This window comes from Tasmannia lanceolata, unplaced genomic scaffold, assembly GCF_043159265.1.
Source record: "Tasmannia lanceolata isolate RefF3 unplaced genomic scaffold, GAP_Taslan_0.1 ptg000007l, whole genome shotgun sequence".
In the NCBI taxonomy this organism is placed as follows: Eukaryota; Viridiplantae; Streptophyta; class Magnoliopsida; order Canellales; family Winteraceae; genus Tasmannia; species Tasmannia lanceolata.
The window spans coordinates 1760301-1881184 of NW_027518684.1; the positions used below are offsets into that span (position 1 = coordinate 1760301).

Genomic DNA, 120884 nt, shown 5'->3' on the forward strand with positions numbered 1-120884 from the left:
TCCATTTATGAATGGTCTCATGTTCTCCTAGAGCCCGTTTGTGAACGGTGCCTCGTTTCTCGAGTCCATTTGTGAATGGTCTCGTCTTCTCCTTAAGCCCGTTTGTGAACGGTACCTCATTTTCTGAGTCTATTTGTGAATGGTCTCATGTTTTCCTTGAGCCCGTTTGTGAACGGTGCCTCGTTTCTCGAATCCATTTGTGAATGGTCTTGTCTTCTCCTTGAGCCCGTTGGTGAACGGTACCTCATTTTCTGAGCCCATTTGTGAATGGTCTTTTTATTCTCCTTGAGCCCGTTTGTGAACGGTACCTCATTTTCTGAGTCTATTTGTGAATGGTCTCATGTTTTCCTTGAGCCCGTTTGTGAACGGTGCCTCGTTTCTCGAATCCATTTGTGAATGGTCTCGTCTTCTCCTTGAGCCCGTTGGTGAACGGTACCTCATTTTCTGAGCCCATTTGTGAATGGTCTTTTATTCTCCTTGAGCCCGTTTGTGAATGGTACCTCATTTTCTGAGTCCATTTGTGAATGGTCTCATGTTCTCCTTGAGCCCGTTTGTGAACGGTGCCTCGTTTCTCGAGTCCATTTGTGAATGGTCATGTGTTCTCTTTAAGCCCGTTTGTAAACGGTACTTCATTTTCGAGTCCATTTGTGAATGGTCTCGTCTTCTCCCTGAGCCCGTTTGTGAACGGTACCTCATTTTCTGAATCCATTTGTAAATGGTCTCTTATCCTCTTTGAGCCCGCTTGTGAAAGATGTCTCATTTTCTTTAAAAAAAAAAAAAAAAAAAAAAAAAAAAAAAAAAAAACCGCTTGAGAACGATCTTTGTTCTTTCTGTTCGGAATCCATTCGAAAGTGGTATCTCATTCTCTCGTTGCCCGTTTGTGAACGGCACCGCATCAGGATTTCTTATTATGTTCTAATTCTAGGATTTCATTTAGGGCCTTGCATTAGGTAGTAAATGTTTGCGTCTAAGTTCCGTTTGTGTAGAGTCTTTTGTCGATTAAAGCTACGCAAAATGGCTCTGTCATTTTGACTTTGGTATTCGATGACTACGTCATCTCTACCAAAGAGGGGCATCTGTAGACACCCCATTTTGCTCTACCTTAATCGATAAAGAAATTAGGGTTTGTTTTCCGTCGGTTTTCCAATGTCTTTCTTTCCCGCATCCGTTTGTTACATTTCTAAATATTTTTGGTCGTTTCCGTCGTGTTTCGTATTTTCCCGCTAAATGTTGAGAAGGATTATTCAGAAAAATCTAAACCAGAGAGAATTGGGACCCGTTTGGTGGGCCCGCATTGGGTGCTTCGATTAAATTTGGATCGAGAAAGTTGGACCCATTTGGTGGGGCCGCATGATGCATTTTGATTAAATTTGGACTCGTTTGGTGGGCCCGCATTGAACATTTGTTTAAAATCGAATCAACCGAGGGCCCACATTGTGGGGCCCGCGTTGTGGGGCCTCAGTGGGGCCTCTTGGGAGGCCTCTTATGAAGAGCAATGATGGTAGCTCTCCACTAAGACAACATGATGGGCCCTCCACTAAGAGCAATAATGATGGACTCTCCACTAAGAAACATGATGGGCCCTCCACTAAGAGCAATAATGATGGACTCTCCACTAAGAAACATGATGGGCCCTCCACTAAGAGCAATAATGATGGACTCTCCACTAAGAAACATGATGGGCCCTCCACTAAGAGCAATAATGATGGACTCTCCACTAAGAAACATGATGGGCCCTCCACTAAGAGCAATAATGATGGATTCTCCACTAAGAGGGACAACATGATGAGCTCTCCACCAACATATCTCTCTCTCTCTCTTTCTCTCCCTATATATATCTCCCTTCCCATCCATAAGAGAGGAAAAAAAAAAGAAATTTATCTTCCATTATCTCTTTCTCTTCCATTATCTCTTCTAATCACTCCCTCCAATCCCTTTCCTCAATATATTCTTCCATCCCTCTCCCTAATATTCTTCTTCCATTATCTCTTCACTCCCTCTAAACACTCCAGAGAAAGCGAAAGACGGCGGAGCGGATCGGCGGCGGCAGGATTTTTTATATTTTTTGGATTGGGCGGAGATCTTCACCACAGGTAGGTGCATTGTTCTCAAAATATTTCTGTATTTTTCCGAATTTTTCTGATTTTTTCCGCAAATTGTGTTTTAAAAATGGAAAACTCTTCAAAAAACATCTTTTGACGAAGAAAAATTAAATTATATACCAAACAGATTCTAAAATTAATGACATTTCGTGGGAAAATAATATGTTACTGATTCATTTTACCATGAATTTTTAAAGATTGTTGGAGTTTATTTGGTATATTATTTAATATTTTCTTTGAAACCTATCAGATTTTAGGAGAATTTTTACTAACATCAGATCATCATTAAAATTCATAAAATTTTTACAGTAGTCTTATCTTCCATATTACTTGTTACTGTAAAATTGTCGTGTGATTTGGATCTGTTTTAATATGGGATGTAGTGTTAATTTATAATCTGGTCTGGAAATTGTAAAATCCGAAATTGGTAGTAAATAATTTCTAAAATTCATGAAAATCTCACTGCATGCTATTTTGATTCATATAGTATTTCTGTAGAAATGTCATAGAATTTAGAGTTATATTTCTACTAGTTTATGTGTTAATTGTGCAATCTGGACATTTAATGGTTTAATCAAGATTAAATGTGAATTTAATGTAAAAATATGCAAAACTCATCCTGTAAGCTACATACATTTTCATCTTGCTGCTGTAGAAATTTCAAATCATTTCGAATTTATTTGCAACAATTTCACTTGTAAAACCGCTCATATGCTTAAAATTGATAAAATCCATGGAAAATTCGAAATTAATTGAAAATCATATAAAAATTCCTAAAGAACTTTAAAATTCTGTCACATGTTCACTCCTTAATCCATTGAAACAGAAATTTTAGGATCTTTAGATTTTCCTGGAAAAATGGCCCGTGCATCCATAATCGTATCCCAATTGCAACTTGATCTTTGACAATTTGAATATTTAAGTTAGAGCATGTTGTTGGCTCCGAGGTTAGTGTCCACGGAAATCCTGAGATTCTGCCAGGCAATAAGATGCTATAACCTAAGTATTAAATTGCACAAGGAAAGAGCGCACGATTCCCTCCTTTGGATGCCATTCAAGGCCGAAATTGGTGAACCCTAGAACCATTGGTAATCCTTAAATGTCTAGAAACTGAAAATCTTCGAAATCTGAAACTCATTAACCTCGAGAACTTAAATCGATTTATCTTGTGTCTTTCGGAACCATTGGATTATGGTTTCCAATCTAAGAACCATTAGAGCCCAATTTAGGAACACTGGTGTCGTGCCGTGTCCTAGGTTTTAGGGAGTCCTAGAGTTAGGAGTCCAGCCTCATCACGGACGCTTGCTATGAATAGCAACCGTACCATAGGTCTAGTTACACTAGTCACCCGATCTTTCCCTAGGACAAGCCTAGTAAACTAGGATGTAGGCAAAACCTGCATTAGTCTAAGGGACAACTTGCATTCAGATAAGAATCATATAGCATCTTAGATGAAATCCTAAGATAATAAAATCCTCAACTTGAATTAAATAATTCCTCTTAAAACTGTTGAAACAGTCAAATCCGTCTAAGTCGGTGTCCTAGTTGAGTTAGGCATATGTAGCTTAGCTTAGGTGTACCGAACTACGTCGACTCTGATCCCAGTGAGGCTTGGGTACGTAGGCAGCTTGGATGTCTGATGGCATACCACCCGCGAGTCGGCACCACAACAAATTGTGGTGTTTTGTATATTAATTTTCTTGTAAATGCTTAATCAAATCACTTAGGATTTTCCATGAAATTAGAATTTTAGGAGAACTGTCACTTAGATTGAATCCAGACAAATAAAGAAATCAAGATACACATTTAGGATTCACATTGAAATTAGATCATAGGATGCATGTCCCGTAGTTAGCACATTAACAGAGAGTTGAATGAGCCATTTAAAATAAATTTAAAAGAGTTAGCTTTTGGAATCGAAGACCGATTATCGGGCAGGAATGGTGCATGTGGTGGATAACTCCCCATACCTTCCATTCTCGTAACCAGGTAGCGAGTCTAGATTTCTGGTTAATTACGGGTCCTAGATCCCACATCTAGGTGGCGACTCTGTCAGTCTCTTTCGTGTGGAATTCGGAGTGCCTTAGTGATCCCAAGTCCACAGGAAAGACGAATTCAAATCAATATTAAAATGCACACGCCAATCGCGTGGGAACGAGAGACCAAAGGAGAGCGCGCGGCGGCTCGCGCCCCACGCCCCTCTCGCGGGATCATGTCCCACAATATTCATCTCCAAATATTTCAACCATCTCCTCATAAAAATCATGACGCTGAGTGAAGTACTTCTTCCTGTTAGGGTAAGACTAGGAACAAAAGAAAGGAAGATTTGTTGACTGATTTTGGTTTGCGTCATATAACTTAGAAAACCATGCATATGCTTCTAATTAATACCTTCAAGTACTCCATGGCAACGTCCCTTGTAACTACGATTTTCTTTTTCTCTTCATCCCATCCAAAGCCACTAGTGGCCAGCATCTCAGCCACACTTCTGTAGTTGGCTTTCATGGTCTTAACATGATTTTTCACTTGTTCACATGTCAAATCGGTACCGCATGCCTGATTAATTTCAGATACTGCATACTTATACGCACTCGTCTTGAAGCTGTTGGAAATTTTGCCCCCCTCTATAGCCTCATGCCTTAGGGCCTGTAATAACACCAAGTCCATCTCAGATGTCCAAGATGCATTTTTCCCTTCCGTCATCAACCGCATATTTTCCCTTCCCATCATCAGCGGATGTTTCCATTAGCTGCCTCATGTACCAATATGATATTATAATCAATAACAACATTCATATTACCTCAAACAAACACATAAAACCTTGTATTGAAACAATAAAAACAAACATGCATGAAATCCCATTACAGCACCATAAGCAATAAGATAAAACTTAGACAACCACATCAGTTTAGAGTTTAGAGGACCATAAAATTACTTGACTTAAGAGTTTCTAAATAACTACATAATCCAAATTTGAAAACATAAGAAACATTTCAACATTAGTGGGCCGCGCGGTAATCATTCCACATGTCACTACAAATCTGCTCCTGAATCCGATTTCCTTCCCTAGCATCGGCTGTTCGGCCCAATCGTTGTGCACTTTCAGTTTCTTCTGCCTCTGAATCATCTTCCTGTTGAGCTTGTCGGCGGCTGTGGCGTGTACGTCTAGCTTCTACTTCAGCTAGTTCCCTATCAACCTCAGCAATATACGCATCATTCGGCATCACGCCTCGTAGGAAGTTGTGCACAGAGCAACATGCCATAACAATGTCAACTTGCCTTTCATAGGCGTACATTTGTTCGCAAGTTAGTATGGGAAAATGCTTCTTAAGACCACCAAAAGCTCGCTCAATAACATTTCGGGCAGATGAATGCCTGTAATTGAAAAGCTCTTTCTTTGTCCGGGGTGCACGTCCTCTCTGTTCACTTAGATGGTACCTTGTAACGCGGCAAGAGCTTAGTAACGGAAAGCCTATGTATGCAAGGTAGAACTTCCCCGGGAGGCAGGTAATTTCGAAATCGTCAGCGATGGCGTCCCCTAATATCCTAGAGCCCGATGCGGACCCTTCCCATCCCACGACAACAAATGTGAATTTCAGATCGAAGTCGCACACAGTGAGTACATTCTGCGTTCGGTGGCCCTTACGACCAATAAATCGCTTATTCATTTCGACCGGTACTTTTGCAGGGATGTGTGTCCTATCTATCGCGCCGATGCAGTCCTAAATAATTGCAAGTGACGGTGTTGTGTTATGTTTTACAGTAGAAATTACAGATAATTTTAACGGAAGGAGGTTACCTTAAAATAAGGGTATCATCTTGGATTTTTCGCAATCTGCATAGGTGTCTCCGAAGAAGGTGGTATTATAAATTGGTCTACCATAGACAGAATGGCACGGAGAACCTTATTGAAGTAACGACTTATGGTTTCTCCAGACCTTTGACAATACACTTTCATGCAACTGTTCCTCAGGTTGTGTGCAACTGTGTGCAGGAAAATCGCAACATGTTCGTCAACATTGCAGTGGACAGTGTCCTTTAGGGTGCCGCTGTCCTTAAAGATATTCACGAATCGTCTAAAGCATTCGAAGTTCATTCTAAGGAGATTATGACAGTGCTCATCGCTGTCTACTACATACTTCACGAAACTGCGATCAGTGAGATAGTGGTTCTGGTAAGGACCCCTTTCTATGAAAAACCCTTCTTTGTCCATTACCGTCATTAGAAATAAACACGCACCCTCACAAACAACTGAGGCTACTTCGTCAACCAAATCATCTTCATCGTCACTGCCTCCACTTCCCTTAACATAGTCATCACCAAGTATTTCCAAGTCCTCGTCCTCCATCCCGATTAGGGCTGGCAATTTCACCTGGGAAAGCGGGGATCCGCCCCGCCCTGCTTGGGGAGGGGATGCCCCGATTTGAGCGAGGAAGGGGAGGAGAAGGGGATGAAGTTGGCCCCGCCCCACCCTCATTAATGGCATTTTTTTCTTGTATTTTTTAAGTGTTTTTTTTTTTTTGGGAAAACTACTAAAAACCCCTTGGATGGAAACATATCTACAAGATTCCCCCAAATTTTCATAATTTTCATTAGAACAGTTTTGTCCTTGAAATAGCTTTTTATGTTTTCTTTTACCCATAATCCATTGGGCATTGTCCCTCATTAATCCCTTAGAAATCCCTAAAATCTCTCCATCGAACCATCACTGTAAGGCAACATTAAATCCTTTGAAAATCTCCCTCCCCCAAATAAAGGCAACATCTCTTTGATGAGTGATGAGATTTTATATGGTGTGCGCTCGTATAGTCCATTATTTTTCATAAAGTAATGTATGGGCTACGCCATAGGATGATCCAAACCGTCAATTTGATAGGATACAATTTAAAAGTACTTTACAGGCCACGCCATAGATATCCAAACCGTCCATTTGTTGGGCCACAACGTAAATAGATTGCGGCCCAAAAATCATTTCCATAGGTTGATTGCAACCCTCCGATCTATAGAAGGTACCATAATATGCAATTCCTCTATAGATCAGAGGGTTGGGATTATCCTATGGAAATGATTTTTGGGCCACAACCTATTTACGTTGTGGCCCATCAAATGAACAGTTTGGATCATCCTACAATGTGCCCATCAAGTGGAAGGTTTGAATCATCCTATGCCTATGGTAGTATGGTGTGCCCATCAAATGGACGGTTTGGATATCGATCAATTAAATGAATCTGAGAGCAACCACCTTTGTCCCTAGGTTAATAAAATGAATAAGACACAATCTTAACCTGTGTGGGTTGTGTGGTTACTCTCACATGCAACAGCCAAGCCGAATATGCCTGAAGTGATTGTCCCTAGCAAATCTTTAGTTTTAAACCTAACATTTAACAAAGTAAAGTAATTGTCTCCGAAGGATGCGGGGTGGGGAAGGGGAGGGGATGGGGATAAGATATTCCCCATGGGGAGGGGGATTCCCCATGATCCCCGCAGTGGGGAGGGGAGGGGGAGGGGGAGGGGGAAAATTCCCTGCAGAGGGGAAGGGATAGGGGATCCCAACATCAGGTCCCGACCTGCCCCTTTTCCAGCCCTAATCTCGATGTCTTATCGCAGTTTGATCAAGTCTAACATAAATAATTCCGTCAAAATTAGTTTCGTGTCACTAACCCTTTCATGAGTCCAAATTCGAACCCAACATCACCGTGTCGTGTACCAGTTGCAAATATCAGAAAACCACACCTTCCCGTGTATTGGATTCATTGTTTAAAAATAAAAAAACATGTTAACAATGCAATTATGTGCACATTCGTATAAGAAATGTCCTAAAAGCACAAACCAAACTGATTTCGTTATTACGGTTGAGGAAATGCAAAAAAATCAAGTACAAAATACCACTAATGCCTCAATCAATATTTTCATTTCATCAGAAGCCAAACAGAGGGGATATGAAAAACAGTCTTATCAAATAAAGAGAAAAAAAATTATATACATAATGCAAGGAATGGACATAAGCATAAAGTCCATTTATCTACAAAAATAGTCATCAGTTAACAAGTTTTTTGTTTTGTTTGATAGGCAAGTTAACAAGTTCAGAGATTGAAACAGTAATAATGAAGCAAGAAGTTGGATGAGAATAAAAATGTAAAAAGGGAAGAAATGATTACCCAAAAAACTCCATTGAAATAGTACTCGAAGGGAAGGAAAGAGGGGAAAAAATGCGAAAAAAATATGCTAACAAATAGTAGAAAACCCCAAATCAAAAAATGCATTTCGCCATTAGGGTTTAATATGATGCAGAAAAAACTCGAGAAGAGCGGGCACGACTTCGCCATTTCGAGCAGTTTAATAAAAGGGAAAAAAACCCCAGAAAGCAAACTGATTTTTCTCAAAGTCTAGGGTTTCAGATACATCGAAATGGCGAACAGTAAAACCCCCACAAAAAAACCCGGTCGAAAATTACACATGCAAACCAAGTCACAGCAACAAGGGTTTCTTCCTTTTTTTTGTATGGGTAGGGTTCCTTACTTTGTTGTGAGTACAAAAAAAAAAACTCCAAATAGAGCACCCAAAGAGTTCACAATGGAAGAAAACATGCCATGGAAGGGAGGATAAGAACTGCTACCTTTCAGAAAACCCCCAACTAGAGCTAACAACACTTCAGAAACCTTCGATTCAAAAAAAAAAAAAAAACGAACAAACGAACTTACCGGGCTAGCCTTCCGCTTTCTGCCCGTCGGCTTCGCTGCTGAGAGGAAGGAGAAGGAGCCCGAGGAAGAGACGATGGTGATTGTGGCCATGAATGGTGTTTTTTTTTACATACCTCTTTTCTGCCCTCAAACGTCCTCTCCAAATGCCTCGGGCAGTAGGATGGAATCTTTGGTCATTTCCAAATCCCGCGCCCATCCCTTTCCAACTAAAAAAACTCCGATCATTGGGTTTGCCAATCAGCGTTGTGGAGAAAGCCGCGTGGGCCGACAAGCATGCGACAACCCCAGTGGTCAAAGAGAGTTTTAAAATAAACAACGCATCCAAGCGGTGTGTGGAACTTCATTTGGACCTCAAATCCCACCAAAATTCCACATTTTTATGCAACCAAACAGAGCCAAAAGGATTTTCTTCATCAAAATCAAATGTTCCCAGGCAGTTAACGCACATTAAAGGTTCTTTCCGAATTCTTCTAGCGCTAGAGTTGTTAAAATCAATGGGTCCGTCATCCATGCCGCGGTTACCGGCGCCGGCGGATATGTCTTCATTTGCTTTCTTCACTGTGCGGATCTTGGGACATTCGTGTAAATCCGGATCTCCCTCATAGACATTCAGACACTTTCCACATTTCTTCGTTTTGTCTCCAATGTTTTCTTCGGTTGTGACGTATAAAGCGATATACGTGACGAGAAGGTTCTTTTGGATTAAAACGAAAATATGCTGTGCAGTTCACGCATATTAATGTTTCTTCCCGTTTTCTTTCAATCGGTCCGTCGTTGCCGCTGTCATCATTTGCAACCCCTGTGGAGATGTCGATATTGCCTTTAAGTTTCCTAAAAGGGATAAATGGATATTTGAAGTTTAACGGATAAAAGGGTGAAATTTTCAAGGGCTTCAGGGTAATGGTGGAGATGAGGGGAATGATGGGGGGAGTGGTGAGTGGAGGCGAATGGGGAACTGGGGGCGAATGGTAAGATGGGGGGAAACATTTTTTTTTGGAAGAGGAAAGGAAGAAATGAGGAAGAGAGACCATTTGAATATCACCACCACGCCCATCACCATCTTCTCTTCCATAAACCTAATCCAGCAGCTCGGCGGCGAGGCTTCTCCCAGTAGCCAAAAGCAGAAAACCCCTCCAACAAAGTTACTAGTTTTTAGGCTTTGTCTCCTCTTCTTCTCTCTGTATCGACGGTGACGCTCGACTAATAAGAAAACTACTAGAAAAATCTCAACTAATAGGAAAATTACCAGAAAAATACACCAATTAAATACCGCTCGACTAATAGGAAAACTACCAGAAAAAAATTCACCAATTAAATACCGCTCGACTATTAAGAAAACTACCAGAAAAAAATTCGCCAATTAAATACCGCTCGACTAATAGGAAAACTACAAGAAAAAATTCACCAATTATTCCAGGTCGAAATTTAAAACCATAATAAGAACCATGGATTTAAATTTCGACTGCATATGGGTGTTGGTGACGTTCGAGTGCCACATGCGGGTTTTACCACCGAATCATATGTAGAATATTTTTATGTGAAATTCATATGTTTGATTATTTTGCATACCCCATGCTCGTATGATTAATCAACTTGTAAATTTCACAACAGTCAAAATATAGTGCCCATTTTAATTTTCTTTTTTTCTTTTATGCTTATATATATGTATTTGTGTAACGACCCGATCCAACAGGTCGCTACGAACAAGAACAACCTGCTCAACTTACCATAATTTTTTTTTACGCAATCATTCAAACTTCAACACTACTATTTATAAATCTTATTCCATAACTCCAAGAGGATCCCATTACAATTATTCAATGTCTAAATAAATCTTATTCCATAACGACCCGATCCAACAGGTCACCACATGTTGGGTTTGCCATTCGGCGTTATGGAGAAAGCCACGTGGGCCGACTAGCATGCGACAACCCCATTGGTCAAAGAGAGTTTTAAAACAAAAAGCACATCCAAACGGTGTGTGGAACTTCATTTGGAACTCAAATCCCACCACAAGTCCACATTTTATGCAACCAAACAGAGCCAGAAGGATTTTCCTCATCAAAATCAAATGTTGCCGGGCAGTTAACACACATTAAAGGTTCGTTTTGAATTCTTCTAGCGCTGGAGTTGTTAAAATCAATGGGTCCGTCATCCATGCCACCGTTACCGGCCCCGGCGGATATGCCTACATTTGCTTTCTTCACCGTACGGATCTTGGGACATTCGTGTAAATCCGGATCTCCCTCATAGACATTCAGACACTTTTCACATTTCTTCGTTTTGTCTCCATGTTTTCTTTGGTTGTGACGTATAAAGCGATATATGTGACAAGAAGGTTCTTTTGGATTAAAACAAAAATATGCCGTGCAGTTCATGCATATTAATGTTTCTTCCCGTATTCTTTCAATCGGTCCGTCGTCGTTGCCGCTGTCATCGTTTGCTGCCCCTGTGGAGACGTCGATATTGCCTTTAAGTTTCCTAAAAGGGATAAATCGATATTTGAAGTTTAATGGATAAAAGGGTGAAATTTTCAAGGGCTTCAGGGTAATGGTGGAAAGGAGGGGAATGGTGGGGGGAATGGTGGAGTGGAGGCGAATGGGGGAGTAGGGGCGAATGGTAAGATTGTGGGGAAACATTTTTTTGGCAGAGGAAAGGAAGAAATGAGGAAGAGCGACCATTTGAATATCACCACGACACCCATCACCATCTTCTCTTCCCTAAACCTAATTCTGCAACTCGGCGGCGAGGTTTCTCGCAGTAGCCAAAAGCAGAAAACCCCTTGTAGACACCCCATTTTGACCGTGCCCTGCACCGCCATGTTTTATGCTTAACCTTGTCAAATCAGTGAGTTGGGATCATAAATGAAACCCTGAGGCAGCTTGGGGTCCCACCAGGGTCCCTGTAAAATTTCGTAAGGATCCGAGCATTTGCCTAGTGTACGAGCTAAGGCAGTGTCGTGGTGCAAGTTCGAGGGGGGGGGTGAAATATGTCATTTCCCGCGTAAAAGAGGGCACTCTCAGCAATTTTATCTTGTTTCCTTTGCAAGCAATCGTTATGGGCCATTGGACCAAATCATAGGGTTAGGAGCATGCAGAGAGAAAATAATTTTATGCCCATTTCTTACCCGAGACGCCCCTGTAGTTAAAAAAAAAAGTAGTAATCAATACATTAAGGGGGCTGTCTCGGAAGAAAGGGGGTGTAAAAAATAAAATTTATTTTTCATTTTCCATTTAACCCATCGAACTAGGGTTTCATGAAAAGGGGGATTTTTCGTTCAAAGGGAGAGGGAGAACCCTAGCCGCATGGAGTTGCAGATAGAGGAGAGGAAGAAGGGGATCTCCATTTTTCTTCGCATAGCAGAGGCAGAGAGAGGGAGAGAAAGCAGAAAAAGGGGAGGAGCCGCCATCTCCACCCATCCCATACCCGACCACCACCACCACTTCCTCGAACCGGCGACCACCACCAACACCCGCGGCCATTTTCTCCTCTTCCTCTGCCCATCATCACCACCTCCACCCTTCTTCTCCAATACCGCCGCCATCAAACCCACCTTCGGCTACCACTCCATCCCATTTCTCTGCAAACCCACACCCAAACCCCATTTTTTCCGACCACCCCCTTTCCACCTCCGGCCAACCCGAACCTAATCCGGCAACCTCCACGCATCCCATACCCTCCTTCTCCTCTAACCCAATCTCATCTTCTCCGTTCAACCCCCATCAGCCAGCACCACCACCACCACCACCATCGACCACCTTCTTTCCTTCTGCAACCTCCTAACCTCAGCCACCGACCCTCACATCTGTTTCAACCCCATCCTCGCAGCCACCATCTCCGACCGCCACTTCTAAGCTCTGGCAAATCAGAGCTCCGGCTCCACCATCACCATCCCTGCAACCCTTTCCCGAACCCCACGTCGAAACCCACCTCAACAGTAGCCATGATCCCTTCCTTGTCCTTTAATCAATTCATTCACTGAAACCCAGAATTATCCTAAACCTCTTCATTGATAAACTCTACTAGATCCATTACCCGTTGTTGTCTCTGCAATTCCCAATCGCAATTACGGCTGTCATCTCGCAACGGGGAAATCATCTCTAGATTGGCGATTTTAGATACCGGTCCCGTGAGGAATTCTTTCTAGGAGAGTTTCAAGTTTCTCTTGAGCGGCAAATCTGAGCATTAGAATAGAAGAGGTAAGATCAACCCGGTCTCTCTTTTCTTTGATGCAAATTCCTTATATGTTTGGTAATTGTTTTGCTTGGATTTTGCTCCTCCAATTCGTTGTTGTTTTATTCACTTTGCTAAGCCAAATCTCATTGGTAGATGGAAGGTTAGATTATTGTAATTTAGTTTTCATCTTGAATCTCACTTGGTTTTAGGGTAAAATCCCGACTCGAATTCTGACCAAAATCGATCTGGATACACTCCTAGTCTGTGTAGTCTTTATAATGTCAGTTTGTCACTACTCCTTTGAAACCTCCCCTGATTTTAATTCCCTAAAAGGAAAAGTCTAAAAGGAAAGGGAAAGAGCATAAATCGCATTCTTTCAGGTTTGCATTCTCAGTTTGTTTCTCTTGAGAGCCCGGCAACATTGGTTGATCTCATTTCTCTGATTAATTTTCTTAGGGAACTCCACTCTCTAGGGTATAGGTTATGTTGTTTAGATAGCGTTGTTAGTATGGTTCTAGTTGTGTGAGGCCGGCTTCCTTTCTTTTATCCTCATTGAACAGGCTTCGTTTTATATGGGGTGAATAGATTTATGTGGCTGACTTTTGAATGGATACAATGATGAAGTCGCATGGCTTGATGACTCAAATGATTAATTTTCATTCCATTGATTCTCATCTGGTCTTCTTTTAATGTTGGCTCAAAAATCAAGAGGGCAATGATAAGGTTACTTGGAGCCTGTCTTTGTGTTTTGTAGCTCACCGTTTTTGCACTTGAATTTGCACAAGTTGATTTCCCCTGTTATGCACCAAAAATTTATAAATATCAGAAATATCATTGCATGCATTTGTATAATTTGTTGAAAATTTAAGCTTCTTCTTTTATGTTAAGTTTTTGAGTTAGGTTCTGAAGATGAATGGACTATTCAGGTGAGACTATCTTGAAAGCTTATCATTTTTTTATTGTTATTATTTCATTAGGCTACCCAGCGGCTGGTCTGGGCTAATTATTTTTTATATAAATAAATTGTTTAATTGAAGAAGGAAATCAGATGACTACTCTATTCGATGTTATCGACATGAGTACTGTTTGATTTCAAGGCGGTTTGTAGAAATATTATCATGTGTATTATGATATCAGATGATTACTTTAGCATCATCTGATTTCATCCCCATATTGGGGTGGTGTTTGTGGTTGGGCATAGAAGTGTTTGATATTGTTTTTCTTTTATTTTATTAGGCTATCCAGCGGCTGGTCTGGACTAATTAATGTTGTTTATTATTTTATGATTGCTATAGATTGTGTATTTTTTTTTTATTATTTATTGAAATTTCTTCTTTGCTCAGCACTTGATTTATTTTTATAAGAATGGATTTGAAATTTGCGATTATCTGGTAGCCTTTTCTTCTCTCTTTGATAGACTAACACAGTCTTATAGATTTCTGTTAAATTTCTTCAGATACTAGAATCCCCTCTCATTGCGAGGGCGATGAAGGCGCTAGCCCAAGCCCATCCTTAGGGGACTTGCTCAGTCCAAGTTGCATACCCCTCCTTTGTATATAGGAGACTTGCCCAGTCTCATTCTCTTGCTAACCCTCCTCTTTGTGCGTCGTTTGGTTTTGGGAGAACACCCTACTCGGCTTGGCTTCATACCCCTATCCTATATGGGTATCTGGTTGCACATTTGTTGCACCCTAGGGCTAGGTAGCTGTCCGGCCCGGCTGGGTGTTTTACCTTTGCCAAATATGCACAGGGTCTTTTATTCCTTTTTTACGTCATTTGTGTCTCGGAGACAAGCCTTGTCTCATGTAGAGAGTTTCCCCTTTAGGAGGCTTACCTAGCCTCATGTTAGAGTGGCCTCCTCTTTTAGAGTGAGTCTTTGACTCGGTAGTGTTATTAGAGAGTCTCTGACTCATTTGTTCCTCCTCTCTAGTGTTATTAGTTAGGAGTTTTTCCATTAGAGACTAACTCAGTCATATAGAGCCTTCCCTGCTTAGGATCTTAGATTATTTTCTCTGTTCTTGGGGCACTATCTTTCTTGTTGTGGTTTGTCTCTTTGAGACGCCAGTTTCTTGTTGTGGATCGTCTCTTTGAGGCGTTAGTTTCTTGTTCGGGGTTTCCCCTTTGGATTTAGGGCTTTGCCCTAGTTTGTGGTTGTTCTTGTGTGTTCCCTGGAAGATTGAAAACATTTAAAGGTTTAGAGCATTGGAAAAGCTTTAAAATCCAAAAACATTAGAAATTTGAAACTCAAAAACATTTGAAAACTTTAAAAATATCAAAAACATTTAAAAATATAAAAAACCTTAAAAAAATATAAAGTGTTGAGTGTTTCTTTTAGAAGCGTAGTTCGAGAGTTCGTTTCGAACTACGTTGGCTTGATCCTCTTCTACGAGGTACGTAGTGCAGCTTGGGATCTTTATCCCAAGTCCAGCCAAACTTTGTAAATAAAAAAATGCTTTAACCCTTCAACTTTAAAACCTTGTTTTTAACAAAAATCTTCCTCTAGAGTTAGGAGTTTGTCCTAGATAGAGGGTTTTAGAGTTAGGAGTTCGTCTTTGATTTGTTGTGTGCTTGTTTGTGCTTGTTTTAGAGTTAGGGGTTTGTCCTAGAGTTATAGGAGTGCCTCCGTCCGGTTAGTTGGCGATTCACATCGCCGACTGATGACTAGGTCTTGGATACGTTAGCAATCCTATTGTTTTCCTTAGGGCGCACAGCCTAGTTACACATAGGTTGTAAGAACCGTTTGCATTAGCTTAGGGCTAACCTGCATTTAGTTAGGGCATATAGGGTGTCCTAAAATCTACAATTCACTGGAATTTAAATAATCATATAATAAACTTTAATAACTAGTCCGGTCTTTTAGATCGAGTCTAGGATAGAGGTCTAGGTGTCTTAGGCATCCTAGTTTAGAATAGGTGCGAAGAACTACGTTGCCTTGATTCTCGTGGAGGCGGGGATACGTAGGCTTCTTTGGATGAACATCAGACCATCCGAGGACTCGGGCTAATCCTTTAGAGTCTTAGGATTTGTTGTTTTGTTATATTGTATATTTTGCTGTGTTTTCTTACTTTCTTGCGCAGGACTATACCTTTAGCTGTAGCATGCATGTGTTTGCACATCAGAATTTAGACACCCATTAGGTATATCACTCATAACCTAGCTATGCTTAGGGGACACCTCTTTCATTTATTTTTTGTGTGCTTATTATTTCTATTCTCAGGAAATGCATGCTTAGATAGACGATTCCTGAGGATCGTTCCCATTTCACATGATTTTTGCCCAAAACTCTTCGAGGTTAATAATAAATGGCATAAGAGACCAAGTGTTCGCACTCGGGCGAATTGGGGGCGCTCTTCGGACCTTCTCCATTCGTCATCAGGCACGGACCTTTTGTATCTCTGGTTATCCATTGCAAACAGAGCATTTGTTTTGGTTCCATGGCGTGTCCATGGATGGCGACTCTGAGTTTATTTCAGATATGTCTTGGTTTCGAGCCCTGGCTCCGGATCGAGACATATCTCTTTCTTTTATATCGCCACTCATGCTATGCTGTGAGGGTGGCATCCGTTTCGAGAGTTCCCTGGCAGAGCTCTCCTTCACATTGTGGAGATCTTAGAGGATTGCTGTGGAGACCTCCCGTCCCTCGCCGCGCTCGTCCTCGGATCGGGGTCCACACCCCTCCAACGAAGTTACTAGTTTTTAGGCTTTGTCTCCTCTTCTTCTCTCTGTATCGACGGTGACGCTCGACAAATAGGAAAACTACCAAAAAAAATCTCGACAAATAGGAAAACTACCAGAAAAAATTCACCAATTAATTACCGCTCGACTAATAGGAAAACTACCTGAAAAAAATTCATCAATTAAATACCGCTCGACTAATAGGAAAACTACTAGAAAAAATTCGCCAATTAAATACCGCTCGACTAATAGAAAAACTACAAGAAAAAAATCACCAATTATTCCAGGTCGAAATTTAAAACCATGATAAGAACCATGGTTTTATATTTCGACCGCATAAGGGTGTTGGTAACGTTCGAGTGCCACATGTGGGTTTTACCACCGAATCATATGTAGAATATTTTTATGTGAAATTCATATGTTTGATTATTTTGCATACCCCATGCTCGTATGATTAATCAACTTGTAAATTTCACAACAGTCAAAATATAGTGCCCATTTTAATTTTCTTTTTTTCCTTTATGCTTATATATGTATTTGTGTAACGACCTGATCCAACAGGTCGCTACGAACAAGAACAACCTGCTCAACTTACCATAAATTTTTTTTTTTACGCAATCGTTCAAACTTCAACACTACTATTTATAAATCTTATTCCATAACTCCAAGAGGATCCCATTACAATTATTCAATGTCTAAATAAATCTTATTCCATAACGACCCAATCCAACAGGTCGCCGCATGTCGGGTTTGCCATTCGGCGTTATGGAGAAAGCCACGTGGGCCGACTAGCATGCGACAACCCCATTGGTCAAAGAGAGTTTTAAAACAAAAAACACATCCAAACGGTGTGTGGAACTTCATTTGGAACTCAAATCCCACCACAAGTCCACATTTTATGCAACCAAACAGAGCCAGAAGGATTTTCCTCATCAAAATCAAATGTTGCCGGCAGTTAACGCACATTAAAGGTTCGTTCTGAATTCTTCTAGCGCTGGAGTTGTTAAAATCAATGGGTCCGTCATCCATGCCCCCGTTACCGGCCCCGGCGGATATGCCTACATTTGCTTTCTTCACCGTGCGGATCTTGGGACATTCGTGTAAATCCGGATCTCCCTCATAGACATTCAGACACTTTTCACATTTCTTCATTTTGTCTCCATGTTTTCTTTGGTTGTGACGTATAAAGCAATATACGTGACAAGAAGGTTCTTTTGGATTAAAACAAAAATATGCCGTGCAGTTCATGCATATTAATGTTTCTTCCCGTATTCTTTCAATCGGTCCGTCGTCGTTGCCGCTGTCATCGTTTGCGGCCCCTGTGGAGACGTCGATATTGCCTTTAAGTTTCCTAAAAGGGATAAATCGATATTTGAAGTTTAATGGATAAAATGGTGAAATTTTCAAGGGCTTCAGGGTAATGGTGGAGAGGAGGGGAATGGTGGAGTGGAGGCGAATGGGGGAGTAGGGGCGAATGGTAAGATTGTGGGGAAACATTTTTTTGGCAGAGGAAAGGAAGAAATGAGGAAGAGCGACCATTTGAATATCACCACGACACCCATCACCATCTTCTCTTCCCTAAACCTAATCCTGCAACTCGGCGGCGAGGCTTCTCACAGTAGCCAAAAGCAGAAAACCCCTCCAACGAAGTTACTAGTTTTTAGGCTTTGTCTCCTCTTCTTCTCTCTGTATCGACGGTGACGCTAGACAAATAGGAAAACTACCAGAAAAAAATCTCGACTAATAGGAAAACTACCAGAAAAAATTCACCAATTAATTACCGCTCGACTAATTGGAAAACTACCTGAAAAAATTCATCAATTAAATACCGCTCGACTAATAGGAAAACTACTAGAAAAAATTCGCCAATTAAATACCGCTCGACTAATAGGAAAACTATAAGAAAAAATTCATCAATTATTCCAGGTTGAAATTTAAAACCATGATAAGAACCATGGTTTTAAATTTCGACTGCATATGGGTGGTAATGATGTTCGAGTGCCACATGTGGGTTTTACCACCGAATCATATGTAGAATATTTTTATGTGATCTTCATTTCTTTCCTTTCTTATGTCTGTCATAATCGCATGTATTTTTTAGACTGAAAAGTTCTATCTTATAGCGTAAAACCATTAACCATTACTTTATCTCATAGCTAACAACACTTCAGAAACCTTCGATTAAAAAAAAAACGAACAAACAAACTTACCGGGCTGGCCTTTCGCTTTCTGCTCCGTGGCTTCGCTGCTGAGGGGAAGGAGGAGGAGCTCGAGGAAGAGACGATGGTGGTTGTGGCCATGAATGGTGTTTTATTTTTACATACCTCTTTTCTGCCCTCAAACGTCATTTTCAACTGCCTCGGGCAGTAGGATGGAATCTTTTGTCATTTCCTAATTCCGCTCCTATCCCTTTCCACTAAAAAAACTCCGATTATTGGGTATTCCATTTGGCGTTGTGGAGAAAGCCACGTGGGCCGACAAGCATGCGACAACCCCAGTGGTCAGAGAGAGTTTTAAAACAAGAAACACATCCAAACGGTGTGTGGAGCTTCATTTGGAACTCAAATCCCACCACAATTCTACATTTTTATGCAACCAAACAGAGCCAAAAGGATTTTCCTCATCAAAATCAAATGTTGTCGGGCAGTTAACGCACATTAAAGGTTCTTTCTGAATTGTTCTAGCACTGGAGTCGTTAAAATCAATGGGTCCGTCATCCATGCCGCAGTTACTGGCCCCGGCGGATATGTCTTCGTTTGCTTTCTTCACTGGGCGGATCTTGGGACATTCGTGTAAATTTGGATCTCCCTCATAGACATTCAGACACTTTTCACATTTCTTCATTTTGTCTCCATGTTTTCTTTGGTTGTGACGTATAAAGCGATATACGTGACGAGAAGGTTCTTTTGGATTAAAACGAAAATATGCCGTGCAGTTCACGCATATTAATGTTTCTTCCCGTATTCTTTCAATCGGTCCGTCGTCGTTACCGTCGTTGCCGCTGTCATCGTTTGCGGCCTCTGTGGAGATGTCGATATTGCCTTTAAGTTTCCTAAAAGGGATAAATGGATATTTTAAGTTTAATGGATAAAAGGGTGAAATTTTCAAGGGCTTCAGGGTAATGGTAGAGATGAGTGGAATGATGGGGGGAATGGTGGAGTGGAGGCGAATGGGGGGAATGGGGGAGTGGGGGTGAAGGGTAAGATGAGATTGAGGAGATCCACAATCAAGTAGGGGCCATTCAGTTATGTTCCAACACAGTTGGCACTCTGCAAGCAGTCATGCGCACTGGTTGGCTAGAACCAGAGTTCTCAAACCAGAATTAGAGATTTTTAACTATCTCCCCCCTTAATTTGCTGCATTTTTTTGTTTTTTTCTTTTAAGTTTTTCTGTATTTGACCACCTCATTCTCCGGACGCTGCCTTTTTTTTCATTAAATGTATCATCAATACCATTCAAAAGAAAATCTTTCAGCTTCAATTCTCCTGCAAAGTTCATAGTAGTGGTAGAAAGACGAACAAAAAACAACTGGTGACTGAAAAATTCAATTTGTTTGCGTGGGGGCTGATATTGTCAAAACCCTCTGTTAAAATAGTGTAAACAGAAATGAACTGAGTCATGTTCAAGTTACTTGGATGAGCAGACTGTGTTGCCACCCCGAGAGGTGATTCTTTCTGCAAGTGGAACAATCAAGCATTGATTGGAGACTGTATAATATATAGATAATTTGGGAACAAGCATTATGGTTAAGCATAAGAAAAACTAAACCTCACCGAACTTCACTGAAAAATTATTTACGACTGTGCCAATCAATGAACAGCTTTAAAAATAATTCCAATTAGATTATACCCATGGACAAAAATCTTTCTATTCATCAAAATTCTAATTAAAATAAATCATTCATTGACCCTAAAACAACAGGTATTTGAATCATTTGACGACACATCTGCTGCTGAGTTAGGCCTAAGGCCAATTTTAAAACAACAGATTTTGATGTGATTCCCAATCTTCTTAAATCTGTGGAGAAGCAAAATTTTGGTTTATCTCATTTGAATTTTAGAGTTGAGAAGGAAGTTTGTGGGATAGGAATGCAAATCCCTCGGGTTTTCCTTGGGCCAGTTTTCTTGGTGCCTTTCCAAATATCACTAGTAGTTTACAAGACGCTCCCAAAGTTTTAAGATAATATTCCACGTAGCTGGATGAAGTGGATGCAGCAAAACTGTTGGTGCTTAAAAAGTAGGAAGCAGGAGTACTTGTCAAGTGTGTATGAAATTAAAATGCATAAAAAGATGGAATCCATGTCAAACGTACATATGTATAAAAGATAGAACTTAATGAATCTTGGTGACAATCATTGCAAAAAAATGTATCTTACTAACTGTGTAATAATAGAATTCCAAATGAAGAGGTTTGATCAGAACATAGGTTGCTTCCTTCTTTTGCTTTTTCTCCCCTTCTTTTCTTATGTTGATTGTTAACAGCATCATAGAGAATGATTTCTCCATTTTCCCTTCCATGCTGCCAAGGATATCGGCACCATTGCAGCAGGCTTACATATAAATCTAATTTATTCGTCGCCCGATGCACTGGTCTTCACAGGGCCAGGCCCCTCTTGTGCATTAATAACTACTCTTTTTACACTACAAGGGGCTTCTTGGGGAAGAAGAGGGGGAATATATCATTTCCCAATCTGAAAATGCTAGGGTTACCCTAACAAACAACCGTAGGTCCCACCTGACATGTGTGGACACATAGTGAATAGATATCCCATATTTAAAATTGATGCTTACAAAACTCAACGGTTAGCTTCTATTGGTGGAATAAAAAACAATACCGTCTATATAGAGTGGCTAGGATCATCTGATCAAAATGGGACATATAGATCAAGTGGCTAGGATCCTCCGTTCAATGTCGGACCTATTGATCAAGCAGGTAGGATCATCAGATCGATGTGGGACTGCAAATGTGGGAAATATTTTTTGGAAAATATGCTAATATGCCCTTCTAATATGAGTTTTCAATGTATAAACTGCCAAAATGCAATTTATTCGGAGAAAGAACTGTACATTCACACATAAAATTATACAAATTACATCCATCTTCCAAAAAAAACACTAACCACCTTCAAAATCAAACTCTCCTCCTCCAAAGAGGGAAAAAAATCAGAAATCAAACCCACCATCTGTTTTAAATTGTTATGCTGAACTTCTTTTTTTCCAATTATTTCAGAAAAGGTGTACTTTGTCCTGTATGGTATGAGCTTATTTAGAGAACAAATGAACGGTAAGCCAGAGGTAGGAGGGAATTCTTCAAATGTCATTTCTTGGGTTCAAGGCACGTGGGTTAGTCCATGGAGATTTACCTAAGTTTTTGGATGAGATTAGTTCCATGATTAAAGATAGTTTCCTTTCTTTTGTTCGTGTTTCTTGGGTGCCAATGATCTAGCGGATCGGTTGGCTGAACCCAGGGCATTGAGGGACTCAGTTTACTCCCGGTCCTCTCTCTCTTTGATGTGAATTTGTAATCACTTTTTATGCTAGGAATATAGTTATATCTTTCTTACTTCTGCAAAGCAGGGGTAAGGCTGCGTCCATCTAGCCCTCTCCAGAGGCAATGGGGGGTGTTAGACCTAAAATCGGTAACAGGTACAGCAGTGATGTAAGAGCTGAGCTGGATGACTAGGGGAGCTGAGTCCGGAAGGACCGGGGTGAACGAGGAGTGATGTGGTCGAGAGAGAGAGTCCTGCTATGAGGGCTGAGTCCTGCACAAGGCAAGCGAGGTCAGAAGACCAGACCGGGTTTTACTCCGGACAGGCCCTTCGACACTCAAGTCAGTATGAGCATGAGTGAAGGGGAGATGTCTAAGAGTTTAGGGAGAGAAGCGATTTTCGCATTACCCATTGGTTTGAGCTTTGAATCCCTTTTTATAGGGAAAACCTGGTGAGGTGTCCTGGACAGGTGTCCAGGACAGATGGCGGCCTGTAAGAGGCTGGAGTTCACCTACTCCAGGACAGGTGGCAGGCTGTGAGTGGCTGGAGTTCACCTACTCTGAGACAGGTGGCAGCCTGTGAGTGGCTGGAATTCACCTGCTCTGGGACAGGTGGCAGCCTGTGAGTGGCTGGAATTCACCTGCTCTAGGACAGGTGGCAGCCTGTGAGTGGCTGGAGTTTTTACACCCCATCAGTTGCCCCCCAGTTTTCCAAGTCATTGAGTGACTTGGGAAAGTGTGGTTGATCGCTTATCTGGATGGACAGGTGTTGTGTGGAAGTGAATCGGAGGGTTCAGTCTGGAGGTCCAGTCCGGAGTCCAGCTGGAAGTGGAGTCCGGAGATCCAGTCCGGAGTCCGGCTGGAAGTGGAGTCCGGAGATCCAGTCCGGAGTTCGGCTGGAAGTGGAGTCCGGAGGTCCAGTCCGGAGTCCGGCTGGAAGTTGAGTCCGGAGGTCCAGTCCGGAGTTCGGCTGGAAGTGGAGTCCGGAGGTCCAGTCCGGAGTCCGGTTGGAAGTGGAGTCTGGAGTCCGGCTGGAAGTTGAGTCCGGAGGTCCAGTCCGGAGTCCGGCTGTAAGTTGAGTCCGGAGGTCCAGTCCGGAGTCCGGCTGGAAGTTGAGTCCGGATGTGGACTCATTTTTGTCGTCTAGCGGCCAGTCCGGTTCGGACCGGACTGGTTTTTGTCGTTTTGTTGAAACGCGTTATATCCAGTTCGGATTTTCCCGGACTCATTTTTGTCGTCTAGCGGCCAGTCCGGTTCGGACCGGACTGGTTTTTGTCGTTTTGTTGAAATGCGTTATATCCAGTTCGGATTTTCCCGGACTGATTTTTGTCGTCTTGCGGCCAGTCCGGTTCGGACCGGACTGGTTTTTGTCGTTTTGTTGAAACGCGTTATATCCAGTTCGGATTTTCCCGGACTGATTTTTGTCGTCTAGCGGCCAGTCCGGTTCGGACCGGACTGGTTTTTGTCGTTTTGTTGAAACGCGTTATATCCAGTTCGGATTTTCCCGGACTGATTTTTGTCGTCTAGCGGCCAGTCCGGTTCGGACCGGACTGGTTTTTGTCGTTTTGTTGAAACGCGTTATATCCAGTTCAGATTTTCCCGGACTGATTTTTGTCGTCTTGCGGCCAGTCCGGTTCGGACCGGACTGGTTTTTGTCGTTTTGTTGAAACGCGTTATATCCAGTTCGGATTTTCCCGGACTGATTTTTGTCGTCTTGCGGCCAGTCCAGTTCGGACCGGACTGGTTTTTGTCGTTTTGTTGAAACGCGTTATATCCAGTTCGGATTTTCCCGGACTGATTTTTGTCGTCTAGCGGCCAGTCCGGTTCGGACCGGACTGGTTTTTGTCGTTTTGTTGAAACGCGTTATATCCAGTTCGGATTTTCCCGGACTGATTTTTGTCGTCTAGCGGCCAGTCCGGTTCGAACCGGACTGGTTTTTGTCGTTTTGTTGAAACGCGTTATATCCAGTTCAGATTTTCCCGGACTGATTTTTGTCGTCTTGCGGCCAGTCCGGTTCGGACCGGACTGGTTTTTGTCGTTTTGTTGAAACGCGTTATATCCAGTTCGGATTTTCCCGGACTGATTTTTGTCGTCTAGCGGCCAGTCCGGTTCGGACCGGACTGGTTTTTGTCGTTTTGTTGAAACGCGTTATATCCAGTTCGGATTTTCCCGGACTGATTTTTGTCGTCTAGCGGCCAGTCCGGTTCGGACCGGACTGGTTTTTGTCGTTTTGTTGAAACGCGTTATATCCAGTTCGGATTTTCCCGGACTGATTTTTGTCGTCTTGCGGCCAGTCCGGTTCGGACCGGACTGGTTTTTGTCGTTTTGTTGAAACGCGTTATATCCAGTTCGGATTTAAAGATCCAGTACGGAGTACGGAGTACGGAGCATGGAGTGCGGAGCATGTAGTACGGAGCATGGAGTGCGGAGCATGTAGTACGGAGCGGAGATGTGAATTTTCATGCACGTAGGAACACGCGCGTGCTTGATCGTATTTTTGAGTGGGAGAATGTGTCCGTCATAAATATGGGACACGTGGCGCCATTCGAGTGTCCTCAAGATGCGTGCGTCGTATTTAATGCCCCACTGCCTCTGAAAAGCTATAAAAGGAGGTTTTACCCCCTTTCATTCTTTACTTTTTACTTTTCATCTTTTCTTCTTTTTCTTGCTCTGGGAGCTTCGACTTCTTAGTTCTCAGTTCGCAGTTCCCAGTTCGCAGTTCGCAGTTCGAGTTGCGCAAGGACTTGACGAGCTCCACTCACCGGTATTCCTCTCAGCCCTTCTCTTTACTACATGTCTGATAGTAATTCGAGTTCCGAGTCCGGTACGGAGTCCTCCACTAGCAGTAGTTCAGAAGTTAGGCCGCCGCAGGAGCCTGTAATGGCTAGGACGTCCGCTAGAGTAGATCTTGTAGATAGTGACGACGAAGGGGACAAGGAGGAGGTGTTTTTAGACTTAAACGCCACTCCACTCCCCACTGTTAGTCTCTCCCGAGCAGAAGGGAGTGTTGAAAGTGACGTTGCTGAGGCGTCTACAACATTCCCTCCTGGTCAGGCGGTGGAGGTAGTCGCTAGAGCGCAGATGGATGCCAACCCAAAATACAACCTGCGAGCTCTAGTCGAAGAGAACTACCTCACCAGGTCCATGCTAGGCGACATTAGGAATAAGTACTGTGTGCCTCCAAGATTTGAACTGAAGGCAGCTATAGAGGGAGACAGAGCCTGTAACGAGAGTCGAGATCTCTGTATTTATGAGGAGTCGATGAGGGCGGGACTCCGATTTCCTCTGCACCCATTCTTCGCAGCGGTGCTTCGATACTACGGACTGGCCCCAGCTCAAGTAGCTCCGAACTCATGGAGACTACTGACTGGGTTCTTGTATCTTGTCCACGGCCGGTTAGAGAGGAGCGTGAGCTTGTCGCTATTCCGTGCTTGTGCACATCTGAAGAGGCATAAGGAAGGGGGCTGGATCTACATCAGCCAGCGCCCTGAACTCAAAATCATCACCGGTATCCCCTCGTCAATACATTCATGGAAGAATAGGTTCTTCTACGTCGAGGATAAGGAGGGGACGAGCTCAGAGGGACTCAACCTGCTGAAGACCTCCTCTCCATCCCACTGTGCCCAGAGGACAGTGAGAAAGTCGCTCTGATCGGTTCCTCCCTCAGCACCGACATTCAGCACCAGCTCATCACTTTTCTCCAGGACAATGCAGATGTCTTTGCATGGGTTCCCGCCGATATGCCCGGCATTGATCCAGAGATCAGCACACACAGGCTCGGTGTTGATTCAACCTGCAGACCGGTGAAGCAGAAGAGACGACATTTCGCCTTCGAAAGGCGGCAGGCAATAAAAGAAGAAGTGGAGAGGCTTCTGAAGGCTGACTTCATTCGCGAGATTCGATACCCGGACTGGTTGGCAAACGTAGTCCTAGTCAAGAAGACTAATGGGAAATGGAGGACCTGCGTCGACTTCACCGATCTGAATAAGGCTTGTCCTAAGGACAGCTATCCACTCCCGAAGATCGACCAACTCATTGACGCCACAGCGGGTCATGAACTGTTGAGCTTCATGGACGCCTTCTCCGGATATAATCAGATCAGGATGTACGAGTCGGATATACCAAAGACCTCCTTCGTCACAGATCAAGGGACTTACTGCTACCGAGTTATGCCCTTTGGCCTCAAAAATGCCGGAGCCACTTACCAAAGGCTTGTGAACAAACTTTTTCAGAACCAGATCGGCCGTAACATGGAAGTCTATGTAGACGATATGCTGGTCAAAAGTCGGAGTGCGCAGGATCATGCGTCTGATCTCAGAGAAACATTCCAGGTCCTGAAGAAGCACAACATGAAACTTAACCCCACCAAGTGCACATTTGGTGTCAGCTCGGGGAAGTTCTTAGGATTCATGGTGAGCCAGCGAGGAATAGAAGCAAATCCAGAAAAGATCAGAGCCGTCATGGAGCTTACTGCCCCAAAAACCATCAGGGAAGTCCAGCGGCTCACAGGAATGATAGCGGCGTTGGGTCGCTTTATCTCCAAATCAGCGGAAAGGTGCCTCCCCTTTTTTAGCGCGGTCAAGGGACTCAAGACCGCGCCCTGGACGGAAGAATGCCAGGTTGCATTCGAAGAGCTGAAAAGATATTTGTCCTCTCCGCCATTATTAACAAAGCCGGAGCCGGGCGAGGAGCTATTTTTGTATCTCTCCATCAGCTCCACGGCTATGGCAGCTGTACTCGTCCGTGAAGAGCACCGCCAGCAAAAACCTATTTATTATGTTAGCAAGGTTCTTCACGACGCAGAAACAAGGTACCAGCGGGTCGAGAAATTGGCTTACGCGCTGGTAATGGCCGCCAGGGAGTTAAGGCCGTACTTCCAAGCTCACACTGTAAAGGTCTTGACTGATCAGCCACTTCGACAAGTTCTCCATCGACCAGATATCTCCGGGCGACTTGTGAAATGGGTTGTAGAGCTAAGCGAGTTCGATATTCAGTACGCACCCAGGCCAGCTATCAAGGCCCAAGTACTGGCAGATTTTGTAGCAGAGTGCACTATCCCCCAGCAGGTCGTCGACCCTGAAGCATTGCAGCTCCCAGTTATAGAGAATTAGTCCCTGAAGAGCGTATGACAGAGGAAATTCGGACAGAAATCAGGCCACCTTCAGCCGGACAGGACTCCATAACCAGCACACCGACTTGGGAAGTATATGTCGACGGATCTTCAAATAAAAACGGCTGTGGAGCTGGCCTCATCCTCACTGGACCTGATGAGTTCACTGCGGATTACGCCCTGAGATTCGGGTTCCGTGCATCAAATAATGAGGCGGAATATGAGGCCCTCCTTGCCGGAATAAGCCTAGCAATTCAGACCGGCGCCCAAAAATTGAAAGCATACTGCGACTCGCAGCTGGTAGCAAACCAGATCCAAGGTGTCTACGAAGCCCGAGACGAGCGTATGATTAAGTACCTCGCCAAGGTTCGCCAACTTTCCAGCCGGTTTGCAAGTTTCGAGGTCATCAGAGTGCCAAGAACAGAGAATGCCAAAGCTGACGTGCTGTCAAAACTGGCTGCCTCTGGATATACCACTCTCGGAAGCATACACATGGAGTTTCTACAGAGGTCCAGCATCGACAGTAAAGCCATGGAAGAGTCCGGAAGGACCGGGGTGAACGAGGAGTGAGGTGGTCGAGAGAGAGAGAGTCCTGCTATGAGGGCTGAGTCCTGCACAAGGCAAGCGAGGTCAGAAGACCAGACCGGGTTTTACTCCGGATAGGCCCTTCGACACTCAAGTCAGTATGAGCAGGAGTGAAGGGGAGATGTCTAAGAGTTTAGGGAGAGAAGGGATTTTCGCATTACCCATTGGTTTGAGCTTTGAATCCCTTTTTATAGGGAAAACCTGGTGAGGTGTCCTGGACAGGTGTCCAGGACAGATGGCGGCCTGTAAGAGGCTGGAGTTCACCTACTCCAGGACAGGTGGCAGGCTGTGAGTGGCTGGAGTTCACCTACTCTGGGACAGGTGGCAGCCTGTGAGTGGCTGGAATTCACCTGCTCTGGGACAGGTGGCAGCCTGTGAGTGGCTGGAATTCACCTGCTCTGGGACAGGTGGCAGCCTGTGAGTGGCTGGAGTTTTTACACCCCATCAGGGGGAGCTTCATGCACTGGGCCGCCCTTTTTTTTTTTAATCAGCAGAGTAGTCAGCCGCCTCGATTAGGATTTGCTTTAGCCTCGTTTTGACCCACATCGGCATTTTGAAACCTTGGTTCTTAATTTTCTTATATGTTGAGCGGGTCAATCCTTGGATCACAAAGTAACAGAAGCTGATAACAAACTAGGGTGGGAGAAACATTCCCAGGTTTGAGCCCAAAAGCTCTGAACAATGCAGACATCTATGCAGTGAAGAAAGAGTTGTATTTGGGTTCATGATGTAAAGTTGCAGACAACCTAAATCCATGGCAGTTTCGAATAGTGATGTTGAAAAATGGAAACTTTGACACAGAGTCTAGTCTGTGTGGGTTGGGTTAGCGTTGACCATCCTCTACCAGAGGCTTTGGTTGGGTCAGCTTAAGGTTGAGGAAATTCTATCTGAGGGTTGGGCTATTGTAACGGTATTTAACAGTTAGAAACACATACACATCTTGTTTGAATGTGATTTGGGAGATTTGTAACCTTAATATTACTACTGGTTCCTTGAACTAGTTTTGTATTATGAAATTTATCTTCCCCTTCAAATCTCACATAAATATTCTCCAATACTAGAATCTAGGGCTGCAACTCGGGTCGGGCGTGCTGGGTTTTGAAGGACCCAACCCTACCCGAGAAATATCTCGGGTCGGGTCGGGTTGGGGGTTTTTTTCCCGGAAAACCCACAATTCCCAAACCCGGCCCTACCCATGATAAATCTTGGGTCGGGTCGGGTTTTTTCATATAACGCAATTTTTTAAGGAAAACTCTTGTTTGGCAAAGCAACTCAACTTATAGAAGTAGAAAACTCAAGCATGGCAAACTCTTTAGTGCATTAACTAATAACTAGTCTGAAGAGAACGAATTGATGCATTGCCAAATGAAAATGATTATGCTCGTATGAGATAAACACTAATAACTTGTCCCCTAATTTCAACCCGGAAAACAACTTAGAAAAAAAAAGTCTATATTCAAGCTTAGAATTTTAGCCACGTGCATCTTTCTTTAGTTGCCTTGCAAGACTAGGAGTAATAGAATCCAAGCCTTGTGGGTAGTGGGTCTGGCGATAATATTGGCTGCCGTGTTTATTGACCTTGGGATGTGTGTGATTGTCGAAGTCAAACTTCTTGAGTAGATCCCTTATAGCTTCGACCAAGTTCATAACGAAAACATCCTATGAATTCTGACATATTATCCAACTCTATTTCAATCGATTTAAATCCTCTATCCGCAGCTAATGTAATCCCATAGTGTATTGCCCGCAACTCTAAGAAGTTAATGTCTCGTAATTTTTGGTGTATCTCATTCGTTGGCACCAACGCTTCATTTCTTGGGTCCACGCCATAAAATTCAGTTATTAAAAAAATGCTATTATAGTAACCGTTATGATCACTTAGGAGCCCTCCCATTGATCCAGATACTTTGTTTTTTGCTAAAGAACTGTCTGTGTTTGAAAAAATTGGGTCGGATTGAGTTTGGATCGGGTTCGGGTTGAGGGTTTGGGAAACCCGACCCGAGTTGCACCCAATATTGGATGTTGATGTTGGGATTGGTTGCAGAAAACTTTTTCTTCTTCTTTTTCACATGTAGAAACGGAAAATCCCACAAACAGTTGTGAAAAATGATTGGAAAATTCCTTTCCCAATGCACCGGGCAGTACTCCTTAACAAAACCCTTTTTTTCTAAAAGTACTGTATGATGATCCAAACTCCCCATTTAATGGGCCACAGTGAAAATAGGTTGTGCCCAAAAGTTTATTTCCAAGGATGATCATAGCCCTTCGATCTATGGAGGAAATGCATATTATGAAAACCTCTATAGATTGGAGGGTTGAAATCATCATATGTAAATAATTTTTTTGGGCACAACCTATTTATCTTATGGCCCATCAAATGGACGGTTTGGATCGTCCTATGGTGCAGGCGTTACTGTACTTTTAGAGAAATTCGGGATATAAGGGATGGTCGATAGTAATTATCACCACTAATAGTTAAAAGGGTGGCCGAGCCTAAAGTCCAGTATGTTTTTGGGGCCCACTTGAAAGGACGATCCAAAATTCCAAACTATTCATTTGCTGGGAACCTGCCAACCTGGTATTGGTTCGTGTTACATAAAAGAACCTATAATTATATTTATTTACAAAGCTACCTTTATTCAAACAATGAGTTATTTAATACTATATGTAGGTCTGTAATAATAATATATTAAATTACACAAAATCTCACGAAATTTCGGTAAAATATTAAATTAATTAAGAAAAAACAGGTTTTTGGGTGAAATTTCGGGAAAAATTTCAACCGAAATTTCAAAATTTCAGACGAAATAAAATATTATTTTCAGGTTTTAGTGATTTTGGTGTTGGTCTCAACCGAAATCCGAAATTTCAGATTTCGGTCGAAATTTAAAACCATGTTTATGACTACTCTTTTACATTGTAAGCGGGTGGGCAGGGAAAGAAAATGGGGCAAATATATCATTTCCCAATGATAAGTGTGTTCCATTTTCAACCATGAACTCCCCCTCTTGGAGTGGTTTTATTGTCATCTTCATAAACCACTAAAAGAGAGGTGCGAAGTATAAAAATTCGGGCTTATTTATCATCTTCCATGCTCTTAATTATGCCCAACGCCCGCTTCCAATTAGTGTTTCCTTCACTCTTTGAATATAATTAGTGGTAATCTTTTTTGCATGGAAGGAAAATGATACTATGTGATGCAGTTGGATAAGAAGAAAATCAGAATATGTCTCATTGGTGACTTGGTAGGACCCACATGAATTCCATGGAGAAGTGATATATTTCCCCCTTTTCTTCCCCGGGCCACGGATCTCTAGTGTATATATGCCTTGTCTTTTACACTGCAACAGGGTGGTCCGACGAAGAAAAGGGGCTGAATATTTCATTTCACATTCCATGAAGCGCTTTTCTTTGGTTTCTTAGGTAAAATGCATCATATTACTATTTTTTTGTCTAATTTATGGCCCAAAACAAGCATTCGAATAAGAAATGAGAGAAAAAAGTCTAGTAATAGAAAGCTAAAACTCCATTTTCTCATTAACAAAAAGAAGACAAAAGAAAAGAAGACAAAAGAAAAAACATGGTTCTTAATGTAAACAAAAACTACTTCCTTGTTTATTTTTATTCTAATCATCATATATGGAGTAGGTGGGTAAGCCCAAAACCTCTACGCATATAAGCTTATTCTTCAGACATGGTATCATGGTATCAGAGCGCGCAACTTCTGATTTTGCCTCACACCTGGCGGTGGGACGGAGGTGGGATCCATATAGCTCCGGCGGCTAACAACAAATTGATTAAGGTACCTTCCATATGAAGAGAGAAGACCTCTTTATTAGAGCCTATAAGTTGATTGCCTATGTAGACAACAGGCACGGGCGGACTAGGCACCATCAGATTTGCGATTGCCCCCGCCATTTCCCTCCCTCTCGGAACCTCATCCAGCTCGTAAATTGCCGGGTTCACTCCCATGTCATAGAAAAACCTCTTGATGGTATGACACAAGCAACATGAGCTCATGCTGAAAATCACCACGGCATTTTGCTCGGCCAATTGCAAAACCCTATCCATCCTTAACAAATTGAAGAAGGTTTCTTCTCTACTTGTGTATGGAAAAAGGTTAAGAGAAGAATCCCAAGTGAAAGGAAGTGTTCAAATTGCAAGAAAAGAAGCTGTTTTGAATGCAGTGAAGAGATGGGTGTGTTGAAATTGAGGTTCTACAATGGCTTATTTATACATGTCTGTGGGGATAAAGAGTGTAAAAAGAGAATGTTCGACAGATAGTTGAGTTTGCTCTGTATTCCCAAAATACCCCTTATAATTTCTTCATGATGATTGCTTAAAATTAGCACGTGAAGTTGTATGGTCGAATATTTTGCTTGTAAGGAGCAAAATATGTAATGCAAAATCAAGAAAGGGGATTTCTTCTTTTGACTTGTAGTCATTTGGTGCTTGAGTATCGCAATTGGATGGAATGTGTTGACGGACGGTGGATGATGGACTATACAGTTTAGGATATGTTCTGAACATTTATTGGACCCCACTTGTTCATCGTGTATGTGATCCAACGGCAAATATAAGTCGGCCCAAATGCTGCATGTTGAGGACAACTTCATTGGTAACCCATCAAACCTTATTTAGGCACAAGTTGATGCCTGATACAAAGATGGAATCAATATGTAGTAGAGTCTCATCCAAAATCACACACAAACAAGTGACAACTCGGGTCGGATGAGAATCTTTTTGGCTTTTTTTTCACTACTTTTTGGCTTTTCGTTTTCATGAGGTGGATGAGAATCTTAATAAGTAAAAAGGTGTCTCCACCTAAGCAGATTGTTCCTCGGATAGATATAACGTAAAAAATAAATTCAATAAAAATATTAAAGGGAAAACGATATATTCACCCTTTTTTTTTTTTTTACCGGAGCCGTCCCAGGTTTAAAAAAATGGGAAGTGATATATCCGCCCATTTTGATCACCAGGAACACCCCCTATCAGTGTTTGTGGCAATTAGGGGCATTGAATTCTTCTGACATGAGTACAACAGCCCCTCTTTAGTCATTGATACACTCCCAGGGGTGTTCCTGGTGATCAAAACATTTACCTAAAAAAAAGGTAAATATTTCAGTTCCCAATATTAGGCATCTCAATCCATCCTATCTCAACTAAGTAGGTGTGTCCATTGACTACCCTACACTTATGAGAAGTTAGCCCGATAGGAAAGTAGCAGAGGAAAACACAAGGGCTTTCTTGTCATTTTGTAATAGTCAGGGGTAAATAAAAAGGAACCAGGGTCTTTTTTAAGTAAGTATCTAGTACCTTATTATTATTATTGCAACAATTTATTCCATTTCCAAGTGGGTTGATAAGACTTATTTTGTCCATTTCCCCTGTTAGGCCCGAAATCGGTTAACAGATATGACAGTGGCGTAAGAGCCGAGCTGGAGGGCCCGAAGAGCTGAAGAGAAGGAAATAGAGTCCGGATGAACTGTGTTCTGCACAGAAGCAAACGAGGTCAGAATGACCGACCCGGAGTATACTCCGGACAGGCCCTTCGACACTCAAGTCAGTATGAGCCGGAGTGAAGAGGGAGTTTTAAGAGTGGTGGGTGAGAATTCAATACCCTGATTTATGAGCTTTAGAAGCCTTTTTATAGGGGAAATTTGGGGTAGGTGGGGAGTTAATGCTCCAAGGCAGGTGTCCACCAGCTATAGGTTCGGGCTCACCTACTCTGAGGTAATTACCGAACTACCCTTGCTGACGCGGGATCTGCAATGGGCCCCCCTCGAGACATGTGCCGGCAGCTGGTAGGCTGGTCCGCGGTGGGCCCTCCCCTAGCCACGTGTCGGCAGCTAACAGGCTGCTGCGCTTTTACACCCCATCAGTTGCCCCCCAGTTCTCCAAGTTGTTACGGCGACTTGGGGAAGTGTGGTAGAGTACATCTCTGACTGATGGTGGTCGAGGGGTCTGCGAGGTAGTCCGGAGTTTGGAGAGTCCGGAGTTTTGCCAGTCCGGATTTTGGAGAAGTTCGGAGTTTATCAGTTCGGATTTTTAGAGCAGTCCGGATTTTTGGAGCAGTCCGGAGACAGGAGCAGTCCGGAGTTTGGAGCAGTCAGGAGTTTTGCCAGTCCGGATTTTCGGAGCAGTCCGGATTTTGAAGCAGTCCGGATTCTGGAGCAGTCCGGCTTTTGGGGCAGTCCGGATTTTGGAGCAGTCCGGAGTTTATCAGTCCGGATTCTTGGAGCAGTTCGGATTGTTGGAGCAGTCCGGAGTTTGGAGCAGTCCGGAGTTTTGCCAGTCCGGATTTTCGGAGCAGTCCGGATTTTGAAGTTGTCCGGATTCTGGAGCAGTCCGGCTTTTGGGGCAGTCCGGATTTTGGAGCAGTCCGGAGTTTATCAGTCCGGATTTTTGGAGTCGTCCGAATTTTATCAGTCCGGATTGTTGGAGCAGTCCGGATTTTATCAGTCTGGATTGTTGGAACAATCCGGATTTTTGGAGCAGTCCGGAGACAGGAGCAGTCCGGAGTTTAGAGCAGTCCGGAGTTTTGCCAGTCCGGATTTTGGAGAAGTCCGGAGTTTATCAGTCCGGATTTTTAGAGCAGTCCGGATTGTTGGAGCATTCCGGAGTTTTGCCAGTCCGGATTTTCCCAGTACGGCTGGGGCCGGACTGTGTTTTTGACGTCTTTAACGAGACGCGTCATATCCAGTCCGGCTTGGGCCGGACTGTTTTTTGTCGTTTAGCCATCCAGTTCGGCTTGGGCCGGATTGCTTTTTGTCGTTTTGCGAGACGCGTCATATCCAGTCCGGCTTGGGCCGGACTGTTTTTTGTCGTTTAGCTATCCAGTCCGGCTTGGGCCGGACTGCTTTTTGTCGTTTTGCGAGACGCATCATATGTTTTTTGTCGTTTAGCTATCCAGTCCGGCTTGGGCCGGACTGCTTTTTGTCGTTTTGCGAGACGCGTCATATCCAGTCCGGCTTGACGGATGCCCTTAATTCCTTGGAGATACGCGTGTCTTCACTTGCGCCTTCGCCTCGATGCGTGTGTCCATCATTTATGATAAGACACGTGGCTCCAGTAAGACAACCTCGAAGTGTGTGCCCTTCATTAAATGCACACTGCCTCAGGTAAAACTTATAAAAGGAGGTTTTTACCTTCTCATTTTTTTACTTTTACTTCTTCTTCTCCTCCTCTTCTTTTCTCTGCCAGTTCGGCGAAGACCAGTTCGGCTCGTGTAGTTTTGCAGTTGTGAACGGCCGCGGATTCGGAAGCTTCCAGTTCGGTACCTTGAGTAGACCGGTAATTTTCTTCAGCGCGTCTCATTCGTTTCTTTTCCTGCTTTCATGTCTAGTAGCTCTAGTTCTGAGTCCTGTTCGGGGGAGTCGTCTTCTAGTAGTTCAGGGTCTAGAGCGTCGATTAGAACCGAGGACAGGCCTACCTGGTCACCAGCCCTGAAAATAGCAAATCCCGATGTCAGTGTGGATGTCATATGGAGCGATGAGGAAGTGGAGGACGAAGTGATTTTGGACTTGAACGCCATTCCGCTTCAGACAGATAGTTACCTGCCACTGGAGGGAAGTGTTGGTAGTGATGCCGGCGAGGCGTCCACAACGTTAATCCCTGGCTGGGCCGTTGAGGTCGTGGCGAGGGCCCGGATGGATGCCAATCCCAAATACAACATACATGCTCTCAACGAGGAGAATCACCTGGATGAGTCCATGTTGGTGGTGATTAGGGATAAATACTGTATTCCATCCAGGTTTGGGCTGAGGGAAGCGACGGAGGGAGATAGGGCTTGTAACGAGAGTTCTGATGTTTGCATATATGATGAGTCGTTGAGAGCCGAACTCAGATTTCCTATGCACCCATTCTTCGCCTCGGTGCTTCACTATTACGGGCTGGCTCCGGCTCAAGTAGCGCCTAACTCATGGAGGCTACTGATAGGGTTCGTATACCTCATTCAGGGCCGGCTTCAGAGGAGCTTGTCCGTGCCCTTGTTCCGCGCGTGTGCGCAATTGAAGAGGCACAAGGGCGGGGGTTGGATTTATATTAGCCAGCGCCCGGAGGTAAAAATGATTACTGGCATCCCCTCCTCTATACACTTGTGGAGAAACAGGTTCTTTTATGTCGAGGACAGGGAGTCCAGCGAGCCCTGGCTGGTCCCTTTGAAATGGGGAACTCCGGATGCAGTCGCGATGAGTCGCAAGCCGCTCCTCGAGGGCGAGGATGCGAGGACGCTTGCCTTGCTTCGAGAGGTGTTGGATCACGAGGGACCTATCGATTGTTCGAACTTCCAAGGGGAAGAGGTTATGGTGGGGTTGGGCCTTAGTACCGCGACCCGGGCACGTACGTGGCTAGTCTTGTCTAAACTCATTTCTCCTCCTCCTCCTGTTTCTGACTGGTTTTGTTTTTGTCTATCTTTCAGAGATGCAGCAGCAGTCGCTAGTTGATAAAATGAGGAAGGGGGCCTTTGGGACGGTCCGTCAGGGTCAGAAAAGAAAGGCCTCGGAGACAGCGAGCCCGGCCCCCACCCAGGACGCGCCGCCGCCACCCAAAGCCAAGAGTTTGGTGAAATTGGTGAGTTCCTCGGGCCGGGGTGCAGGGTCCTCGAAGACGGTGGGAACACCTGCTGGGACCCTTCCTCCCCCGACGAGGTCCGGAGATAATGTTTTTCGGCCCAATTGGGCTGTTCAGAAAAACGACACCGGCCTCGGTGAGAGCCGGGTAGCTGTTGAGATCCAGAGCAAGTGTATTCTCAACAAAGACAAGGAACAGGTTCTCCACAAGCCGCCAGCTACGGCCGAAGAGGCCGTATTTTCTTCCCTTTATCAGGTAAGATGGCCAACGAGTACGCTCACTCTTTGTCCGTCTTTCACTTCGTCTACCTGTATTAACATTTGCTCATGTGTATCTTGTAGATTGGAGTGTACTTCAATGATCTTCAGGGGAAGAGTAAGAAGTTCTCTACAGCAATCACGAAGTCGGAAGCAGAGAATGGGAAGTTGATCCGGGAGGCAAAGGAGCTACAGAAAATCATTGACACGCCGGCCGAGGAGAACAAGCGGCTGAAAGAGGATTTTGCCGCTCAGCTGGCCGCGCAGAAGGAGAAAACGACGGAAGCGCTCAACGCTTAGAGGGAAAGAGCCCTAACGAGGCAGGCGACAGCCGTTCAAGAAAAGGAGGACGAACTCCTTCTCCTATCCAGTGAGGCCTATAACATAGGGTTTTTTGACTGCCTGGGGCAGGTCAAGGATTCCGACCCGGGCGTTGATTTGTCCAAGATGGTTCTACCTGACCCACCGACAATTACTGATGATGAGCCGGCCACAGCGGACGCACCCTTGGCCGCAGGGGCAGATCCAGCGCCGGATGGCAGCAACGAGGCATTTTGAGCCCTTCTCCTACCCTTTCTTGGTGATTTCTTGATTCCTTTTTGTAATGGCCCGTGGAGGCTCAACTTTTTGTAACGGTCCTCTGAGGCCCCCAACATATGAAATGAAAAGCAAACTTTTACTCTCTACCTTTTCTCTACTTTTGTCTCTAGTTTATACTTGTTTGGCCATGTACAGTGTAGCTATTGCTCCAGGCAGGCATCATGGGCTTAGGTTAATCCCAATGGGCATGGTTTCTTAGGAACTTGGTTTTTGCATCCGGGCTGGTTCCGGATCAGGAGTGGGCTCCCGGTCTTTGCGGAGACGAGCCGTGGCGAACCAAGCGTCGAATACCCTAGTTTTAGTGAACTGGGTTTCCAATTTGATGAGTACCCAAGTTTTAGCGAACTAGGTTTCCGAAGAGCTCTGGTTTTTGCATCCGGACTGGTTCCGGACCAGGAGTGCGCTCCCGGTCTTTGCGGAGACGAGCCGTGGCGAACCAAGCGTCGAGTACCCTAGTTTTAGTGAACTGGGTTTCCAAGGGGCTTTGGTTTTTGTGTCTGGGCTGGTTCCGGACCAGGAGTGGGCTCCCGGTCTTTGCGGAGACAAGCCGTGGCGAACCAAGCGTCGAGTACCCTAGTTTTAATGAATTGGGTTTCCAAGGGGCTTTGGTTTTTGCGTCCGGGCTGGTTCCAGACCAGGAGTGGGCTCCCGGTCTTTGCGGAGAGAAGCCGTGGCGAACCAAGCGTCGAGTACCCTAGTTTTAGTGGACTGGGTTTCCAAGGAGCTTTGGTTTTTGCATCCGGGCTGGTTCCGGACCAGGAGTGGGCTTCCGGTCTTTGCGGAGACAAGCTGTGGCGAACCAAGCGTCGAGTACCCTAGTTTTAATGAACGGGGTTTCCGAATGGACAAATACGAAGAGATTTGTAAAAGAGCTTCTTTCATTCATATTCAGCATATATTTACAAAGTCATTTTTGCACCGGTTAGCTCGCTACTGATGGTATTTGCGAAGGTTCTTTGAGTTCCAGGCGTGGGGTAGCGGCTGTTCCTCGAGTGTTTCCAGCCTATAACTTCCCGGACGAACCACCTCTTTTACTTGGTATGGCCCCTCCCAGGTTGGGAAAAGTTTTCCGACCTTCTTGGGTTGGGAGATGGCAGCTTTCCTTAAGACCCGATCTTCAACTCGAAACTCTCTGGGGCGAATCTTGGAGTCATGATAGTGTAGACACCCCATTTTGCTCTGCTTTGATTAAAAAAGAAATTAGGGTTTCGCTATCAATTTTTCAATGTTTTCTATTCCGGTGTTCGTCCCTTACGCTTTCTCAAATCTTTCTGGTCATTTCTGCATTGTTCTGATTTTTTCCGCTAAAGTGCGGAGAAGGGTTATTCGTGAGAATCCGAGCAAGGGAGAATTTGTACCCGTTTGGTGGGCCCGCATTGAACATTTGTTTAAAATTGAATCAACCGGGGGCCCACAGTGTGGGGCCCACGTTGTGGGGCCCGCGTTGTGGGGCCCACGTTGTGGGGCCCGCGTTGTGGGGCCCGCGTTGTGGGGCCTCAATGGGGCCTCTTGTGAGGCCTCTTATGAAGAGCAATGATGGTAGCTCTCCATTAAGACAACATGATGGGCCCTCCACTAAGAACAATAATGATGGATTCTCCACTAAGAAACATGATGGGCCCTCCACTAAGAACAATAATGATGGATTCTCCACTAAGAAACATGATGGGCCCTCCACTAAGAACAATAATGATGGATTCTCCACTAAGAAACATGATGGGCCCTCCACTAAGAACAATAATGATGGATTCTCCACTAAGAGGGACAACATGATGAGCTCTCCACCAACATATCTCTCTCTCTCTCTTTCTCTCCCTATATATATCTTCCTTCCCATCCATAAAAAAAAAAAAAAGAAATTTATCTTCCATTATCTCTTTCTCTTCCATTATCTCTTCTAATCACTCCCTCCAATCCCTTTCCTCAATATATTCTTCCATCCCTCTCCCTAATATTCTTCTTCCATTATCTCTTCACTCCCTCAATCACTCCCTCTAAACACTCCAGAGAAAGCGAAAGACGGCGGAGCGGATCGGCGGCGGCAGGATTTTTTATATTTTTTTGGATTGGGCGGAGATCTTCACCACAGGTAGGTGCATTGTTCTCAAAATATTTCTGTATTTTTCCGAATTTTTCTGATTTTTTCTGCAAATTGTGTTTTAAAAATGGAAAACTCTTCAAAAAACATCTTTTGACGAAGAAAAATTAAATTATATACCAAACAGATTCTAAAATTAATGGAATTTCGTGGGAAAATAATATGTTACTGATTCATTTTACCATGAATTTATAAAGATTTTTGGAGTTTATTTGGTATATTATTTAATATTTTCTTTGAAACTTATCAGATTTTAGGAGACTTTTTACTAACATCAGATCATCATTAAAATTCATAAAATTTTTACAGTAGTCTTATCTTCCATATTACTTGTTACTGTAAAATTTTCGTGTTATTTGGATCTGTTTTAATATGGGATGTAGTGTTAATTTATAATCTGGTCTGGAAATTGTAAAATCCGAAATTGGTAGTAAATAATTTCTAAAATTCATGAAAATCTCACTGCATGCTATTTTGATTCATGTAGTATTTCTGTAGAAATTTCATAGAATTTAGAGTTGTATTTCTACTAGTTTATGTGTTAATTGTGCAATCTAGACATTTAATGGATTAATCAAGATTAAATGTGAATTTAATGTAAAAATATGCAAAACTCATCCTGTAAGCTACATACATTTTCATCTTGCTGCTGTAGAAATTTCAAATCATTTCGAATTTATTTGCAACAATTTCACTTGTAAAACCGCTCATATGCTTAAAATTGATAAAATCCATGGAAAATTCGAAATTAATTGAAAATCATATAAAAATTCCTAAAGAACTTTAAAATTCTGTCACATGTTCACTCCTTAATCCATTAAAACAGAAATTTTAGGATCTTTAGATTTTCCTGGAAAAATGGCCAGTGCATCCATAATCGTATCCCAATTGCAACTTGATCTTTGACAATTTGAATATTTAAGTTATAGCATGTTGTTGGCTCCGAGGTTATTGTCCACGGAAATCCTGAGATTCTGCCAGGCAATAAGATGCTATAACCTAAGTATTAAATTGCACAAGGAAAGAGCGCACGATTCCCTCCTTTGGATGCCATTCAAGGCCGAAATTGGTGAACCCTAGAACCATTGGTAATCCTTAAATGTCTAGAAACTGAAAATCTTCAAAATCTGAAACTCATTAACCTCGAGAACTTAAATCGATTTATCTTGTGTCTTTCGGAACCATTGGATTATGGTTTCCAATCTAAGAACCATTAGAGCCCAATTTAGGAACACTGGTGTCGTGCCGTGTCCTAGGTTTTAGGGAGTCCTAGAGTTAGGAGTCCAGCCTCATCACGGACGCTTGCTATGAATAGCAACCGTACCATAGGTCTAGTTACACTAGTCACCCAATCTTTCCTTAAGACAAGCCTAGTAAACTAGGATGTAGGCAAACCTGCATTAGTCTAAGGAACAACTTGCATTTAGATAAGAATCATACAGCATCTTAGATGAAATCCTAAGATAATAAAATCCTCAACTTGAATTAAATAACTACTTTTAAAACTGTTGAAACAGTCAAATCCGTTTAAGTCGGTGTCCTAGTTGAGTTAGGCATAAGTAGCTTAGCTTAGGTGCACCGAACTACGTCGACTCTGATCCCAGTGAGGCTTGGGTACGTAGGCAGCTTGGATGTCTGACGGCATACCACCCGCGAGTCGGCACCACAACAAATTGTGGTGTTTTGTATATTAATTTTCTTGTAAATACTTAATCAAATCAGTTAGGGTTTTCCATGAAATTAGAATTCTAGGAGAACTTTCACTTAGAATGAATCCAGACAAATTAATAAATCAAGATACACATCTAGGATTCACATTGAAATTAGATTCTAGGATGCATGTCACTTAGTTCGCACATTAACATAGAGTTGAATGAGCCATTTAAAATAAATTTAAAAGAGTTAGCTTTTGGAATCGAAGACCGATTATCGGACAAGAATGGTGCATGTGGTGGATAACTCCCCATACCTTCCATTCTCGTAACCAGGTAGCAAGTCTAGATTTCTGGTTAATTATGGGTCCTAGATCCCACATCTAGGTGGCGACTCTGTCAGTCTCTTTCGTGTGGAATTCGGATTGCCTTAGTGATCCCAAGTCCACAGGAAAGACGAATTCAAATCAATATTAAAATGCACACGCCAATCGCGTGGGAACGAGAGACCAAAGGAGAGCGCGCGGCAGATCGCGCCCCACGCCCCTCTCGCGGGATCGTGTCCCACAGTCTGGCGACTCTGCTGGGGACCACCTAACTTCATTACAATTCCAAAGGATAACTCATTTGAATCTATTTTAACTGGCTCATGAAAACTCTATCTCTTTTATGCTTGTTAGATTAGTTTGTATGCTTTATTTTCTCATCACATATACTCAAACTTAATCTAACAAAACCTGAAGGCATCATAGATTGCTCGAACTTATTGCACACACTTACATCACTTTCATCTAAACCCCTGCATCTCACATGCACACACGTCCTATTTTAGGAACCCGGAGTGTTATCTAGCATGGTTGACTGGGATTTCATCACCTGGTGCCTCTGTGCTAGAGAAGCATTCCACCCTTAGCCTAGTACCTTTATGGTACGTAAACGGATCTCTTGTTCACGTACTGATACGCCGGACACTGGTACAGTATATCGAACAGGGATTCGCGCTAAGGGAACTCTTGGCCTTACCCCTAGATTAACCCACACATGCATGTAGTATACGAACACATGTGCATCACGTGTGTGAGCCTAGTTTAGGATATCCTACCTATTTGTGTCTAGATTAGGCCGTAGACCATCTTCTAATGGCTACGATCGGTCCTAGGTACACAAACAAAGTCATGAGTCGAGATCCTCTCTCCACTCCGCTAGATTAGGATTAGGGTTGATGCCTTCAGGTAACACTGATAAAATGTGCAAAGATTAAAAAACTTTCCCTTTGGGGTTAGGATTTAAATCCCATTCATTTCCAAAGATCTCATAGGATTAGTCATTCATGATCCATCCGTTGAAAGCAATCTTATGCTATCTCATCTCATCTCGATCGTACGATTTTTAATCTTATATTATCTGATTCGATCGAGTATCCATACTTCCTTTATATTGGTAGGAACTCATCCTAATCTCATGTTCATGTAATCCTGATTATCCCTGTATCCTTTCTCCTGGCTTACAGACACCATGTCTACTCGTACAATTCTTGATTGGATCCGTGGTACATTAAGAGAATCCCATATCTATGCCATAAGTGAGCAAGAGAAAAATCTCTTCGGTTACGTGGCCACCATCAAGCTCGATTGGGGATTACTCTATGCTGCATCAGAGTGTTGGGATCCCGATCATCATGTCTTCCGTTTTGGCAACCAAGAAATGTGTCCCACCTTTGAAGAATGGTGTGCCTTATTGGAATATCCTGTAGATGGCCCTCTGGTGAAGCCATCTTACGTGTCGGATTATCGTCCTTTGTTCCTTCGCTTGATGAATAATCCAGATGAATCCATGAACTCTTTCATCAAAGACCAGGAAGTGTCCATGCAACAACTGATTGACATTTACCCTCCTGTTGGGCATATTGGTGCTGTTGATATTCAAAAAGCCCGAGGTCGCGCTCTGAGATTCTGCTCCTTTGCTAGGTTCCTCACTGTCCAGCCTTCTCGCTGTGCGTCAGCTGTTCTCTTGGACCTCGTTGATCAGATGGATCGTGGCGCCAATCCAATTCCTACTATGCTTGCAGAAACCTTCAATGGATTGGATGAGATGGCTCGTCTTCGTGCCAGCTCAGGTCCAGGCTCTTATGTTCGATCTTTTGTTGGGTCCTTCTCAGGATGTCCTGCATTACTTCACGTGTGGTTATGCCACAAGCTAAAAATTGCAGCTCCTGTGCATTTTGATCATACGTTATACACCTTCAGTGAATGGCGTCATGATGTTTCTTTCAATCATAAAGGCGATTGGGCTGAGTGGTTGAGTTCTCGCCATGAAGATCAGATTTATTGGCAAATCCCTGGAATCCAAGAAGCTGTCTTCAATACTGGAGAAGCTAACTACGTTCGCCTTCTTGGCCTCAAAAAGACTTCCTTTTATATTCCTGCCAGGATTCAGCGTCAGTATGGAAGGGAGCAATCCATTGTGCCTCCCCTTCGTCATTTCTATCCGCCTGAGGATCTCAAGCCCAAGATTGTCAAAGCCGTTTCATCTGCTTGGGATGTTCGAGTCATCAAATCTTTCAAGGAGTCAGTTGAGGAAGATAGTCGTCCAAAGAAGAAGTCTAGAAAGAGTGCTTAATGTCATGTTTTCTCTTATCAGTCTATCTTTGAAAGATCGAACCATGTACTCAAGCTTTAATGATCTATCAATAAAAGTTCACCTTTTTCTTTCAGTATCTTCGTCTATGCATACATCAGTGTCTACTTCTTTCTGATTTTAAATATGTCTTTCAAATATTACAGGGCCGTAGACACCATAGCTAACCCTAATACTCCTTGGGTTCGGGTCTCTTCTCGATTACAGAGGAAATCTGTATCCCCGCCACCTTCTCTGAGAACCCCAGCATCTCATTCTTTCCCGTCCTCATCCTCACCAATGGCAGAAAACCAGGACAGTCCTCCACTCGCTGCTATCACCGATACTCTTACCTTGATTCTCCGGCAGCTTCAAGAACTCAAGGAAGAGAACCAAGTTATCAAGGCTCAACTTTCTGAGAAGTTCGGACAATCGTTGTCCAAGGATAAAGGGCCTGTGCACCAAGCAGCTACTTCAGCAGCACCTGTCCAGCCAGTGTTCATCAATATCCATGATAAAACCGAAGAAGATTTGGAAAAAGAGCAGTATAGCGAGAATCGCAGTAGACCTTCTCAGTCCATGGTTGATAAGTCTGTTATGGAGAAATTAGAGACTCTTACCAGAAAAGTTCAAGACATTCAGTTTCAAGACCAGGGTAGTTTCAATCCCAGTGATCTTACTCTATTTCCCGAAATCCGCCTTCCTGCTAATTTTCAAATGCCCGATTTCGACAAATATGATGGTGTGGGTTGTCCAATCACACATTTACAAATGTTCACCATCATGTGTCAGCCTCAAGGCTTATCTCCTGAGCAAATGGCTCAATTGTTCCCAGTTTCCCTAACCAAGGTTGCTAGGAGATGGTTCATGGTCTTGGACAAGACTCGTTACAGGACATGGAAGGATATCGGCGAGCAATTCATCAGGCAGTTCAAATATGATGATGGGACAGAAATCACCAGAAAGGATTTAGAGAGAACAAAACAAGACTCGAGAGAATCCTTTCTGATTTTTGTGAAAAGATGGAGGAGAATAGCAGCTCAGATGATGGAGCGCCCGTCTGAGGAGGAGCAAGTCCAGATAATCATGAAAAATATTTCCCCCCAGCTCCAGTATCACATGTCATTGCAATACTATCCAGACTTCAAACACTTCATTGTGGCTGGCACCCAGATAGAGGAGGCTATGGCTCAAGGTGTATTCAACCGTAGCAACCCAAATCCTAGAGATTTCAAAAAATCCCCACCAGCCCAAGTCAGTAGTATCTCCCATTCCAATGCTCAATCCTCTAAATCCCAGGAACCTCTAGTAATGGACTATGCTCAACCTGCGACCGCACCTCGGCAACAAGCCCGGGTAGAATTTACTCCTCTTCCCATTCCATCTTCGGAGGTGCTTAAGCAGTGTCTGGCTTCAGGTCGCATAACCCTACCTGCCACCCGGCCTCCCCCCAATCCTTTACCTGCCAATTGGCGAGCCGACCTACACTGTGAGTATCACAGGGGTCCTGGTCATCTTACAGACAATTGCATCGCCTTGAAATTCAGAATCCAGAAACTTATTGATGAGAAAGTCATTGCATTCCAACCAAGACCCAATGTTACCCAAAACCCGCTACCTGGTCATGCTAATCCTCCCGCTGCCGTTAATGCCATAACCATAGGAGATCCTGAGTTTGACCCTCTCACCCTCATATGTGCTTTAGAACCCATTTCTGAACCCGAAATCATCTTCTGTGATGAATCATACCTGAGGGAGTCTGTACCTCCCTTGGTAATCACCTATGAGCCACAAGTCCCTCAAATTATCACCTATGGTGAGCCAGAATTGGATGAAGTCAGACATGTGACAAGAGGTGGAAGAATTTTCAAACCTGCTGAATTAAGAGTCGAAAATCCAGGGGCATTGGCTCGAGGAGAGGAGCCGCAATACGTGAAGGACCCAGATGATGAAGTTGTTCAGCAGTTGAAGAAAACTCAGGCTGTCATATCTGTTTGGGGGTTGTTGATAGCATCGAAGAAACACAGAGAGGCTGTGTTGAAAGAACTGAATACCACACAGGTGTCCTCAGAAATATCTCCAGAGCAACTAGCTGAAGTTGTCGCTCTGACACACGCCACCAGGGCCATTAGTTTCTCAGACCAGGAGCTGCCTCCTCAAGGTCGGAATCATGCTAGAGCTCTTCATGTCACTGTTGTTTGCGAAGGCAAGAAAGTACCGTCTGTGCTGGTAGATAATGGATCCGCGTTGAATGTATGTCCATTAAGAACTGCCATTACCTTGGGTTTCGGTCCCACTGATTTTGCCGAATCAACCCTTGGTATCCTCGCATATGACAATACCCGCAGAAATGTGGTCGGAGTCCTTACCACCAGGATCGTTATAGGCGGTCAAGAATTTGAGGTGGAATTTCAAGTTATTGATATCAAGGCCTCGTTCAATATACTTCTGGGACGACCCTGGTTGCATAAGGAAGGTGTTGTTGCCTCAACCCTTCATCAAAAACTGAAGTTCATTAAAGAAGGAAAATTGATCACTGTCAGAGGCGACGAAGAGCCAGAAATAGGGCAGATAACAGGAGAAACTCGGATTCTTCCAGTTACAAAAGCAGATGATTACAACTTGAATGGTTTCGCATTCGATGTTACTGCTATTTCCTATGAAGATGCCTCTCGGGAGGAGTTGTATTTGCCTTTTGCCATCAGTCCTGTGGTTGCCAAGATGATGAGAAAAATGAACTACTTTCCGGGTATGAATTTAGGCCGTGATCCAAGCAAAGCGTCTCACTGGCGCCCAATCAAAGCAAACTCTGGAGCTTTCGGTCTTGGGTATATACCTACTGAGGAGGAGGAGGAATCCATGAAAGAATTGTTGAAATTGAAGGAAGAAATCCGCCGCACTGGAAGGATACTCCCGATGACTCCATATTCCTTATCAATGAATGGTCACTTTATCAAAGAAGGTGAGACTTCTCCATACTATGGGTTTTCTGAACCATGGTATGACTCAGTAACAGGGATCATGATACCAGGTTTTGAAATATTCAGTGGCCTTGCTCTCCCAGAAACAGAACCGCCGGTATATTGTGTTGAAAAAACTGTTGAGGATTGGATAGTCTGCCTTGAGCCAGATATGTTGGGGTCTTTGTTCGAAGAAGATGTGCCTGATGTTGTTTGTCAGGAGTTGCCCGTTTTAGATCATTCTAAAAAGCAAGAAGAGACTGACTGTGAAGATGTGCTGGTGGCAGTTATTCAGAGTAATGATACCTTTACTGAACCTCAGAGTCAGATTGCACCTGCAACAGAAAATCTTTCAAACTGGAGTTCTGATGTTTTTCCACCTTATTATATTGCTAAGTCAAGTCTAGTCAAGTCGAGTGAATCGGTGTCAGTGCCTAGTCCAGGCGAGTCATTTTCTGAGTTTATTTACTATGTGAATCCTGAGCCTGTTCAGGATGAGTCCAATGATAATGATGTAACTTCTTTCAATTCAATGAAATCTGATTCTCAGTATGTCTCTGTGTTTGCTTCTGACTTTAATAATAATGATAACACTCCCTCCTCAGACGAGGAAGAGGGGATCGACGAAACTCCCTTTGAATTACAGCATATGCTCAAACAAGAGGAGGAGCGCCGAGCCCAGCCTCTTAAAGATGAAATCGAAATTATAAACATCGGAACAGAAGATTTAATACAGGAAATACGAATTGGAAATACTCTATCATCTGAAGAGCGCGATGAATTAATAAACCTACTTAAGGAATATAAAGAAGTTTTTGCCTGGTCCTACAAAGATATGCCCGGGTTGAGCGAAGACATTGTTCAACACAAGCTACCTTTGTTGCCTGGGATTAAACCTAAAAAGCAGAAGCTAAGGAGAATGAAGCCTGAGTGGGTCCTGAAAGTAGAAGAAGAGGTTACTAAGCAGTTGAATGCTGGATTTCTGCAAGTGGTGGAATATCCAGAATGGCTCGCAAATATAGTACCTGTACCAAAGAAAGATGGAAAGGTGAGAATGTGTGTAGATTTTAGGGATTTGAACAAGGCAAGTCCAAAAGATGATTTCCCTCTACCACATATCGATATCTTGGTGGACAATACGGCCGGGCATGAATTACTATCTTTCATGGATGGTTTCTCGGGCTACAATCAAATTAAGATGGCACCCGAGGACATGGCTAAGACCTCGTTCATTACACAATGGGGGACATATTGCTATCGGGTAATGCCATTTGGTCTTAAGAATGCTGGTGCGACGTATCAAAGAGCAGCTACAGCCTTACTCCATGACATGATACATAGAGAAGTCGAAGTTTATGTCGATGATATGATTGTAAAAGCTAGGGAAAGGAGGGATCACATCCCGAACCTCAAGAAGTTCTTTGAAAGAATACTCAAATACCAGCTTCGCCTGAATCCTAGCAAGTGTGTATTCGGGGTTACCTCTGGTAAGTTGTTAGGATTCATGGTGAGTCAAAGGGGTATAGAGGTAGATCCTCAGAAGATTAAGGCTATCCAGGAGATGCCGCCGCCTAGAACCGAGAAGGAAATTCGGGGATTCCTAGGAAGGATACAGTTCCTAAGGCGATTCATCGCTCATCTGACATCAACTTGTGAACCTATCTTTAAGCTCTTAAAGAAGAACTCTTCCAAAGAATGGACAGAGGAATGTCAGCAGGCCTTTGAAAAGATAAAGCAAAGTTTGTCTGAACCACCGATAGTAGCACCAGTGATACCGGGACATCCATTGCTGCTTTATTTGTCAGTAACAGAAACCACAATGGGTTGTATGTTAGCGCAGCAAGATCCAGAAACCAAGCATGAAAAGGCTGTGTATTATCTTAGCAAGAAGATGTTGGAGTATGAACAGAAGTATACTGTCCTAGAAAAAACCTGCTTAGCCTTGGTTTGGGCTACTCAGCGACTCAGGCATTACATTTTATCACATAAGGTCTTGCTCCTGTCAAGGATGGATCCTCTGAAATATCTCTTTGAAAAACCAGCCTTGACAGGCAGGACTGCCAGATGGTTATTGTTGTTGTCTGAGTTTGACATCACCCATGTAACCCAAAAATCAGTAAAGGGCCGAGTCATTGCTGAACAATTGGCAGAAGCACCCCGAGAAGAAAATCAGCCTTTCAAGACGATGTTCCCAGATGAAGAGATCATGATGGTAGAAGATGAATATCCAGAAACTGGTTGGACCCTCTATTTTGATGGAGCAGCAAACCAAACAGGGCAAGGAGTAGGGGCATTGCTTGTGTCACCCCGAAATGAGCATGTTCCCCTTGCAGTTAAGTTACAATTCAATTGCACCAACAATATGGCAGAGTATGAAGCATGCATTGTTGGGCTTGAGGCAGCATTGGCCTTAGGCATAGAGAATCTTGACGTATATGGAGATTCAATGTTAATCATTTGCCAAACCCAAGGAGAATGGAGAACCAAAGAAGAAAAGTTGCTGCCATATCATGAATACTTGGATATTCTCGCTAAGCAATTCCAGCACATCACTTTCAGTTATTTGCCAAGGTTGAAGAATAGATTCGCCGATGCCTTAGCGACGTTAGCTTCTATGATTGACATACCTCACAATATGAAAATGAGGCCCATCACGGTTCAAGAGCAATGGGCTCCTGCATATGTTGATGCTATAGAGATAGCTGCAAGATGTCCCGATGGTAAACCATGGTATACGGACATAAAGAACTACATCTCGGGCCAGGGGCATCCCAATGAGGCGTCGAATAAGGAGATAAGGACTTTGCAGAGATTGGCGGCTAACTTTGTCATTTGTGGAGGAGAGCTGTATCGACGGTCCTTCGACGGAATTCAACTCTTATGTGTCACTGAAGATCAGGCAGAAGAAATTCTCACAGATGTTCATGAAGGGGTGTGTGGACCTCATATGAATGGGAAGATGTTGTCAAAGAAGATCCTACGTCTGGGGTACTATTGGCCAACATTGGAAGCAGATTGTCACACATTTGTGAAGAAATGCTATAAATGTCAGATACATGCGAATCTCATCCATGTACCACCTACCGAATTGCATTCTCTTACTTCTCCTTGGCCGTTTTCGGTTTGGGGAATTGACATTATTGGCAAAATTTCCCCTAAGTCATCTAGTGGTCACGAGTACATACTCGTTGCAATTGACTACTTCACTAAGTGGGTTGAGGCCGCTTCTTATGCAAAGCTTACATCCGCATCAGTTGCTAAATTCATACGAACCAACATCATATGCAGATATGGAATTCCCCATGAACTTATCTCAGATAACGGATCTCATTTCAAGAAAGAAGTTATCACTCTTTGCGAAGAGTTCAAGATTAAGCATCATAAATCTTCACCTTATCGGCCGCAGACAAATGGAGCGGTGGAAGCTGCAAACAAAAATGTCAAGACTATCATTAGCAAGATGTCAGAAACTTATAAGGATTGGTCGAATAAGTTGCCGTACGCATTGTGGGCTTACAGAACATCAATTAGAGCTTCAACTGGGGCAACCCCTTACTCTCTTGTTTATGGTATGGAAGCAGTGCTACCTGTGGAGATCCGTGTACCTTCGCTCCGAGTATTGACTGAAGTCAAGTTGCCAGAAAATGAATGGGCAGACGCCAGATATAAAGAGCTGAACATGCTAGATGAAAAGAGGTTAAAAGCACTTTACCATGTGCAGGGTTATCAGCGCAGAATAGCCCGGGCTTTTAATAAAAAGGTTAAAATCAGAGATCTCGAAGAAGGCAATCTTGTTCTAAAAGAAAATCGAGCACCAGTGCTTGACCCAAGAGGCAAATTCAAGCCTAATTGGTCAGGGCCATACATCGTGGACCAAATCTTACCCGGAAAAGCCGTCAAGCTCCGTAATTTAAATGGAGAAATATTGCCGGAACCAACAAATCTTGATCAACTCAAGAGGTTCTATGCTTGAACACCAGAAGGCCGTCTTTTGGCCGAATAAAACCCAAATTCATAACCCAAAATCAAAAAATCCTTTTGCAAACCCTTTCGAGCCTACATAAAATTTTCCTTCAAAACCCAATGTACTAGGGGCATTCCCCTGAACTACGCATGACCTGATTCCTACACTGGGATACGTAGGCAACCTGTTCACAGGTTCGGTCGAAACTCTTGCAAAACCTTAAGCCATTCTTTGAAAAGCTCTACCTCACCTGTAAAGTCCTTTTGGTGTTAAAAAAAAAAAAATAAATAAAAAATAAAAATAAAAATAAAAAATGGAGCTTGAAAATCCGCTAGATTGAAAACCTGAAAAGGCGATCTAGGCAAAATTCAGGATCATTCCTCTGCTAAGTTGAAAACCTGAAAAGGCAGCTTAGGCAAAAGTTAAGGGGGTAGCCTGCTGAGTTGAAAACCTAAAAGGCGATTCAGGCAAAAGTTAAGGTTGAACGGTCCGCCAAGTTGAAAATCTAAAAAGGAATACTTGGTCGTGGTAAGATGGGGTTCACGCCAGAAGAATTACATCGACCTCTGAACTCTCAGTAGGTCAGGCAAAAATAACAATGATTCCCGAAACTAAGGGCATTAATTTCAAAACAATCCGAAAGTTGATAGAAGGATATATGAAGTATCACTGTCTTAAAAAATAAGTGAAGATGTTTATCAGTGGAGAAACATTCTTTAAAAGAGGCTAACCTAACCCAAAAGAAAATACTGATAAGTCAGAAGCATCACGAGATCACTTGAGTAATCTTTCTTATTTTGTCTTTTTATTACCAATGTCTGTGGTTCTATTTTTAGAAAAATTTACAAATGCTATTTTAAAGAATTGTTGTAGGGTGCAATCACTCTGAAGGCAGGTTCATTAACGGATTCCGAGAAACTTGGAAAAGGTGCGACTGTCACGAATGGTGAAAAATCGTTGCAAGAATGATCTCTGGTCAATGAATAGAAGAAGGTTAGAAGGCCTTAAACTGGGGCAGGTTGCTAATAAAGTGGCATCTCATATTCAAGCCTTGAAAGACCTTTGCTGCATGGTGGTATTGAATCATTTGCTTCCAAAATTGTTAATTGGAGATCCCAGTTCCCCCTTTCCTGATAATCTCTGTTATCATATACTCTCTGAGTCCATTTGAAAGTGGTCTTCTTTCTTTGAACATCATACAAATATGATATCTCATTTCCTTGGAACTCCGTAAAAATACGGTATTCCATTTTCTTCTAAGCCCATTCAAAAATGTTCTCTTATTCTCTTTGAGCATCATACAAATATGATACCTCATTTCCTTGGAATTCCGTAATTCATCAAATCCAATTCTACGTTAAAATCAAATTCCCAAAATTCATCAAGTCCAATTCTACGTCAAAATTCAAAATCCCAAAATTCATCAACTCCAATCCTACGTCAAATTCAAATTCCCCAAATTCATCAAATCCAATTTTACGTCAAATTCAAATTCATAAAAAAACCTCCAAATTCATTAATCTCAACCGAAGATTGAAGCCGTAAAAATACGGTATTTCATTCTGAGTCCATTAAAAAATGTTCTCTTATTCCCTTTGAGCATCATACAAATATGATACCTCATTTCCTTGGAACTCCGTAAAAATACGGTATTCCATTCTCTTCTAAGTCCATTCAAAAATGTTCTCTTATTCTCTTTGAGCATCATACAAATATGATACCTCATTTCCTTGGAACTCCGTAAAAAATACGGTATTCCATTCTCTTCTGAGTCCATTCAAAAATGTTCTCTTATTCTCTTTGAGCATCATACAAATATGATACCTCATTTCCTTGGAACTCCGTAAAAAATACGGTATTCCATTCTCTTCTGAGTCCATTCAAAAATGTTCTCTTATTCTCTTTGAGCATCATACAAATATGATACCTCATTTCTTTGGAACTCCGTAAAAATACGGTATTCCATTCTCTTCTGAGTCCATTCAAAAATGTTCTCTTATTCTCTTTGAGCATCATACAAATATGATACCTCATTTCCTTGGAACTCCGTAAAAAATACGGTGTTCCATTCTCTTCAGGTCCATACAACTATGGTCTCTTACTCTCTTTGAGCATCATACAAATGTGATGTCTCATTTCCTTGGAAGCCGTAAAAATATGGTATTTCATTCTGAGTCCATTCAAAAATGGTCTTTTCTCTTTGAACATCATATAAATGTGATGTCGAGCGGCACCGCAGCGGGATTTTTTTACTACATTCCAATTCTAGGACTTCGTTTTGGGTTTTACATTAGGTAGTAAATGCTTGCGTCTAGGTTCCGTAAAGTCTTTTGTCGATTAAAGCTACGCAAAATGGTTCTGTCATTTTGACTTTGGTATTCGATGACTACGTCATCTCTACCAAAGAGGGGCATCTGTAGACACCCCATTTTGCTCTGCTTTGATTAAAAAAGAAATTAGGGTTTCGCTATCAATTTTTCAATGTTTTCTATTCCGGTGTTCGTCCCTTACGCTTTCTCAAATCTTTCTGGTCATTTCTGCATTGTTCTGATTTTTTCCGCTAAAGTGCGGAGAAGGGTTATTCGTGAGAATCCGAGCAAGGGAGAATTTGTACCCGTTTGGTGGGCCCGCATTGAACATTTGTTTAAAATTGAATCAACCGGGGGCCCACAGTGTGGGGCCCACGTTGTGGGGCCCGCGTTGTGGGGCCCACGTTGTGGGGCCCGCGTTGTGGGGCCCGCGTTGTGGGGCCTCAATGGGGCCTCTTGTGAGGCCTCTTATGAAGAGCAATGATGGTAGCTCTCCATTAAGACAACATGATGGGCCCTCCACTAAGAACAATAATGATGGATTCTCCACTAAGAAACATGATGGGCCCTCCACTAAGAACAATAATGATGGATTCTCCACTAAGAAACATGATGGGCCCTCCACTAAGAACAATAATGATGGATTCTCCACTAAGAAACATGATGGGCCCTCCACTAAGAACAATAATGATGGATTCTCCACTAAGAGGGACAACATGATGAGCTCTCCACCAACATATCTCTCTCTCTCTCTTTCTCTCCCTATATATATCTTCCTTCCCATCCATAAAAAAAAAAAAAAGAAATTTATCTTCCATTATCTCTTTCTCTTCCATTATCTCTTCTAATCACTCCCTCCAATCCCTTTCCTCAATATATTCTTCCATCCCTCTCCCTAATATTCTTCTTCCATTATCTCTTCACTCCCTCAATCACTCCCTCTAAACACTCCAGAGAAAGCGAAAGACGGCGGAGCGGATCGGCGGCGGCAGGATTTTTTATATTTTTTTGGATTGGGCGGAGATCTTCACCACAGGTAGGTGCATTGTTCTCAAAATATTTCTGTATTTTTCCGAATTTTTCTGATTTTTTCTGCAAATTGTGTTTTAAAAATGGAAAACTCTTCAAAAAACATCTTTTGACGAAGAAAAATTAAATTATATACCAAACAGATTCTAAAATTAATGGAATTTCGTGGGAAAATAATATGTTACTGATTCATTTTACCATGAATTTATAAAGATTTTTGGAGTTTATTTGGTATATTATTTAATATTTTCTTTGAAACTTATCAGATTTTAGGAGACTTTTTACTAACATCAGATCATCATTAAAATTCATAAAATTTTTACAGTAGTCTTATCTTCCATATTACTTGTTACTGTAAAATTTTCGTGTTATTTGGATCTGTTTTAATATGGGATGTAGTGTTAATTTATAATCTGGTCTGGAAATTGTAAAATCCGAAATTGGTAGTAAATAATTTCTAAAATTCATGAAAATCTCACTGCATGCTATTTTGATTCATGTAGTATTTCTGTAGAAATTTCATAGAATTTAGAGTTGTATTTCTACTAGTTTATGTGTTAATTGTGCAATCTAGACATTTAATGGATTAATCAAGATTAAATGTGAATTTAATGTAAAAATATGCAAAACTCATCCTGTAAGCTACATACATTTTCATCTTGCTGCTGTAGAAATTTCAAATCATTTCGAATTTATTTGCAACAATTTCACTTGTAAAACCGCTCATATGCTTAAAATTGATAAAATCCATGGAAAATTCGAAATTAATTGAAAATCATATAAAAATTCCTAAAGAACTTTAAAATTCTGTCACATGTTCACTCCTTAATCCATTAAAACAGAAATTTTAGGATCTTTAGATTTTCCTGGAAAAATGGCCAGTGCATCCATAATCGTATCCCAATTGCAACTTGATCTTTGACAATTTGAATATTTAAGTTATAGCATGTTGTTGGCTCCGAGGTTATTGTCCACGGAAATCCTGAGATTCTGCCAGGCAATAAGATGCTATAACCTAAGTATTAAATTGCACAAGGAAAGAGCGCACGATTCCCTCCTTTGGATGCCATTCAAGGCCGAAATTGGTGAACCCTAGAACCATTGGTAATCCTTAAATGTCTAGAAACTGAAAATCTTCAAAATCTGAAACTCATTAACCTCGAGAACTTAAATCGATTTATCTTGTGTCTTTCGGAACCATTGGATTATGGTTTCCAATCTAAGAACCATTAGAGCCCAATTTAGGAACACTGGTGTCGTGCCGTGTCCTAGGTTTTAGGGAGTCCTAGAGTTAGGAGTCCAGCCTCATCACGGACGCTTGCTATGAATAGCAACCGTACCATAGGTCTAGTTACACTAGTCACCCAATCTTTCCTTAAGACAAGCCTAGTAAACTAGGATGTAGGCAAACCTGCATTAGTCTAAGGAACAACTTGCATTTAGATAAGAATCATACAGCATCTTAGATGAAATCCTAAGATAATAAAATCCTCAACTTGAATTAAATAACTACTTTTAAAACTGTTGAAACAGTCAAATCCGTTTAAGTCGGTGTCCTAGTTGAGTTAGGCATAAGTAGCTTAGCTTAGGTGCACCGAACTACGTCGACTCTGATCCCAGTGAGGCTTGGGTACGTAGGCAGCTTGGATGTCTGACGGCATACCACCCGCGAGTCGGCACCACAACAAATTGTGGTGTTTTGTATATTAATTTTCTTGTAAATACTTAATCAAATCAGTTAGGGTTTTCCATGAAATTAGAATTCTAGGAGAACTTTCACTTAGAATGAATCCAGACAAATTAATAAATCAAGATACACATCTAGGATTCACATTGAAATTAGATTCTAGGATGCATGTCACTTAGTTCGCACATTAACATAGAGTTGAATGAGCCATTTAAAATAAATTTAAAAGAGTTAGCTTTTGGAATCGAAGACCGATTATCGGACAAGAATGGTGCATGTGGTGGATAACTCCCCATACCTTCCATTCTCGTAACCAGGTAGCAAGTCTAGATTTCTGGTTAATTATGGGTCCTAGATCCCACATCTAGGTGGCGACTCTGTCAGTCTCTTTCGTGTGGAATTCGGATTGCCTTAGTGATCCCAAGTCCACAGGAAAGACGAATTCAAATCAATATTAAAATGCACACGCCAATCGCGTGGGAACGAGAGACCAAAGGAGAGCGCGCGGCAGATCGCGCCCCACGCCCCTCTCGCGGGATCGTGTCCCACAGATAGCGAGATACTTACTGCTTGTAGGCGGCGACTCTTATTCGGGATTCTTCTCTGGCCTCCTCCAATAAGTCGAGATTCGTGCAGAGCCCGTCACCATTGAGCTGTTCGTTGAAGCTGGTGATCCTGGCGGACGGGGTGCCTACATCGACAGGTATTACCGCCTCTATTCCAAAGGACAGGTTGAATGGTGACTCACCCGTTGGTGTGCGTGGGGTGGTGCGATACGCCCATAGGACATGATAGAGCTCGTCTGCCCATCGGCCAGCTTTTTCGTCCAGTCTTTTCTTTATACCCTGCAGTAGGATTCGGTTTGTGACTTCTGTCTGCCCGTTGGTCTGTGGGTGCGCTACTGAGGTGAACCTTTGCTCAATTTTCAGGTCGGAGTAGAACTTCTGAAAGTTTCGGCAGTCGAACTGTCTGCCATTATCTGTTATCAAGGCGCGAGGGATCCCGAATCTGCAGACCACTGATTTCCAAAAGAAGTTCTGCACATTCTGCTCGGTGATCTGGGTTAAAGGTTCAGCCTCCACCCATTTGGTAAAAATAATCAATGGCCACCACTACGAATGTGCGCCTTTCGGAGGCCGGTGGAAAGGGGCCCAAGATATCCATCCCCCAAATCGCGAAGGGTAGCAAGCTGATGATTGGAGCCATAGATACATCGGGCTGATGAATGGTGGGGGAGAACTTTTGGCATTTCTCACACCTCTTGACCAGGGTCAGTGCGTCTTGTCTTAATGTCGGCCAGTACAGACCTCTCAGCAGAACTTTGATCGCCAAGGCCTTGCCCCCTAGATGCTCTCCGCAGATACCTTCGTGTGTCTCTTGCAGGGCGTACGCGGCGTCGCCGGGCCGGAGACACTTTAAGTAGGGGAGGGTGTAGGATCTTTTGAACAAGTGAAAAACGGGCTGCTCTTTGGATCACCTTGCGCGCTTCTCTCTTGGCCTCGGGTAGTCTCCCACTACGCAGGTAGTCGACGATCTCGTCCATCCAGCAGGACTCGTGTTCCACCTGCATTATCTCAGCAGCCTTTCTTTCGATGCTGGATGTCTGTAAGAACTCCATGCATATATTCCCGAGAGTCGTGTATCCGGACACGGCCAGCTTAGACAACACATCTGCTTTTGTATTTTCTGTTCTGAGGATTCTGACGACCTCAAAACTTTTGAACTTGGAGGATAGCTGTCGGACCTGGGAGAGGTATTTAATCATACGCTCGTCGCGGGCTTCGTATATCCCTCGGATCTGGTTGGCGACCAACTTGGAGTCACAGTAGGCTCTTAATCTCTGGGCGCCAGTCTGGACTGCAAGATTCATTCCGGCGAGGAGTGCTTCATACTCAGCCTCATTGTTAGATGCGCGGAATCCGAACCTCAAGGCGTAATCTAGGGCGAAACTGTCCGGCCCGGTTAAAACCAGACCGGCTCCGCAGCCAACTTTGCTCGAAGATCCGTCCACGTGCACCTCCCAGAGTGGTTCGGCGGTTGAAGGGCCCTGTTCAGCTGGTAGTACGGGGATGATTCCTGTTCCGGCTCCATCTTCTGCTGACTCCGCAGCTTCGATTGCACTTTTCGCTACTGGGGCTTGGGCGACTTCTGGTTCGGTGATCTGGTGGGGGATGGAGCATTCAGCTACGAAATCCGCCAATACTTGAGCCTTGATCGCGGGTCTGGGCATGTACCGGATGTCAAATTCACTCAGTTCCACGGCCCATTTAACGAGTCGTCCCGAGGTGTCCGGCTTATGAAGAACTTGCCTAAGCGGCTGGTTAGTTAGGACCTTTATCGTGTGAGCTTGAAAATACGGTCTCAACTTCCTGGCTGCCATCACCAGCGCGTAAGCCAATTTCTCGACCCGTTGGTACCTTATTTCAGCGTCGTGCAGGACTTTACTAACGTAGTAGACCGGCTTTTATTGGCTGTGCTCTTCACGAACTAGGACTGCTGCCAGAGCCAGGGGGCTTATAGATAGATACAAGAGTAGCTCCTCACCAGGCTCCGGTTTGGTCAAAAGCGGTGGAGAGGACAAATATTGTTTTAACTCCTCGAAGGCGGCCTGGCATTCCTCTGTCCAGGGCGCGGTCTTGAGTCCTTTGACTGCGTTGAAGAAAGGGAGACACCTCTCTGCAGATTTTGAGACGAAGCGCCCCAGCGCGGCTATCATCCCTGCCAGTCGCTGCACTTCTCTGATGGTTTTCGGCGGATTGAGCTCCACCACGGCCTTGATTTTTTCCGGATTGGCCTCTATGCCTCTTTGGCTAACCATAAACCCTAAGAATTTTCCCGAGCTGACGCCGAAGGTGCACTTGGTGGGATTGAGCTTCATCTTATTGTCTCTCAGGATTTGAAATGTCTCTTCCAGATTGGAGACATGGTCTTGTGCGCTTCGGCTTTTGACCAGCATGTCGTCAACATAGACTTCCATATTACGGCCGATCTGATTCCTGAATAGCTTGTTTACGAGCCTTTGATACGTGGCCCCGGCGTTTTTCAGGCCGAAGGGCATGACGCGGTAGCAGTAGGTCCCCTGGTCTGTTACAAAGGAGGTCTTCGGGATATCTGACTCATACATTCTGATCTGATTATATCCGGAGAAGGCGTCCATGAAGCTCAGTAACTCATGACCTGCAGTGGCGTCGATGAGTTGATCTATCTTTGGAAGCGGGTAACTGCCTTGGGACAGGCTTTATTCAGATCAGTGAAGTCGACGCAGGTTCTCCATTTTCCATTTGCCTTTTTTACCAGGACTACGTTTGCCAACCAGTCCGGGTACTGGATTTTCCGAATGAAGTCAGCCCTTAGGAGCCTCTCCACTTCTTCTCTGATCGCCTGCCGCCTTTCAAGGGCGAAGTGTCTCCTCTTCTGCTTCACCGGCCTGCAGGTCGGGTCGACACCTAGTCTGTGCGAACTAACCTCCGGGTTGACGCCGGGCATGTCCGTGGGGGTCCATTTCAAAGACATCCGCGTTATCCTGAAGGAATTGGGAGAGGCTGCGCCGGGTGCCGTTGTCTAGGGAGGAGCCGATCTGAACGACCTTCTCATCATTGTTCTCGCACAGGGGGATGGAAATAAGGTCTTCGGCGGGCTGAGTTCCTTGAGCTTCATCCCTCAGGTCCAGTAGCTCGATCGGGAACGACTCTGTCGCATTTTTGCCCTTGAGTGCCATTGCATAGCACTCCCTAGATTGCGGCTGGTCTCCCCTTACTTCTCCGACGCCGTTTGGCGTAGTAAATTTCATCTTCTGGTGATAAGCAGACGCGACGGCGCGGATCAGGTTCTGCCCAGGTCGTCCTAAAATAGCGTTATAGACCGAAGTGGCCCTCACTACTAGGAGTTGACCATGAAGAAAGCCTGGCAGGGTGGATCCCCGACGAGGACAGGAGGTTCGATTTGTCCCTCCACCTTGACGACCTCTCCAGAGAAGCCGAAAAGATCTGAATTCGCCGGCCTTAAGCGGTTGTCACTTATCATCATCCTTTCGAAGGCGTGATAGTATAAGATGTCGGCTGAGCTCCCATTGTCTACCAGGACTTTCTTCAGCTCCCAGTTTACGACGAGCATGGTGAGGACCAGGGCGTCGTCATGTGGTAATATCAGGTTGTCAAGGTCCGCATCCGAGAAGGAGATCTCATTCTCCGTCTTCGCCTTCTTGCTGCATGCGTGCACGGCATTGACTCGGCGTGCGTAAGCTTTCCGAGCAGCGGATGAGGTGCCTCCAGCTGCCGGACCGCCCATGATTGTGCCAATGACTCCCCTTGGTTGGGGGCGGTGCGCCTCTGGTGGTGGACTAGGCAGAGGAGGAGATTGTCTTCGGGCTGGGGGCGGTTGAGACCGCCGAGGGCTTCGGCCCTGGGGACCTTTCTCCTTTGGGTGACCTCTGCGGGTGTCACTTCGGACATATTTTTTCAAGTAGCCCCTGCTGATCAACTGCTCGATCTCCTCCTTCAGCTGTCAGCAGTCGTCTGTATCGTGGCCGTGGTCCCTGTGGAACCGGCAGTACTTCGACTTGTCTCTCCTGTTTCCCTTGGATATCATTGGGGCCGGCCACTTTATGAACTCTTCTCTGCTGATGGCAGCCAGTATATGCCTTCGGGATGTGTTGAGAGGGGTGAAGTTTTCCTCCCTTCTTTGGGGGGACTTGTCTCTTCTGACAACCTTGTCATCCCTGCGCTGCTTAGCAGGATACTTGTCTTGGTTCTTGTCATCGGAGGTTCTCCTCCGACTCGAGTCCAGAGCAGCCAATGTCTCTTCCACTGATATGTACTCCTCTGCCCCGGCCATTAAGTCTGCTAGGGAGTGAGGATTCCGGCGGGCCACTGCTCGGCGGAAATCATTTGATCTAGCACCTGCGAGAAGCGCGTTCGTAGCGGCCGAGGGGTCTAGATTTGGCACTTGGAGTGCCTCCCTGTTAAAGCGGCTGACGAAGGCTTTGAGAGGTTCATTATCCTCCTGCCGCAAGGTCATCAGGGAGGCTGTTGTTTTCCTTGGCCTGCGGCTGCTCATGAAGTGGCGGACCAGGTCTTCCCCGAAGTCATCAAAATTGCTGATGGAGTTCGGTCTGATCCTTGAGTACCAGTCCCTTGCTGCACCTGTCAGGGTCGTCGGGAATGCTCTGCAGAGGAAACCATCTAACGCACCGTGGAGGAGCATCATTGTCCGGAACGTCTCTAAGTGGTCCACGGGGTCAGTGGTCCCATCATACTGCGGGATAGTTGGCATTTTAAATCCCCTGGGTGTTGGGGCACCCATCACGTCATCGGTGAATGGCGTTCTGCTTGAGAACGCCCTAGACATAGGCCGGCTTTGATCCTTAGCCAGCTCTTCAATTCTGTGGTCCATCTCTTCTATCCTCCGCAACATCGGGTCAGTTCTACAGTCTGGTGACCTGTTTCTTTCCACAGATTGGCTCGCCGAGGAGCCGGAGTGGTTCTCCGGACTCCTACGACTGGACCGGAATTTTGCCTGTGGTGCGCGTTCTTCCTGAGCTCGGCGCCTCTGTGCAGAGCGAGACCGCGACCTCCGACGGCGGTGCGGCTCTGTCTGTGCATGCCTGGCTGTGGGGTGACGGACTTGCCCGGGGGAATGGTGAGTTCGGTCCTCACCATGGCGCGACGACTCTCCCCTGTGGATATCTGGCCTTTCTTGGACAGGTCGTGAGGCTTCTGGAGGAGGTTGGGGAGGCGCCTGGAGTAACTGCTGGTACTGACCAACGAGATTTGTCATTTGCTGAAAGAGAGCTTGGACTTGCTCTGGAGTGGGCATGGGGTTCAGGTGTTCCGAACGAGGTTGGCTCTGTTCGGCCGTAGCAGAAGCTGCCACCACCAGCGAGGCGATTCGCTCATTGCGGGTCCTGCGGGGCAGGACGGTTCGGGCAGTCCGCGCGGTTGGCACCCGCGCACTCCTGCGCCCTGTCATTTTTGTTTTATAGGGAATTTGAATAGCTTTTAGTTCCAGGTCCCATGGATGGCGCCAATCTGTTAGGCCCGAAATCGGTTAACAGATATGACAGTGGCGTAAGAGCCGAGCTGGAGGGCCCGGGGAGCTGAAGAGAAGGAAATAGAGTCCGGATGAACTGTGTTCTGCACAGAAGCAAACGAGGTCAGAATGACCGACCTGGAGTATACTCCGGACAAGCCCTTCGACACTCAAGTCAGTATGAGCCGGAGTGAAGAAGGAGTTTTAAGAGTGGTGGGTGAGAATTCAATACCCTGATTTATGAGCTTTGGAAGCCCTTTTATAGGGGAAATTTGGGGTAGGTGGGGAGTTAATGCTCCAAGGCAGGTTTCCACCAGCTGTAGGTTCGGGCTCACCTACTCTGAGGTAATTACCGAACTACCCTTGCTGACGCGAGATCTGCAATGGGCCCCCCTCGAGACACGTGCCGGCAGCGGGTAAGCTGGTCCGCGGTGGGCCCTCCCCTAGCCATGTGTCGGCAGCTAACAGACTGCTGTGCTTTTACACCCCATCATCCCCCATTAAAAAAATTTGTAATCCACGATCCCCATAAGTACGTATAAATAACTCCCCCTTCCGCTTCAAATTCATACACACCAATCCTTTCTCAAATACCAAGTCTCAAACAATCTTCCTCTCTTTTCCAATCCAATCTCCACCAATTCAGTTTTTCTCATTGTTGATTGATACCGATTGAAAAAATACCGCTCATTTTCAATCGGTATGAAGCTTTTACTTGAATTTATCACCACCCATTTTAGAATTTTTGTTTTTCTTCTTATTCTCCTCTTCTTTCATTGTAGAACTCTTGTTAGTTGCTCATTTCCATTTGCATTGCTAAATCAAATTTCTGAAAAAATCAGTGCTGTAGCGAACACCTTGACCGGATGATTCGAAGACTATGTAGGCCACCTCATGATGTTCTATGAGATCAACGGTCATGATTTCACATGCATGCCCTCCTCATCGATCAATCAGTTACAAAAATGAAAGATATTTTGAGTAAAGAAGAATAGTCCAAAACTTTAAGGGTACATTGGATAAAGTAAAGCTACTAGGGTTAATTGCAAATATAAAAACAGATGAGGGAGAAAAAAGAAAGAAAACCTTAGTTTCTCCAAAACACTATAAAGAGAAGGAAAGAGGAGCGAAAGCAAGAGTTTTTGGAGTGAAGTAGAAGAAGCTCTTCATAACACCACAGCTCCTTCATCAGCGACCAATACAGATCAACATCTACTTTAAGATGTTGAAGGAGAATAATAAAAATGGGGAACGGAGGGTTAGGATCATCCTAAAGATGAGATTTTTTGGGCACTTCTTATCCACGTCAGGGACCAACAAATGAATGGCTTGGATCAACCAAGTAATGTGGGCCCACTGTATTTTTGGGTTTGCATGCACGGCTAAAATTTCTCAATTAAGAGAGCGGAGATCTCTTAATTGAGAGAGAGAGAGAGAGAGAGAGAGAGAGAGAGAGATTAATGGATGGTCCGGATGGAGTGATTCTAGGGATTCGTCATATGATTTAAGAAAGGGTAAAATTGGTTATAGGCAAAATTAAAAGATATTTATTGTGTGATTGGTAATTAAGAAATTTTTGGGGGATTCCTGTAGATAGTTTTTATCCGGGGGGGGCGCGGTCTAATAGTTTTCCCTATTTAATACTATATGTTGGTCCTTGAAATAATATATTAAATTACACAAAATCCCACCAAATGGGCTCGATCCGATGTATGGGACGTGTCTCGGTCTTGGGCTCATATATGGGTTGGGCCTTGGACTCAGGCCCATGCATGGGCCGGGCCTTGGACTCCGGAACTTGTATCTCAACCTATAAGAAGAAAAATGAAAAGGAACTGAGCCTCTGGCTCAAGGCTTTCTTAGTTCAATCACAGCTTACCTACCAAAAAATAAAAGAACAAGAAAATGTCCAAAAAGGGGAAATTTAATCCAAGGAAAATCTTTTGCTAAAAGGGCAGCCATGTCCTTTATCTTCTTCCCATGTTTAAATGAATTGGGTGTGATCGTTCTTCTTTGAAACACCAAGTTATGTGATCGTTCTCTAAAATTCGCTTTTCTTCCTCTCCTCTGTCAATCTTTTACACAACTCTCAGTGTGTGCTGAGGTACTTATATGCCTTTAGACCTGGCAAAAGCGACCCGTGCCTGCAGGTCAACCCAACCCACCCGCAAATTTGCGGGCACGGGTCTGAGTTTTAGTGACCCGTCAAAACTAACCCGCGGGTGACCCAACCCGCAAATACACGGGTCGGGTCGGGTCAACCCGCGGGTCACTTGGCTTTTTAAAGGGTGGTGATTTTGTTATGCTAATCTAGTTAGATGGCTTTTTTTTCTAATGCAAAGGATGGTGATTTTGTCATGCTAATCTATTTTTTAAGGGTTTAATGCCTAAATAGGTTATGGCTGGCACCATAGAATATAAATAGGTTGTGGCTAGCACCATAGGTTGATCCCAACCCTCCGATTTAAATGTTAGAGGGTTGATCACTTGATCCTAACCCTCTATAGATCGGAGGGTTAGGATCAACCTATTGAAATGATTTTTGGGGCACAACCTATTTAGGCTGTGGGCCATCTAATGGACGGTTTGGATCATCCCACAGTGCCGGCCATAACCCCCTCATCAAAATCCAGTGATAATATTTTTCAAAATAAACTACTGTTTGAATTTGCGGGTGACCCGCGGGTTGACCTGGCCCACCCGCTGGCCGCGCGGGTCACCAAAATTTTGACCCGCAAAAATGCGGGTCATCTCCTTACCCGACCCGTGTGGCCCGCACCCTCATCACCCACGGGTTACCCGGCCTGACCCACCCGTTTGCCAGGTCTATATGCCTTAGGCATGATTGTTGAGAGGAGTGGGGACTTGACTCTTATTTTTAATAAAACCCTAATAATATAGGTCACACTCCTAATAGCATTCAACAACCGGCCCACACACCAAAGTGCACCTAAAACTAACTGACTTTTATAATTAAAATAAAGCATTGGGCCCACCATCAATGTTCGCCCACAAACAGGTGAAACTCTTACATCTATGTCCAGCAGCTCTAATTGGAAAATGATAAGGAAAGTCATATATTTGCCCCCTTTTGTTCCCTGGGTCACACCCATCTAGTATATTTATGACTACTTTTTTACACTAAAGGCAGATGGGTAGGGAAAGAAAAAGGGGCGAATATATCATTCCCCAATGATGAGTATGCTCAATTTTCAACCATCAACTCCCCCTCTTGAAGTGGTTTTATTTTCATCATCATAGACTCATAAACCACTTAAAGAGGGGTGCGAAGTATAAAAATTGGGGCTCATTTATCATCTTCCTTGCTCCTAATTATGCCCAACGGCCCCCTCCAATTAGTGTATCCTTCGTTCTTTGAATATAATTAGTACGGCCCCCTCCAATTAGTGTATCCTTCGTTCTTTGAATATAATTAGTGGTAATCTTTTTTGCATGGAAGGAAAATGATTCTATGAGATGCAGTTCGATAAATAGAAAATCAGAATATATCTCATTGGTGACTTGGTAGGACCCACATGAATTCCATGGAGAAGTGATATATTCCCCCTTTTCTTCCCCGGCCACGGATCTCTATTGTATTTAGATCTTGTCATTTACACTGCAACAGGGTGGGCCGACGAAGAAAAGGGGCGAATATTTCATTTCACATTCCTTCCATGAAGCGCTTCTCATTAGTTTCTTAGGTAAAATGCATCATATTACTAATTTTTGTCCAATATATGGCCCAAAACAAGCATTGGTATAAGAAATCAGAGAAAAAAGTCTAGTTATAGAAAGCTAAAACTCCACTTTCTCTTTAACAAAAAGAAGACAAAAGAGAAAACATGTTCTTAATGTAAACAGAAACTACTTCCTTGTTTCTTTTTATTGTAATCATCATATATGGAGTAAGAGGGTAAGCCCAAGACCTCTATGCATATAAGCTTATTCTTCAAACATGGTATCAGAGCGCGCAATTTCTGATTCTGCCTCACACCTGGCGGTGGGACGGAGGTGGGATCCAGATAGCTTTGGCGGCTAACAACAAATTGATTAAGGTACCTTCCATATGAAGAGAGAAGACCTCTTTATTAGAGCCTATAAGTTGATTGCCTATGTAGACAACAGGCATGGGCGAACTACGACCCATCAGATTTACGAGTGCCCCTGCCATTTCTCTCCCTCTCGGAACCTCGTCCAGCTCGTAAATTGCTGGATTCACTCCCAAGTCATAGAAAAACCTCTTGATGGTATGACACAAGCAACATGAGCTCATGCTGAAAATCACCACGGCATTTTGCTCGGCCAATTTCAAAACCCTATCCATCCTTAGGGGATTGAAGAAGGTTTCTTCTCTACTTGTGTATGGAAAAGTTGAAGAATCCCAAGTGAAAGAAACTGTTCAAATTGCAAGAAAAGAAGCTGTTTTGAATGCAGTGAAGAGATGGGTGTGTTGAAACTTGAAATTGAGGTTCTACAATGGCTTATTTATACATGTCTGTGGGGATAGAGAGTGAAAAAAGAGAATGTCGGCCCAAATGCTTTTGAGAACAACTTCAATGGTAACCCATCAAACCTTATTTAGGCCCGGTTTGGATTCCGGAAAAAATATTTCCCGATAAAAAGTTCTTCTTAAGAGTTTTTTTTTTTTTTCTCCTCCGCTTTTTTGGAGGGAAATGATGAATTTTAATAGGGGGCGAGGTTTCTGAGGTATTGCATAGGCCGGCTGAGCAAGCCACTATAAACACACCTTCTCCATGTTGTTTGACTCATCCTACCCATTCATTCCATAGAACCTCACATAGATAGGGTGTTCCTAACAAACCATCTCCATACCATCATCCTAACCATTGGATCTATCGAAGCCCACTTTCTAGCCATCCATTCTAAAACTCAACAAATCAACATCTACAATGATCCTATGGAGATGATTTCTTAGGGACACTCTACCTATGGTAGGTTCTATAGAATGAATGGATTGGATGAGTCAAACAACATGGGAGAAGCCGTATTTAGAAGGCTACTTAAGCTGTGCGATACCTCATAAACTTTTTCCCTATTTTAATAATATCATTATAAATTAAGGGCGATGATATTTTCACCCCAAGTACGCATTCGCCCCCCTATAACGTGAACAGTGGGCAACTTTACCACTTTTTGACGTCAAATCACATTAACAAGGGGGCGAATGCGTACTACAGGGGGTGAAAATATCATCGCCCTAAATTAAATGTCCTTGTAAATAAACTTTATTAGGTTGCCGAAACCCCATGGGTAAGCCCAATGAGCTAGGCCCAGTAAATGATGCCCATGTGCCTGGATGCATATGAGCGTGTGTGCGAAGGGCTTTATGAACAGAAGACCACGTGGCCGTTTGCAAGGAAAATAATGGAATCAATATCTAGTAGTCTCATCCAAAATCACACACAAACAAGTGACATGGATTTGGAGAATTTTAAAAGATAGTTAGAACTAGGGCTGCAACTCGGGTCGGGTGGGTCGGGTTTTGGAGAACCCAATCCTACCCGAGAAATATCTCGGGTCGGGTCGGGTTTTTTTCCGGAAAACCCACGATTCCCAAACCCGGCCCTACCCATGATAAACCTCTGGTCGGGTCGGGTCGGGTCGGGTTTTCTCACGTTGACGTAATTTTTTAAGGAAAACTCTTATTTGGCAAGGCAACTCAACTCATAGAAGTAGAAATTACACTCACATTACACTCGAATCAAACAATGATGTAATTACACTCACATTATACTTGAATCAAACAATGATGTAATTACACTCACATTACACTTGAATAAAAAATTGTTACAATCACACAATGATGTAATCACAATCAAACAATGCTGAATCAAAGACTTGAATCAACTCAACTCATAGAAGCAGAAATTACACTCACATACTATAAGAGTGGGTGCGTGGATTTTCACTTTTAACTTTTAACTAACAATAGAAAAAAAAATACATACTATAACTTATGTAACTCGGGTCGGGTCGGGCCCCTTCAAACTCGGCTCAACCCGAGATTCATGCGGGCTTTTGGATGCTCAACCCGGCTTGACCCGAAACCCATGAAACCTGAACCCAATCCAGGCTATTTTCAGGTCGGGTCGATGCGGGTCGGGTAAAACCCGGCTCGAGTTGCAGCCCTAGTTAGAACTTACGAAGGTAGAAAATGGTTTTGGGAACCTGGAATAAGTCGTCCTTTCACATTCAATTAACGTGGATTAATAAACCCGGTTTGGTAGTCCCCACACTATTAGAATTGGTAGTCCAAAAGTGAGGATAAGGGCAAAGTACCAACTTTGGTAGTCCTTATAAGGGCACTAGATATCATATCGTAGAGATAATTCAAGTGATTGGATCTCCCCCGCTTGTCTTGTATCTGAAAAAAGCTAAAAGGAAAATTTTATGTTCATTTTTACAACATAAAACAAAATTTACACCCATTTTTTCGTCAAAAGAAACGTAGCGGAAAAGAAAACGAATGACAAGTGAGCTGGCTGCTCTCACATGCAACAGCCAGCCGCGAAACGCATTTCCTGCGATGGTCATTAGCAAATCAATCCACAAAAGAAATACGCTCAGTATTAATATATCACCAGAGGAATGCTAAACTTAAGGGCGCCCAACTGGATCCATGTCATCAACCTGCATATATTATTCAATACAGGTTGATGGCGTGGATCCAACGCTCGATGAGGACTGAGAGTTCTAAAGTGAAGGGCGCCGTCTTGCAAAAAAGTGATGAAACCTGGGATTTCCACCCACTTATCAAAAGGCCTTTTTGCATCCGATATCCTACATGAAATGGGTCCACCCACTTCATTCCCCAGCTTCTCTTTTTGCCTCTGGGCTATGTGGCAACTTTTCATGCTCTAAATTCCATTTTATCATAAATTCGTTTTGCAATTAAATGAAACGAAATGCATTGATTCCCTGAGGAAAGGAAAGGAAAGGATTTTGTTTTCCTTTCCTTTCCAGGTGACATGGCAGAAGGAAAAGGAATCCAGGGAAAGTGTCAAGGAAAATGTTTCGTTTTCCTTAGAAGGCCTCTTTCCGATATATTTAATAGGAAACCTAATCTCGAGTAACAGGGAAAAAATCAATTTCCACGTCATTTTCAGCTTTTAAATAAGAAATTCCACATCTGATAATATTTTTCCCTGAAAAAGAAATGAACACAGAAATTCTGTCTTGTCAAGGTCTTGCCAGGGAAAAAAAAAAGTTATTTTCCAGGGAAAACAACACCAGGGAAAAGAAGTGAACAGAACCCAAAAAGGACCCACCAAAAGATAGATAGTAACCTTCAAGATTTTTGTAGAGATAGCTGAAAGTACCAATAAAAAATCAAAATATATGAGGTCAGAGTAATTTAAATAACAAGTGGGTAGGAATTTTCGTCCAGTAATTAAAAAATGCCATTAGAAAGAGAGATTCAAAGACATGAGGAAAAATGTAAAACACTATTTACTTTTGATACAATTTTTTTGTTTGGATGCAAAGTTGAGAAGAAGAGAATGTCATGTCAGTTTATTGTACGGAAAGTTAGAAACCATTCCATATTATTCGGTGTATCCACTTTCCACCGACCCAAATGAAGAAAAAAATCACCTCATTTTGACAACTTACCCTTTAAAATGATTTCCGTACGCATCTTAAATATGCTCTACAGTAATGCGCATAAAATATACACCATAACTTGGTGGGTATACCAGAAATGCATTAATGTTATGTGGTCCGATGGGCACAGCAACTGGATCCGAACTGGGTCCATTGGATCCATATCCTAAAGTCCAAAGTTATTTAGGAATCGTGGCCCACTTGTTCGTCACAAAATCTGATTGAGCCTACTGGATCCGAATGGAGGGCTGCAATGCACAAAAATAACCTTCATATTTTCAGCCATTTATACAATTTTTGTAATTACACTCTCTCGCCTTTCCTCTTCCTTCCCCTACCCCTAGCCTTAATTTTGCACAATTGTAAGTAATGGACGGTCAGATGGATAATCTTATCCGGACGAATTGTGATTAAGACTTAGGTGGATCGGATACGAAGTAGATTCATTGACCCCCCCTAATGTTACGATCAATTGTCCAAGAAAATGTTTAATGATCGGATGGTTAGGATCATTTGATCAGTGCATTGAATGTGAATTATTGCTCATTTATACCCACTAATCGGACGGCTAGGATCCTCTGATCTTTTGATCTATGGTGGGGCCCACCAGAATCTTACTACGTAAAAAGGTGTTTCCATTGGATAAATCCCATCTCCTTTCTCCACCTCAGCAGATTCTCCTCGGATAAATATAACGTAGGTTAATTTAAAAAAATAAATTCAATAAAAATACTATTGAAAAATGAAATATTTGCCACTTATTTTTACTTGGAACAGCCCCCTCTAGTGTAAAAGAGTAGTCGAGAATACCCTAGAGGAGGCTGTCCCAATTATATTATATGGGGTGAATAACTTCCCAATATTTAAAATTGTAGGACATGAACATGCGAAAGATAAAAAAATCTCATGCTTTTAAAATTAGGGCAAGCTAATGGGATTGGGGAAGGAAATGACAAGGGGTTTCTTGTCACTTTGTAAATAAAAAACCAGGGTCTATTTCAGTATCTAGTGCCTTAAAGTATTGCGACATTTATTTTTATTCCATTTCCATGTGGGTCTCTATCAAGAAATGATAAGGTTTTTATTTTGTGCATGCACCCCCGAAATATCAAAAGAACATTCCCTTTCCATTTCCCCCGTTAAAAAAATTGCAATCCACCATCCCCGTAAGTACGTATAAATAACTCCCCCTTCCCCCTCAAATATTCATACACACCATAGCCTTCAAACAATCTTCCTCTCTTTTCCAATCCAATCTCCGGCAATTCAGTTTTTCTCGTTGTTGATTAATTCCGCTCATTTTCAATCGGTATCAAGCTTTTACTTGAATCTATCCACCACCCATTTTAGGATTTTTGTTTTCCTTCCTCTTCTTTAGCTCTTCTTTCACTGTAGAACTCTTGTTGGTTTTTCATTTCCATTTGCTTTGCCAAATCAATTTTCCAAAAAAAAAGGTCTAATTCAACATATTCTATATAAATCCATCTATTTTTTCCAAGAAATTTCCTTATATTCGAGTCTTGTAAGACTCAGTTCAGTTGCAATACTTTAGTGGGAAAGGAAAAGGAAAGGGCCCATTTTCACTCCTCCACCAAAATTGGGACGTTCTATTGTCGTTAAAATTGAAGAGAAGATCGTACCTCTGATTTTTAGGATGGAGAGGGTGTTGAGATTGGGCTCCCAAAAGGCGGCGGTGATTTTCAGCACAAGCTCTTGTTGCATGTGCCATGCCATCAAGAGGCTCTTTTGCGAGCTCGGGGTGAACCCGGCCATCTATGAGCTTGATGAGGATAGCAAAGGAAGGGAAATGGAGAAGGCTCTCATTAGTCTCCTGGGCCGTGGCCCCTCCGTGCCGGCCGTGTTCATAGGCGGTAAGCTTATTGGCTCTACTGACAACGTTATGTCTCTCCACCTTAGTGGCCATCTCATTCCGAAGCTCAAAGAAGCGGGCGCTATCTGGCTGTAGCAAAATTGCGCTCTGATACTATGTTAGAAGAATAAGCTGAGATATATACAAGGCTTTAACTTTGATTATATACCCCAAAAGGAGATGACTATAGAGCTTTCAAGTAGTACTTTTTTGTGCAAGGAAGCACATTTCCTTAAATGGGTCCTTTATGTGTTCCTTTTCTTTATTAATTATGATATAAATTACATGAATTTTTGTCCCTTAGGCTTGCTTTTTTGGATTTTTAGCCCGAAACTGATTATTGGACTCAATTTTAAATGGGTCCTTTATTGTTTCCTTTAAAAAAAAAGATAGAAGAATTATTATTTTTTATGGTAGAAAATTTATTTATCTCAGTTATTCTGCAAGAAGAAAAAGAAAACAACAAAGAGTCTGTTGAATTTCAACCTTCGCTCCACTTGACTTGCTTTTCTGCTTTCCAGACCTTAACTCCCCTTCGGAAATAGAAGGAACTACCCTTCGGAAATAGAAAGCAAACATGGAGAGAGAGTTTCCGGAAAGAAAGACGGTAAGGTTAATCCCTTGAACGTCGAGAGCCGAAGGCAACTTGTTCCGTCCCTACTAATCAAAGGCTTCTTTAATGGAAGCCCATCGCTACACTCGGTAACACACTCGATCTAAATGGGGTGAATTTTTGTCTCTTAGGCCTGGCGTTTTGGATTCTGAGTCCACTGTTGTCTCTTCAATCCCTTCACCATGGGAAACAGATTACACCACTTAAAAATAAAAAAAAATCATTGAATAAAAAAAATGATATCCCACCCCCACTCCCCTTCCAGCATTTCCACCCCTCTTGTTTGCCTTTTTTCCTAAAAATGGCTGCATTTCTACCACCTTTTGTTTGTCTTCATCTTCATTTTTAGGAAAAGAAAAACAAAAGGAGGTGGAAATGCTGAGAAAATGGGTGGAAAATAATCACTTCCCTTTAATAAAATAAATACATAAATAACTGCCTATAACCTTCCATATTTCATTGCATGACTCTAGTTAGGAAACACCGTTTTGGTATGTGCACCCCCTTCCGTTTCAAAATTTTCATTGGATTCTATTTTTCACAGATAAAGATAATGAAAAGGGGTGTACCTACCAAAGTAAGCGAGAGTGTATCTATTACCTCCCTGCTTGGAAAGGGTGCATTTCTGTCCAGTGTTGCCTTTTTCAGAATCAATTAGTGCTATCTAAAAGTTATGTGTCTCGTATAATATATTTGTTTCAAGAATCTAAAGATTTCATAATTTGATGTTCAGTTCATAAATTATTGTTACTAAAAAACTATACACCATTGTTTTGATCGATCATTCATCACCCAATCTCAAAAAGATCCCACGTCTCATCATTTATCCTTGGATAAGATTGTTATCCTCAATTAATGTCGAGAATTAGGGGTGCCACTTCTTCTTTTTTTGGTAGGTAAGCTGGGATTGAACCTCCAACCTCTAGGTTGAAGAACAAAGCCTTGACCATTGAACTAGAGGCTCAATCCCTTGTGCTACTTGGGCAGGGCTCAACCAGATTTTGGATAAGGTTGGATTGGCATTCCCTCGGATTGGGTTCGGAAAAGCTGGCCCGATTTAATTTTCGATTGTGTTAGGATTGAGACCTTGGGCAACAGGACCTGACCCAAACCTGACTCCATTCCCCTAATTATAATGTGATTTTTATCTCGATTATCAAAATCTTAAGGCTATGTTTTTTTCCTGGCACCAGGCCAACCCAAACCCACTCCGGCCTGATTTGAAAATTTGAGTGGGGTTGTGTTAGGGTTGAGAATTAGAGGCGGGCCACGTAGGCTTGATCCTTCTCGACCTGAGGCTCAGTTTGGGTCAAGTTAGGATTAAGGTACCCTGCCTTGGTGTGGGCTTAGGTTGGTCACAAAATGACCTAACCCGACTTGCACCACTATAGAGAACAGCCCCAATACAAGCTTGATAGCCAATCCTAGGAGTTTATTCAAGATAAAATTATATATCCAAGATGACCTAACCCGATGACGGTGGAATGTGTTTATTGGACCCCACTTATTCATCGTGTATGTGATCGAACAACAAATATAAGTCAGCCCAAATGCTTTTGAGAACAACTTCAATGGTAACCCATCAAACCTTATTTAGGCCCGGTTTGGATTCCGGAAAAAATATTTCCCGATAAAAAGTTTTTCTTTAGAGTTTTTTTTTTTATTTCCGCATTTTTGGAGGGAAATGATGAATTTTAATAGGGGGCGAGGTTTCTGAGGTATTGCATAGGCTGAGCAAGCCACTATAAACACACATTCTCCATATTGTTTGACTCATCCTACCCATTCATTCCATAGAACCTCACATAGATTGGGTGTTCCTAACAAAATGGTTTTGGAGAATTTTAAAAGATCGTTAGAACTTAGAAAGGTAGAAAATGGTTTTGGGAACCTAGAATAAGTTGTCCTTTCACATTAAAAAACCCGGTTTAGTAGTCCCCACACTAGTAGAATTGGACAATTGGTAGGTAGCCCAAAAGTGAGGATAAGGGCAAACTACCAACTTTGGTAATCCTCATATGTCATATCGTAGACATAATTCAAGTGATTGGAATTCTTCTACTCTTAAGAGGCCTTCTTCTCCTCGCGTATCTGAAAACGCTAAAAGGAGGGGGAAATCAGGGTCAGCTTTTTTAAGGTAGAAGGAACAGGAAAAAATGGGGGGGGGGTGGGGTGGGGTGGGGATGCTACCAATTTGTAGAATAAAAGTAAATCCCACTACCTCACCTAATCTGTGTGATGATACGACCCGACCTGGCACTCCTCTTCATCTCTATCTAATCAAAAGTTGACCTAGCATCTCCATGATCGACCATTTGGATCATCGATCTGGTATTGGATCTTCTACTGCCTCTCTAGATGATCATTCTTCTCTCGTTGATCTCCTGATGATAAGTAGATGGAGGCATATATTAATCCTATATATTTGCAAAAATGCAATAGTTAGTGTTCTACACATAACAGAACTCTAAATAGTTAATTGATATGATCTAATCAGATCGCAAATCAATTTAATTAGTTATCGCTCCTTGTGTGTTCTACCCAAACAATATGCTTGTTTCTTTCCATTGTCATTCATTTTCTTTTCATGTTCATTGGAAAAATTTATCTTAGGAGAAACTTTTATTAAAATTTTTCTATAATGAATTTGTGTTACACCTCATGCATATCATGAATAGGGCACATCGTTTTACAACACATGTTTTGATAAGGTGAGCACTGACTATTTCAAAACATGGATATGAATGGGTTTGGGTAGAGATGGTGGGCATTACTATATTAAAACATGAGGATGAGGTGTAAATGGCAAGCCCACCCTTGCTGTGCATGGGAGAGTGGGTGTAAAATGATGGGCCTTATCTTATCAAAACGTGTGTTGTAAAATGATGCGCCATAACGTGGTATGCATTGGGTGTAAAAAAATTGACTATAGAAAAAGGGAAATGATATCTGCGCCAACGTGTTTCGATAAACAAGCGCTCCACTTGTTTGTCGTGTAGTATTTAAAGGGTTTAAAGAGCTTTTTCAGAACCATAATATCCTCTTAAATCCCTTTAAATACTACACGACAAACAAGTGGAGCGCTTGTTTATCGAAACAACTTGGCGCAGATATCATTTCCCTAGAAAAATTCTAGTAAATTATTTGTTTTCCAACTAAAATTTTCCATGAAGGCTCCGTTTCTTTCGATGTAAAATGGATGTAAATTTTATGTTCATTCTTACAGCATAAAACAAAATTTACGCCCATTTTTTCGTCAAAAGAGACGTAGCGGAAAAGAAAAGGAATGACAAGTGAGCCGGCTGCTCTCACATGCAACAGCCAGCCGCGAAATGCATTTCCTACGATGGTCATTAGCAAATCCATCCACAAAAGAAATACACTCAGTATTAATATATCACCAGAGGGATGCTAAACTTAAGGGCGCCCAACTGGATCCATGTCATCAACCTGCATATATTATTCAATACAGGTTGATGGTGTGGATCCAACGCTCGATGAGGACTAAGAGTTCTAAAGTGAAGGGCGCCCTCTTGCAAAAAAGGGATGAAACGTGAGATTTCCACCCTCTTATCAAAAGACCTTTTTGCATCCGATATCCTACATGAAATGGGTCCACCCACTTCATTCCCCAGCTTCTCTTTTTGCCTTTGGGCTATGTGGCAACTTTTCATGCTCTGAATTCCATTTTATCATAAATTCGTTTTGCAATTAAATGAAAGGAAATGCATTGATTCCCTGAGGAAAGGAAAGAAAAGGAAAGGAAAGGATTTTGTTTTCCTTTCCTTTCCAGGTGACATGGCAGAAGGAAAAGGAATCCAGGGAAAGTGTCAAGGAAAATGTTTCGTTTTCCTTAGAAGGCCTCTTTCCGATATATTTAATAGGAAACCTAATCTCGAGTAACAGGGAAAAAATCAATTTCCACGTCATTTTCAACTTTTAAATAAGAAATTCCACATCTGATAATATTTTTCCCTGGAAAAGAAATGAACACAGAAATTCTGTCTTATCAAGGTCTTGCCAGGGAAAAAAAGAGGTTATTTTCCAGGGAAAACAGCACCAGGGAAAAGAAGTGAACAGAACCCAAAAAGGACCCACCAAAAGATAGATAGTAACCTTCAAGATTTTTGTAGAGATAGCTGAAACTACCAATAAAAAATCAAAATATATGAGGCCAGAGTAATTTAAATAACAAGTGGGTAGGAATTTTCGTCCAGTAATTAAAAAATGCCATTAGAAAGAGAGATTCAAAGACATGAGGAAAAATGTAAAACACTATTTACTTTTGATACAATTTTTTTGTTTGGATGCAAAGTTGAGAAGAAGAGAATGTCATGTCAGTTTATTGTACGGAAAGTTAGAAACCATTCCATATTATTCGGTGTATCCACTGTCCACCGACCAAATGAAGAAAAAAATCACCTCATTTTGACAACTTACCCTTTAAAATGATTTCCGTACGCATCTTAAATATGCTCTACAGTAATGCGCATAAAATATACACTATAACTTGGTGAATATACCAGAAATGCATTAATGTTATGTGGTCCGATGGGCACAGCAATGCACAAAAATAACTTCATATTTTCAGCCATATATACAATTTTTGTAATTACACTCTCCAGCCTTTCCTCTTCCTTCCCCTACCCCTAGCCTTAATTTTGCACAATTGTAAGTAATGGACGGTCAGATTTGAAATGGATCTGACCCAAACTAAATGTAGATTCCGGAAAACATTCCAAAAAAGATCGGATGGATAATCTTATCCGGACGAATTGTGACTAAGACTTAGGTGGATCGGATACGAAGTAGATTCATTGACCCACCTAATGTTACGATCAATTGTCCAAGAAAATGTTTAATGATCGGATGGTTAGGATCATTTGATCAGTGCATTGAATGTGAATTATTGCTCATTTATCCATGACCAACCATCTGCAACCCACTAATCGGACGGCTAGGATCATCTGATCTTTTGATCTATGGTGGGGCCCACCAGATTACTATTGTCAATCACAATGCAAATTGCACAAGTATACCAAAAAAGGAACCCCACTTGCTACCACCTTTGCTAACCCCAATAATGCAACAAGATTTATCATGGTGATTCAATATTTTTTATCTAGATCAGTAACTCTAGTGGGTCCTATCTTAGATTGTATTGGTCAAATGATCCTAACCCTTCGACAGATGAGAATTGTGGCCAACATTTTATTTTTTACCTCATCCGTCGGCTTTTGATCAGAGTAATTTTCCTTCAATTTGTAATATTCGAAATGATCCAGATCGATTAAGGTTGAATCCCATATTAAATCATATTTACAATCCCATATTTAAAATATTATAATAAAGCGAAGAACCTGTTCATGCTCTAAATTCCATTTTATTTCCCCAGCTTTACTATTTTTGCCTTCGGGGCCTACGTCGCAACTTTTCATGCTCTAAATTATCATAAATTCGTTTTGCAATTTTGACGTTATTATCAAAAGGAGAAAAGGAAAGAAATGCATCGATTCCCCAAGCCCCAAGGTTCGATCCTTTACAAAAAGAACCCAGACCCAGCAAAAGATAGACAGTAACCTTCAAGATTTTTCTAGAGATAGCTCAGAGTATTGATATAAAAACAAAACATAAGATAGCTTATATAGATGTGAGGTCAGAGTAATTTAAATAACAAGTGGGTAGGAATTTTCGTCCATTAGAAAGAGAGATTCAAAGGCATGAAGAAAAATGTAAAATAGTATTTAAAAACGCCTTTAGTTTTACTTTTGATACAATTTTTTTGTTTGGATGCAAAGTTGACAAGAAGAGAATGTCATGTTATTTTTTGTATGGAAAGTTAGAAACCATTCCATATTATTCGGTGTATCCACAGTCCAAATGAAGAAAAAAATCACCTCATTTTGGCAACTTACCCTTTAAAAGATTTCCTTACTTATCTTAAATATGCTCTACAGTAATGCGCATAAAATATACATCATAACTTGGTCTATATACCAGGAATGCATTGCGGACCATCACGAATGTTATGTGGTCAGATCATAGTTAGCAAAACTCTGTTTTTTTTTTTTTTTTTAAACACGTTTTATTGGTGTGCCGTTTAAAACTTTCACAACGAATAAAACTCCGCTTTTTTTAGGTAGGGCTGCAACTCGGGTCGGGCGGGTCAGGTTTTGGAGAACCCAACCCTACCCAGGAAATATCTCGGGTCAGGTCGGGTCAGGTTTTTTTCGGAAAACCCACGATTCCCAAACCCGGCCCTACCCATGATAAATCTCGGGTCGGGTCAGGTCGGGTCGGGTTTTTTCACGTTGACACAATTTTTTAAGGAAAATTCTTGTTTGGCAAGGCAACTCAACTCATAGAAGTAGAAATTACACTCACATTACACTTGAATCAAACAACGATGTAATTAAACTCACACTACACTTGAATCAAACAATGCCGTAATCAAACAATGTTGTAATTACAATCAAACAATGCTGAATCAAACGCTTGAATCAACTCAACTCATAGCAGCAGAAATTACACTCACATACAATAACAGTGGGTGCGTGGGTTTTCACTTTTAACTTTTAACTAACAATAGAAAAAAATGAACATACTATAACTTATGTAACTCGGGTCGGGTCGGGTCGGGTCGGGCCCCTTCAAACCCGGCTCCACCCGAGATTCATGCGGGCTTTTGAATGCTCAACCCGGCTCGACCCGAGATTCATGCGGGCTTTTGAATGCTCAACCCGGCTCGACCCGAAACCCATGAAACCTGAACCCGACCCAGGTTATTTTCGGGTCGGGTCGATGCGGGTCGGGTAAAACCCGGCTCGAGTTGCAGCCCTATTTTTAGGCAAACGTTTTAAACACGTTTTTTGGGCCAAGTTTCCAATTTTACCCCCACCATATTTTGTAAATGACAAAATTCTACTCATTTTCTTGTGTTTCGGTTTTTTTTGAATCACTGATGTATTAAACTTGAATTTTTGCCGTCCCGTTTTTTTGGTGAATCACGTTTTGCTAACTATGGGTCCGATGGGCACGGTTACTGGATCCGAACTTGGTCCATTGGATTCATATCCTAAAGTCTAAAGTTATTTAGGGGTATTTTTGTAATTACACTCACTAGTCGTTCCTCTTCCGCCCCCTACCCTAGCCTTAAATGTAGGGCTGCAACTCGGGTCGGGCGGGTCGGGTTTTGGAGAACCCAACCCTACCCGAGAAATATCTTGGGTCGGGTCGGGTTTTTTTTTTCGGAAAACCCACGATTCCCAAACCTGGCCCTACCCATGATAAATCTCGGGTCGGGTTTTTTCACGCTGACGCAATTTTTTAAGGAAAATTCTTGTTTGGCAAGGCAACTCAACTCATAGAAGTAGAAATTACACTCACATTACACTTGAATCAAACAATGATGTAATTACACTCACATTACACTTGAATCAAACAATGTCGTAATCAAACAATGTTGTAATTACAATCAAACAATGCTGAATCAAACGCTTGAATCAACTCAACTCATAGAAGCAGAAATTACACTCACATACAATAACAGTGGGTGCGTGGGTTTTCACTTTTAACTTGTAACTAACAATAGAAAAAAATGTACATACTATAACTTATGTAACTCGGGTCGGGTCGGGTCGGGCGGGCCCCTTCAAACCCGGCTCGACCCGAGATTCATGCGGGCTTTTGAATGGTCAACCCGGCTCGACCCGAAACCCATGAAACCTGAACCCGACCCAGGTTATTTTCGGGTCGGGTCGATGCGGGTCGGGTAAAACCCGGCTCGAGTTGCAGCCCTACTTAAATGTGCACAGTTGTAGGTACTGGACGGTCCGATTTGAAATGGATCATGACCGAAACTAAATGTAGAATCCGAAAAACACTCCAAAAAGGATTGGTTCAATAATCTTATCCGGACGGATTGTGACTAAGAATTAGGTGGATCTGATCCGAAGGACCCCTAAAGTCATGGGCAATTGTCCAAGAAAATGTTTAATGATAAGATGGCAGGGATCATTTGATTAGTGCGTTGAATGTGAATTATTGCTCATTTATCCATGACCAACCATCTGCAACCCACTGATCAGACAGCTAGGATCAACTGATTTTTTTTATCTATGGTGGGGCCCACCAGATTACTACTGTCAATCACAATGCAAATTGTACAAGTATACCAAAAATCGAACCCCACTAGCTACCAACTTTGCTAACCCCAATAATGCAACCAGATTTAGCATATATATATGGTGGTTCAATTTTTTATCTAGATCAGTGACTCTAGTGCCTTATCATAGATTGTTTTGATCAAATGATTTTTACCCTTCAATAGATGTGGATTGTGGCCTACATTTTATTTTTCACCTCATCTGTTGATCGGAATCCAAACCAGAGTAATTTTCTCACCATTTGTAATTGAAATGATCAAGAATGATTTAGGTTTAAGCCCATATTAAATCATATTTACAATAATTCTTAGGTATATATCGGATAAAGTAGCTGTTATATTTTTTTTGAAGGGGAGTGATAAATCAACTCCCAAATATCTTAAATCGACCCCAATGTGTCTTTCTCTCTGTAACCCAGAGGAGAGAGAAAGACACAGGGGTCGATTTAAGATATTTGGGGGTCGAATTATCACTGCCCTTTTTTGAATTGTGGATTTTATTTTCTTCATTTTTATACTTTTTTGTCCTTTTTTTTCTCAACTTTTTGGCTTTTCATTTTCATTCAGGAGGTGGATGAGAATCTTGCTACGTAAAAAGGTGTTTCCATTGGATAAATCCCTCTCCTTTCTCGACCTCAGTAGATGCTCCTCAATAAATTAGGGCTGGCAATTAAACCTGTGAAAAAAGGGGATCTACCCAGCCCCGCCCCGAACGGGGCGGGTATTCCCCAATCTAAGCGGGGATGGGGACGGGGTGGGGATGGGATTGCTTTGGCCCCGTCCCGCCACGTAATCCCCGCACAAGATTGAATTTTTCGTTATTAAATTTGGATTTTTCTCTTTTAATTTGGGTAGCCATACTTATCATAGCACAAATTCCATTTAGTATCCCTAAATTTTACCTAATATCATTCTAAAATGTATTTTTTGTAGAATTTTCTAATAAAAAATCAATTAAACACATTTCCTCGTAGTGCATGAGGCGGGGATGGGGAATTTCCTTTGAGGCGAGGACGGGGACGGGGAATGCAACATCCGACCCCGCCTTGCCCCGTTGCCACCCTTAGGAAAATAAAGGGAAATTACATTTACACCCCCTCTAGTTTCTGACACATTCAACTCTAACCCTGACTTTCAAAACGTGACAAGTACACCCCCTCCGTCAGTTTAACTTGACGGAAAGACTGAAACTAACCATAGTTAATATTTTGAAGACAAAAATACGCTCATTTGCAGAGGGATTAGGGTTACGCCATTTTCCAACACCGCCGTCGCACCTCCGGCCATCGCCGCAGTTGCCATCCCCGGCCACCGTCGTCACCTCCACCACAAACAATGAAACCCCACCCCATGGCTACATCAAACCCACATTTTAAGAAAAAAACATTGATAAAAACAAAAACAAAAAGCCCTAAAATATTAGGGTTTATGTGCAAATCATGATAATGGTGTGGATGAAGACAAATAAAACTCCTAAATCGAGGGTTTATGTTGATAAATAAACGAGGGTTTGAATCAAACCCTAAATTTCAGTTTTCAAGTCTGAAAACCCTAATTTTCATTTGGGGAAGACGAGGGCATTTTGGTCATTTCCGCCTCACCGTCTACTCCATCACGTTATAAAAACTTCAGGGGGTGTACTTGTCACGTTTGGAAAGTCAGGGTTAGAGTTGAATGTGTCATAAACTAGAGGGGGTGTATTTGTATTTTTTCCAAAAATAAACTCAATAAAATTAGGGTGCTGATATTCCCCCCCCCCCCCCCCCCCGGACGGCTGGCTAACGTTAGGATATGTCACTTTCCCACTATTTGACCGGTCTCTCTCCACTCTCTCTCTCTCCACACACACACACAACAGGAACAGTTGGTGGGCCCAACAGAAACCGTTGGTGGAATGGTGGGCCCATCTAGCCCCGCCCATACCACTGTAGGATAATCCAAACCGTCCATTTGATGGGCCATAAACGTAAATAGGTTGCGTCCCAAAATATCATTTCCATAGGCAGATCCTAGCCCTCCGATCTAAATAGAAACTACATCTTATACAACCTCTATAGATTGTAGGGTTGTGATCATCCTATGGAAATGATTTTTGGGGCACAACCTATTTACATTGTGGCCCATCAAATGAATGGTTTGGATCATTCTATGGAGTTGGTCGTAAAGTAACGTTAAGGCCCGTCCACAACATAGGATGATCCAAGCCGTCCATGGTTTGGATAATCCTATGGAGTTGGTAACATTAAGGCCCAATCGTAGGCCCCACCTATTTTTTTTCAAATTGAAGCGTGTCGTCCACAACATAGGATGATCCAAGCAGTCCATGGTTTGGATCCTCCTAAGGTGTGGTTCGTACAGTAACATTAAGGCCCAATTTAGGCCCCACCCATATTTTTGAAAATGAAGTGTACTGTCCACAACATAGGATGATCCAAGCCGTCCATGGTTTGGATCCTCCTATGGTGTGGTTCGTATAGTAACATTAAGGCCCAATTTAGGCCCCACCCATATTCTTGATAATGAAGTGTACTGTCCAGACCATAGGATGATCCGAGCCGTCCATTTGATGGGCCATAACGTAAATGGGTTGTGCCCCCCAAAAGGGTTGGCCCATCAAATGAATGGTTTGGATCATCCTGTGGTCGTACAGTAACATTAAGGCCCATCCACAACATAGGATGATCCAAGCCGTCCATGGTTTGGATAATCCTATGAAGTTGGTCGTACACTAACATTAAGGCCCAATCGTAGACCCCACCGATATTTTTCAATTTGAAGCGTACCTTCCACAACATAGGATGATCCAAGCCGTCCATGGTTTGGATCAGGTTGTGCCCCAAAAATCATTTCCGTAGGATGATCACAACCCTACAATCTATAGAGGTTGAATAAGATGTAGTTTCTATTTAGATCGGAGGGCTAGGATCCGCCTATGGAAAAATATCTTGGGACGCAACCTATTTACGTTTATGGCCCATCAAATGGACGGTTTGGATTATCCTATGGTGTGGTATGGGAAAATGACATATTTACACCTTATTTTTACTTGGGACAGCCCCCTCTAGTGTAAGAGTAGCCAAGAATAACCTAGAGGGGCCTGTCCCAAGTATAATATAATAGGTGAGTAACTACCCAATATTTAAATGGGATTTGCTAGGGTCCATCACAAAAGGCATTTCGCGGTGCCTTCTGCAATGGACTATTTAAATTAGGGAGAGGACATGAACAATTGAAAAATAAAAATGCCTCGTGCGTTTAAAATTAAGGCATGCTAATGGAGAAGGAAAAGACAAGGGCTTCCATGTCATTTTGGAATAGTCAAGTGTAATTAAAAAACCAGGGTCTATCTGATCAGTATCTCCACCAGTACCTTGAAAGTATTGCTACATTTTATTCCATTTCCATGTGGGTCACTATCGAGAAATGATAAGGTTTACTTTGTGCGTGCACCGGAATATCAACAGAACATTCTCTTTCCATTTCCCCCATTAAAAAAAAATGCAATCCACCATCCCCATAAGTACTTATAAATAACTCCCCCTTCTCCCTCAAATTCATACATACCAAAGCCTTCGTCTATACAAAGTCTTAAACAATCTTCTTCTCTTTTCCTTTCTCTCTTAATTCGGTTGTTCGATTTGTGACAACCTACTTGAATTTATTCACCACCCATTTTAGGATTTTTGTTTTTCTTCCTGTCTCTTCTTCTTTAGATCTTCTTTCATAGTAGAGCGCGCGTTGATTGTTCATTTCCATTTGCATTGCTAAATCAATTTCCCAAAAAAAGGTCCAATTCAACAAATTCTATCCAAATCAGTCTATATTTCCAAGAAATTTCCTTATATTTGAGTCTAAGTTGTTGCAAGACTCCATTCAGTTACACTACTTCAGTGGGAAAGAAAAAGGAAAAGGGCTCATTTTCCACTCCAAATTCGGACGTTCTGCTGTCATTAAAATCGAAGAGAAGACTACCTCTGATTTAGAGGGATGGAGAGGGTGTTGACTTTGGCCTCCCAAAAGGCAGCGGTGATTTTCAGCACGAGCTCTTGTTGCATGTGCCATGCCATCAAGAGACTCTTCTGCGAGCTCGGGGTGAACCCGGCCATCTATGAGCTTGACCAGGATAGCAAAGGAAGGGAAATGGAGAAGGCGCTCATTAGTCTACTTGGTCGTAGCCCCTCCGTGCCAGTCGTGTTCGTAGGCGGGAAGCTTATAGGCTCTACCGACAACGTTATTTCCCTCCACCTTAGCGGCCATCTCATTCCACAACTCAAAGAAGCTGGCGCAATCTGGCTGTAATAAAATTGCGCTATGATACCATGTCAGGAGAAAAGGCTGAGCTATATATACAAGGCCTTTAACTTTGATCATACACTCCATGAGGAGATGACTATAGAGCTTTCAAGTTTTCAAGTAGTACTTTTTGTGTAAGGAATCACATTTCCTTTAAGTGGGTCCCTTGTGTGTTCCCTCTCTTTATCATGGTCTAATTGAGGTTAATTTTTGTTTCTCTTTTAGGCTACTTTGTTTTGGATTTTGAGAACTGATTGAGCTTGGACTCAAAATGCAATTTTGAGGAAAAGGGAAACAAAAGGAGGTGGAAATGCCGAGAAAATGGGGGGGGAAAATATCATTTCCCTTTTAACAAAATAAATAAATAAGTGCCTCAAAATCCAAAACCAGGAGGGCCTTAATGGTTGTTCACTCAATTTAGTAATCAACATTGTTGTCTCCTTGATCTCTTCACCAAGGGGAAATAGATTACTGTACTTAAATGCTTCATTCAAAAAAGATATCTCCACCCTCTTTTCCAGCATTTCCACGCCTCATGTTGCCTTGAAAAGCTGCATCCCCCCTCCTTTTGTTTGTCTTTTCCTAGATGAAGAAACACAAAGGAGGTGGAAATGCTGAGAAAATGGGTTGAAAAATATCATTGCCCTTGAATAAAACAAATACATAAATAACTGTTTCCTTACTCTTCCCCACCTTCCATATCCCATGGCATGACCCCAGTTAGGGAACATCGTTTTGGTATGTGCACCCCCTTCTCTTTCAAATCTTTTCATTGGATTCTATATTTCAAAAACTGTTTCAAGAGACAAAAATAATGAAAAAAGGTGCATCTACTATTAGCTCCCTGCTAATAATGTGTGCAGTTCTGTCTAGTGCTGTTACCTAGTCTTCCGTTTTGCGTTGTGAGAATCATTCAGTGCTATCTAAATTTTTTTTGTCTCATATAATATAAGGGCCCGTTTGGATACCTCATGTATTTGTATTTTCATTTGGATTTGAGTTTTGGATACAAAACACATCAATCATCATCGTGATCATGTTTTAAGAGAGAGAGAGAGAGAGAAAGAGAGGGACGGAAGTTGCCACAAATATTGATTTCTAAATGATGTCTAGCAGAAAAGATTTGAAAATCAGAATTTTCTGCACTGTGATTTGGAAATCTAAGGATATGATCTAGTTCAAAATATCAACTAAATCCAAATATGAATCTTGCTGGTATCCAAACGAGGCCTAACGCCTTGTTTGGATTACATAAATTTCTTGAAAAAGTTTATAAAGGAAAAATATTTCTAAAATTTTATACCTCTTATGCACAAAAAAATAGGAGTCCAGCTCAGGTGCCCAACTCATCTAACCCGAAATTAGGTCAGTTTGAGTCAGGTTGGGTTTGGGTTCACATAGGGCCAAACAGAAAAATAGAAGGAAAAAACATAACCTTGAGAAAATCAGGTTAGAATTAGAGGACGGAGTTTGGATTCGAGTCAGGTTGCCAAGGCCTCAACCATCACCTAACCCGAAATTAAATAGGGTTGACTTTTTCCAACCCACCCCAAGGAAATGCCAACCCAACCTTTTCTAAAATTTTATACTTTTTACGGACAAAAAAGAAGTAGCTTTTTTCCTTAGAGGGACCCTTCATTTTAGGACGTTTCACTAGGGCTGCAACTCGAGCCGGGTTTTACCCGACCCGCATCGACCCGACCCGAAAATAGCCTGGGTTGGGTTCAGGTTTCATGGGTTTCGGGTCGAGCCTGGTTGAGCATTCAAAAGCCCACATGAATCTCGGGTCGAGCCGGGTTTGAAGGGGGCCGACCCGACCCGATCCGACCCGAGTTACATAAGTTATAGTATGTACATTTTTTTCTATTGTTAGTTAAAAGTTAAAAGTGAAAACCTACGCACCCACTGTAATTGTATGTGAGTGTAATTTCTGCTTCTATGAGTTGAATTGATTCAAGTGTTTGATTCAACATTGTTTGATTGTAATTACAACATTGTTTGATTACAGCATTGTTTGATTCAAGTGTAATGTGAGTGTAATTACATCATTGTTTGATTCAAGTGTAATGTGAGTGTAATTTCTGCTTCTATGAGTTGAGTTGCCTTGCCAAACAAGAATTTTCCTTAAAAAATTGCGTCAACGTGAAAAAATCCGACCCGACCCGAGATTTATCATGGGTAGGGCCGGGTTTGGGAATCGTGGGTTTTCCGAAAAAAAGCCCGACCCGAGATATTTCTCGGGTAGGGTTGGGTTCTCCAAAACCCGACCCGCCCGACCCAAGTTGCAGCCCTACGTTTCACCTTTGGCTGAGATTATTTATGTCATACATTAGTAATCCTCCGGAATAAGACACATTGGTGGATGAGAAATTATATGGCAGGCGTAGCAGTTTTGTCCCACCGCCCACATGGCAGGCCCCATGTGGGCGGTGGGACAAAACTGCTACGGCCCTTGTTTTGATCCAACAGCAGCTTCTTAAAAAGTGGGCTGCTGTTGGGTCAAATATCAAGGGCGATACCGGCCACGGGACTTGAGACTCTGGCACCAGATAAAAACTAGATAATTTGACTTTTACCAGGTCAGTCATAAAAACCCTAGATTCTTGTAGTGACTGAAAATCAGATTATGAAATCTATTAATTCTTGAAACACTTAATCTAAATATTCAACTGTATGGGCTAAATGTCCTAAACCTAGCTTGATGGGCAACACTTATAAGACCATATCATAGGATGATCCAAACCGTCCATATGATGAAACATAACTTAGATAAGTTGTTCCCCAAAACTCGTTTCTATAGAATGATCCTATCCCTCCGATCTGTAGAGGTTTCCATAATTTGCAGTTTCTCTATAGATCGGAGGGCTGGGATCATCCTATAGAAATGATATTTTGGGAACTACCTACTTACACTGTGGCCCATTACATGGACAGTTTGGATCATCCTACAGTGTGGTCTAAGGGCTTACACCATATTAAAAACTCAACCCGATTTGAATTCTGGTTGGGGTGTCGGGAACCCGACCCAGCAACCCGACTTGCATTTTTAAAATAATAAAATATACTCAAAATGAAAGTTGCAATTTTGCCTTTCTGATTTTCCCTCTAAAAATTTTTATTTTCTATTTTACTTTTAATATTACCTAAAATGGTAAAAGTAAAAAAAAACTAAAAAGGAATGAATTTACCCCCCTCCGACGCATAAAATCCCCCCTTTCACGTTACTTACTCGTTAAGCTTTCAAGGTAAATAGAAACGTTAAAGGCTTAGCCTAAAGGACGGTGAATTTATCCTGGTGCAGTGAGCCATTATCACAGAAACCGTTAGGGTGGGGCCCGTTTATCCGTTTAGGGGGTGAAATCACCCTTCCAACTTTTTTTTATTTTTGATGGTTTAATGTGTTTAATTTTCAACCCAACCTGACCCAACCCAACCCAACCCAATTTGAAAGTTGGGTCGGATTCGGGTTGGCCTCAACCCGACCCAACCCGAGTTGCACCCCTAGAGAAAGGGGTAGAGGATGAGAAAGTAGAAATTTGAGAGGGCATGAATGAGTAGCAAGTGAGCAAAGCCTGAAAAACAAGGAAATATAAAACACTACTCAAAATATGATTGATTTTTTCCTTGTTTTTTTAGCTACTCACCCTCTACTTATTCGTGTCCTCTCAAATCTCTGCTTCTCCCCAAAAGAAAAATCCAAGCACGATTGGTCTGTAACTCTGTAAGTGAAACTCCATGTTGGGCCATGAAAAATTAGGTACTTCCCGAGTGTTGAGACTTGAGAGAGGGAGAGGCAGAGAATTGAGAGGGGACGAGTGAAGCAACTGGGAAATAAGGAAAACAAAAAATCTATTTTGAATAGTTTTTCTTTTACCTGTTTTTTAGCCACTTCTCACTCTGTCCTCACTCATGCCCTCTCAATTCTCTATCTCTAAGGCCTTCCTTGCCCCTCTTCCAGCCACTTCATAAAGAAGCATTTCATGGAGGGTGAGAGAGGGAGAGAGACTTGAGAGGGCATGAATGAGGAGGTGATGCAAAGTACCTGAAAAATAAGGGAAAACAAAAAATCTATTTTGGTTTTGAGTTTTTTTTCCCTGTTTCTTCAGCTATTTCTCACCCTCTCTTGACTAGTGCCTTCTCAATTCTCTCTCCCTCTCCCACCGCTTGGTAAGCTAAATATTCCATGGAAAAACTTTCATGGCTCCCAAACATGGCCTTAGTCGACATGTGATCCAAGCCACCCCACTTTTGAAAATCAGATGCATGAATAACAATCCAAATAGCCTCTTTCTCAAATTATCATATAAAAATTCAGACAAAAAACAGAAAATACTAATAATTTCAGAAACACATAGGAACAAAAACATACAAAAAATATATATCTAGGCCAAGCAAAAATAATAATAAGAGGGAAATGATATGGTTGTGGCATATTTAGAGGGATAACATCATAAACTGAAGCACCCTCTAAATAAAACTCACACAGCTCTGGTTCAAGTCATATTTTTTCATTTGTACTCAAACAATGGAAGAACAGGAAATTCTGGAGGGGCCTCTCGCTTCCAAACTTTTCCCTATTATAGATCTTGCAACCCAAATAGAGCCCTTTTGCTTTAAAAAGGAAAAAAAGAAGCTTATAGTCAAAACTATGTTTCCTCCAATGTCTATCCCGCATGCCTGCTAACTTGCAGATGAAAAACAAAAAGGGACATCACTTGATTCAAAGCTGATCCTAAATTCATCCCTAAGGGAAATCAACCATATCCATAACTTATAAAATTGGGTATTAAATCATCAATAGGGATGCTTAATATGGTAAGAAGACATGGCAATGTTTTTTTTCTTCTAATAAAGATTGTTATTCAAAAAAAAAGTGAACCAAAAGCAAATACAATGAACAATCCCTTAATAATCCAGTCAAAGTCAAGTACAAACAGACCATGATAATTTCTATTCCAATGAAGAAACCTAACAGAAAGGAACCTCACATATCCAACATAGTAATACTAAAATAGGAGTTCAACGAATACCTTCATAAACACAACTAAGATGGTGACTTAATTGACTGTCCTTGATTTAAACTAGTCTTGACCGTTAATATCAATAAACAAACCATAGAGATGTTGCCCTCGCTAGAATCGAGAATCCGCATCCATGCATAATCCTAAGCTAAATGATTCAGTCCCCAATTCAGTTCCTCACTGATGGGTGATTTTTCAGTCAATACTCTGCAATGTTATAAGAAAAATGAAATGAGGAAAACAGTCAGTATGAAATAAGACATTTTCTGATAGGAAAATGAATAACGGATTAATCTAAGAAAGTGCATCAAAAATCATAAACAACTAGTTTTTCATCAAATAAACAAAAAATATAAGCCACCCAAGTTATCCCATTGCAACAGTGATCAGTCACAAGCTCCAAACAGCCATCACTCTAGAACTTACAGACCAGATTCAGAGGTTGAAGGAGACCTCCCAAAATGGAAACCCCTGCCAAGAAGATTAGAAAATCCAAAAATTTCAGGAAAAATGCAAGTTACGGGGAGCAGAGATGGACTGGAAGAGGAAATTTTCACAGGAAATGAAGATTCCAATCTTGGAAATCTTCTTCACATGGTCAATGAGGAAGGAAAGAGCCCAGGAAAAAGAACAGATTTGGTGCACTCCAATTTTTGAAATACTCTCAGCTTTCTCGAAGGTGCAATCACGGAGTTTTCCAAAGTTGGGAACATGCTCAGAAAAGAACTTGCCCCTCCCATTCACGATTCTGGAAATATGACTAGTACTGCAGAGAAAACCGACCATCATTACCAACTAACAGCAACCAGAGAGGTTTTAGAGAAATTCATGAGGAACAAAGAATTTCAAAGGAAATGAGTCTCCTGTTTGCGAAGAAAACATATCAATCTTCAACATCAAAATTGGAGTATATAGGCCCCACAGAAACAAAAACAGAGAATTTGGAAGTCTACTTCGAAGAAGAGGATCTAAAGGAGGCTGAAGAAAACTGGGCGAATTGTCTGATTGGATACTTCTTAGGAAGACGACCTTATTTTGTCGCCCTCAGAGATTACCTCACCAGAAAATAAAAGCTTAAAAGGGAGCTCCAGTTATTCTCCACGAACAACAGATTCTTCTTGTACAAGTTTACAAGTCCAGAGGATTGTACACAAGTGCTGGAAGCGACTATACACAATTACAGAGGAAGAGCTTTAATTCTCCGAAGATGTTCACCAGATATCTCCCAAGAAAGATTGAGACTATCTTCAATTCCTATCTGGTTCCATCTTTCAGAGCTCCATCTAAAGTTTTGGACCCCTCATAGCCTCAGTAAAATTGCAAAGCCTAATAGGAAAACCTCTCTATATGGATACACAAACAGCTGATTCGAAAAGACTAAATTATGACAGAATTTGTGTAGAAATCGAAGCTGGAAAAAAATCTGCCTAATTTCATTAAGCTTTCAACCCCATCAGAAATCATCATGCAAAATGTTGGGTAAGAATCGTACGATTGGAAATCCAAAGCATGTACCAACAGTTGTTACAAATTCTCCAAAGGCCCAGGAAAAAAATCAAAGACAAGAATGGAGGCCTGTCAGACCAGCAAAGAGCACAGATAAAGATACCAAAACTCATTTAGAAAAAGATGTAGAAAGACCAGAAACAAAGGGGAAACTCGCTGAGCTCCAACCATCAAAGAATTACTAAGCGTAAAGGGAAGCACAAAGGAATTTTTAGAAATTTTTATCATTACAAAATTCACCTAATAATTAGAAATTTTTTCCAAGAATTACTAATAATTAGGAAATTTTCAAAGAAACATGAATTTTTATGCCCTATAACCTATTTAAGTCATAGTTGTTGATGCGAGAAGCGAAAGCAGGACGAGAGGGCTCTCAGGAAGAGAGCAATCGAGAAGCGTAAAGGGTTGGGGAACTATGAAGGAAAGCGTAAAGGGAAGCACAAAGGAAGCTAACAAAAAGTGCACAAAGTGTAAGTTGGTGAAAATATAAAATAAAATAATTATTAAGGAAATCATGACAATTAAAAATAAGTTTTTATAATCTAGTTTCAATTTTCAATGTTTGTAAAATTTAAAAGCAAGTGAATTCAAGTTTCCAAGCAAGATAAGCCACAATCAAATCCAACCACCATAAAGGAGTCGGAATTCCAACCAAGATTAAATCATAATTCCAACTAACACAACAAATTTATTTGCAAATCTAATTCCCTATCATTAATCAAAATATCAAAGGTCAAAGTTAATGAAAAATAAGTCTAAAATAGAAAATTAAAATGATTAATTGCTTAAATAAAGAAACAAATTAACATCACTTTTTTTGTCAATTGAATATAACTGCATATACGCATCAACATTACGTATATACTAGACTGAAGTGTGGCAAATCGATAAGTTCTCACTTAAATATAAAGCGACTAAGTAACATCAATTAATCTATTTAGTTACTAAGGAAAATACTTTTAAAATGGGATCCCGTTTAGAAAATAAAGACGATGGTGAGATTGACTGGTGATTTAGTCAATCTCAGATAGAGTTTTGCCTCTTTTGTGGGGATTCGTGCGCCCCCTTCCCCCCCCCCCCCCCCCTCTTCTATTTGTCTCTCGCGCACTTGTCACGACAGAGGCTCTTGTCTTTTTTTCCAAACGTGATTCCCGTTTTGCTATCCAACCTCTAGTTACTAATATATACATACATGCATAGATCATAGTGTTAAACTGTTAGTTTAGTATTGTAATTTAATCAAAACAACTTCTTATACTTCTCGTCTTTCTTGATTCGTCTTCTTCTCCCTCTTTTTGTGATTAATCAACTGAGAACAACTTAATAATCAATATACAAAAAATCAAAAAATTTAATAGAGGAAATAAAAAGGGAACTTTAAATACATCTTCTTATAATTAATCAAGGAATAAATTAACAACTGCGACACATGTATATTTATGATTTAATAAAAGATTCAAAATTTAAAAACACGGTAAGGTAAAATGAAAAAATAAAAAGAAAAAAGAAAAACTTTGGGAAACACACTTCCCAAAACTAGGAAACTCATTTCCTACGAATCAAAAACACGCTTTCACAGTTTTTGAGAAGCATCGCATATCCAGCTTACAAAATGCGATTCCTTGGAAGCGCAGTTCCCACCTTCTAGGGGAGTTTCAAGTAATTTTTTCTTAAAACTTCAAAAATTTGTTGGCAATGCAAAATAATAACTAATTCAACGTCAATGATTCAATTTGTCCTTAGTAATTTGGTACACTCCTACATAGACTGTATGCCGAGGATTAACTCAAATTAGAAGCCTTGGGACCTCTTATTCCACCAATAGCTACTAAATTCAGTGAATAATTGCAAATTTGGCCAAAGAACTGTGAACTTTATGCCCTATTTTACACTTCATAGTCCTGAATAAATTAATTAATCTCATAATTTTGAAAATTAAATGTACATTTCTTGTATATTTGCAAATAATTCATCAATTTCTCATGTATAATTATAAAGGTAATAAGAAATGCAAAAAATATTTCAAAAGTAGCAGTGAAACGTGTGTATGAACAAATCCATTTTCAGTTTGCCTGTGTCTTATTTAGAAAAACAAAATGAGTGTGGTAACATTTTTGTAAGGTCAACATAAATTTGCACAACCAGATAAGCCCAAAATTCAAATTTGTAATTATGGCTACATCTAGTGAGAGTAACCAAAACTTGTTTAGAATTTCAAACAAGCAACATGGCAGCATTTCTCACCACATCTAGACTTGGAAAAAAATGAGTAGGAACAATAAAAAGGAAACTAGTGGCATTACAAATGATCACTACCTACCATAGATTTGGATGGAGCCACATGGGCTTTGGAATCCAAGACAGAGAGTTGGGATAACATGGTTCTGTACTCTCCGTTTCCAAGTTGTATATGCCATTATCAATACCCCGCGCGTCATTAGAAAGATTGTCATCGGTAAAGTAGATACGGTTTCCCTTCAACTCACGATCTGAAAGAGAGAAGGAGCAATTCAAGCCCAAGAACAACACGTGTTTGCCTAAGCTTCTAACCTGAATCCACTCTTTTGTTTTCTGGTTCAATTTAAAAACTTCAAAATAAGATGTCCTCGTAGTCCATTTCAAACTTTCCAGATCAATATCTTCATTTGGCGATTTATCTCGCTCTTTTTCAAGGTATCTTATATACTTGGGATGGTACTCATAGCGTCTGAAAACCTTCAATAACTCCCCAGATGCTTCCACTATATATTCCCTATTACCTCCTCCGCTTTCGTCGTTGCAAACTTTTCTAAACTTGGGAAAACCATAGGAAGTAAAGTCACAAGCTACAACATAACCCCAATTAGTGATGCAATAGAATTGACCCTTGTAATATATGGCATCTTCATATGGACCCCATTGATTCTCTACTGTAGTCCATCCCTCATCCCCCGGTTTATAGAAGGAAAATAGCGAATCATTAGTGACAAAGGTGACAACAATGTAGTTTGGAGTTGAAATTGGATCTGCTGATAAAATAATCTTGCGCATATACCTGTAGTCCCTTGGTATTTCAGGCTCATCACTCATTTGGGGGTACGTGAATTTATCAAGTGAGGGAAGTTGGATTTGGGTTTTTGATAAGGGATTTAAAAGATGAATGTTGGACCTGTCATCTACTGTGACCACCCATCCCTTGGAGGATCCGCAACACCATTTCCCTTGAAATTCTGGTATTTGAATATCATAAAGCTTGTTTTCAGAGAGACTGAAAAACTGATGAGATTCACTATGCTCTTTATCAGGGAGCATTAGCAATGGAAGTCGATGCTGAGAGGCCAACCAGTGGGGAAGTTTGGAATGCTTTCCCATGTCATTGTTAATGTCTTTCTTCTTGGATTTGATAGGACTGGAAGCTGAGAAAAGAGATATGGCATTAGGATAAACAAGTTGAGCATATAAAAAAAAACAAATGTAAATAAGTAATGGAGATTTAGAGCTTCATTGAATAGTCTCTAGAAATTGTTTGCATAAAATAGCATTAGCATATAATCATATTATTCAACTAAGAGATATAATTGTTGCATATTGACAACAATATATGTTAAATTCAATGAAATTATTAGTGTTTATGGTGTCTTTGAAATAAGAAGCTTTACAAAATTACTAATATAATATATATGAGGGATTTGCTATGCTCTGTTGCATGCCTGAGCAGCCACACAGGCTCACTTTTCAGCAGATTTTGTCTTCATTCACTGTGCGGGTGCTCTGACAAGCAACAGAGCATCAGCGAAATGCCTTTTACGATGGACGCTAGCAAATCCCTATATATGATAAGGGATTTGCTATGGACCATGCAGAAGGCATTTCGCGGTCGGGCTGTTGCATGTGAGAGGAGCACATGCCACATAGCCTCAAATTTTGTCTAATTCATTCAATTCATCTGAGGTGGCTGCTCTCACATGCAACAGCCCAGCTGTGAAATGCCTTCTGTGATGGTCCCTAGCAAATCTAAAAAATTTCACCTCTTATGACTACGTTTTTTTACACTAGAGATGGTTGTCCCAAGAAAAAAGGAGGAGAGTATATTATTTCCCAAATAAAAATTGTTCGATTTTCAGCAAATGGCATAAAGAGTTAAGATTGTTAAAGTAAAAAAGATTAAATAACGCCTTCTCCAACAGGCAACAGCTTAAGGTGTTGGAGTAACTGGTAGTTTCACATGGTACCAGAGCAAATGGCTGGGTTCAAACCTGGGGATAGCAAAAACCCAAAAGAGGGGCCACATGTGAGGGGGAGTGTTAAAGTATAAAAGATTAAATAACGCCTTCTCCAACTAACAGGTTAAGCTCTTGGAGTAACCGGTAGTTTCACAAAGAAAACACAGAAAGTTGAGTATAGTCACCACCATCAATAGATGGTTAAAGTGATGGGATGATTGCATTGAGTCAATATATGAAGTCCCTCCCTGATAGTTTTGGATTTTGAGAATCGATTCAAATGCCATCATCAATAGAATCGAAAAGAAAGAGGGCCAAATAATTCCAAACAAAATAGGTTAGATATATTAGAAAGAGAAGTACCTTTGGAGGAGTTGAGACGTGAGAGAGATAGGGTAGGAAGAGGAGCAAAAGGTATGAATGAGTGTGAGAAGGAGAGGCATGGGGGAGAGGTAGATCTTGAGTAGTTGAGAGATAGGGCCAGGGGGGTTATAGGAAGAATACCACAACTCCCCATTTCGTAACCCAATTTTTCAATGACAAGGAAAGGGATTATGCTGCTTTTCTTGCTGAGTTACCATTTCATTTTATATATGTAACACTTACGCTGCTCTTCTTTCTTCACGATCAAGTAAACACCTTTTTTTAGTAACTCAGAGAAAGGACACAGATATTAAATATAGAAGGGGAGATAATAACGTAGGTTCTTTTGACGATCCGACTAGAGTCGCCCCTCTCTCATTCAAACAGATGGTTGGCAAAATGCCTTTCTCTGCGATGGGTCTTAGCAATAGGCTTTTTAATCTCAGCCTTTCATAGAAAAGTGAATAGACTGATATCGGACGATACACTTAGTTGGGACAGAGGTGAAATCCGCTCAATATCACTCTAAACTAAGCTCTTGGGCCGGGCTCAACCCCATTTTTTTATTTTTTTATTTTTTTGGGGGGCTCAGGCTGGATTGGCATTCCCTCGGATTGGATTGGGTTAGGGTTGGAAAAGCCAACCCGATTAAAAATTGAGGGTTTGGAACTAGCATCCAATATATCGGATGGTTGGGAAATGATATTTTGGCTCAACATATTTATGTTGTGGCCCATTAAATGGACGGTTTGGATCATCCTATGCGTAAGCTGTACGGTACTTTATGAAAAATACTAGACCATACAGGTTTACACCATATAAAAAACTCTACTTGTTCTTATCCTCTTAAATATATTCCGGCTTTTCCTAGGAAAAAAAAAGGAACAGAAAATTTAATCTGAAATTTGAGGAACCATTTATAGAGATTTTATAAGGTGTGTGCGAAGTCCAGTATTTTATAAAAGGTACTGTAGGGCCCACTTCATAGGATGATCCAAACCGGTCATTTACTTGGTGACCCAACAAATGAATGGTTTAGATCATCCTATGAGTACCTTTTGAAAAATATTGGACTTCACGCATGACACTATAAAATCTCCCGTTTAGAAATGGGGGTCGAAGGTTAACTGCATTGAAGGATTTTGTATGGTTCTTAATCCAGTTTGGTCAATTTCTTACAAACTATCAACATCCAACTAGAAAACTGTTCAATAAAATGAGTAGTGTGGGTATAATTTCTCCAATCTTTCTTTATATTTCCTGTTACTACTGCAAGTACTACTACTCATGGAATGGGAAAAAAAAACCCTTAGAAACAGAGTTCTATGGTTTCGTAAAGAAAGTGGAGGATCTAATTAAAAAGAAAGCTTCAAGAAAAAGGCTAGATTACAAGCTCAAGTCGACCCTACACACACTCCAGTAGGGTTTTAGGGTTGTTTTATTTATTTCTTGATCATTTTTCAAACCCTAAATTAAATTGATTAAAACACTTAGGATTTCTCATATAGATTGAACCAAACTAAATCAAAAAAATCAAAAGATGCATCTAGGAACTACATTGAAATTAAATGCATCTAGGAACTACATTGCCCAATCACATGGGGGCCCACTTTGTTAGGATGATCCAAACCATTCATTTGAAAGTCCCTTACATAGATGGGGGGTGTACCAAAAATCAGCTCCATAGGATCATCCTAACACCTCCATTTGTGGAGGACAAAAATAGGGCAGACACAAGTCTGTCCATTTTTGTCCTCCACAAATGGAGGGGTTAGGATGATCCTATGGAGCTGATTTATGGTGAGCTAGCTTGCCCAATCACATGGGTCCCACATTTTGGGGAGTGATCCAAACCATTCATTTGCAAGGCCTTATCATAGATAGGGGGTGTACCAAAAATCAGCTCCATAGGATCATCCTAACCCCTCCATTTGTGGAGGACAAAAATGGGGCAGATTTGTGTCTGTCCATTTTTGTCCTCCACAAATGGAGGGGTTAGGATGATCCTATGGAGCTGATTTTTGGTACACCCCCCATTTATGTAAGGGACTTTCAAATGAATGGTTTGGATCATCCTAACAAAGTGGGGCCCCATGTGATTGGGCAAGCTAGCTCACCATAAGTTTGGTGAGCTTAAGCTCACCAACAGTTTCCTCTATATATATAAGAGAGACAGAGAGGAAACTGTTGGTGAGCTTAAGCGCCCAATCACATTGGGGCCTACTTTGTTAGGATTATCAAAAGCATTCATTTCAAAGGCCCTTACATAGATGGGGTGTGTACCAAAAATCAGCTCCATAGGATCATCCTAACCCATCCATTTGTGGAGGTCAAAATGGACAGACATTATTTGTCCACAAATCTGCCCATTTTTATCCTCCACAAATGGAGGGGTTAAGATGATCCTATGGAGTTGATTTTTGGTACACACCCTATCTATGATAGGGCCTTGCAAATGAATGGTTTGGATCACCACAGAAAATGTGGGACCCATGTGATTGGGGCGCTTAAGCTCACCATAAGTTTGGTGAGCTAAAGAGGAAACTGTTGGTGAGCTTAAGCGCACCAAACTTATGGTGCGCTTAAGCTCCCCAATCACATGGGGGCCCACTTTTCTGTGGTGATCCAGACCATTCATTTGCAAGGCCTTATGATAGATAGGGGCTGTACCAAAAATCAGCCTATGGAGCTGATTTTTGGTACACCCCCCATCTATGTAAGGGACTTTCAAATGAATGCTTTGGATCATCCTAACAAAGTGGGCCCCCATGTGATTGGGCGCTTAAGCTCACCATAAGTTTGGTGAGCTTAAGCGCACCAACAGTTTCCTCATATATATATATATATATATATAGAGAGAGAGAGAGAGAGAGAGAAAACGGTTCCTACACATATGTGTAGAGAGTTCTCTACACACTAGCTTAAAATACAGTGGGGGCCCACATTGTTTAAGTGATCCAAGCCATCCATTTTAAAGGCCCTCACATAGATAGGGTGTCTACAAAAAATCAGATCCGTAGGATCATCCCAACCCTACGATTTATGGATGTAAAATGGATGTCTTTAAACCTTCACAAATTAGTCCATCTTTTGCCTCCACAGTTCGAATGGTTAGGATGATCCTATGGATCTGATTTTTTGTGGACACCCTATCTATGTGAGGGCTTTAAAAATGAATGGTTTGGATCACCCAAACAATGTGGGCCCCCACTGTATTTTAAGCTAGTGTGTAGATAACTTATCTACACATGTGTGTAGGAACCGTTTTCTCATATATATATTATAGCAGAAGAGAAATTAGAGAATTTTTTGAATATTTTCAAAATTCTGTGAGATTTACACGTCACAGTTTTTGACTTTTTGGAACAAATGCACCCATTCAACTATATAATTTCAATCTTACCCTATATACATGCAGCTTCTGTGTATACCTCCTGTTAAAGAGAAAGATATACACTGTATTTCTGTGTATAGAAAGGAATACGTCCCCTCAATTTACCCCATATACATGTAGCTTCTGTGTATACCTCCTTGTAAAGAGAAAGATATACACTGTATTTCTGTGTATAGTTATGTCAGAGATGTTTGACTTTTTTCCAGTAATTGTCATATATTACTACATGTTGTTCGTATTTTTTTCGTAATTTTAAAACTTTGTAACCATTTATAGGTAATTTTTCATTGAAAACTTTATAACTTTAGCTTATTTACTTTTTTTTGTAATGATTAATTTTTTTTTTTGCTACCAACATTTGCCATCATTTGCCATGCCCATCTTTGCACGAGGATCTTTTATTTGTAATGATTACTTCTTCTTTTTTTTCTAGCAAAAGTTGCCATCCGCATCTTTTCACCGAGAAAATTTCAATCCTACCCCCCTTTATGCTTTTAACAAAGGCACCCATTAGATCAAATAATTTCAATCATACCCCCTCCTTTATGCTTTTAACAAAGGCACCCATTAAAGCCATATAATTTCGATCTTACCCCCCTCCTTTATGGTTTTTTAATTAAAAAACTATAGGGTGATCTTGACCATCGGATTTAAGATAAGAGGAATTATGGAAACATCTATAGATTGGAGGGCTAGGATCGGCCTATGGAAATGATTTTTGGGGCACAACTTATTTATGTTGTGTTCCATCACATGGACGGTTTGGATCAACCTTTGACGTGGTCCGTATAGTTCTTTGTCGGCCCGTGCATCGCACGGGGTTTTTTACACACTAGCTTAAAACGGTTCCTACACATATGTGTACAGAGTTCTCTACACACTAGCTTAAAATACAGTGGGGGCTCACATTGTTTGGGTGATCCAAGCCATCCATTTTAAAGGCCCTCACATAGATAGGGTGTCTACAAAAAATCAGATCCATAGGATCATCCCAACCCTACGATTTGTGGAGGTAAAATGGATGTCTTTAAACCTTTACAAATTAGCCATTTTTTGCCTCCACAGTTCGAATGGTTAGGATGATCCTACGGATCTGATTTTTTGTAGACACCCCATCTATGTGAGGGCCTTTAAAATGGATGGCTTGGATCACCCAAACAATGTTGCCCCCACTGTATTTTAAGCTAGTGTGTAGATAACTTATCTACACATATGTGTAGGAACCGTTTTCTCATATATATATATATATATATATATGAGAAAACGGTTCCTACACATATGTGTAGATAAGTTATCTACACACTAGCTTAAAATACAGTGGGGGCAACATTGTTTGGGTGATCCAAGCCATCCATTTTAAAGGCCCTCACATAGATGGGGTGTCTACAAAAAATCAGATCCATAGGATCATCCAAACCCTACGATTTGTGGAGGTAAAATGGATGTCTTTAAACCTTCACAAAGTAGTCCATTTTTTGCCTCCACAGTTCGAATGGTTAGGATGATCCTATGGATCTGATTTTTTTGTGGACACCCTATCTATGTGAGGGCCTTAAAAATGAATGGTTTGGATCACCCAAATAATGTGGCCCCCACTGTATTTTAAGCTAGTGTGTAGATAACTTATCTACACATATGTGTAGGAACCGTTTTCTATATATATATATATATATATATATATATATATATATATATATATATATATATATATATAGAGAGAGAGAGAGAGAGAGAGAGAGAAAACGGTTCCTACACATATGTGTAGAGAGTTCTCTACACACTAGCTTAAAATACAGTGGAGGCCCACATTGTTTGGGTGATCCAAGCCATCCATTTTAAAGGCCCTCACATAGATAGGGTGTCTACAAAAAATCAGATCCATAAGATCATCCCAACCCTACGATTTTTGGAGGTAAAATGGATGTCTTTAAACCTTCACAAATTAGTCTATTTTTTGCCTCCACAATTCAAATGGTTAGGATGATCCTATGGATCTGATTTTTTGTGGACACCCTATCTATGTGAGGGCCTTAAAAATGAATGGTTTGGATCACCCAAATAATGTGGCCCCCACTGTATTTTAAGCTAGTGTGTAGATAACTTATCTACACATATGTGTAGGAACCGTTCTCTCTCTCTCTCTCTCTCTCTCTCTCTCTCTCTCTCTCTCTCTCTATATATATATATATATATATATATATATATATATATATATATATATATATATATATATGAGGAAAATGATTGTGAGCTTGAAGCTCATATAGCTTATATGAGCTTGAGGGCCCAAACACATGGGTCCCACATTTTTTGTGGTGATCCAAACCAATTATTTGCAAGGCCCCATCAAAGATAGGGTGTGTACCAAATATCAGCTTCATTGGATAATGCTAACCCCTTCAAAAGCGGAGGGCAAAAATGGGCAGATTTGTGGCAAACGGTGTCTGTCCATTTTGCCCTCCACTTTTGGAAGGGTTAGGATGATCCTATCGACCTGATTTTTTGTACACACCCTATCTATGTAAGGGCCTTTCAAATGAATGCTTTGGATCATTCTAACAATGTGGGTCCACATGTGTTTGGGCCCTCAAGCTCATATAAGCTATATGAGCTTCAAGCTCACAATCATTTTCCTCATATATATATATATATATATATATATATATATATATATATATATATATATATATATATATATATATATATATATATATATATCCCCATGTATTTAAAACGGAGATGAGAGATCCCGTACAATTACAACATGCCTAAACCCGAATCGTGTTATGTATAATTACAACACGCCTAAACCCGAATCGTGTTATGTACTGGGGAATATTGTTATTAATGATTATTTAGGAGAAGAATCTATTATGTATACAGGTAAAAATCTAGGTAGAAAATATTTTGAACGTAGAATTCTCAATTTTTGTTTTAGAAAAAATATCGGTATTGGTAACCGGAGTGATATTGATACCGGGGCTAAATTTAATAAAAATACTAAGAATGGGATCGATGCTAAAAAAGTGCTATGGGGTATCAATTGAGCAGAGGAAAAGCGGGGATCTTTGGGTTGGGTACCTATAAAACCTGCAAAAGGGATACTTTCAATCAAACCAAGAAAATGTATCGGGACATATCTATCTAAAGTAAGATTGTGGTTTTTTTTATTTTATTCAACAATGGTTTTCTCTTTATCAGTATAACACACACAAAAAGAATACCAAGGTTGTCTGGCTAACAGTCTTAGCTGAAGTAAAGAATTGGGCTTTTCGGGTACGAGCTAACTTTATTCTTTCTTCTGCAGGGATTTGGTTGAGCAATTACAGAAAGATTTATACAATTACCTGGAAGTAAGACGCATTGATGGCTCTTTGGCTTATTTCTTGCAAGATTACATGATGAAGAAGGATGGCAGAGAGTACCTGGATTGGCTGGATAGCATGGTTTAAGTAAGAAGCCCAAAACTACTCAATTTGGGCCGAAATTTGATGGGATGCATGATCACTTTGGGAGAATTTGTGATGATTTTTAATTGATGTTTCAAGAGAGGTCTACTACGTCAATTGCTACACGAGTCGGACAGAGAGACGCAGGAACGGCACCATGTGAGATTCTCATCCCGACTCGTTCGATTAATGGTGTAGTTTACAATGGTTTTCAGATGGGTTGACAAGGAGATTTCATAATTTTTTTTTCCCTTTTTCTATTTTCATTTCAAAGATATTGCTTCTATGAAAGGTTTTCCTAGTTGTGTATGTAAGGGCCAATATCAATGTTGAGGGTTGCGAATAAAGGAAGCCTTTTTGGGTGGGTTTTGGGAAGTCATTTTGTCTCTATGTTTAGCAAGTCTTTCTAGCAAGAATGAGGTGTGTTTCTGTTTTGTAAAGTGGAAATTCTTAGCCCTTGGCTTGGTCCCATGTCCCAAGTCCCAACACACTCCCTAGCCCACCAGTACTGGCGTTTCATTTGATTGGATGGCTAGAGTTGCACACTCCCTAGCCACCATTACTGGCGTTTCATTTGATTGGATCGCTAGAATTGCCTGACCTTGGAAACTTTGGGTGACATGCCATTTCTAGTGGGCGATGTAGATGCATCCCCTAGAAATCTCTACATCGGCTTGTGATTGACCATTAGATTAGGTCTCTCTTGTGTTAGTAAGGTAGCCTAGTCATTTTCATTAGTTTGCAAGGATAGTTTAGACCATTTATATTGTTACTTGTTTTTTTTTGTCATTTCATACTGAGTAGGGGTCGTTGAGTCTTTGTGTAATTGGGAAGCCTATAAGTAGGTCACTTTCCCTGCATTGGTAACTAGGCTTTGAATTTGAAATTAAAATTGAGTTTAGCATATATCTAGATCTTGGGTTTCAATTTGAATGGAAATCATATTTCCAAGGGGTTTTCCATGAAAAATTCATTCAAGGGAGAAGGTGATGTTCATCTTTTCTTCATCACCTATCCTTGATTTGAGACGGGACCTGTCTCTCAGCTACTTGTGAGCTAAAAAAACAAAATGCCCTTATGTTGACCATATTGTTAATCCTATTCTCAAAATTGTCCATTAGTGGCCATGTAATTGAATACTAATTGTCCACACCAACTTAATCCTAGCGGCTCTTAGCTCACGATTTGCCCAGGGGCCAAAACTCCTCAGACATGCAAAGTCAATATTTAAACAGAGAGTTTTTATTTTAATTTTGGTAATAGGAATCTTTTTAAAGCAAATAATCTTCTTGCAGAGGAACCCTTTCAAATGTAATGATTTTCATGATCTTCCTGCAGAAGAACCCATTTAAGCAAATGATATTTTTCTTGAAAAGCAACTCTCTTAAAGCCCTATAAAACTAAAACAGGCCTTCTAAAGGTTAATGATCCAAACCGTCCAAATTTAAGGCAAGGCCTTTGAAATGAAGGGTTTGGATCATCTAATCCTTTTGATGATATTATTACTTTTTTTAGAAAATTATCTTATTATATATTTTGAAAATCACCCTAAATCCTTAGTTCCTTACTATATCAAAAGTTTCAAAAATGAATCCCCTTATTTCAAAAAACGATGAACCAGTAGAAACTTTCATCTGCCAAAGATGTTTGCCGAAGAATAAACGATTTTATGACGAGAAAGACATTACAAGGCATAACCGTAGTTGCCACAAAAATATTAAGAAAATCTGTAAAGATTGTGGGAACTCTTACAATAACAAAAATGATTCCAACAATCACATCAAAATGAAAGATTACGAGGCGGCGCACGTATGGCTCCCGAAGGGAGTGATGTCACCCAATAAAAACGACGAGCACAACGGAGGCACCGGCGGAGGAGCATCGACGAAGATGTCACTCATGAAAGTCCCCAGCAAGTTTGGTGTACATTCGGCGACTAAGAAGGACGGAATGGAGCTGGGCTATTCTACTTCTTCTTCGATAGTCGGGGGCTTAGCCCCCAGCCATCACAAATCTTTCAGCTTTCTTGAGTTAAGGTAGAGTCGTGCGGGGAGAGTGTTGTTGTGAGTCTCTGTTGTGTGTCTTTGCTTTTATGGTTATTAAGTAGTGTTTGTTTTTGTTGTCTGGTTACTAAGCACTGTTGTTTGAAAAGATAGGAGCAAAAGTTTTAATATGTGTTACTGTGGATTTAATGTAAGTGTTAATGTGCTTGTTATATCTTATCTTTTCTGACCTTTTGGGGGAACTTAAACAATGTTTACAGCAACAGGGGAATGATATTTTCACTCCCCCTGTAGTACGCATTGGCGCCCCTATTGACGTTATTTGACATAAAGTTGCCGACTGTGCACGTTAAAAGGGGGCGTGAAAGCGCACTATAGAGGGAGTGAAAATATCATTTCCCAAGAGATTCAAAGATGATATTTCTTTCTTGGTAAAAAAAAATAAATTATATTATTAAATAAAAAAACTAATTAAATAAAATTTAATTATTTACTTATTTAAATAATAATTATTTAATTATTTTTTAAAATACTTTTTTAAAATAACTTATAAATAAAAAATTTATTTAAAAAATAATTATGTTAAAATAATTATTTTTTAAATATTTATTTTTATTTTTAAAAAAAACAAAATAAAAAAATTACCATAATTAATAATAATAAATAATTAAATTTAATAATAAAAATTTATTATTTATTTAAATTTTTAATAATAAGTTAGTATTATTAAATAATTTTTTTTTTAAAAATTTCATAATATTATTTTTAGAAATATGATATATTCACCCAATTTTCTTTCCTAGGCCACCCTGGTAGTGTAAAAACTAAAAAGAGTAGCCATATATATACATACGGGAGGTGAGTAGCCTTAGGAAGAGAAATGGGTAAATAGATCACTTTTCTTCTTCTCCTTTTTTATTTCTTAACCCGGAAAAGAATGTAGCTTTGACGATGTAACTTAAGATTTTATTGATACGCATACTAAGCCATACCAGTATGCGTTAGAGCAAGAAGCGGCGGACCTAAAGATTTTATAGATACGCATACTAAGCCAGAGCAGTAAAAAGCCAGAGAAGTACAAAGCCAGAGCAATATTCTAATTATCCAATCAAAGCTCACAAAGTTGGGAGGAGCTTAAATGATGGATATGCATATTCTTCGTGCCCTGTTTGGATTGTAGGAAAGATTATTCGCTAGTAATCAAACAATGGCATAGTAAACACTTTTCTAAGTCTTTATTTCCTAAACTTTTCCAGAAAATTCTTGCAATCCTCATACCCGTTTCTTTGGAATGAATTTTTTTTTTAAATATCTTTGGAATGAATTTTTTGTTGAAATAATAAACGAGGAGAATGACAGAATGCTAGATTCAGTATCAGAAAGGGTGATTTGGATTGAATTTTTTTTTGAAATATCTTTGGAATGAATTTTTTTGTTGAAACATCTTTGCTTTTATTTGCATATTCTTATCAGACATGCAAAGTCAATATTCAAACAGAGAGTTTTTATTTTAATTTTGGTAATCGGAGCATTTTTAAAGCAAATAATCTTCTTGCAGAGGAACCCTTTCAAATATAATGATCTTCATGATCTTCCTGCAGAAGAACCCATTTAAGCAAATGATATTTTCCTTGAATGGCAACCCTCTTAAAGCCCTATAAAACTAAAACAGACCTTCTAAAGGTTAATAATCCAAACCGTCCAAATTTAAGGCAAGGCCTTTGAAATGAAGGGTTTGGATCATCTAATCCTTTTGATGATATTATTACTTTTTTAGAAAATTATCTTATTATATATTTTGAAAATCACCCTAAATCCTTAGTTCCTTACTATATCAAAAGTTTCAAAAATGAATACCCTTATTTCAAAAAACAATGAACCAGTAGAAACTTTCATCTTCCAAAGATGTTTGCCGAAGAATAAACGATTTTATGACGAGAAAGACATTACAAGGCATAACGTTAGTTGCCACAAAAATTTTAAGAAAATCTGTAAAGATTGTGGGAACTCTTACAATAACAAAAATGATTTCAACAATCACATCAAAAGGGAAGATTGCGAGGCGGCGCACGTATGTGTCCCGAAGGGAGTGATGTCACCGAATAAAGACGACGAGCACAACGGAGGCACCAGCGGAGGAGCATCAACGAAGATGTCACTCATTAAAGTCCCCGGCAAGTTTGGTGTACATTCGGCGACTAAGAACGACGGAATGGAGCTGGGCTCTTCTGCTTCTTCTTCGATAGTCGGGGGCTTAGCCCCCAGCCATCACAAATCTCTCAGTTTTCTTGGGTTAAGGCAAAGTCGTGCGGGGAGAGTTGTTGTGTGTCTTTGCTCTTATGGTTATTAAGTAGTGTTTGTTTTTGTTATCTAGTTACTAAGCACTGTTGTTTGAAAAGAAAGGAGCAAAATTTTAATATGTGTTACTGTAGATTTAATGTAAGTGTTAATTTGCTTGTTATATCTTATCTTTTCTGACCTTTTGGGAAACTTAAACAATGTTTACAGCAAGAGGGGAATGATATTTTCACCCCCCCTGCAGTACGCATTTGCGCCCCTATTGTCGTTATTTGACATAAAAATGCCGAGTGTGGACGTTATAAAGGGGCGCGAAAGCGCAATACAGGGGGACTGAAAATATCATTTCACAAGAAATTCAAAGATGATATTTCTTTCTTGTAAAAAAAAATTAATTATATTATTAAATAAAAAAATTTAATTAAATAAAATTTAATTATTTACTTATTTAAATCATAATTATTTAATTATTTAAATAATAATTATGTAATTATTTTTTAAAATAAATTATAAATAAAAAAATTATTTAAAATATAATAATTAAGTTAAAATATTTTTTTAAAATATTTATTTTTATTTAAAAAAACAAAACAAAAATATTACCGTAATTAATAATTAAAAATAATTAAATTTAATTATAAAATTTATTATTTATTTAAATTTTTAATAATAAGTTAATATTATTAAATAAATTTTTTTTAAAAAATTTCATAATATTAATTTTAGGAATATGATATATTCACCCAATTTTCTTCCCTAGGCCACCCTGGTAGTGTAAATACTAAAAAGAGTAGCCATATATATACATACGGGAAGTGGGTAGCCCTGAGAAGAGAAATGGGTAAATAGATCACTTTTCTTCTTCTCCTTTTTTGTTTCTTAACCCGGAAAAGAATTCAGCTTTGGCGATGTAACTTAAGATTTTATAGATACGCATACTAAGCCAGACCAATATGCGTAAGAGCAAGAAGCGACGGACCTAAAGATTTTATACATACGCATACTAAGACAGAGCAGTAAAAAGCCAGAGAAGTACAAAGCCAGAGCAATATTATAATTATCCAATCAAAGCTCAGAAAGTTGGAAGGAGCATAAATGATGGATATGCCTTTTCTTCGTGCCCTGTTTGGATGGTAGGAAAGATTATTCTCTAGTAATCAAACAATGGCATAGTAAACACTATTTTAAGTCTTTATTTCCTAAACTTTTCCAGAAAATTCTTGCAATCCTCATACCCCGTTTCTTTGGAATGAATTTTTTGTTGAAATAATAAATGGGAAGAATGACAGAATGCTAAAATCAGTATCAGAAATGGTGATTTGGAATGAATTTTTTGTTGAAATATCTTTGAAATTAATTTTTTTGTTGAAACATCTTTGCTTTTATTTGCATATTCTTATCAGACATGCAAAGTCAATATTCAAACAGAGAGTTTTTATTTTAATTTTGGTAATAGGAACCTTTTTAAAGCAAATAATCTTCTTGCAGATGAACCCTTTAAAATGTAATGATCTTCATGATCTTCCTGCAGAGGAACCCATTTAAGCAAATGATATTTTTCTTGAAGGGCAACCCTCTTAAAGCCCTATAAAACTAAAACAGACCTTCTAAAGGTTAATGATCCAAACCGTCCAAATTTAAGGCAAGGCCTTTGAAATGAAGGGTTTGGATCATCTAATCCTTTTGATGATATTATTACTTTTTTATAGAAAATTATCTTATTATATATTTTGAAAATCACCCTAAATACTTAATTCCTTACTACATCAAAATTTTCAAAAATGAATACCCTTATTTCAAAAAACAATGAACCAGTAGAAACTTTCATCTGCCAAAGATGTTTGCCGAAGAATAAACGATTTTATGACGAGAAAGACATTACAAGGCATAACCGTAGTTGCCACAAAAATTTTAAGAAAATCTGTAAAGATTGTGGGAACTCTTACAATAACAAAAATGATTTCAACAATCACATCAAAAGGGAAGATTACGAGGCGGCGCACGTATGTGTCCCGAAGGGAGTGATGTCACCGAATAAAGACGACGAGCACAACGGAGGCACCAGCGGAGGAGCATCAACGAAGATGTCACTCATTAAAGTCCCCGGCAAGTTTGGTATACATTCGGCGACTAAGAACGACGGAATGGAGCTGGGCTCTTCTGCTTCTTCTTCGATAGTCGGGGGCTAAGCCATCACAAATCTCTCGGTTTTCTTGGGTTAAGGTAGAGTCGTGCGGGGAGAGTTGTTGTGAGTCTCTGTTGTGTGTCTTTGCTTTTATGGTTATTAAGTAGTGTTTGTTTTTGTTGTCTGGTTACTAAGCACTGTTTTTTGAATAGATAGGAGCAAAAGTTTTAATGTGTTACTATGGATTTAATGTAAGTGTTAATTTGCTTGTTATATCTTATCTTTTCTGACCTTTTGGGGAACTTAAACAATGTTTACAGCAAGAGGGGAATGATATTTTCACTCCCCCTGCAGTACGTATTGGCACTTATATTGACGTTATTTGTCATAAAGTTGCCGACTGTGCTCTTTATAAAGGGGCGCGAAAGCGCAATACAGGTGGAGTGAAAATATCATTTCCCAAGAGATTCAAAGATGATATTTCTTTCTTGTTAAAAAAAATTATTATATTATTAAATTAAAATTTTAATTATTTACTTATTTAAATAATAATTATTTAATTATTTAAATAATAATTAATTAATTATTTTTAAATTTTTTTTTAATAAATTATAAATTAAAATTTTTTTAAAAAATAATTAACTTTAAAATTTTTTTTTTTTAAAAACCAAAACAAAAAATTACCATAATTAATAATAAAAAATTATTAAATTTAATTATAAATTTATTATTTATTTAAATTTTTAATAATAAGTTAATATTATTAAATAATTTTTTTTAAAAAAAATTTATAATATTAATTTTAGGAATATGATATATTCACCAAATTTTCTTCCCTAGGCCAACCTGGTAGTGTAAAAACTAAAAAGAGTAGCCATATATATACATACGGGAGGTGGGTAGCCTTGGGAAGAGAAAGGTGTAAATAGATTACTTTTCTTCTCCTTTTTTGTTTCTTAACCCGGAAAAGAATGCAGCTTTGGCGATGTAACTTAAGATTTTATAGATACGCATACTAAGCCAGACGAGTATGCGTCCGAGCAAGAAGCGACGGACCTAAAGATTTTATAGATACGCATACTAAGCCAGAGTAGTAAAAAGCCAGAGAAATACAAAGCCAGAGCAATATTCTAATTATCCAATCAAAGCTCACAAAGTTGGGAGGAGCTTAAATGATGGATATGCATATTCTTCGTGCCCTGTTTGGATGGTAGGAAAGATTATTCGCTAGTAATCAAACAATGGCATAGTAAACACTATTCTAAGTCTTTATTTCCTAAACTTTTCCAGAAAATTCTTGCAATCCTCATACCCCGTTTCTTTGGAATGAATTTTTTGTTAAAATTTCTTTGGAATGAATTTTTTGTTGAAATAATAAACGGGGAGAATGACAGAATGCTAGAATCAGTATCAGAAAGGGTGATTTGGAATGAATTTTTTGTTTAAATATCTTTGAAATGAATTTTTTGGCTAAAACATCTTTGCTTTTATTTGCATATTCTTATCAGACATTCAAAGTCAATATTCAAACTGAGAGTTTTTATTTTAATTTTGGTAATAAGAACCTTTTTAAAGCAAATAATCTTCTTGCAGAGGAACCCTTTAAAATGTAATGATCTTCATGATCTTCCTGCAGAGGAACCCATTTAAGCAAATGATATTTTTCTTGAAGGGCAACCCTCTTAAAGCCCTATAAAACTAAAACAGACCTTCTAAAGGTTAATGATCCAAACCGTCCAAATTTAAGGCAAGGCCTTTGAAATGAAGGGTTTGGATCATCTAATCATTTTGATGATATTATTACTTTTTTTAGAAAATTATCTTATTATATATTTTGAAAATCACCCCAAATCCTTAGTTCCTTACTACATCAAAAGTTTCAAAAATGAATACCCTTATTTCAAAAAACAATGAACCAGTAGAAACTTTCATCTGCCAAAGATGTTTGCCGAAGAATAAACGATTTTATGACGAGAAAGACATTACAAGGCATAACCGTAGTTGCCACAAAAATTTTAAGAAAATTCTGTAAAGATTGTGGGAACTCTTACAATAACAAAAATGATTTCAACAATCACATCAAAAGTTAAGATTCAGAGGCGGCGCACGTATGGCTCCCGAAGGGAATGATATCACATAATAAAGACGACGAGCACAGCAAAGGCACCAGTGGAGGAGCATCGACGAAGATGTCACTCACGAAAGTCCCCGGCAAGTTTGATCTACATTCGGCGACTAAGAAGGACGGAATGGAACTGGGCTCTTCTGCATCTTCTTCGATAGTCGAGGGCTTAGCCCCAACCATCACAAATCTCTCGGTATTCTTGGGTTAAGGTAGAGTCGTGCGGGGAGAATGTTGTTGTTAGTCTCTGTTGTGTGTCTTTGCTTTTATAGTTATTAAGTAGTGTTTGTATATGCTGTCTCGTTACTAAGCACGGTTGTTTGAAAAGATAGGAGCAAAAGTTTTAATATGTGTTACTGTAGATTTAATGTAAGTGTTAATTTGCTTGTTATATCTCATCTTTTCTGACCTTTTGGGGAACTTAAATAATGTTTCCACCAAGAGGGGAATGATATTTTCACTCCCCCTGCAGTACGCATTGGCGCCCCTATTGACTTTATTTGACATAAAGTTGCCACTGTGCACGTTATAAGGGGGCGCGAAAGCGCACTACAGGGGGAGTGAAAATACCATTTTCCAAGAGATTCAAAGATGATATTTCTTTCTTGTTAAAACAAAATTTAATTATATCATTAAATAAAAAAAATTACTTAAATAAAATTTAATTCTTTACTTATTTAAATAATAATAATTATTTACTTATTTAAATAATAATTATTATTTACTTATTTAAATAATAATTAATTAATTGTTTAAATAATAATTAATTATTTATTTTTTAAATAATTTTTTTACATAGATTATAAATAAAATAATTAAGTTAAAATATTTATTTTTTAAAATTTTTATTTTTATTTTTAAAAAAAAACAAAACAAAAAAAACCATAATTCAAAATAAAAAATAATTAAATTTAATTATAAAATTTATAATTTATTTAAAATTTTAATAATAAGTTAATATTATTAAATAAACTTTTTTAAAAAAAATTTCTTAATATTAATTTTAGATATATGATATATTCACCCAATTTTCTTCCCTGTGCCACCCTGGTAGTGTAAAAACTAAAAAGAGTAGCCATATATATACATACGGGAGGTGGGTAGCCTTGGGAAGAGAAAGGTGTAAATAGATTACTTTTCTTCTTCTCCTTTTTTGTTTCTTAACCCGGAAAAGAATACAGCTTTGGCGATGTAACTTAAGATTTTATAGATACGCATACTAAGCCAGACCAGTATGCGTCAGAGCAAGAAGCGGCGGACCTAAAGATTTTATATATACGCATACTAAGCCAGAGCAGTAAAAAGCCAGAGAAGTACAAAGCCAGAGCAATATTCCAATTATCCAATCAAAGCTCACAAAGTTGGGAGGAGCTTAAATGATGGATATGCATATTCTTCGTGCCCTGTTTGGATGGTAGGAAAGATTATTCGCTAGTAATCAAACAATGGCATAGTAAACACTATTCTAAGTCTTTATTTCCTAAACTTTTCCAGAAAATTCTTGCAATCCTCATACCCCGTTTCTTTGGAATGAATTTTTTGTTGAAATATCTTTGGAATGAATTTTTTGTTGAGATAATAAACGGGGAGAATGACAGAATGCTAGAATCAGTATCAGAAAGGGTGATTTGGAATGAATTTTTTTTTAAAATATCTTTGGAATGAATGTTTTTGTTGAAACATCATTGCTTTTATTTGCAGATTCTTATCAGACATGCAAAATCAATATTCAAAAAGAGTGTTTTTATTTTAATTTTGGTAATAGGAACCTTTTTAAAGCAAATAATCTTCTTGCAGATGAACCCTTTCAAATGTAATGATCTTCATGATCTTCCTGCAGAGGAACCCATTTAAGCAAATGATATTTTCCTTGAAGGGCAACCCTCTTAAAGCCCTATAAACCTAAAACAGACATTCTAAAGGTTAGTGATCCAAACCGTCCAAATTTAAGGCAAGGCCTTTGAAACGAAGGGTTTGGATCATCTAATCCTTTTGAGGATATTATTACTTTTTTTAGAAAATTATCTTATTATATATTTTGAAAATCACCCTAAATCCTTAGTTCCTTACTACATCAAAAGTTTCAAAAATGAATCCCCTTATTTCAAAAAAAATGAACCAGTAGAAACTTTTATCTGCCAAAGATGTTTGCCGAAGAATAAACGATTTTATGACGAGAAAGACATTACAAGGTATAACCGTAGTTGCCACAAAAATTTTAAGAAAATCTGTAAAGATTGTGGGAACTGTTACAATAACAAAAATGATTTCAACAATGGCATCAAAAGGGAAGATTGCGAGGCGACGCAGGTATGGCTCCCGAAGGGAGTGATGTCACGCAATAAAGACGACGAGCACAACGGAGGCACCGACGGAGGAGAATCGACGAAGATGTCACTCATGAAAGTCCCCAACAAGTTTGGTGTACATTCGGGGACTAAGAAGGACGGAATGGAGTTGTGCTCTTCTGCATCTTCTTCGATAGTCGAGGGCTTAGCCCCCAGCCATCACAAATCTCTCGGTTTTCTTGGGTTAAGGTAGAGTCGTGCGGGGAGAGTGTTGTTGTGAGTCTCTGTTGTGTGTCTTTGCTTTTATGGTTATTAAGTAGTGTTTGTTTTTGTCGTCTGATTACTAAGCACTGTTGTTTGAAAAGATAGGAGCAAAAGTTTTAATATGTGTTAGTGTGGATTTAATGTAAGTGTTAATTTGCTTGTTATATCTTATCTTTTCTAACCTTTTGGGGAACTTAAATAATGTTTCCAGCAATAGAGGAATGGTATTTTCACTCTCCCTGCAGTACGCATTGGCGCCCCTATTGACGTTATTTGACATAAAGTTGCCGACTGTGCACGTTACAAGGGGGCGCGAAAGCGCACTACAGGGGGAGTGAAAATTTCATTTCTCAAAAGATTCAAAGATGATATTTCTTCCTTGTTAAAATAAAATTTAATTATATTATTAAATAAAAAAATTTAATTAAATAAAATTTAATTATTTACTTATTTAAATAATAATTATTTAATTATTTAAATAATAATTATTTAATTATTTTTTTAAATAGATTATAAATAAAATAATTAAGTTAAAATATTTATTTTTTTAATTTTTATTTTTATTTCTAAAAAAAATAAAACAAAAAAATTACAATAATTAAAAATAAAAAATAATTAAATTTAATTATAAAATTTATAATTTATTAAAATTTTTAATAATAAGTTAATATTATTAAATAATTTTTTTTTAAAAAAAATTTCATAATATTAATTTTAGGAATATGATATATTCACCCAATTTTCTTCCCTGAGCCACCCTGGTAGTGTAAAAACTAAAAAGAGTAGCCATATATATACATACGGGAGATGGGTAGCCCTGGGAAGAGAAAGGTGTAAATAGATTACTTTTCTTCTTCTCCTTTTTTGTTTCTTAACCCGGAAAAGAATTCAGCTTTGGCGATGTAACTTAAGATTTTATAGATACGCATACTAAGCCAGACCAGTATGCGTAAGAGCAAGAAGCGGCAAACCTAAAGATTTTATATGTACGCATACTAAGCCAGAGCAGTAAAAAGCTAGAGAAGTACAAAGCCAGAGCAATATTCTAATTATCCAATCAAAGCTCACAAAGTTGGGAGGAGCTTAAATGATGGATATGCATATTCTTCGTGCCCTGTTTGGATGGTAGGAAAGATTATTCGCTAGTAATCAAACAATGGCATAGTAAACACTATTCTAAGTCTTTATTTCCTAAACTTTTCCAGAAAATTCTTGCAATCCTCATACCCCGTTTTTTTGGAATGAATTTTTTGTTAAAATATCTTTGGAATGAATTTTTTGTTTAGATAATAAACGGAGAGAATGACAGAATGCTAGAATCAGTATCAGAACGGGTGATTTGGAATGAATTTTTTTTAAAAATATCTTTAGAATGAATGTTTTTGTTGAAACATCATTGCTTTTATTTGCAGATTCTTATCAGACATGCAAAGTCAATATTCAAAAAGAGTGTTTTTATTTTAATTTTGGTAATAGGAACCTTTTTAAAGCAAATAATCTTCTTGCAGAGGAACCATTTCAAATGTAATGATCTTCATGATCTTCCTGCAGAGGAACTCATTTAAGCAAATGATATTTTCCTTGAAGGGCAACCCTCTTAAAGCCCTAGAAAACTAAAACAGACATTCTAAAATTTAGTGATCCAAACCGTCCAAATTTATGGCAAGGCCTTTGAAACGAAGGGTTTGGATTATCTAATCCTTTTGATGATATTATTACTTTTTTTAGAAAATTATCTTATTATATATTTTGAAAATCACCCTAAATCCTTAGTTCCTTACTACATCAAAAGTTTCAAAAATGAATCCCCTTATTTCAAAAAACAATGAACCAGTAGAAACTTTTATCTGCCAAAGATGTTTGCCGAAGAATAAACGATTTTATGACGAGAAAGACATTACAAGGTATAACCGTAGTTGCCACAAAAATTTTAAGAAAATCTGTAAAGATTGTGGGAACTGTTACAATAACAAAAATGATTTCAACAATCGCATCAAAAGGGAAGATTGCGAGGCGACGCAGGTATGGCTCCCGAAGGGAGTGATGTCACGCAATAAAGACGACGAGCACAACGGAGGCACCGACGGAGGAGCATCGACGAAGATGTCACTCATGAAAGTCCCCAGCAAGTTTGGTGTACATTCGGGGACTAAGAAGGACGGAATGGAGTTGTGCTCTTCTGCATCTTCTTCGATAGTCGAGGGCTTAGCCCCCAGCCATCACAAATCTCTCGGTTTTCTTGGGTTAAGGTAGAGTCGTGCGGGGAGAGTGTTGTTGTGAGTCTCTGTTGTGTGTCTTTGCTTTTGTGGTTATTAAGTAGTGTTTGTTTTTGTTGTCTGATTACTAAGCACTGTTGTTTGAAAAGATAGGAGCAAAAGTTTTAATATGTGTTAGTGTGGATTTAATGTAAGTGTTAATTTGCTTGTTATATCTTATCTTTTCTAACCTTTTGGGGAACTTAAATAATGTTTCCAGCAATAGGGGAATGATATTTTCACTCCCCCTGCAGTACGCATTGGCGCACCTATTGACGTTATTTGACATAAAGTTGCCGACTGTGCACGTTACAAGGGGGCGCGAAAGCGCACTACAGGGGGAGTGAAAATTTCATTTCCCAAAAGATTCAAAGATGATATTTCTTTCTTGTTAAAATAAAATTTAATTATATTATTAAATAAAAAAATTTAATTAAATAAAATTTAATTATTTACTTATTTAAATAATAATTATTTAATTATTTAAATAATTATTATTTAATTATTTTTTTAAATAGATTATAAATAAAATAATTAAGTTAAAATATTTATTTTTTAAAATTTTTATTTTTATTTCTAAAAAAAATAAAACAAAAAAATTACAATAATTAAAAATAAAAAATAATTAAATTTAATTATAAAATTTATAATTTATTAAATTTTTTAATAATAAGTTAATATTATTAAATAAATTTATTTTTTTTAAAATTTCATAATATTAATTTTAGGAATATGATATATTCACCCAATTTTCTTCCCTGAGCCACCCTGATAGTGTAAAAACTAAAAAGAGTAGCCATATATATACATACGGGAGGTGGGTAGCCCTGGGAAGAGAAATGTGTAAATAGATTACTTTTCTTCTTCTCCTTTTTTGTTTCTTAACCCGGAAAAGAATTCAGCTTTGGCGATGTAACTTAAGATTTTATAGATACGTATACTAAGCCAGACCAGTATGCGTAAGAGCAAGAAGCGGCAAACCTAAAGATTTTATATATACGCATACTAAGCCAGAGCAGTAAAAAGCTAGAGAAGTACAAAGCCAGAGCAATATTCTAATTATCCAATCAAAGCTCACAAAGTTGGGAGGAGCTTAAATGATGGATATGCATATTCTTCGTGCCCTGTTTGGATGGTAGGAAAGATTATTCGCTAGTAATCAAACAATGGCATAGTAAACACTATTCTAAGTCTTTATTTCCTAAACTTTTCCAGAAAATTCTTGCAATCCTCATACCTCGTTTCTTTGGAATGAATTTTTTGTTGACATAATCAACGGGGAGAATGACAGAATGCTAGAATCAGTATCAGAAGGGTGATTTGGAATGAATTTTTTTTTGAAATATCTTTGGAATGAATTATTTTGTTGAAACATCTTTGCTTTTATTTGCATATTCTTATCAGACATGCAAAGTCAATATTCAAACAGAGAATTTTAATTTTAATTTTGGTAATCGAAACCTTTTTAAAGCAAATAATCTTCTTGCAGAGGAACCATTTCAAATGTAATGATCTTCATGATCTTCCTGCAGAAGAACCCATTTAAGCAAATGATATTTTCCTTGAAGGGCAACCCTCTTAAAGCCCTATAAAACTAAAACAGGCCTTCTAAAGGTTAATGATCCAAACCGTCCAAATTTAAAGCAAGGCCTTTGAAATGAAGGGTTTGGATCATCTAATCCTTTTGATGATATTATTACTTTTTTAGAAAATTATCTTATTATATATTTTGAAAATCACCCTAAATCCTTAGTTCCTTACTACATCAAAAGTTTCAAAAATGAATACCCTTATTTCAAAAAACAATGAACCAGTAGAAACTTTCATCTGCCAAAGATGTTTGCCGAAGAATAAACGATTTTATGACGAGAAAGACATTACAAGGCATAACCGTAGTTGCCACAAAAATTTTAAGAAAATCTGTAAAGATTGTGGGAACTCTTATAATAACAAAAATGATTTCAACAATCACATCAAAAGGGAAGATTGCGAGGCGGCGCACGTATGGGTCCCGAAGGGAGTGATGTCACCCAATAAAGACGACGAGCACAACGGAGGCACCGGCGGAGGAGCATCGACGAAGATGTCACTCATGGAAGTCCCCAGCAAGTTTGGTGTACATTCCTGGACTAAGAAGGACGGAATGGAGCTAGACTCTTCTGCTTCTTCTTCGATAGTCGGGGGCTTAGCCCCCAACCATCACAAATCTCTTGGTGTTCTTGGGTTAAGGTAGAGTCGTGCGGGGAGAGTGTTGTTGTGAGTCTCTGTTGTGTGTCTTTGCTTTTATGGTTATTAAGTAGTGTTTATTTTTGTTGTCTGGTTACTAAGCACTGTTGTTTGAAAAGATAGGAGCAAAAGTTTTAATGTGTTACTGTGGATTTAATGTAAGTGTTAATTTGCTTGTTATATCTTAATTTTTCTAACTTTTTGGAGAACTTAAACAATGTTTCCAGCAAGAAGGGAAAGATATTTTCACTCCCCCTGCAGTACGCATTAGCGCCCCTATTGACTTTGTTTGACATAAAGTTGCCAACTGTGCACGTTATAAGAGGGCGTGAAAGCGCACTACACGGGGAGTGGAAATATCATTTCCCAAGAGATTCAAAGATGATATTTGTTTCTTGTTAAAAAAATAATTAATTATATTATTAAATAAAAAAAATTAATTAAAAAAAATTTAATTATTTACTTATTTAAATAATAATTATTTAATTATTTTTTTAAATAAATTATAAATAAAAAAATTATTTAAAAAAAATAATTATGTTAAAATATTTATTTTTTGAAATTTTTATTTTTATTTAAAAAAAAACAAAACAAAAAAATACCATAATTAATAATAAAAAATAAATAAATTTAATTATAAATTTATTATTTATTTAAAATTTTAATAATAAGTTAATATTATTAAATAATTTTTTTTTAAAAAAATTTCATAATATTAATTTTATGAATATGATATATTCACCCAATTTTCTTCCCTGGGCCACCCCGGTACTGTAAAAACTAAAAAGAGTAGCCATATATATATACATACGGGAGGTGGGTAGCCTTGGGAAGAGAAAGGGGTAAATAGATCACTTTTCTTCTTCTCATTTTTTGTTTCTTAACCCGGGAAAGAATGTAGCTTTGGCGATGTAACTTAAGATTTTATAGATACGCATACTAAGCCAGAGCAGTAAAAAGCCAGATAAGTACAAAGCCAGAGCAATATTCTAATTATCTAATCAAAGCTCACAAAGTTGGGAGGAGCTTAAATGATGGATATGCATATTCTTCGTGCCCTGTTTGGATGGTAGGAAAGATTATTCGCTAGTAATCAAACAATGGCATAGTAAACACTATTCTAAGTCTTTATTTCCTAAACTTTTCCAAAAAATTCTTGCAATCCTCATACCTCGTTTCTTTGGAATGATTTTTTTGTTGAAATATCTTTGGAATGAATTTTTTGTTAAAATAATAAACGAGGAGAATGACAGAATGCTAGAATCAGTATCAGAAATGGTGATTTGGAATGAATTTTTTGTTGAAATATCTTTGGAATGAATTTTTTTATTGAAACATCTTTGCTTTTATTTGCATATTCTTATCAGACATGCAAAGTCAATATTCAAACAGAGAGTTTTTATTTTAATTTTGGTAATAGGAACCTTTTTAAAGCAAATAATCTTCTTGCAGATGAACCCTTTCAAATGTAATGATCTTCATAATCTTCCTACAGAGGAACTCATTTAAGCAAATGATATTTTTCTTGAAGGGCAACCCTCTTAAAGCCCTATAAAATTAAAATAGACATTCTAAAGGTTAATGATCCAAACCGTCCAAATTTAAGGCAAGGCCTTTGAAATGAAGGGTTTGGATCATCTAATCCTTTTGATGATATTATTACTTTTTTTAGAAAATTATCTTATTATATATTTTGAAAATCACCCTAAATCCTTAGTTCCTTACTACATCAAAAGTTTCAAAAATGAATACCCTTATTTCAAAAAACAATGAACCAGTAGAAACTTTCATCTGCCAAAGATGTTTGCCGAAGAATAAACGATTTTATGACGAGAAAGACATTACAAGGCATAACCGTAGTTGCTACAAAATTTTTAAGAAAATCTGTAAAGATTGTGGGAACTCTTACAATAATAAAAATGATTTCAACAATCACATCAAAAGGGAAGATTGCGAGGCGGCGCACGTATGGGTCCCGAAGGGAGTGATGTCACCCAATAAAGACGACGAGCACAACGGAGGCACCGGCGGAGGAGCATCGACGAAGATGTCACTTAGGAAAGCCCCCAGCAAGTTTGGTGTACATTCGGCGACTAAGAAGGACGGAATGGAGCTGGGCTCTTCTGCTTCTTCTTCGATAGTCGGGGGCTTAGCCTCCAGCCATCACAAATCTCTCGGTTTTCTTGGGTTAAGGTAGAGTCGTGCGGGGAGAGTGTTGTTGTGAGTCTCTGTTGTGTGTCTTTGCTTTTATGGTTATTAAATAGTGTTTGTTTTTGTTGTCTGGTTACTAAGCACTGTTGTTTGAAAAGATATGACCAAAAATTTTAATATGTGTTACTGTGGATTTAATGTAAGTGTTAATTTGTTTGTTATATCTTGTCTTTTCTGACCTTTTGGGGAACTTAAACAATGTTTCCAGCAAGAGGGGAATGATATTTTCACTCCCCCTGTAGTACGCATTGGCGCCCCTATTGACGTTATTTGACATAAAGTTGCTGACTGTGTATGTTATAAGGGGGAGTGAAAATATCATTTCCCAAGAGATTCAAAGATGATATTTGTTTCTTGTTAAAAAAAAATTAATTATATTATTAAATAAAAAATTTAATTAAATAAAATTTAATTATTTAATTATTTAAATAATAATTATTTAATTATTTAAATAATAATTATTTAATTATTTAAAAAAATAATTATTTAAAAAAATTCAAAAGAGTTAACTTTTGGAATTGAAGACCAATTATCGGGCAGGAATGGTGCATGTGGTGGTAACTCCACATACCTTCCATTCGCGTAACCAGGTAACGAGTCTAGATTTTTGGTCAATTATGGGTCCCAGATACCTCATCTAGGTGGCGACTCTGTCACTCTCTTTTGTGTGGAATTCGGATTGCCTTAGTGATCCCAAGTTCACGGAAAAGATGAATTAAATCACACCTTGCTAGGCTCGGTGGCTTACCCCTGCCATTATGGGTACTAGGCTCTCAAATTTTGAGTGGTTGTAATAGGAATTGTGAAGAAGAATGTTGGAATCACATTTATAAGAGAGCTGTGTGACTGTGTTACAAAATTGTATGCCTCGGTTAAGATAAGAACTCCAATTATTTGGACTATTCTTCACTTTGATGTGGATTAGCAGTTCCATTAAATGAGCCTAAGCAGAATGGCACTATCATTATATACCTAGATAATC

General features: G+C 40.4%; 5 protein-coding genes across 6 annotated transcripts in view; 2 read left to right on the forward strand and 3 right to left on the reverse strand.

The window, feature by feature from the left end:
* Nucleotides 1-4805, reverse strand: part of LOC143881243 (uncharacterized) — a 13183-nt gene extending 8378 nt beyond the window's left edge. Inside the window, exon 1 of the mRNA XM_077384232.1 lies at nucleotides 4504-4805. Coding sequence (XP_077240347.1) covers nucleotides 4504-4805 — 302 coding nt within the window. The remainder of the gene's footprint in view (nucleotides 1-4503) is intronic.
* A 52029-nt stretch (nucleotides 4806-56834) lies between these two features.
* On the reverse strand, nucleotides 56835-57962 carry LOC143881245 (uncharacterized). The gene has a single exon (XM_077384233.1). It carries the CDS (start codon nucleotides 57960-57962, stop codon nucleotides 56835-56837), a length of 1128 nt encoding a protein of 375 aa, XP_077240348.1.
* A 12838-nt stretch (nucleotides 57963-70800) lies between these two features.
* On the forward strand, nucleotides 70801-71219 carry LOC143880775 (glutaredoxin-C1-like). The gene has a single exon (XM_077383752.1). The coding sequence runs from the start codon at nucleotides 70890-70892 to the stop codon at nucleotides 71199-71201; it is 312 nt and encodes a 103-aa protein (XP_077239867.1). The 5' UTR covers nucleotides 70801-70889; the 3' UTR covers nucleotides 71202-71219.
* Nucleotides 71220-83421: 12202 nt separating this feature from the next.
* On the forward strand, nucleotides 83422-84330 carry LOC143880776 (glutaredoxin-C1-like). The gene has a single exon (XM_077383753.1). It carries the CDS (start codon nucleotides 83870-83872, stop codon nucleotides 84179-84181), a length of 312 nt encoding a protein of 103 aa, XP_077239868.1. The 5' UTR covers nucleotides 83422-83869; the 3' UTR covers nucleotides 84182-84330.
* Nucleotides 84331-89058: 4728 nt separating this feature from the next.
* LOC143880778 (F-box protein SKIP23-like) lies at nucleotides 89059-95447 on the reverse strand. Of its 2 annotated transcripts, XM_077383754.1 has the most exons (3): nucleotides 95268-95447; nucleotides 93023-94097; nucleotides 89059-89403 (listed from the first exon to the last, which is right to left on the reverse strand). In XM_077383754.1, coding segments are annotated over exons 1-3 (1230 nt in total). In that variant the 5' UTR covers nucleotides 95422-95447; the 3' UTR covers nucleotides 89059-89402. The 2 variants fall into 2 exon arrangements, 1 of the variants encoding a protein (XP_077239869.1); XR_013251786.1 differs by lacking the exons at nucleotides 93023-94097; nucleotides 95268-95447 and adding an exon at nucleotides 90689-91103.
* Between the last annotated feature and the right edge of the window lie 25437 nt (nucleotides 95448-120884).

Coding starts and splice junctions, on each gene's coding strand:
- LOC143880776 (XM_077383753.1), top strand. CDS start 83,870: ATGGAGAGGGTGTTGACTTTGGCCTCCCAAAAGGCAGCGGTGATTTTC.
- LOC143880778 (XM_077383754.1), bottom strand. CDS start 95,421: ATGGGGAGTTGTGGTATTCTTCCTATAACCCCCCTGGCCCTATCTCTC. Junction 94,098..95,267: donor ACGTCTCAACTCCTCCAAAG/GTACTTCTCTTT, acceptor CTCTTTTCTCAG/CTTCCAGTCCTATCAAATCC.
- LOC143881245 (XM_077384233.1), bottom strand. CDS start 57,962: ATGGCAGCCAGGAAGTTGAGACCGTATTTTCAAGCTCACACGATAAAG.
- LOC143880775 (XM_077383752.1), top strand. CDS start 70,890: ATGGAGAGGGTGTTGAGATTGGGCTCCCAAAAGGCGGCGGTGATTTTC.